The sequence below is a fragment of the Scyliorhinus torazame genome, chromosome 13, assembly GCF_047496885.1.
Source record: "Scyliorhinus torazame isolate Kashiwa2021f chromosome 13, sScyTor2.1, whole genome shotgun sequence".
Classification (NCBI taxonomy): Eukaryota; Metazoa; Chordata; class Chondrichthyes; order Carcharhiniformes; family Scyliorhinidae; genus Scyliorhinus; species Scyliorhinus torazame.
In genome coordinates, this window is record NC_092719.1 from 68,246,653 (window position 1) to 68,390,831 (window position 144,179).

Below are 144,179 nucleotides of genomic sequence, written 5' to 3' on the forward strand. Positions count from 1 at the left end.
GGCTACCATTCAAAATGGATACAGATTCAAGAAAGGAAATACCCACTCACTGCCACAGGAACAGTCCAACCATGGTTAACAAGTTAAATAAAGTGGAAGAGACAGAGAGCCGGATTTTCATGGAGGTGGTAGGAAGGTAGTCAAGAAACAAGGGTTACAGGTCCTGACCACAATGTTTTCATCCCAAGAAGTCAGGGGTGGGATGGACTGAACCATTCACACCAAGAAGATCCCAGGATAAGTTCTTAGTCTGTGTTACACCGATCGTAGCCTAGCCAATGATGGAGAAAAATTGCTCTATGGGATAATGGAATGGGAAAAATACTTGCTTAAGACAGTGGCTCAGCATCTACCTCAACTCCACCTTCCCACACCACTGGATTAATTCAGTACCCAAAATTCTCAACAACTGAGTATCCAGAGTTCTGAGGTAAAAGCTCCAAGGCTCACAACCCTTTCTCCTCATTCTGGTCCTCAAAGGCACAGCTTCTTGTGAAACTCCCATCTCAGGGAAACGTTAGCCCAACAATTACTTTATAAACTATGAGGCAGCAATGGAGGCAGGCTGATGGCATCCAACATTCAAGAAGTAGGTGGGGGGGATTTCTTCTTCTCCAAGGTAAAAGTTGAAGGTCAACAGGCATAAACCACAAAAGGAGGAATGAAGTGAGTCATTTTCAGGTTGGCAGGCTGCAACTACACAGATACGTAGAAGATAGAAGCAGGGGGAGGTCTTTTGGCTCTTCGAGCCTGCTCCGCCATTCATCACGATCATGGCTGATCATCCAACTCAATAGCCTAATCCTGCTTTCTCCCCATAACCTTTGATCCCATTCACCCCAAGTGCTATATCTTTTTTTTTTTAAAACGCATTTTATTCAAACTTGTATCAAAGTAGGTTACAGCAAATAAACACCCTGGGAAACACTCAACAATCAACTATGCAGTTTGTACAGATTTTTCTCTTTTTTCACCCCCCCTCCCCCCTGCGATGAACAGCTCCTCAAACAGGGTCACAAACACCCCCACCTTTTCTCAAACTCCCCTGCTGAGCCCCTTAACTCATGCTTTATCTTCTCTAACCGCAGGGAGTCATACAGGTCACCCAGCCATGCTGCTACCCCTGGTGGCGATGCAGACCGCCACTCCAGCAAAATTCGTCATCGGGCAATCAGAGAGGCGAAGGCCAAGACATCGACCTTCCTCCTCTCCATGAGCTCCGGCTTCTCTGAAACCCCAAATATCGCCACCAAAGGGTCCGGTTCCACTCCCTCCTCCACTATCCTGGCTAAGACCGCAAACACTCCCGCCCCGAATCTTCCCAATTTTTCACAACCCCAAAACATGTGCGCATGATTCGTTGGCCCCCGCCCACACCTCTCACACTCATCTGCTACCTCCTGAAAGAACCCACTCATTCTTGCCCAAGTCGTATGCACCCTGTGCACCACCTTAAACTGGATCAGGCTCATCCTTGCACAAGGGGAGGTCCCATTTACCCTTCGCAGTGCCTCACTCCATACTCCCCAATTGATCTCCATTCCCAACTCCGCTTCCCATTTCTCCTTGATCTTCACCACCCGCTCGTATCCCTGCTCCCCCAGCCACTTATATATATCCCCAATTTTTTCCTCCCCTTCCACATCCGGAAGCAGCAGTCGCTCCAGCAGGGTGTATCCTGGCAATTTAGGGAACCCCTTCCAGACCTTTCGTGCAAAGTCCCTAACCTGTAGATACCTGAACTCACTACCCCTTGGAAGCTCTACCCTCTCCCTTAGCTCCTCCAGACTGGCGAACCCTTCCTCCAAATATAAATCCCTCACCTTGACCAGCTCCACTTCCCTCCACCTCCACCTCCTGTATACACTATCCATCCCCCTCGGCTCAAACCCATGATTCTCGCACAGCGGCGTTAGCACCGACATCCCTTACACCCTAAAATGCCTCCTCAGTTGATTCCATATCTTCACCGTGGACTGCACTACTGGGCTCCCTGAATACCTACTCGGAGCCATTGGCAATGCTGCCGTCACCATAGCCCTCAAACTAGACCCCTTACAAGATTCCTCCTCCATCCTAACCCACTCTACCCCTTATCCTTCCCACCACCGCTGCACCTTGTCCACAATCGCCGCCCAATAATAATGAATCAAGTTCGGCAACGCCAACCCCCCCTGCTGCCTCTGCCTCTGTAGCAGGGTCCTCCTCACCCGTGGCACATTCTCCGCCTATACAAAATCAGAAATGATTGTGTCCACTTTCCGAAAAAAGGCCTTTGGTATAAAGATCGGGAGAGCCTGAAAGATAAACAAGAACCTCGGCAGAATATTAATTTTCACCACTTGGACCCTCCCCACCAACGTTAAGTGCAGTGTACCCCACCTCTTAAGATCACCCCTGGCCTCCTCCACCAGCTTTGTTAAGTTCCACTTATGGAGCCCCATCTATTCCCTCGCTACGTGAATCCCCAAGTACCTAAACCTATCCCTCGCTACCGTAAATGGCATCCCCCCTAAATTAGCCCTCTGTGCCAGTCATTCATCGGGAATACCTTGCTTTTCCCTACATTCAGCTTGTATCACGAGAACCCTCCAAACCTCTCCAACAGGCCCATAATCCTTCCCATACTTTCCAACGGATCCGAAACATACAGCAAGAGGTCATCGGCATAGAGCGACACCCGATGCTCCCTCTGTCCCCTCATTATCCCCTGCCACTCAGCCGACCTCCTGAGAGCCATCGCCAATGGCTCTATGGCCAGCACAAACAGCAGCGGCGACAGTGGGCATCCCTGCCTCGTACCCCCGTGTACATCAAAGCTTCGTGAGCTCATATCATTCGTCCTCACCCTCGCTCTTGGTGCACATACAGCAATCGCACCAATGCCACAAATCTCGGCCCAAACCCAAACCTTCCCAGAACTCCAAACAGGTACCGCCACTCCACCCGATCAAATGCTTTCTCCGCGTCCATGGACACCACCACCTCAGGTACCAGAGCTCTCGACGGATTCATCACCACATTCAACAGCCGTCTTATATTACTCGAGCTGCCTGCCCTTCACGAAGCCTGTTTGATCTTCTATAACCACCCCCGGGACACAATCCTCCATCCTCCCCGCCAACAATTTAGCCAATACTTTCACATCCATATTCAATATTGATATGGGTCTATACGACCAACATTCCACCGGATCCTTCCCTTTTTTGGGGATTAGTGTGATTACTGCCTGCTTCATCGTCTCCGGCAACTCCCCCTTCTCCAGTGTTTCATTAAACGCCCCCAACAGATGTGGTGCCAGGTCTGCCGCAAATTCCTTATAAAATTCTGCCGGATACCCATCCGGCCCAGGGGCCTTCCCCGGCTTTATACCCGATACTATCCAGCACCTCCCTCAGCCCCAGGGGCTCCTCCAACGCCTGCCTCTTTGCTTCCTCCAACTGGGGAAATTCCAGCTTGTCCAGAAACCACCCCATGTCCCCCTCCTCTCCTCTCCTCCTGGGTCTGCCTCAAACTCCCTTGTAATACTCTCTAAATGCCTCATTTATCTTCCCTGGCTCTGAAACCACATCCCCAGCTCCAGTCCGGATATTCAATATTTCCCTGGACGCAGCCTGCCTCCGCAGCTGATGCGCCAACTTGCGGCTCGCCTTCTCCCCATACTCGTATTGCACCCCTTTTGCCCTACGCAGTTGCTCTACTGCCCTCCCCGTTGTCAGCCTGTCAAATTGCCCCTGCAACATTTTCCTCCTCACCAATCCATCCACGGTGGGCACCCTCGAATATTCCCTGTCCACCTCCACTATCTCGTTCACTAGACGGTCATGTTCCGCCCTCCTTTCCTTATTCACACGAACTGTAAATGATATAATTTCTTCCCGGACCACTGCCTTCAGTGCTTCCCAAAAAATGCCCGCTGCCACCTCCCCATTCTGATTGAACTCCACATAATCCCGAATCGCCAACCGCACCTTATCACAAAAACCTCCATCTGCCAACAACCCCGAGTCAAACCTCCACCCCGGCCTCTGCTCTCGTCCCATACTGAACCGAATATCCAGCCAGTGGGGTGCATGGTCCGAGATAACTATCCCCGCATACTCTGCCCCCTCCACCCCAACCAAAATCTCCCGACTCACTACAAAGTAATCAATCCTCGAATACATCGTATAGACTTGTGGAAAGAAGGAATACTCCCTTCCCCCGGGTTCTGAAAGCGCCATGGACCCACCATACCCATCCCCTCCATAAACCCCCCCCAGCTCCCTTGCCATTCGTACCGTAGCCATCGACCTGGGGCTCGATCTAACCACCCTAGGCTCCAGGACACAGTTAAAATATCCTCCCATGATCAACTGGTACGTGGCCAAACCCGCGATTGCTGCTCGCAACCCCCTCATAAAACCCACATCATTCCAATTTGGGGCATCCACATTTACCAACACTACCAGTGCCCCTTCCAATACCCCACTCACAATCACATATCTCCCACCTGGATCCCTCACCTCCTTCACGAATCCCATTTCTTTGCTCATTAAAATGGCCACACCCCTCGATTTCAAATCAAGCCCCAAGTGGAAAAACCTGCCCGACCCACCCCTTCCTTAACCTAACCTGGTCCTTCACATGGAGGTGTGTCTCCTGCAAAAAGGCAACCCCCGCTTTCAAACTCCCAAGGTGCGCGAACACCCGCGACCTTTTAACCGACCCATTCAGTCCCCAGACATTCCACGTTACCAACCTTACCAGAGGCTTGCGCCTCCAATCCCCTCTACCATCCGTCATCTTCCCCGCTTAACTCCTGCCCCTTTAATTCCACTCTGTACCTAGCCCATCCCAGATGGCCCCTTTCTCCACCCTTAACCATGTCATCTCTCACCCCCTGCCGCATCGCAGAAACCCCCCCCCCCCCCGCTTTTCCCCACCCCCACTTCCCCTTCTTCCACCCCCACTTTCCCTTCCCCCTGGCCACCCCTCACTTCCCTTCACCAGCATAAACTGCTAGCACGGCTGCCCCTGCCCAAAGGCACATCCTAATGACCTCCCTCTCTCCCCCCACTCGTCAGCTCAAAGAAGAAGGCCTCCTGCTTGCCTTACCCTCCCCCACCCAAACAAGGACTTCTCCTGAATCCAGGTAGCCTTCTCCAAACACAACAAACAGATGTTAAACACAAACAGTCCCATAAAACAGGAGGGCGGGATGGGAACATCGATCCCCACATAAACCCTACAACTCCTTACAATCTCAACATTGAACAGAAACCAACCCCCACAAAAAAAGGCGAAAATCCCCCAATCCCTACACCCACTTCAACCATGCTCCCGACCATTACATAGTGCCAGCACCCCGGTTCCCAAGCATTGTCCACTCAGTTCTCCCCCAGTTCATACTCCTTAATGAAGTCTTCGGCCGCTTCTGGGGTCTCAAAATAATACTCCCGGCCTCCGAACATCACCAGCCTCCGAACATCACCCATAATTTCGCCGGGTAGAGCACTCCAAACCTGATCTGCCGCCGGTACAGCACCGCTTTGGCCTTATTGAACCTTCCCGCCGTTTTGCCAACTCGGCTCCGATGTCCTGATAAATCCAGACGTTATTTCCCTCCCAGTCGCAGCTACGCTTCTCCCTGGCCCACCGCAGAATTTTCTCTTTCTCCGCAAATTTGTGGAGTCTGACGATCACCGCCCGCGGCGGCTCCCCAGCTCTAGGCTTCTGCCTCAGAGACCTATGCGCTCGGTCCACTTCAGGTGCCTCATCTAACACCCCTTCTACCAACAGTCCCGCCAGCATCCTAGAGACGTACCTCGTGGCACTCACACCTTCCACTCCTTCAGGCAGGCCCACTATTCGCAGGTTCTGCATTCTCGAGGCATTCTCCTGCTCCTCCACCTTTGCCCTCAGCGTTTTACAAAGGCTTCCTAGGAACCCCACCTCCACCTCCAGAGCCACCACACAATCGCTGTGGTCCGAGATCACTCCTTCAATCTCCCGAATCTGTGACCCCTGCACCTCCAAACACGTCTCCATCCGCTCCAAAGTATTCTTCAGGGGTGCCACAGCTTCTGCAATGGCCTTTGCATTTCTTTCCTCTGTTTATGGAATTCCTCAATAAAAGTAATCAGTTCCTGTACCTGGGGCCTTACAGCTTGCCCCTCCCCCACCTGCATGCTGGAAGAGACCGTCTGTGCAGCACAAGACGGTTTCAACTTTCCAGCCAAACCTCTCACTGTTTTCTGCCGGGTCCGGTGATCAGAAGACATACCATTCCAGGGGTAAACTACTCCTCTAACATTCACCTACACCTAGTCATCACAATTCCACCCGGATCTGGGTAAAAAGAGCCCTTTTCTGTGACTTTGAACAGGAACAGCCCTTTATGTGACCAATCACTCCATGGTGACAAGCAGAAGTCCCAATCTAGCTGCCTCTTGAATATATTCAATGTTTTAGCATTAACTACTTCCTGTGGTAATGGATTCCACAGGCTCACCGCTCTTTGGGTGAAGAAATGTCTCCTCATCTCTGTCTGAAATGGTTTACCCTGAATCCTCAGACTGTGATCCCTGGTTCTGGACCATCGGGAACGTCCTCCCTGCATCTACCCTGTCTCGTTCTGTTAGTATTTTGTAAGTCCCTATACGGCAAGTTGCTTGGGCTTCAGCTATTAATAACCTATAGCAATGACTTTAGAGGAGAAGCAAGTATAATGTATTAAAGTTTGCTGATGATACAAAATTAGTTAAGCAAGTAAGTTGCAAGGGGGATACAAATACAGACATATGAAGTAAGCGAGCAAGAACATGACAGATGGAATACAACAAGAAGTGTGAAGTTATCCACTTCGGTGGAAATTTTAAAAACTGCCACGGGCATTCATTTTGTCCTTGCACACAAATCACAGGAGGTTAACATGTAGGTGCAAACATTTAGGAAAACAAATGCTATATTCAAATTGCTCTTTAATAAAGGCCAAGATTAAGTCTTCATGTAATTACATCTTGGCAAGACCATACCTGGCATAATATCCTTAGTTTTAGTCTCCTTTCCACAGGATTGAAATACTTAGCACACGAGGAAAGATGGGAGTACACGAGGAAAGATGGGAGTAGACTAGAGATCTATATTAACCTGAATTTAGATGAATTGAGAGGTGATGACATTGAAACTTTAAGGGGCTTGACAGAGTAATTGTTGGGTTAAAGTTTCCCCTAGCTGGGGAGTTTCAGAATAAGGGCTTAGGACTGAGTAGGAGAAACCTCCGTAAAAGGGTTGTGAATCTTTGGAACTTTATCCCAGAGCACAGTGAGTATATTGAAGACAATATTTTAGACAAAAGGAATCAAGTGTTTTGGGAAGGTAGGTTTGAGGTAGGTAGATGAAAGTTTGAGTCATGGTTCTATTGAGTTGGTGGAGCAGGCTTGAAGGATCGAGGGCCTGCTATTTCTGAAGTGTTGTTCCCCATTCCCTTACCTAGCTGCCAAAGCAATTATTCCCCATCATTTGACCAGATTAAGATATAGACAAAGGACTAAACTTAGGATCTTCCTGCTGTGAATGGTTCAGTAACACATGGGAGATCCCTGCTGGCCAGGAGTTTAATGCTGTACCTTTACCCCAAATCCAGCAGCGCATTACATTTCTCCCTGCAGCTGACCACATTTCAAAAGAAATTTGCAAGATGATGGGCGAGTGTAAATTTCTCGTCAGGATAGGGAACTTTTCCACTCGGCACTTCAAGCCCAGAGTAAAAGGAATATTTCCACAGTTTAACGGACACATTTGCTACTCTCCCTACTCTGGCCGCAAGTTAGACTATCCCATTAACAATGTTTCCATTTTGCTAAACAAATCTTTACAGACAATGCAACATAGCTGATGTTCCGGAGAGCATACTGGGAACATTTATGTTTGATGTACTTACAAGGCAGCTAAGTGCTAAGAGATATATTTTCTACCATATAAATCAGCACATATTGTTGATATCCTTGTAGAACCAGGGTCCTTAAAGTAATCTGGAACTAATTTGAATGCCAATGGTATTCAGAATGTCAGATGTTGGTAGGTGGTCCCTTTCCTATTACTAAATGTGCATGGAGTCAAATTAAATGAAACAACCCAAATCCAATTATTTTAAATGTGCAACCAATACCCAACTTTTTAAATACCACCCCATGCATGTTTTTGTGAACACAAATTGGAGTTCAGATGTTAGAAGCATTTGGTTCCTTTCAAAAGTGTGTTTGACTATTTTTTTTTACAGAAACAGATTAATCTACATCAACCTTGAGCTGCTTTTGTAGGCTAATTTGTTTTGTGTGTCATGTACCTTTTTAAAAGCACATATTTGCAGTTATTTTAAAGATCGCAGTTATCAAGAGCAGAATAAAGTTGACTAATGCTTCAGAGCCATTAAACTGCCTGTTAAGGGCTGCCAAATTGCAGATTACAGTCAGTCATTCAGCTGCTAGTCATTACCGAGGTACATCAAAAGAGTCACAAAAACATACAAAGAAAAACAAGCTTCCATTCTTTAAACCCTTTGGAGGTTAAACTATTTCTCAATATAGTAACTTATCAGAAGTGTATGCTGCTTCGATCTAGATTTTGTGCAGTCTGGGCGACACTGTAAAACGTGCGCTAACAGGAAAATGCATCAATTCCAGTTCGGAAGAAGAGAGTGAGAAAAAAAAAGTTCATGTTCCACAAAACCATGGTGTAAAATGGTTTATTGAACAAACGGGTTTCTGATCTGGTAGACAAAACATTTGCATCAGAGTTGCTGGCAAAGTTAACGGTAATTTCTAATGCCAACCTCGAAGTGCGAGATTATATATTTGGCTACGCTTAGGTCTCCAAAATTTTTAACACATTGTATTGGCAGACAAATTAAAGTGCATAGAATTGCGGTTTGATTATTTTAATAGAAAGTTACAGCTCAGTTAAAATAGTTAATACAGAAAGCATAATAGTTATACAATAAATCTGAACACTGATTGTACTAAATGCAACAGTACCAAGAAACAAAGGAATGAACACAAATGTTAACACAATAAAACTGTATTACATTTGTGCTTCAAATATTACAATATAGTATATACAAGAGTCATCCAAAATAAACATCTCATGCCAAATGACACAAACAAAATTATAAACTGTAAGCAGCAAACAAAAAAAAGAGTGCGATTCCCTCATGACAAAGCTCAATATATACAGTAGGGTCTAAGAGACATTCAACTTAGAACAGGAACAAAATAACTATATACCGTTTTCCTCCCACCATACTCCAAACATGGCCACCAGCTCTGGATACTGTTGTATGTCTATTCTATTAGTTCCTGTTTCAATTCATATTTACATGTTAAGTAAACAGTACAGAAGTTAGTGCTTAAAACTAAGTTGACACACGTGGCCATGGAATCAGCGAACCTGGGATGTGTAGCCTTCTTTCATCAAACCTTCCTCATAGTCTGTCTGGCACAGAATCATATTGTTCTTGAGGAAAAATTTATCTCCAACACAAAACCTGAAGAGATAACAGGAAATATAAAATAAATAAGTGTGGTGAATATGCAGGAGAGCTCAAAAGAGAGAGTGTCTTTAAATAGAAATAAAAAGCCATTAGCATATAATCTGCCCATACATTGCTATTATACTTCGAGAACTACTTCACTGAGCCAAGACATTTTGGCAGCATGTTGGGCGTGGATTCGAACAAAAAAAAATGTCTAATATATAAAACTCAAGTATGCACAAACTGGAGGCTTTTAAGCAAATTGCAGTACTTTTGACCGTATCAATTTAACCTTCAGAAGCTCTAATGCCTACTCTACCAAATCCAGCAAAACCACGCATAATTACACATAGCAACCCAGGTGACCCTGAATAGCAGACTTTTGTTATTTAGCAAGCTGTTTACTGATGATGTTCCAATGTTCTGCCAGAATTCCCTTTGGTAATAATGTTAAACAGATTAGATTTAATATTGAACGCAACACAATGTTCTGTGATCCTCCAGTGTTGAATTAGAAACATTCGCTGATATTAATTCCAGACAAATTGTGAACCTAGTCCTTCCTCAAACGAGTTTCTGCATTTGCTCCACCACTACACAAATTGGAATTGAAGAGCAGAGATTTAAAAAACGACATTTTTGGGGGTAAAGAGCTTCCTACCTTATTCATAAAAATCTGGATCATATTGTACTTACATTTGCAAACAACTCAATCTTTCTGGCATCAATTTTTAAGGTCATATATTTTGTGGAAGTGAAGAACTAAACTTGCATCGAATGTACAACAGAAAAACAGGCCATTCGGCCCAGAATATCTGTAGGGGTTTTTATTCTCCCCACAAGTCTCCAGCCATCTTGGTTCATCCAACTCCTAATCCTCTCAGGATAACCTCCCTCAAGTATTTAACATCGATGTATTTAAAACGTGAAACCAGATCGTCACCTCACCTACTCGTGGTACTGATCCATTTTGTAATCACACGAATAAAGACATTTCGTCCAAATTAGTTGGATTTTATTTTTGGTGTCAACCTTACACTTTATAGCTGCCTGGTTTTGCTACTCAATTTGTATTAAATGATCATCTAGATTCTGATGTGCTCAATCCATCTCAAAATCGCTTGATGTAAATTTAATTCAGAAAGCGTGCCACATTATTCAATCTACACAATATCTGTGAAATACCACTGATGCAGCATTTTTTACAAGACTTGTTCGAAAATCTATGCGTTCATTCTCACCTCAGTCCAATATGTGAAATATCTCAAACTATTAGTCGACTTTGATAACCAAAATATTTTTGAACAGAGGCTGTGACTATGATTAAGAGACTGTTCAGCTGTGACATTTTCCAACAGCTTTGTATTGCTTGAAGTTGTAAATATTGCTTCATATTGTTAGATTTTAAATTGTGAGAATATTTTGATGGGGATGGCATTGTAGAATCCAACTGATAAATATATATGAATGTTCAGATTTGAATGTAGGTTGAGCGATGATGGAGGAAGAGAAGTAGTAATTCAGTTTTACCCTCTAGATAGGGTGGGGGGGGGGTCAATTATCAAGGGCTCCTGACCTGTGCAACATCACTGCATTTTACTGTAACTTTTGCCTAATCCAAGAAAACCTCTTTTGCCTTCCCAACTGCCTTCCTTGCATCTCAGTGATGTGGAGATGCCGGCGTTGGACTGGGGTGAGCACAGTAAAAAGTCTTACAACACCAACAGGTTTGTTTCGAATCACTAGCTTTCTGAGCACTGCTCCTTCCTCAGGTGAAAGAAGAGGTGGGTTCGGCAGAATTGCCGAGCAGAAACTTATAGCCAAGTTCCGCACACGAGTACGGCCTCAACCGGGACCTTGGATTCATGTCGCATTACATTTCCCCCCACCATCTGGCCTGTGCTTGCAAAATCCTACCAACTGTCCTGGCTTGAGACAATTCACACTTCTTTAACCTGGGATTATCCCTCTCTCCAGTTGCTCTATCTGGACCTGTAGACTTAATTACCTGCAAAGACTCACATTCAAAGTATCATATTGCATCTTTGACTTGTCTATATACATGTTTCTGGAACCCACCTCTTCATTCACCTGATGAAGGAGCTGCGCTCTGAAAGTTAGTGATTCGAAACAAACATGTTGGACTTTAACCTGGTGTTGTAAGACTTCTTGCATCTCAAGTGGCAGCTTTCACATATATACCTACTTAGTATTTGCAAGCTTCCGGAGTGAGACAGTCATTCAATCATGGATGCCATTGCAATTGAGCCTCATTACTGCATTAACCTGTACTGTACAGGGCCCTTCTTCTGGTCAAAGCAAGCACTGCAAGTCGGGGAAAATGGTTGCAGTGGTTGTGTCACTGAGCTATTAATCCAGAGGCGTGAACCATTTCAAATCCTGGGCAGGATTCTCTGATCCTGAGGCTAAGTGTCGACACCGTCACGTTTCTCGACGCCGTCAACATGGCCACAGGAGCAGAAATTCTGACCCCTACAGGGGGCCAGCACGGCAGTGGAGCGACCTACGCCGCTCCAGCTGCCAATCCGGGTGTCAGATGGGTGCCGCGGGGTCCGCACATGCGCAGTGGCACTGGCGCCATCCCACACATGCGCAGTGGGACCGGCACGATTACCGTGCATGCGTGATGGCTCCCTTCTCCGCGCCGGCCCCGACGCAACATGGCGTACAGGAGCCGGCGCGGAAGAAAAGAGGCCCCAAGCCCGCGAGGCCAGCCCGCCGATCGGTAGGCCCCAGTCGCGGGCCAGGCCACAGCAGAGGCTCCGGAGAATCGGCGGACCGGCATCGGGGCGGCTTGGCGCGATTCACGCCGGTTCTGGCGATTCTCCGGCCGGGCTCCAGGGTGAGAGAGTCCTGCCCCCTATTTTAGCAGCTGGGGAATTTACCACAGAAAAGATCTAGCAAGTCACTATATTTAAAGTCATAGCTCACCACCATCTTTGCAAGGACAAATTGTCTGGCTTCAGAAGGAACACCTGCACACCATGAATTAAACAAAGAAAAAGGAATAGAACCGTTCCCAAGCTCTCACTATTTTGTGAAGCCATAGCTAATAGTGGTAACACCCAGGGGAGCCCTTGCAGTTATGTTTAGGAATGTTAAGAGACCAGATAAAATGTCAATGGATACTGGTTCAATTTGCAGACAATGCCAAACCTCAGGTGGGGGATGGCGATCAAGTTGAGGAATGGCATGAGCCATGAAAGGAGGATGGTTGTTGTTGAAGGGTGGATGTGGAAGGGGGACATGAGAACGAGCAAGTAAATAGTATAGACAGCAGACCCAATGTTTGAATTGGAAGGAAGGAGAGTGATACAAGGGACACAAGTACAATCTGGTGAACAGCAACTTTGAGGCATATGGAAGACTCCCCTCGTCTTCAAAATTGGGATGGATTGGGGAATACATCTATTCTTGTGTGTTCTGCAAAGGCAGGAATTCATTAGCAACGACAATCTTGCAATTGCGATTTCTCAGCCTTAAACAAACGTCGCAGACTGACTGCTTCGGCCAAGTATAAAACAGACCCTAATTGGAATTAAAAACACTCAAAATTCCCTATTAGAAAGCTAAAATGATCTGCATAAGAATGGTTGTAAACCAGAGCTCTAAGGAGTATGAAGAGACAACAGGGCTGGGGGTGCGTTGGGAGAAGAGAGAGACGGGGCTCGAGTCGCTGGCCGAGACAAATTGGCACAAGCCAGGGATTTTACCGGCCTGTACAATGTAGTATCATACTGGGTAGTGTGTTTTTTGCAACTCAAGGGGCAGCTTCAGTGAAGCCACAAGTTAGAAGAACACGCCCACAATTCCATGCCTAATATTCCCATTGAGCAAGACAGAATCTGGCCAGAGGACTACATTTTCAGAATGAATGCTGGAAGCCAATGGACTCACTCACTGATGGTGCACACCAGATAGCAGGGTTCTACATTGCCTGCCAGTACCCATTCTCTCTTTGGGCAAGATAGTGTATCAAAAAAAGAAAATCTGCATTTACATACTAACTCTAGACCTCAGGATGTCCCAAAGGACTTGATTACAACAGGCAACTACACAAATATTTGTTTGCCATTTGGGAAAAGGTGGCAGAAAATGTTTTCACAGTGGAGTGTGAAGTTATTCACTTTGGAAGCAAAAGCAGGAACGCAGATTACGACTCGAATGGTTGTAAATTGGGAGTGTGCAGCGAGAGGTAAGCATGCAGGTGCAGCAGGCGGTAAAGAAGGCTAATGGTACGTTGGCCTTCATTGCGAGAGGTTGAGTATAGAAGCAGGGATGTGTTGCTGCAATTGTACAGGGCCTTGTTGAGGCCACACCTGGAGTATTGTGTGCAGTTTTGCTCTCCTTCTCTGAGGAAGGATGTTCTTTCTCTCGAGGGAGTGCAGCAAAGGTTTACCAGATTGATTCCAGGGATGGTGGGACTGTCATATGAAGAGAGATTGACTAGGTTGGGATTGTTCTCGCTGGAGTTCAGAAGAATAAAGTGGGATCTCAATGTGACTTATAACATTCTAACAGGACTCGGGTAGATGCAGGCAAGATTTTACCAATGATGGTTGTGTCCAGAACCAGGGGTTCAGGGTAAACCATTTTGGACAGAGATAAGGAGACATTTCTTCACACAAAGTGTGGTGAGCCTGTGGAATTCATTGCCACAGGAAGTAGTTGATGCTAAAACATTGAATACATTCAAGAGGCAGCTGGATATAGCACTTGGGGAGAATGAAATCAAAGGCTACGGGGAGAAAGCAGGATTAGGCTATTGAGTTGTATGATCAGCCATGATCGTGATGAATGGTGGCGCAGGCTCGAAGGGCCAAAAGGCCTCCTCCTGCTCCTATCTTCTATGTATCTATGTAGAATGATAGAGTGATCAATCGGTTTCAGTGATGTTGGTTTGAAGGGTAAATATTGGCCAAAACAACAGAACTTCCATGTGACCGAGTCACATTCATGGGCAAAAATGGCTGGTTGAGAAAATTTGCACAACATAATTTCATGAACAGGACTGAATGAAAACTAGTCAATCCTGACTCACTTGCAATAATTCTGCTACATTTTTCAACAGCCATTAAAATCAGTATAAAATAAAACAAAATAAAATGGCCACCTAATCACCACAGGTACAAAATGTCTCAAGTACCGAAACTCAGGCCAGGATTCTCCTTTCCAGGGACTAAGTCCCCACGCCGGCAGGTGAACCGGCATCAACCACTCCGGTGTCAACAGCCCCCAAAAGTGTGGAATTCTCTTAGGGAATGGCGCCGCCCCTGCTGGCGCCGAAGGGTTGCGCGAGTTCGCGCCTGCGCCGAAGGGCCGGCGTGATCTCGCGCATGTGCCTACCGGCCGGCGTATCTTGCCGCACGTGTGGACGGTTCTCTTCTCCTCGCCGGCCATGGCGGAGCCCTACAGGGGCCGGCGCAGAAGAAAGAAGTGCACCCACAGAACAAGCCCGCCCGCAGATCAGTGGACCCTGATTGGGGGCCTGGCCACCGTGAGCAGCCCCCCCGCCCCCCCCACTCCTCTCCCCCGAGGACCGGCCACGCATTCTCATCTGCCAGGTCCCGCCATGTGGGACCCAAGTAACCCACGCCAGCGGGACTGGCCAAAGATGGACGGCCGCTCTACCCATCGGGGCCCAGAGAATTGCCGGGGGTCACCATCAACGGCCCTCGAATGGCGTGGCGGGAATCCCGCCCCCACCCGAAAAACGGAACCGGAGAATACGGCAGCTGGCGTCGGGGCGGTGGGGCAGGATTCGCTGCCCCCTGGGGATTCTCCGACCCGACGGGGGGTGGGGGGGGGGGGGGGGGGGGGGGGTTGAAGAATCCTGCCCTCAGTTCTTTCAGCCAGGCTGCACAATGCTGGTCAGTGGAGCAAATGGACAAACAGGATAAAGAGAACAAAGTGCCAGACAATAGTAACACAGAACATGTGACTACGGACACGTGATCAGGTATAGTGGAGGGAACTTGTGCCTCGAGTCTGAGGAGATGGGGGAGGCCCTAAATGAATATTTTGCTTCAGTATACACTTGGGAGAGAAGGACCTTGTTGCTCATGAGAACAGTGTGAACCTGGTTAATAGACGAGAACAGGTTGATATTAAGAAGGGGGATGTGCTGGAAATTTTGAAAAACATCAGGATAGGCAAGTCCCCTGGGCCTGACGGGATATACCCAAGGTGACTATGGGAAGCGAGGGAGGAGATTGCTGCGCCTTTGGCGATGATCTTTGCGTCCTCACTCTCCACTGGAGTAGTACCGGATGATTGGAGGGAGGCGAATGTTGTTTCCCTGTTTAAGAAAGGGAATAGGGAAATCCCTGGGAATTACAGACCAGTCAGTCTTACGTCTGTGGTGCGCAAAATATAGGAAAGGATTCTGTGAGATAGGATTTATGATTATTTAGAAAATCAAAGTTAGATTAAAGATAGTCAGCATGGCTTTGTGAGGGGCAGGTCATGCCTCACAAGCCTCACTGAATTCTTTGACGATGTCCAAAGACATGCAGGTTAGGTGGATCGGCCATGATAAATTGCCCTTAGTGACCAAAAAGGTTAGGAGGGGTTATTGGGTTACGGGGATAGGGTGGAAGTGAGGGCTTAAGTGGGTCGGTGCAGACCCGATGGGCCGAATGGCCTCCTTCTGCACTGTATATTCTATGCACTATGTACTATGTACGTGATGAGACACATTGATGAAGGTCGGGCAGTGGATGTGGTGTATATGGATTTCAGTAAGGCATTTGTTAAGGTTCCCCATGGTAGGCTCATTCAGAAAGTTAGGGGACATGGAATACAGGGAAATTTGGCTGCCTGGATACAGAATTGCTGGCCGAAAGAAGACAGCGAGTGGTAGTGGATGGTTCCGCTTGGAGGTTGGTGACCAGTGGTGACCCGCAGGTATCTGTTCTTGGACCTCTGCTCTTTGTGGTTTTTATAAATTTCTTGGATGAGGAAGTGGAAGGGTGAGTTAATAAGTTTGCCGATGACCCAAAGGTTGGTGGAGTTGTAGATAGTGTTAAGGACTGTTGAAGGTTACAACAAGATGTTGATAGGATGCAGGGCTGGGCTGAGAAGTGGCAGATGGAGTTCAACCTAAATAAATGTGAAGTGATTCATTTTGGAAGGTCGAATTTGAATGCTGAAAACAGGGTTAAAGGCAGGATTCTTGGAAGTGTGGAGGAACAGAGGGATCTTGGGGTCCACTACATAGATCCCTCAAAGTTGCCACCCAGGTTGATAGAGTTGTTAAGGCGCATGTTGTGTTGGCTTTCATTAACAGGGTGATTGAGTTTAAGAGCCGTGAGGTTTTGCTGCAGCTTTATAAAACCTTAGTTAGACCACACTTAGAATATTGTGTCCTGTTCTGGTCACCTCATTATAGGAAGGATGTGGATGCTTTGGAGAAGGTGCAGAGGAGATTTACCAGGATGCTGCCTGGACTGGAGGACATGTCTTATGAAGAAAGGTTGAGGGAGCTAGGACTTTTCTCACTGGAGCGAAGAAGGAAGAGAGGTGACTTGATAGAGGTGTACAAGGTGATGAGAGGCATGGATAGAGTGGATAGTCATAGGCTTTTTCCCAGGGTGGAAATGGCTGTCATGAGGGGACATCATTTTAAGGTGATTGGAGGAAGGTATAGGGGAGATGTCAGAGGTAGGTTCTTTACACAGATTGGTGGGTGCACGGAATGCACTGCCAGCGGAGATGGTGGAGTCAGAGTCATTCGGGACATTTAAGCGACTCTTGGACAGGCACATGGACAGCAGTAAATTGAAGGGGTGTAGGTCAGGTTGATCTTAGATTAGGATAAATGTCCGGTACAACATTGTGGGCCGAAGGGCCTGTACTGTTCTATGTTCTATGTTGTGGGGTTCTGAAAGACTAATTTGAAAAAGTACATTATTGTAGAGGTCTTGTGGTGCAGTGGTAGTGTCCCTGTCTCTGAGCCAGAAGCTTTGGGTTTAAGTTCTACCCCAGGACTTGATGGCCAAGGAAGGTGCATTTACAATGCAGTCAAAACAGGTTAAAAATCAATCTATAAAATCCTTCCCACACATCAATGGCTGGTGGCAGGAGCGGGAGAGACTGCTGGTCGGCCATACAAAGTGATTTGGTAGTACCACCACAGACAGAGCTGGCCAGGTCCTGAAGGACATAGCTGCTAGACTGGGACTGCAGCAGGTGGTGAGAACACCAACAAGAGGGAACAACATACTTGACCTCATCCTCACCTATCTGCCTGCTGCAGATGCATCTGCCCATGATAGTATCGGTAGAAGTGTTCGGGCCGGAAAGTGGAGCTGAGTCCACAAAAGATCAGCCATGATCTCATTGAATGGTGGAGCAGGCTCGAGGGGCCAGATGGCCTACTCCTGCTCCTAGTTCTTATGTTCTTATGTAAGTGACCACTGCATAGTCCTTCACATTTGGATTTGTTTATTGTCACTCAATACAGAAAAGTACAATTCTGCAAGCAGCTCAAACAGATCATTTAGTACATGAAAATAAAACAAAATTAATAGGGCAACACAAGGTACACAATGTAAATACATAGACACCGGCATTGGGTGAAGCATACTGGCATGTTTTGTGCAGCACTACCACCGTGCTAAATGGGATAAACTTCAAACAGATCTAGCAACTCAAGACTGGGCATAAATGAGGTGTTGTGGGCCATCAGCAACAACAGCAGAATTGTATTCAATCACAAATTGCAATCTCATGACTGAGCAGATCCCCCAATCTATCATTACCACCAAGCCATAGGATCAACCCTGGTTCAATGGAGAGTGCAGAAGAGCATGTCAGGAGCAACATCAGCCATACCGAAAAATGAGGCATCAACCTGGTGAAGTTACAACACAGGACTACTTGTGTGGCAAACAGCATAAGCAGCAAGTAATAGACAGAGCTAAGCGTTTGCACAACAAATGCATCAGATCTAAGCTATGTAGTCCTGCCACATCCAGCCAGGAATGGTGGTGGACAATTAAACAACTCACTAGAGGAGAAGGCGCCACAAAAATCCCCATCCGCAATGATGGAGGAGTCCAGCACTCCTGTCCTCCAAGCTGCTGTCAATGTTGGAAGGTCTGCAGCAACGGTTCTTTAACTCTTTCACCACCACCTCTTCCCCAGAAGATCAGAAGAGCACTGGGTGTGGCACGTACCTTGCAGTTGAGCAAGAGCTACAAATACCAGGGAGCAAGTTTCAGATTGCCGACCTGAGCCATCATTAATTAGTGAGCAGTGGACCAGATTTCCAAAGCACCACGCTGAGCAATTATTGATCTCAGTAATGTAGTACTATGTATCTTGACCGGTCTGGACAAGCAATCATAGATGGTTTTATCATCCTTAGAAATGGCTTTGTGAACCTTGCCCTCAAATATCCAGAGAAGCTGTTTTTCCATTGTTCTACACTCAGGAGATGATACTCTTCAGTGTCAGAAACAAAAGGGGAAGACAAACACCAATTTCACATGCCAATTCATTTCTTAGTGCTAGGTGATAACCAAAAGTGGACTTCGAAACCCAAGAACCCAAGAAAAATGGCAGAGAAGTAGATTGAGCAAGTGAAATGCAATAATCATTCAGTTCTACAAGCTGTATACATTAATACTCGCCATATCCTCATCAGGCAAAAATTTCAATATAGAAGTACATGCAAATGTTTTTAAAACAAGAGACAGCTGATGCGCCAGGGAAACACATGCAGTCCATCATTCGTTATTGCAGACATTCCCAGTAATCCATTCTTTACCTCGGCTACCTGCCTTCTTTTCACTCTCCCACTTCCTATTCAGAATTATGGGGGTGATGGAAAAAAGGTTTAAATTTATGGATGAGCTCATAAAGCTATAATTGCTGCCTGCCAGTCTTCACCTCCTGGTCTTCGACATGGGTTTCTCTTATAGATGGTTGAAGAGAATGACCTCTCTCAGATCATCATAGGTTGTTGCTCAAGATTGCTCAGAATTTAAATTTGAAAGAAATGCCAGCAACACAGCCTGGGTTATGACAACAATCTGTAGAATTACTAAAATCCAGCAACAAAATGAAACAACTGGAAATGCAGCAAAAAGGAAGAGAAATGGAGATGCAGCAAAGAGGAATGGAGCCGATGCAGGCAAATTTAAAACTGAGCAATGTGTCAATTATCTTCTCCTTTCTAGCTCTATCCATTACCTCTATTTCTAATTCACCTATCAATTTGACTGGCTTAGGCTTTGCGAAGTTCTTTTAAATAAACCAGAGATTTAAAAATAAAAATTAGAATACCCAATTTAAAAAAAATAAAATAAATAAAGTTATCCACATGAAGAAAATGCTTAGCAGCTTTTAGAGCCATCCTGTTACATCACTACAAATCTTTAAATGTATACTGTAACCCAAACTTCACCATCTGTTCCGAAGATCTCTGACCCGAGCCCCCAAATTATAATTATGATACCAAACCCGGGGCAAGTGCGCAGTCAATTCCAGTCCCACTGGTCCCGGACTCAACACAAATGAATTAACCAATACCCAAAGTCTTTGGCCCTTGGCTGCCCAATAATTATAGTCACCAAGTTTTTAAGTTTAAACACAAACTACTGTTTATTTATCACAAGAAATATATGAACTATGCAGCAAACACAACTGGTTAACTATTAACTCATTCTTACCCAACATGCACCCCACCTTCCACACATACACAAAGACAGACAAACAGAAGGGTGAAGGGGTAAAAGTGAAAGGAAAAAGAGTTGTTTCAGATGATGGTTTTTAGCATACTTTTATTCACAGCAAGCTTGTCTTTGTTTTCAGCCTGGAATGGTCTTCTCTGTAGAATCATTTAATTCAGGTTCTCTGTAGATTATAAATGCAGTACTCACAGCTTTGAGAAGCACCTTGCTTCTCTTCAACTTTGCTTTCACTCCGTGGTTTGTACTCAGGCCTCTGTTTGAGGAATATAGCCCTCACAGCAGGCTTTCTGGAGAGAGAGAGATAGCAGTCACAGCAGCTTTTCAGGAGAGAGAGTTCGCCAATTCTTATCCGTGGGCTGCTAGAATCAGGGCAAACTCCTTGAGACTCTAGAAAGCATTCCATTGGGACATGATCCAATCACTGTCCGTGCGGCCTTCTGGGCCAATTCGTTGGCCACCAGCCAATCAATCAAACTGAGTCCCAACCATCTCGCCACCGACAAGTCTGTGGTCTCCTGTTCAAACCAGCACAGACTAGCAAAGTGATTTCTCCTGTAACTTCTGGATTCTTCTGTTTGAATTAAAGACACTTCTTGCCTTAATGAGACATGTCCATTAATCATCCATAGATCAAAATAAGAACAGCAACAAGAAAGAAAGGGGAAATAAGGGGAATAAATCAGATGGATCCTTGCATACCCCCCCTCCCTAAAAGAATGAACATCAGGACATTGACGACCTATCTCGGTCTTAAAAGACACTCATGTGACAAAGAGCTCCACCGAATCACCACACTCTGGCTGAAGAAATTCCTCCTCATCTCAGTTTTAAAGGATCACCTGTGTTCACCACTCCATCTAGGCCTTTCAGTATGCTGCAAGTTTCAATAAGATTCCCCCTCATCCTTCTAAACTCCACCGCACAGACTAGCAAAGTGATTTCTCCTGTACAGTCTGGATTCTTCTGCTTGAATTAAAGATACAGGTTGCTTGCCTGCAAAGAGACTTGCCCATCAATTATCCCGTGCACCAAAATAAGAATCATTTACTGAATCAGAGCCCCATCATGCACTGCATAGTGCCAAATGGTAGATCATTGACTGGTTTAATTTGTGGCATGGATGGTGCAGCCAATGTCCCCTGCATCCCGGAGCAGCGAATCCTCCCACCATGCTGTGCAGTCAAACACAATGGCCAAACTAGCTCTGTTGAGGTAGTTACCTTACCCATTTTTCCCTGCCATCAGACCAGCCAAAAGCTAGTTATCCAAGTCGAGCACTCCCATCTTACTAGAGCGGAAAATTCTCTCTCAATATTGATAAACATTACACAATAACACCAACACAGAAGCAGCTCGGTGTCTTACCTGCTACCTTTCTGCCAATTAAGAAAAAGTCAAATGATTTCAATTTCCCAAGAAAACAGCAATTTCATGATCAAAATACAATACTGTTTTCATTCATTTCCTAAAATATTAATTTAATATACGTGCACCTCAGCCACAAGCTAATGAACAAACATTCTTCAATGTATCATTTTATATTAGATCTTACATATTTATAGACTTCAATACTATTATTACCCTCAGGGGCTTTCAGTTGGCAGGAAGGCCCCCAAAGGCTGTGGAAACGTTAATGAATTTTCCTATTAATGTGCGGAGCTGGCTTCTTGGCAAGTACTGGTATCTCCATCACTATTTAAACATGCTTTACTATTAATTTGTTTAACCCCATGAACATTATTGATTATTCAGAATGAATTTTTCAATTAATACTTTATGCTGTTAACTCTGGCATATTAAGTTGCTTGAAGAATGCTCATTGCTTTTTTTTTGGGGGGGGGGGTGGAATTATATAGTCAAGGCAGACTTTGAGGTGATTAATGGACAACATTTTCTATCGTCAAAAATTTAATATAAAGCAGATGGGTTTCAGAAAAATGATATGAATTTACAGTGAGTAACAGATGTTACATTCTTTTAACTAATTGCGTTTCCATGTGCATCATCGACAACATGGCGTTTTGATCAAAAAAAAAAAAACTGTACCTTTGATTACAGAGCTGACAAGCAAAACAGTCCAGGTGATAAACATTGTCCTTGGCTCTCATTACCATCTCAAAGGCAGGGATCAGCTTGCTGCATGCCGCACAATTCCCCGTCACACCGAACAACCTGCAAAATGCAGAAGAAATAACCAACACAAAAATAAAAATCAGCATCATGAGCAAATGCACAGCGAGAACATGCCTCCTTCCTTCTGTCAAAGGCAGCACCGTGTCTATTTGCAACCCTCCTCCCAACCCTGGTAGAAAACCTCTACTCAACTCTTGTCCACGCGTCCAATGGAGCACAACTCCATATGCTTCTCGAATCACACCTTGTGCTCGGCTCAAGTAACACCAGGGATGCAGGTTATACAGAAAGAAACTGGAGATTAAAACAGACTGCATCAGGGGAGATTTAATAGAGGTGCCCGATTTTATGAAGGGAGTTGATCGGTAACCAAAGGTCACAGCTAATTGGCAAAAGAACCAAAAAAAGGGACAATAAATGAGATTTTAAAAAAATATATGAATGCAGCAAGATAAGATTGATCATCCATTGCTTGAAAGGGTGCTGGAAGCAGTAATGGGATTGGACAAACACAAGTGGAAATTTCTAGGGCTGGGACAAAGCAGGAATAATTGGATAGCTCGATGTACCGGCATCGACAATGGGCTGAATGTTACCATTCAAAAACGGTTATGACTGTGCATGACACGTTTTCTACGTTGAGTACAAGTTCTCTGTCATTGGCCATTCTATTTTGAGCGTAAGCTCTCGGTCATTGGATTCTAGTCAGAGAGTCTAAGCTCTCTGTCATTGGCCATTCAACTTTGAACGTAAGCTCTCAGTCATTGGATTCTAGTCAGAGAGAGTAAACTATCTCAGTCATTGAGGGGAACAACACTAGGAGAAATTGACACACTGACAATGATCTCTTAATAACTACCTCCAAAGCAAGTATATGAATCACTGACCTTAATAATGGTAACTCATATAGCAAACCAGTTGGAGATAGTTAGTGCTTCCATATGGTTCCGATTCCAACACCCCATTATTGCAATAACAGCTTTGGCCAACTCTGCTTTTAATATTGCACCAGTAAATACTATTCTTATTTACATTTAAAAAGACCAACATCTCTACAGGGTGCCATGGGAAACAGTAGCTTATTTGGATATAAAACGACAAAGTAGGCCATACCAAGCCAAATTACTCATCTGCCAATATGTAATTATTTGTGTGTGGGGAACAAGGAGAGGGTGGTTACTGCTGACAAATGAAACAAAAAGCAGCAGTCACCTCTAACCCAGAGAGTGATGGAGCAAACCCCACATCCAACCCTATAAAAAGGAAGTATTATAACCACAGCTTTGCCAGAAGCATCACATACCGCATTGGGTATGTAATATGTAACTCCAGGCAGATGAACAAAAATTACCAATGTCATTTGTAACAAAATATTAGAAACCAGTACAAAAGAAAAAAGGAGAAAAATCTCCTCATCTATCATAATCTCACATCCATCATATGCTTCTCCAACTGAGCCACTTCATCCCAGCTGCTCCCATGTTATTTATTCCTACATTGCAATCAGGAGGTTCTGGAAGGTGTGGCTATCCTCACAGTGTTCTCTCTCCCCTCTCCACCATCATATGAAACAGGTATACTCTTTATACTGTAGAGAATATATCACTTCTACATCATAGATAAGAGGCTGCCTCCTAGTGGCAGTCTCCAGAAATCACTAAGGAGCAGGATAGAAAGTTACAAGCACAAGGACTTCCGCACATGTCAGACAGCAAGGTAGATGCAGAGACACTGAAGGCACCCAACAGAGAAGAGGTCAAGGATAGGAAATTAATCCAGAGCTTTAAAGGTGGGAAGGTTGTGTTTTTTTCCAATTAAGGGGCAATTTAGCATGGCCAATTCAGCTATCCTGCACATCTTTTTGGGTTGTGGGGGTGAGACCCAAACAGACATGGAAGAATGTGCAAACTCCACATGGACAATGACCCAGGGCCGGGATCGAACCTGGGTCCTTGGTGCCGTGAGGCAGCAGTGCTAACCACTGCACAACCATGCCACCTAGGCCCTGTTGTTTTGCTATTTAAAGCTAATGTACAGTTAAGTTCTTTATTCCTTCACTCACTACAAAAGTAAGTCCAAGCAGACATGTCCCTCATAAGTAACTTTTTTTTCTACATGCATTCATGGGATATGGGCATCCCGAATTGCACTTAATTGCCCTTGGGAAGGTGGTGGTGAGCTGCCTTCTTTGAACTGCTGAAATCCATGTGGTGCAAGTATACCAAACGTTAGGAAGGGAGCTCCAGGATTTTTCACCCAGCGATACTGAAGGAACGGCGATATATTTTGAAGTTGAGATGGCACTTGGCTTGGAGGGGAACATGCAGGTGATGTTACCGTCATTATTACCTTGTCCTTCTAGGGTGGTAGAGGTCACAAGTTTGGAGGGTGCTGTCGAAGGGGCTTTGGCGAGTTGCTGCACTGCATCTTGTCGATGGAACATACGATGTGTCAGCGGTGGAGGGACTTGATGTTTACTGTGATGGATGAGGTGCCAATCAAGCAGACTGCATGGTCTCAGATTCTACAGTGCAGAAGGAGACCATTTGGCCCATTGAGTCTGCACAGGCCCTTGGACGGAGCACACTACTTAAACCCACACCTCCAGCCTATCCATGTAACCCAGTAACCCCACCTAAACCTTTTTTTGGACACCAAGGGTAATTTAGCATGGTGCTGAAAGAGCACCCCACCGGGGCCCAGTCTCCCACCCCATCCCTGTAACCTCACCCAACCCCTGCACCCTAAGGAGCAATCTTGCATGGCCAATCCACCTAACCTGCACATCTTTGGACTGTGGGAGGAAACCCATGCAGACATGGGGAGAACGTGCAGACTCCACACAGACTGTGACCCAAGCCGGGAATCAAACCTGGAACCCTGGGGTTAGAACACAGTGAAGCAACAGTGCTAACCATTGTGCTACCATGTCTCATCTAATATGAAAGCCCACCCAAAAAGATGAAGGGTGCAGTTTGCCCATCAGTGGTATTTGGTAAGTCTTCAAAAGTTCTCCCAACACAAGGCAGAGATTAATGTTTGGTTACATTACGAGTGAAACACTGTCAATAAACCAGAGCTCTCTACAGTTTAGCACAGACGAAGCCATCACAATTCTGCTCACCGTCTGCTTAAGAGACTCAAATCTCAAAGCTTTTTTTTTCTTTTAAAAAAAAAAATTTAGATTACCCAATTATTTTTTTCCAATTAAGGGGCAATTTAGCGTGGCCAATCCACCTACTCTGCACATTTTTGGGTTGTGGGGGTGAAACCCACGCAAACACGGGGAGAATGTGCAAACTCCACACGGACAGTGACCCAGAGCCTGGATCGAACCTGGGACCTCGGCGCCGCGAGGCAGCTGTGCTAACCACTAGGCCACCGTGCTGCCCTTCAAATCTCAAAGCTCCATCACTTGCTGTTCAATCTTTGCACTCAGCCTCCGTTAGCCACTTCTTACATCCTTTCCTTTTCAAAGCCTCCTCGGCCCTCATTCATCTAATTGCCTTCTGTTTCGGGTACCAAGGAACTACATATGGACAGTCCATAATTTTTGGAAAATATTTAAAAAAAGGACAGAAAACTATGGCTGACCATGCCTTTTCTCAACATTTGATCTCCTGGATAAAGCACCCACCTAGCAGATTGGGTGGAAGTTATTCTCGGATGCTGTGCAGTAATGTTTTAAAGACAAAAAGGCTGGTTAGTTTTTGCAATGTGGATGCAGCACTAACCTTCGATTTGTCCGTTGTATACCCAGAACTGGAGTGACCTGTCCAGACTTGTGAAGAAAATGACATTGGGTTTTCCTGAGAGCAGGGAAAGTATAAAACCTGTTTGCGAAGAGCTTTCAGGTAGCACATTTCTCACAAGCTCAAGTTTCTTGGTCAAAATTAAAACAAATCAGAGCTGAGAATTAGTAATGTGATCTGATGTAGGCATTATGGTCCATTTACGGTCTAATTGGCACTCAACTTGATATGATTTTAAATGTTTTAGTTAAATTATATAGAAATGCCTCAATTTCTGCAAATATGTTTTACTCTATTGAGAAAGTACAAAGGAGAAATGGTGCACTGCTATAAGATAGGGAGATGCACTTCAAGGCTGCACACTTAGCTCAGTAAATTGCCACTCAGGATTTGCCGACTGCTATGGGCTAGATTTGGCCGAGGGTGTAGGGATAGTTCTGTGTTATAAGAGCCATGTCCAACCTGTGCTTCCAGCTAGCAGCATTCCATACTGAGAGAGAGTCTCGTAAAGTTACCCTAATTAGAGAATGTTCAGCTGAGGGGTGTTGCAGAATATTGAGTAACATTTTATAGCTTCTCTGGGCTGCAAGGTTTGCTAGCGAGGCTGGGATCAACGCACAAAAATACATCTCTTTACGGAGGTCTCCATGCACATTTTCCACAGCAAAGGAGATTGGAGGGCCTGCATTGAATGGTTGTGGCAATTTTCCAGCTGTCCCCCGATTGTACTGGTAATTGTAATCATAGAACAGGCATCATTACACTGGGGAGCATTGCAATATGAAATGGGCCACAACAGCACCTCCAGTCTTGAGAAACATATGGTGCATATACTGCAGAATATAATTAGTTAGTGAAATTAGCTGTTTGCATTTTGATCATGTAGCCTAACTGCCAGCACATTGTGGAAACAAAAAAAAAGGAAAAAAAGCTCAACTTTATTCTTGCATATACTGTTAGCAGTTTGATCATTTGCTATAAAGTGTGGTTATAAACAAGCTGAATTCAGCCATCTTGCCTATCCAAGGTAGCAATTTCACGGTTTCACCAACTGGACAGCAGTGCTGGGACCACAAAGTGAAATAAATGAATATTAAAAGTAGTCAGCCATGTCATTGCTCATCTAACATGCCACTGTATTGAATAATAAAGCGGAGTAGCAAATTAGAAAAGGAGACAACATTATATATTTATCTGGATGGATACAGAACAAAAAATGCCCCCAACTGAATTTCTAAGTGAACAAAGCAAACTATCTTCTTTCGCTCTGTTCACACTCAAACGCTAACTGCCACCATACTATACTTCATCTGCAATTAATTTTCTTCCTGTCTAAAATGCTTAGATGGCAACAGTGCATTCAACAAGTATCCATTCTCCGCAAAAGCACTTAGCATTGGTCAAAGGGGACCATGAAAGGCATTGACCAAGGACACAATTGGCACAGTTGCAACGTCCTTTTTCAATAGGGCTCATCCTATGAGCAAACAGTTACAGCAAGCTTTGCCCATTGCTCTCCCCCAGCCCAAAAAAGGAGTCTAGGTCAGTTGAAGTGCCCCCATTTCAGTACGGCAGAAGTCAACTAACCAGAGCACAAAACAGGGTGCAAACCTGCAACCTTTTCGGACTGCACGTCTAGCTACTCACCAGAAAATCTGGTGCCTTTGGTGGAAACTCACTCCCAAGTGACTGCAATGAAGAAAAGCATCATTCATTGCCCAAAATCTTTGCAGATTACTTCAATTAGAAGCTTAATACTAAACATAACGCTTTCAGACCAGATCCGTTCTGAGAAGGGTTTGCACTTGACCCAAATCATTAGAAACATCAGATTCAATCTTTCAAATTGAATGACGCGAGTGTTAGAAAATAGGTCCACCTTTTGAAAACTCTCCTTTAATCTAGTCCTAAGATGTACACAAAAACACAACTATGTCACAATGTGCTTTTCCAATATTGGGGCAGAGGGGTGCATCATATCTTCATCTATTCCCGCCTCTAGAAGTCACATGGTTACCTTGAGAGCTCCCTGGTACAAGTTTTCCATCAAGGCAACTTTGAAAGACCTTCCTCCATTTTGAGCAGTGAAAATACCTGGAATGCCTATTTATGTTGGCACTATGGCTAAGCTGTCTCGATCTTTTCTCCTTCTGCTCTGCATTGTGCCAACTAATGCGGCCATACTTGGGGAATGGAAATTGCACCACACATTTTAAGCGGATATAATCATATTTATTATTGTCACAAGCTTACATTAACACTGCAATGAAGTTCCTGTGAAAATCCCCTAGTCGCCACATTCCGCCGTCTGTTCCAGTACACAGAGGGAGAATTCAGAATGTCCAATTCACCTAACAAGTACGTCTTTCCGAACTAGTGGGAGAAAACCCGAGCACCCAGAGGAAACCCACACAGACATGGGGAGAACGTACAGACTCCAGACAGACAGTGCCCAAGCCGGGAATCGAACCAGGGACCCTGGCGCTGTGAAGCAAGTGTTAACCACCGTGCTACCGTGCCGCCCATTTGGAATATAATCAAATAACATGATGCCAAAATCCAACCTTGAGCCCTGCAGATCAGCTTCTCAGATTATTTCTACAATTTCCCCCACAAAACATTTGATCAACGCAACAGAAATCTTTCTTTCACCGAATTACGGATCCTGCACTTGATGGAATTAGAACAGCCAATCAAATTTTAGTTAAATATATTCCAGTGGGACAACCGCAAATAATAACATTAGAAAGAGTCAATTTTTGCAAGTTAAAGTTGACCATACTTAATTGTACATGGGGAAGGGCATTTACTTATAGATCAGAGTGCCCAAGTATTATTATTCCCAGATAGCACACAATAGGTCCAACTCAGCCACAGGGGTTTACACTTGAAAATGAGCTGTTTCAAAAAAACCTGCAGGAACAGTCAACCATATTCATTATTTTACCAATGACTGTGAAGGTCACCACAGCAGCTTGTTGGAACCTTGCAGGAGGATTGAAGTATCCTGCATCACCACACACCTACCCATGGAGGAAAAAATCTTCCAAATTGATGCTAGCAAGCTTCTCTCAGAGCCAACTGGAAATATATCCAGTCAGGTTTCCCAGATTCTGAGCTCATTTGTTAATTCTGGACAAGATTGGAACATGCAAGGATAAGGCAACAAAATTGTGGTGGCAGTTACGGTCTGAAATTGTTCAACTCGAAATTGTTCAACTCGAATGCAGAGTTTGGAAAGCTCCCAAGGTGCCTATTCAGACAAGTTGCTGTTCCTTGAGCTGATGTTGATCAGCAGGAGATCAAATGGAGCATTAAAATGGCTGGCCACTGAAAGCTTGGTGTCACGTTTGCAGACTGATTGGGGGGGGGGGGTTCTGAAAACTGTTACCCAACCAGGACTTGATCGTTGGTTATTTCTCATCGGTGTTTGTGGTAACTTACTCTGCCTACAGAACAGATACAATTGCACTTCTCAAAAATACTTTTTTGAACACAAAACGCTTCAAGTCTGATGTGAAATGCACTTTATAAATAGTACCAAGTCACCTCTAACTAGACCCCAAGCATATCTGGTTCTCTATTACAGTAGCGATATTCCTTAAACCTGCTCTATAAAAAAGGACTAAAGTCAATTGAACTAATTCAATGGGTTAAAAATGACCTGGAACATTTAGCCCAAGCGAGGAAATCAGCTCCAAGGCCACAGATTTAAAAACGCTTAAACCTGGCATCTAAATTTGAATTGGCAGAAATAGCCTTGCCAGCTTGGGCTGTGTCAAAGGGGCAGCAAAATTGCCATCCAATTAGCAATGCCCCCCAAGAACTTCCACTCAATTGGCAACCTCATTCCCTGTCTGTCTGCTCACCGACTCAGAAGTTCCATGTGTGAAGGAATTCAAAAGCACAAAGGTGTGTGTGTGTTTTTATTTAAGTGTTCCCACTGCCTTACTCCGGTTGCTTTTGTGGAGGGTCATGCTTTTGTTTTCGAAACAAAGAAATTTACATAGATGTTTGGGATATCCAAATGAGAATTGTTCAATGTGTTCTTGTAATAGGAGGAGCTGATTAGAGTGGGAACAAAAGTTACTAAAACACAAAAACAAATCAAGGGGCTAGCAGGACATCCCAAGTACAAGCTATGGAACTCGAACTGCCCAGCATGTCGCTAAAATGAATGATTGGAGTCGGTTTTACAACATTCCCAAATGCATGTGAATGGTAACTGGAGAAATTACAGCCAGAGCTACCTTTATGCTGCAGTAGGCTTCAACTCATTTAACTGGCAATGACCAAGGGGTGGAGATAACTTAAAGGTTGTGCAGTGTACAGAGCCAGTGGCAGAACAGATCATTTACTTCACAGAAAGCTAACAATGTCACCTTTGCTGGCAGTCAAGGACACAGTTCTCCGTTTCTATCTCCATCAGCACCACAGGCTAGGATAGGGAACACAATATCAGTTAACACTTATTGAACAGATAACTGATGGATAGGTTATCTCATTTCCCTACAGCATAACATTGCTATCTAATTTTACCACACAGCTGCATTTTTCAGAATATGAAGAGTTTCACAACAGCCACTCGCCCAATACCACTTGCTGCCTCTCACTTGTCCATGGATTTAACCAATGCTGTTCATTGGAATGCATGTAAATTAGCAATTGCTTGGGAAATGTTGGCGATTGAGGTTGTGAGGAATCATGAAAACTGTCAAACTGCACCCATCAGAAATTAGACCCAATTTCCAAGTCAGGTCTTCAAGGAAAGCTTGCATCATTTATGATATTGTTGCAAGTATGGCTTCAGAGTGAGTGAATAGGGAAAAATATTAGCTCCAAAGTTGATGTTTGACTGACCCTTACTCTTACAGCATTGGCCACCACCTCTAGAATATTGGAGCGCTTGTAATTTCTCCAATTTGAACCTGCTCCCTCAATTAATGACAACGAAAACTAGTCAGCAGAGTACCAGTTCAGAGTGGTAGTTCTCAGGCGTAGTGGCATGGGTGCACCCAACTTGCAGTCAATCCAGCATAAATATACCATGCAGCTAGGGTTGTGCTGCTATGGGTTTGGATGAGGTCTTCTCAAAATATGCCAGGTTTTCCAATGGCAAGCTGCAACTTGAAAGTGCATCATGCCCAAGCATTATCATGTGCCAAGCACAATGCTCAGTCCACGAGTATACCTTAATGTTCACAAATCCCCTCCCTCATAAAAAAGGGGAGCATTTTCACAGTCATCTCAGGCAGGAGATTAGTCAGCAGGTCACATTCATAGCAAGTGTGGTTACTTGTTTTACCATCGCCATAATCATATCTGGCTGCAAATAATCCGGCAATTATTGTTCCACATGTGGTCACATACCTCCACTCCCAAATATCAGCTGCACTTCTTTCGGAAATGACAGTACACCAAATTTCCCAACCACTCATTCCCTTTTTGAAAGATTTCTAATGTTAGGAACTCATTTTGAATCCTCCACACGGACCAGGACAGCCATTCACGATTTGTGCATAAACACTGCAGCAGTCCAAATCTGCTGCCTCAGTGTCAGGGCTTCCAAAGCCAAAATCCAATTTTTTAATGTCTTCTCTACAATTTCCATAATGTTATAAAATAACTTTAAAAGCACCAATAATGCCTGATCTGTCACTTGAACTGGTGAAATGGATACATGGAGGGATCTACCATAATTTGAGTGAATTAAGCCATTATTTCATTAGTTTCTTGTTCTAAGTAATGGTGGTACAGGTAGTGAAGATGAGAAGACATGTACATGATTTTCAGTATCACAATCAATTAAGACTAAAGCCTGGAATTTTCTTTTGTTAGATTACACCCCCCCTTTTAAGATCAAAAGGTTTCCACAAATTGCTTGAAGTAGCAATGGCACATAGAAAGCAACAGAACATCTGGGACCTTGCTGAATGATGGGTTGTGTAGCCCATCTTTTTAACAGTGTGGTTCTAAGAAGTAGGAATAATGGAGTGTGAATTAGAGACAAATCAAAAACTGAGGAGGAATGTTCCAGTATATAAAGAGCTTTGAGGAAAAAAACCCCGAGCAAAAACAGGTGAAAATCATCTGACGACATTGAGCTTCAAACAGTCCAGAGTCTCAAGCAAATACTCAAATATGGACATTCAGAGCCCTGGAGGGAATTCAAACATCGCTTTGGATCATCAACCAAAGAATAATAGTTTCACAAATGTGTTGGACGAATGTGAACGGATCCCATCAACTTTCCATCATTATGATGGCCCTCATCAAAACAAAATGGGTGAATTACGAGGTGTCAAAAGTCACAGCATGTGTAATCAACACCATCCTTTGTTTGGAAGGAGGACTTTGAACCTATACAAATCACATGGTACTAGCTTTTACAATAAAAACAGCTGTTCTGCAGACATTATTCCAAACCACCTAAACAGCCAAGGTAATAAACAGAAAACCTGGAACGCAGGAAAAGGACTCCCCCACATCCCTACCTGTTCTAAGTTCACCCAAAAATACAACCTTTAACTACAAGAAGCTTCACAGCTTACTGAGAATCATGTGCGTTACAGGACCTTCAACTAAAACGTTAACTCAACTAAGAAACTGCAGACCTGCTGCAAATAATACTGAGAAAATCACAAATTGTAATTTAAAGTTTTTTCATGGAACATGGGCGTTGCTGGCTAGATTAATTTTTAAAATCCCACTCATCCCCAATTGCCCTGTAGGGGGTGGTGGTGAGCGCTTGCAGGACAATGCAGCAACTTCCGACACTCACTGGGACTGTGACCTGCCGTTGTCACGAGGTTAACAACAGAATGGCGCACACCACCCAATGCAATTCGTAATTTTTCCCTCTAAAAATTGAAGTATTTGCACAGTAATAATGGGAGTGTCATTAAACTCACTGATTTTCACAGCAAATCCTAGGCCAATGTATTGAAGTCGTTGAATTGTGAAATATTTGCCAAAACAGATTGTCTGGGGTTTGGCAGTGGGGGTTGTCAAGAGGATGCGGCCGATCAAAAAAAAAAATACTGTCTATAGAATCCAATGTCAGATAACAAAATACTTTATTTTAGAATCCAAATTTGATCCCATTTTGTACAGCTTGAAGCATGCAGCTGGCATGTACTATTATTTAAAAAAAGTAGATTTGGGATAAAAGGGAAGAGCAACTCTATGCTTAGCATTATAGCCCATCCCAGGATAGGTTCACAGCTTCAGGACACATTCAACTACTTTGTTTTCATAAAATTTGGAACAATTTAAAAACCATTTTGCCTCAAAATAAAAAAAAAGATTAATTCCGTTATTAAATTTCAGCATCCGCAGTCCCCTTTTCCCCGATCCAGCCCATTTAAATTGCTCTGGTTCCCCAAGCATTTATCAGCTACCTGATTAGAATTTGTTTCCACACAAACCATTGATCATCAGCCTATTACTAGGCAAATGACAGTTAATTACCCACTACATTAACCACTGGGACCCGAGACCTGCTTCTCCTGCCATCAGTCAACATGATAAATGTGGCAAGTTCAGTAATGCATGGCCAGCCCTGAGCTGCCTGCTATAGTGTGAACAACCCTCAATCTAACTTCCAGGCCGAGGAAAATCTATGGCAATCTGCATAATTACAAGCTCTGGGTTAATAACAGACAAATGATTTGTTGCATCTAAACAAAGTCCTTGGAATAAGCCTAGTCTCTCGTGGCCTCTTCAGCTGCCGTTCTGCTAGTACGATTTCCAGTGCGCTGCACAGAACACAGCTCTGCCAGGCGATCTCGTGAAGCTCCATCCTTCCAATTTGTTGCCCTCCAATTTATGGATTCTGCATATGTGATTTTTAATCATTAAACAACTCTTGAAGCAATATTATCTTAATTATTCTCTGCTGCGACCAGGGAATTGCACTTCAGATAAAATTCTCTTCCTTCTTGCACATTCTGGGCCTCACTGGAGGCTCCATCAGTTTTCATCTACACCTGGACTCTGATATCCTAATGATGAATTATTGCCCCTTTTCCTAAGAGGGCAAACCTTACAAGAGTACATTTTACCAAACTGTCAGCTTTCAAACTTGGGTGCGGAGATGCAGAAACCTGATTTAATTAGCTGCAAGTCAATGAATGCTCTTGCAGACAGTTCTTCGGAGGCAGATCGAAGAGCACTTGCTTCTGCCCCCACTCCACTACTTTCATTTACAACTAACCAAACAAAAAATGGCTTTTCAGCCCCACCCCTTGAACAAGGTGCAGTTGTTTGTTTTTACCTTGAGCATTTTCACACAGGCATTTGCACAAAAGACGCTAGTGGACTCTTTGTTTTGGTTGAGGCACTGCGATAATCACTCACCCCATTCTATTAGTGGATATTTAGGCAATAAATTGTACCACAGTTCTGAAATTAGTATGCAGCAGTTTTAGTCACAACATATTGCAATTACAAAATGATTTAAACAGTTCTTTAATCAGAGCTTTTCAGCATTAGCACAATGCCTACACTTAAGGGCGCCAGACTTTTCTAAAGGGCGCACAACTTCAATTAAGCAAAATTTAAACCAGTAATATTTGTAGTTGGAGACCCAAGTTGACTGACTGACATTGGTTAAGGGGCTTGGCACCAGAATCAATTTTATGAAAAGTGAAAAATAAATTTTACATCTCCTCTTGGCACGATCAAAGCTAGCAACCTGGGACATTAGTCACACATGGGAAAACGCGCCTGGCTCCTGGAGTTCGAAACAAGGGCAACATATAATGCTTGGTGGATAGGAGGCTTTGTAATTCTGTTGGGCTTTCACCACACAGAGGTTTGTGCACTGCAAGAATGAATCAAAAGATTTTTGTACTGGCAGTCTTTAAAACTTTGGAGTATTTATTGGTCTTCCCATGACATCTCAAAAGGCATCAACTTTCTGCAATTTAAATTTTTTTGAAAGTCAAACATGTTTGTGGAAGGATAAATGCCATATATTCTCTACACCAGTCTTGCGTTAGATTGGGCCATCGTGATCAAGAAAAAGCAAAGACATTAAACCAAAACAACAGAACACTCAAGAGTTGATTTTGCAATAGAATACATCATTGAGCTTATCCAAGGGACATGTCTGCATAAAAAAAGAGAAGGTTCTCAATAGTAAACATTTGAAGTGATTTTATTTTTGGAGTTCTGGAAATACCTACTGAAACACTCCGATTCATTTGAAAATAAAAGGATGCCACTCAACCAACATCCCTCTGCTTCACTAACTCACTGTCCTACTAATTTCAAAGTGAATGAGTGCAGATTGTTAATTCTATAGCCTTCTTTACATTACACTTGTTCGGTCCTTTTACCATGCAGCACAATATAATTTTTGCTCAAACATTAAAGAGCTATGGCACTTAAGATGCAAAAGTAGGAAGAGGGTTTGACTTCGGAATGTTTGGTTCAGTTACTGCGGCATTGCTGGCTTCTGAACATTATGGATTTGAGCTGTGCTCCAAGACTTGAGCAAGTCCAATAATCAGCATCGGTGCAGCAGAGGGAATGCCGCATTCCAGGAGGTACAACCTTTTGGATGAGATGTTAGAGCTCTTCTGCCTCATTAGGTTGAAAAGGCTCGCAAGGCATTATTTGAAGAACAGGAAATTCTCCAGATACCTTGGCGACCACCCTTCATCCCTCAGCCACCGCCATAAAAGCAGATTAAAATGCCATTCATCTGAATCCCTCAATGTTTTATTCCTTGCAGGAATACGGACATCGCTTGGTCAGCAGTTGTTGGCCATCCCCAATTGCCCTTGTACTAAACAGGTCAGAGGCCAGTTAAGAGTCTACCACACTGCTGGTAGTCAGGAGTCACATGTTGGTCAGACCAAGGAAGAATGGCAGATTTCCTTCACTAAAGGGCATTAATGAACCAGTTGGGGTTTTGTGACAAACAGATGATAGTTTCATGGTTGTCACTATGAAATTCACATTCCAGATTTATTAATTGAATTCAAAGTGTCAACTGCCATGGTAGGATTTAAGACCATAAGACACAGGAGTGGAAGTAAGGCCATTCGGCCCATCGAGTCCACTCCACCATTCAATCATGGCTGATTTCAACTCCATTTACCCGCTCTCTCTCCATAGCCCTTAATTCCTCGAGAAATCAAGAATTTATCAACTTCTGTCTTAAAGACACTCAACGTCCCGGCCTCCACCGCCCTCTGTGGCAATGAATTCTACAGACCCACCACTCTCTGGCTGAAGAAATTTCTCCTCATCTCTGTTCTAAAGTGACTCCCTTTTATTCTAAGGCTGTTCCCCCGGGTCCTAGTCTCCCCGCTAATGGAAACAACTTCCCTACGTCCACCCTATCTAAGCCATTCATTATCTTGTAAGTTTCTATTAGATCTCCCCTCAACCTCGTAAACTCCAATGAATATAATCCCAGGATCTTCAGACGTTCATCGTATGTTAGGCCTATGTTTGAACCAATTGTTTTTGATTTGAACCAATGTTTCCCCGTGCATTAGCTCCAGCCTCTGTGTTACTAGTCCAGTAACATTAACACTATGCCACCATCTTTCCCCAAAGGTTTGCAGGAAGTTAGTTGTCTCTCCTTCCTCTACCGCCTACTACTTCCAGGGGTTTCCCAATGGAATTTACACTGTGAACGTTTCTGTGCCATTTTCAAGACCAGTTAAGTCACAGTTGAGTCAATTTACAAAGGCTACTCTGCATTGAAAGCCTCCTCACAGGCATCAGTGTAGTCTGGTGGATACAAGGAGGCCTTGCCTCCTATCTTGCTGCAATAGCTGCCGCAAAGCAAGTAAGTGTAAAGAGCCCAGTGAAATTGACAGGCCAGGGAGGAGCCAAGTGTTTAAAGCAAGTGGATAGGATTTGGGTGGCCGGGGCAAAGAGGGGGGTGGACAAAAGAGAAAGCGGATTGGCAAATAGAATTGGCTTTGGTGTTTACCCAGAGGTTAGAAGGGCTTTTAATTCTAAATTAGTGAGTGCGATTTACCAGCCACATACTGCCGGAATCGGGACCGGAAGATCCTGGGAGAGACCTCTTCTGAGATTCCCGACAACTACTGTGATCTCGGGAGATGTCGCAATCTGGGAGGGTGGGGGGGGGGGTTACACACAAGAGATGGGCCTCCCAGACAATTGGAGGCATCTGGGTGGTTGGTACCATGGCACCCCAGCACTACCAGGCTGGAATGGGGGTTCCCAATTTTGTAAGACTGAGAACATACATCCGGGTGCCATGTTTGACTGCTGCACTGGAATCATGGGCAGAGGAATACCAAGTCAATCACCACATGGGAGAGCCAAGAGAAACATGTAGAAGCTCTAGCAATAGAGTGTGATTAATTCCGCATTATGGGACCTGGAAGACATAACGCAGCTGCACACAATATGCCTCGAAAGCTAGCTTCCCCCCATATCTATCACAATATTCTTGTGCCGCAAGGATACATTTTGAATTGATTCTCACCCCCCACTTAATTATAAACCATTGAATTTAGCTATTACTTATGAAATACCTCTCCACAAGGTTTGACTATTTTCAAGCTTTGCACCATTTATTCTTTCAGTGAATGTGGGCCAGTTGTCCTTGGGAGTGGCTTGCTAGGACATATCCAAGGAAAGTTAAGTGTCCACCACATTGCTGTGGGTCCGAAGTCACATGTAGGCCAGGCCAGGTTAAGGATGGCAGATTTCTTTCCCCGAAGATGAAGGGAGGTTTTACGACAATGATTTTATGGTGAGGAAGTCTAGCCTTTTGGCCCACCCGGTCTTCCTACCGCCCCCTCCTCTCTTCCCCCGCCTACCCCCAAAACCAACCAATTCCAGATTAATTATATTTGTGTGGCAGGACTGAACTCATGTGCCCAGAGCTTCATGGACCTCTGGATTACTAGCGCAGTGGCATTACTACTAGATCACTATTTCCCCCAGTGTGGTCGATTATGCAAGCTGGTTTTCATGTTCAAAGACCTTCCGCGTATATTGTCAGATAAGCTCCTTTCTGGCATTGAGCACCTGGCTATGTTGTTCCTCTTCAATCTGCAGGTGCAGGCACTGCTGAAAATTAGAAATTCTTTGGAGAACTATTGAGAAAAAGTTAGGTTAATTTCTGTACCCATGTATACATCTCTGATTTTGGCACAAGAGTATTGTGTACACGCACAATATCATACCAAAGGAAGCTGGGATAACTGTAATTGTGTATTCATACGTGTTCGTAATTGGAACAAGATCGCTTTAAGAGTCTGATCATGTGACGTATTGATGATGCCATTGACCATTTGCATGGACAAATGGGCAGTCTATCCCAACAGCCTGTGGAGTAAACATTTGCCAATAAAGCTCTTGTTTGTACCTTCTGGGTCTGCAAGCCCATCCTTTCGAAATGCCACAATAATGACAATGTTTCGTTGGAATCAATCAATGTTACATACATTGTGCTTCACTGGTATTGTATGACAGCATTCATACCAGGATGACCTAGCCTGATTTGCTATCTTCAACCCCATGCGCAGGCATAGAGACCTCTTACCAGGCAAGTCATCACTGTGGGCCACTGCCTTCATAAAGGCCTTCTGCAAGTACAACCATGCAGTGCAGGGTCACACCACTCCAAGTCAATGGCAGTCACAAGCCTGTCTTAACAACCACTGAGGAACCATCTAAATGAAGGTGATGTTGTGGGTTGGAAAGCAGTGTCACAATTCACTCCCAGCCACAGTAGCAGCAGCATCTACAATACAGAGGCATGGGCAGCACTTTTGTCTGTAAAAACTTGCGCTGGCTTTTTTTTTTTAAGTGTTCTGTAATGCGGTCTTCTTTCAACCTTGATAATTGCTACCTGTTAAGGCTGTAAGGACCCTGGTTTGCCCCCATCTCTCTCCAATTTCTGTATGTCTTTAAATGTCAATGTAAATTTTGTGTCAAGTCCACTCGACTCATTAAAAACAGATCACATCTGCACCTGGAAAATAGTCATAATTTAGCATCACTTCGGCATGGTTTGTACCAGTTTGTAACCACGCAGAAGCAATTCATTCTAAATAGCAAAATATGAAAAACAGAATTGCTCATTTTAGTGAAGCAATATGTGAAATTAAGCCTGCTGTAGAGCAGGTTAGTCACCCCTTTGCTAAGTGTACGTTTGCGGAGTTGGAGCAAGTACGAGAGAGGTTTGGAGTTGCTGAGGGGGAACAAGTTTAGATATTGGCAGGTGAGGGGTTTTGGCTCGGAACGGGCTGCTCGGGTTCCCTCAGCTGCCGGACTATACGCTACTGGAGATGTTGTTGGTCCCGAATGAGTGGGGGAGGGGACGGTCAGCCCTAGTGGAAGGGATCAAGCAAAAGTGGGAGTAAGAGTTGGGGATCGGAATGGGGTGGGGGAATCTGGAGTAAGATAATGTATCAAATCAACTTTACCACCTCTGTGCGAGATGATCCTTATATAGTTCAAGGTGGTGCATAGGGCTCATATGACTCGTGCCTGGATGAGTGGGTTCTTTCTGGGCGAAAGGGATGTTAGAGAGGGCCGGCGAACCACCTTCGGGGGGGGGGGGGCGGGGTGGGGGGAGGAGTGCAAAGTTGGATAGATTCTGGGAGGTAGTGTTTGAGAGTCTGTTGGGGTTGTGAGGGCGAGGATGATGCCATCCCCTATGGTGGCGATCTTTGGGGTTTCAGAGGTGCCGGGGCTGCGGGAAGGGAATGAGACCGATGTGGTGGTCTTCACTTCCCTGGTTTCCTAGCGACGGATACTATTGAGTTGGAGGTCGACTGCGCCGCCAGGGTTCATGGCTTAGTTGGGGGGGATCTGTATGAATTTCTTTAGGCTAGAGAAAATAAAGTTCACCCTTGGGGATCGGAGGAGGGGTTTTAGTGTTGGAGGCGGTTTCTGTCCGTGTTTCGGGAATTGTTCATCTGGTGGTGAAGGGTGGGGGGGGGGGGATTTGAACTATATATACTTTGTTCATTTTATGCTATGTTGACGTGTCGGTCTTTGGAATAACATATATATTTAATAAAGCTAAATCTGCTGTTCTGGAAATTCCGCAAGGAGCTATTTGCCATAAGATCAGGTGTCCGAAGGGATTTGAAAGAATAAAGGATATTGCATTTATATACACCTTACATCTCAGTGCTTCACACAGAATGGATTTGTTTGGATGCCAGGATAGCATACACAAACATCGCCTGGAAGTCTGATTTGGTGAGGGGGAAGATAGGCCAGCCAGAACACAAGTATCTTTTCCTCAAAAACAAAAAGACAGTGCCACTAAATCTTTCACACGCAAAAAACAGGCCGGTGGAAACGTTGGTTCAACATTAGATGAAAGACAGCACTATCGCTTAGATTATGTACTGAAGTCCTGGAATGATTTTTAAACCCTGTAAGCTTCTGACTCGTGCTACCAACCGAGTTGAGCTACCCAATCTGTGCAGGCTGTTTTTTAAAAAAAATCTTAAATTATGGGAAAATAGCTCGACTCCACTAAAGTGCTCAATTGTCTGTAAAGCACTTTTGAAATGTCTGGTGGCTGTGAACGGTGCGATTTAATCGCAAGACTTTCTTTCCACAGAGATCCTTACATCAGAACAACAACAAGAGGCCTTCGACATTCTGCTCAAGGGAATTAAGCATATTTGAATTCTGGAGATTAATGGAGATACATACATAAGATACATAGAACACAGTGCAGAAGTAGGCCATTCGGCTCATCCGAGTCTGCACCGACCCACTTAAGCCCTCACTTCCACCTTATCCCCATAACCCAATAACCCCTCCTAACCTTTTTTGGACACTAAGGGCAATTTAACATAGCCAATTCACCTAACCTGCACGTCTTTGGACTGTGGGAGGAAACCAGAGCACCCGGAGGAAACCCACGCAGACACGGGGAGAACGTGCAGACTCCGCACAGACAGTGACCCAGCGGGGAATCGAACCTGGGACCCTGACGCTGTGAAGCCACAGTGCTAGCCACGTGTGCTACCATGCTGCCCCGAGATGGTCCGTCTCACATATTTGAGGTACACTACACTTCAGAAACCATTCTGCCTATATGCAAATGTGTAATACAGTTCCACTGGTGGGTTGGTTCAAATTTCATTCAAAAAACATCAATACATCACAGATTTGCAAAATAAAAAATGCTAGAAAATGAAACAAGGACATATCAAGGTGTAGATCAGAAGAATGTAGTAGCAATTACTACATTTAAAGGCTACCAATCAAAAGTTCATTCCCTCAAATTTCAGTATAGCATCAGACTTAGTCTGCTGTGTGGCCATCTTGGTTTCCAATCAAAATTTCAATTTAGATTAATATTGAAATATAGCTGAAGCTAGTGATTTTAAACACTTGCATTTTTCCTGAGGCCTGTTTCTATCAGCCAAACCTGTTTTTCAGAGTCATGTCCAGGTTCTCAGACCCAGTACTCTTTCGTTTTAAGGGACATCTACTCCCAACATGCTGTGATCTGATTCAATTAAGAAATTGTCTCAGCCTGCATCAATGATTGTAAAATGCACAATATTTGACAAGCACACAAACTAGGGCCAGGAAGGAGGGAAGGGAAAAAAGAAAGGGTAGCAAGTAGAATACAAATCCCGAATTATGAGGCAGGACAGGAGCTATTTGGTCATGGCGAGAATGCAATCAAGCGGCAGAAAAGAAATGAAACAGAAGTTGCTTAGAAATAAATCCAATTTTCAAAAGAGTTCAAACCATCTAACATGGTGCTCCCACCCTGCGCAAGACAGTTTGGCAATTATACCTGCAACCTATCTGTATCTTTGACTGAGTGTTAACCAAATTAACTATTGCAAAAATAGCTGGAAACTTCTTTCACTGTTCAGCAGGGTGAGGGGCAGAACAGTGGCATTTTATCGTTTTAGTCGCCACTTTATTTTTACGTTTCGATGGTGTAACTCCCAATTTTTACAGTAGATCCTCTGAATTGCCATCAACATCCAAAGAGAGACATTCACATTTCCTAAACACTGGAGAGCATTTTGTCCATCATACTTAGGTCATTATTTGGATCAACCTTTATATGAAACATAAGCACAAGTGACACAGAAATATCATTTTTGGATTTGGGACAGATGTGAGCCAAACAGGTGAACATTAATATCAAATAGCAAGTGCTTGATTTTTGGCCATTGAAATTAATGACAGGCAAAATCAGTGTGCTGGTCTCATATTCACCAATCTAGAAAATGTATCTGTTACTTGACAGTTTCGTCAAGAGACTGCTTTCAAATCTGTTCCATGTAAAAAAAATTACAATACCCCCATCCTTCCTGCACTTCATTTCCCCAGCCCTGGCAAAACCTTGGTTTCACAATGATTTAATGATATGACCTAATTTAAAAATCATGAACTTACAGGTTCATTGGGAAAATCCTGCAAATCATGTATCTCAAGCATGCTTTGCACTAAAAATAAAGATCATTGGCTATCCATCTTCTAGTTACTGTACCTGCAATGCATGCAGAGACCAGTTCATAAAAATATTCCTTCTGGTCTCCAAGGCAATTCTCCCACACCTCGTTTGGAAGTTCTCCAAGAACCTATCACATTTTAGCAAAGACGACGACGGAGGAGAAAACGACTGGAGATTAGAGGAACAGATCTGGCCTCAAGTCCTTCCAGAAAACCACAGGAGGACTTCATTATTTGTCAAAATCCTGTCAGTACTATTTTTGGTGTGTGCATCTGTGCCAACCGAATCTGGCATCACCTAGATGCACAGTAACGTTAGACAAATTAGTCAGGAATAGTTGGAACCACCAGATTGAGGCAATTTACTCCATTCCCCACACTGGGCAGAATCCCACATCCTTCCTTGCACCTCTACGTTGCCATTTTGGGCATGTTTTGAAAGGGTTCCGCCTTGGACACAATACACGATCTTCTCCTCAAATCACAAGGTTATGGTCTCGTGTACCACTCCAGTGACTCGTCCGGACACACACACACGCGCACAAGCGCACACACTCCTGTGGGTGTACAACAATCGTTATAATTTGATTTTAAAAAAATTTCTAGAAAATAATTGAACCCAATTACATGATGACTTATTCCATTATAGTTCCTTGCTAGTTTTCTGGTGCATGAAGTAGGTTTGCATTTATAGTGAGCCCAGGACACAAATAATTTTATAACAAACGCACTTTGGAGCGTTGTCCTGCTACTTGGTAGTCCCTATTGTAGGAGACATGGCAGCCAATTTGCACACAAGGTCCCAGAAACTGCCATGAGATAAGGACAAGATAATGTTTCGTTAAAGTAAAAGTGATTTAAGTTCATTGATGAATATTGGTCAGGGAGAAAGCTTTCTGTACTCTTCAAATTAGTGCCAAGGGATCACTTACATTATCGAAAGGCAGCCAGGGCTGTAAGATGACATATCTAACTGTGCTGTACTCCCCTCAGTATTCACTGGAGTGTCAGCCTGGCTCATGCTTTTAGTCTCTGCTGAAATTTGTGAACTCAGATGAAGAGTCCCATCACTTGAGCCAAAAGGATGTTGCAGTACATTTGTTCTATTTTAGTCCATCAAATGTGAGAACCATTGATACTAGATATGCCTGCAAGGTGATTTTTATTTGCCAGTGATCTTGCATGTTTCATTAAATAGTTTTCCACTACTGTTTGCCCTGTGGTTATTAATGTATGTCTGCCAGGCCAAATCTCCATTCTGCCTTTGCACAAGAATAGCAAACCCAGAGCATACTCCCTCTTCAAGCTCTTGTCAAGCAACTTCTAGAGTAGCCTTGCACCTCCTCTGCATGCACTTTTAGTATCAAGATCAGACAGACGGACTGGCATTTTTGCAGTTAAAACAAGAGAACATTTTCTCAACAAAAGAAAGGTGTGACAAATAGAACTTCATCAAGTATTCATGGTGAGGTACAAGGCAAATGAGTTGCGGGGTGAGGAATTATATTATACAAATTAGGACTGGAGCTCGAAATTGGGCACAGATTGGTAAAATGGTAATTTTTATATCAAAGTCAGGAGTAGGACAAGGGAACTCTGCTCTTGGGGAGACTGACAGATTACATTAGGTCAAGTGAAAATTTGTGTCCCACTAATTGTATATTAATTTGTACAAAAACACAACCCAGGTACAAATTGGCATCCTTGTAGTTGGCTTGACATTGGAACAGTTTCTCCTATCTCATATCTTTCCTCATTTGTACACCTAGTTTTCTTGCTGGTGAAGTTCACAGTTGACCCATGTGGTTAACCCACACTTTTGACATTCTCCAGAATCTGCTTCAGTTGAATCCAAGGCCGAATTAGGATGGCCCCAGATCTCTTGCAGCAAATCAAAGTAATGAAAAAAGAGAATGACTACTAGTCCAAGTCTCTGAAAACACTGTCAATTAAAACTGCCAACATTGAAGTTGGTGGGAGGTTTTCTGGCCTCCCTGCGGTGTGTTTCGCAGGAGGCAGAATCTTCTGGTCCCGCTACGGTCATTGGGATTTCCCGTTGAATCCACCCCACGCTGCTGAGAAACCCATGGCAGGGGTGCGCCGTTTGACAGGACCAGAAGGTCCTGCTGGTGAGAGCAGCAGGAAGGAAATGGAGAATATGGGAGTGGAGGCACAGACCAGCCATGATCAAACAAGTGGATGGATAGCCCACTCTGGTTCTGACATTATACTAATATCGTGTCCATTAAAACTGGGATAAATCAGTACAGATAATATTTATCACACCAAAAAGAACTTGATATTAAAAAGATTGAGACAAAGTTAACGTATAATAGGACTAGAAATGCTGGAAAGGATAGCTAGAAATCACTGGTGTGGAAACAAGTCAGAAGAGTAAGCAGTTACTCCTATGTAACTGCAGATGCCATCTCAACATTGATCGATGGCAACAAAAAATGTCAGACACTGGCGTGAAAAACCATGTTCGTCATGATGGAACCCAGTATCCCAACAGAAATATGAAGGTCACGGGAAATGTCTATTTTATACAAAATTGAAGAAACAGTTGCAATTCTGCTTTTTGATGTAACTTTTGTGCATCACAATGTTTCCACCAAGCAAAAGGATCACTGGGCGTCATTCTCCGACCCCCCGCCGAGTCGGAGAATGGCCCTTGGCCGCCGTGAATCCCGCCCCCGCCCCCGCCGAAGTCTCCGGTACCGGAGATTGGGCGGGAATCGGGCCGCGCCAGTTGGCGGGACCCCCCCGCTCAATTCTCCAGCCCGGATGGGCCGAAGTCCCGCCCAGAAATTGCCTGTCCCGCCGGCGTAAATCAAAGCTGGTATTTAGCGGCGGGACCAGGCGGCATGGGCGGGCTCCGGGGTCCTGGGGGGGGGGGGGGTGGCCGCGGGGTGATCTGACCCCGGGGGGTGCCCCCACAGTGGCCAGGCCCGCGATCGGGGCCCACCGATCCGCGGGCGGGCCTGTGCCGTGGGGGCATGCTTTCCCTTCCGCCTCCACCATGGCGGAGGCGGAAGAGACTCTCCCCACTGCGCATGTGCGGGAAACTGTCGGCGGCCGCTGACGCTCCCGGGCATGCGCCGCATTACCGCGCCAGCTGGCGGGGCACCAAACGCCATTTCCGCCAGCTGGCGGGGCGGAAGTCCCTCCGGCGTCGGCCTAGCCCCTCAATGTTGGGGCTCGGCCCCCAAAGATGCGGAGCATTCCGCACCTTTGGGCCGGCGCGATGCCCGTCTGGTTGGCGCCGTTTTTGGCGCCAGTCGGCGGACATCGCGCCGTTGGGGGAGAATTTTGCCCACTGTTCCCTAACCTCAACTTTGAAAGCAGTCATTTACTAAATATATTTGCACCACAAGTGTCTTGGTCACTTTGCTAAACAAACAAAAAAAAAGTCACTCAAAGGATGTGGGTATCACTATTTATTGCCATTCCCTAAATTCCCAAGTTATTGAGCTTCCTTAAACTGAAGCAGTCCAACAATGCCATACATTAAACATTAGTACAAAATGTTGCTTTCTCAATGTTGACAAAGTATGCTGATTCAGTTTAGAATATAGCTGTGCTCTTGCCTTGCGTTTTTCGCCTCATATTTGGCTAAACACGCGAGCTCATTCACCAGGATATCACGTCTGAAACCTTTTGTGCTGCACACTGGTGTTTGGTCTTGGATCCTCAAGGGTGTTGTTGGAGCTTACTCTGCGAAAATGGAGTGTATTGATTCACACTCCTGACTTGTGCCTTGTAGTTGGTGGACAGGCTTTGAAATCAAGAGGTGAAAATTACTCCCTGCAGAGTTCAGTTTTGACTGACCTGCTCTTGAAATCAAAGTATTTATCACATTGCTTGTCTAGTGGGGTGTGGGGGTGTGTGGGGGGGAAGGGAGAGAAAGGAGGACAAAGATTGAATGAGCAAGATTCCTCCTCGGAACCCACCCGCCCAAACCCAGATGCAAATTTCACATTAAGGCCTTTATATGACCGCTGAAGGGGCTTATCCCACCAGCCTTAAAACCTTAGGCTGGCGAATGAAGGTAGGGCTGGAAGGAGACATTAAACATTTTTCACCATCTCGAGCAGGAACGGAGGCTCTGAAGGCTCCCTCAGGGGTGGGGTGCTCTTTCTCTCCCCCCCCCCTCCCACAGGGACATTGAAGCCCCCCCCTTCCTCTCCCACCCGTGTCCCCTATCTCACTCCACTGGGATCCTGCAGGACTTGCCTTTTAAAACGTTCTCTGGACTTTGTTCCAGGCATAGCACTGCAGTACTGCTCCTGGCCACTGCAGCACCGTGCTTGACCAGGTTGAGAAGCTGTTGGTCAGGACATCCTTCGAAAGGCAGACAAAGTCCTGCCCACTGCCAGTCAACACTAGCATTAAATTAAGTGGCTGAGCGTTAGACACCGACTTGCAGGATGGTGAGCATCGATCGTTTGCCATCCTAAAATCATAACTGAGCATGTTACTTGTCATTTTTCCCATGAATGGCGACACAGTGGTTAGCACTGGTGACTCACAGCATTGGGTGACTGTGTGTGGAGTTTGCATGTTCGCCTGCGTCTGCATGGGTTTCCTCCCACAGTCCAAAGATGTGCAGATTAGGTAGGGTTATGGGACAGGACAGGGGAGTGGGTCTCGGCAGAGTGATCTGCCAGAGGCCAAATGGCCTCTTCCTGCACTGTAGCTATGCAAATCAGTGAGCACCCCGACTATGATGGAGAGTGATGCAAATGAAGATGGTTGGGCTTGAGATTGATGCAGGAATTCTTCAGAACAATGCCCCAAAAGGTTGAGATGGTTGACCAAAAATCTTCCTTAGATTTCCAGAACTTCCTTTTCAATCAATTTAATGTCCAGCTGTGGTTTACTTCAGAAATATAGATTCCTCAAGTTATAAATTAGTACAGAGATTCTTACCCATCACACCTCAAAAACCAAGGCCCATACCCCAGGAAATAGGAGACTTGTTGGAAGTTTATAAATTAGCACTGGTTGTTGAAACATCAGTCACTGTGCACACACAGATGGAAAAATGATGGGTGAATTCAAATATCTGTTGCTAGCAGGAGTCAATCTGGACCAGAGGTGGAAAATTTATTCTCAGTCTTATGCACATTACAGGTCAGAGCATGCAGAGCAAGATGTGAAGTAATGTGCAATTATGAGAAAATACATTGAAACCTGCAGCGAGAGAAAATGGGAGAACTCAAGAGTGGAATAATGGGAGTGTTTTAAAAAAGTGAAAGCAATTATTGATGATTCATATGAACAATTGCCAAGTAATAGACTGTTAAATGCATCGAAAGTGAAAATATTTTTCTACAAATTATAGCTATGTACAGCACATTAAGTCTTAAATATTTTATTTTTGGGGCAAGTATTGACTAGTGGCTTGGCTAAGTAGCTGTCAGGATGGAATTCACAAGCATAGCCATAGTGCAAAGCAGTCTCAGCTTCACAACCAACTTCTATGAAGCCAGTTAAAAGTTGCTTCCAGTTCTGGAGACAAGGGCGAGGAAGAGCTTCTACTTACATAGTGCCGTCGTGATGTCAGGGCACCCAGAGTGCTCGATAGTTAAATTAAGCCCGAATGCCCACCCGTGCAGCAGTGACAGTTAAGTTCTGGTGTAAAAAGCAAAGCAACCCAAAGCGGGCAAATTAATATTTCTCTTTTACTTCAAACTATGGATTGGTTTTCTTCAGGTGTAAAATTTAAAGGAATCAGAGAACATTCCCAGTCTTGCGAAACTTCAAATCTCAATTGCAAGTGCACCAACAATGTGATCATCACTCAAGAGGTTATATTTTAGCAGATTATTCTGGTTCCAAAAAAACCTCTCCCAACTCTTTTGCGACTGCGACTCGCACTTGATAAAAGTTTTTTTTTTTTACACCTTAATGACCCCTGAAGCAGCCCTCAGGGATCGAGGAACAAGGCCGTTACACAAGGCAGCTCACTAATTGAGAAGTTGATCAGGGGTTGAGAAATCCTGCTTTACCGCGTTAAGTGTTGAAATCAACCATGACTGGATTGACATCCCCAAATCACTGCCTAGAGGCCACTCCAAGTTGGAAGCAGCAGGGCTTTTCACACCTGATAGGCCCCCACTCTATCTACATCAAGTCACATTAAAAAAGGAATGTATAACAGAGTGCAGGCCAAGCCTTCAGAGTAATTTGTTTGGCAGTCAAATTACTCACTTGGAGGTATTTGCTGCATTAGTCCTGTTAGAAAACAAAAGAGGTTCATTTACACAGTTATTTCAATTTGAATTGGAACATTGGCTTTTGGAGGAGTAAAAGTGAACAATATAAACAGAGATTTGCATGTGTTCTTGGGGGCTGGTTTAGCATAGGGCTAAATCGCTGGCTTTGAAAGCAGACCAAGGCAGGCCAGCAGCACTGTTCAATTCCCGTACCAGCCTCCCCGAACAGGCGCCGGAATGTGGCGACGAGGGGCTCGTCACAGTAACTTCATTTGAAGCCTACTTGTGACAATAAGCGATTTTCATTCATTTTTCATTTCATTTACATGTATACGTACCATTTGCTCTCCACTCTCGTTTGTACCTCCAATATCTTGAACAGACTGCAGAAAGACACAGAAGGAGCAAGAATTGACCGATACATTCCTGCCCACCCCTCACCTGGTCGCATTGTTCACAATTTGCCAAGATGAGGAAAATGACAGGAAAGATCAAGTATTGCTTTATTGCAACAGCCAAACATGGGAATAAATAGAAAGGCATCCCTGATTAAATCCAGTTGTCCTCTATTTCATATTGAACCAGGATACAGCACTCGGCTTTGAACACAGCTGCTATTTGGGGAGGTGGATCTTGTAGAATCATACAATTTACAGTGCAGAAGGCAGCCGTTCGGCCCATCAAGTCTGCACCGGCCCTTGGAAAGAGCACCCTGCTTAGGCCCACACCTCCCCATAACCTATCCCCATAACCCCACTCAATCCTTTTAGACACCAAGGGCAATTTAGCATGGCCAATCCACCTAACCTTCACATCTTTGGACTGTGGGAGGTAACCGGAGCACCCGGAGGAAACCCAGGCAGACACTGGGAGAAGGTGCAAACTCCACACAGACAGTGACCCAGCCGGGAATCGAACCTGGGACACTGGAGCTGTGAAGCAACTGTGCTAACCACTGTGCTACCGTGCTGCCCACAGGTCAGTACCTTCTTGGTCAGTACTTTCCTCCCCCTCCCCAACAACAGAGTGCAAATTGGAAAGCTTAAGCCACAGAATTGGAAAATCAATCTTTAAAAATGACAGCTGTGATTGTTGTTAAAGGGCTCCTCATGTCACCTCGGCAGATTAGGTTTACACATTCTAGCTTTGTTCGAAAGGTTAAGTTTAAGCATGTGAAATTTTACAAAGACATCGCTGCTTTAAGTGGATGTTGCACTTCCACAGTAACTTGGGTAGTTTCCAACGAGGCTGCTTGAACGTGAACCGAGATCAATAAGCAGATTTTGAAACAATTGTAATCAGTTTTAATGGTAGCAGTGTGGAGGGTATTGCTACCCGTACCAAAAATTGGCTGCCTTACCGTTAATGTGCAAATGGTTGCAAGTCTATTCAGACTTGTTCAATTTGGATTTTCCTTTTCCTGAATCTGGTGTGAAAATAGCATTCAGTGTCAGGAATGGGCTTTTGGGCTCCACTTAGAGTGGCTCGAAGAATCATTTGGATATGCACTTTCGCAGTATGGTCAGAAAAAAGGCTGGCAGCATGATTACTGACATTTTCTATCGAGGAGAACACTAGCATTTTCCTGTGACACTTAAAGTGGTTTAGCATTACAAGTGAGGCTACTGCAAATGGTGATTAAAGTCACTGCATTACACTCTCTTGTTCCAGCATACCATCAAAGACTCTTTAAGAGGCATGTTGTACATTTGAAGTAGTCACAGGCATACTTATCCTTGTGCAGAAGAGGGCTTTTCCCCCCCTCTTATCTTGAAGCACTTTCGTCACAAGGACAAGGCCAGAGTTTTAATGCATATTACGATTCCAGAGCAGACTCCAACAGTGGCTAGGGTACTGGACTGAAACCCCAATATTTTATTTTTCATTTTTTCCAGACTGTGCGGAAAGGATACCTCACTCCAGGAGTGATTACACAAATAAAATATTAAAACAAACTTTATTGCTGACTGTATTAAAATATCTGTAGCATTGCACCAGACAATTACCCCTTAAACAATAGTACTCAATACTGTGAATACAATGGGCGAAATTCTCCGGTATCGGCGCAATGTCCGCCGACCGGCGCCAAAAACGGCGCAAATCAGTCCGGCATCACGCCGCCCCAAAGGGGCGGAATCCTCCGCCCCTTGACAGGCCGAGCCCTCACCTTGAGGGGCTAGGCCCGAGCCGGACTGATTTCCACCCCGCCAACTGCGGAAAAGGCCTTTGGTGCCCTGCCAACTGGCGCGGAAATGACATTGCCGGGCGGCGCATGCGCGGGAGCGTTAGCGGCCGCTCACGGCATCCCCGCACATGCGCTGTGGAGAGAGTCTCTTCCGCCTCCGCCATGGTGGAGACCGTGGCGAAGGCGGAAGGAAAAGAGTGCCCCCACGGCACAGGCCTGCCCGCGGATCGGTGGGCCCCGATCGCGGGCCAGGCCACCGTGGGGGCACCCCCCGGGGCCAGGTCGCCCCGCGGCCCCTCCAGGACCCCGGAGCCCACCTGCGCCGCCTTGTCCCACCGGTAAGAGAGGTGGTTTAATCCATGCCGGCGGGACAGGCATTCTAGCAGCGGGACTTCGGCCCATCTGGGCCGGAGAATCGCGGGGGGGGGCCAACTGGCGCGGCATGATTCCCGCCCCCGCCGAATCTCCGGTGCCGGAGAATTCGGCAACCGGCGGGGGCGGGATTCACGCCAGCCCCCGGCGATTCTCCGACCCATCGGGGGTCGGAGAATCTCGCCCAATATCCTTAACTGCTATTTTATTCCCACTTGACTAAGGGGGAAAAAAAAACATCTCAGCTCTCAATCCACTGTTTAAATACCACTGGCATTCAGCAATACTTGCTTTTCAAACTAGGATTTAGTTTTAAAATAAGTCATACACACACAAACAGACTTTTACCCTTACTGCATCAAATACCTATAAGACAATATATCCAAGTTCTACATTCGTCACGTGTACACTTGCAATTTAAATTCAAAACCCCTCAACTAAGAATTCTCTCACTAGCTAAAGTTGCTAGTTCGGTGGGTCAGGTTGGAGATACTGATGCATGCCTAAACGGTGAAGTACTGAAGACCATCAACTTTGGTGCTTTTGCAGTTTATCCTTTGTGTCAAATGTGGCTCTCAAAGACAGAGATACACCACCACAATTAGAGGAGTGAAAACAATGTGTGCATGGGGTCATCCCATGGGTAATCTGGATATACTCTTCACTTCGGAGCTTTGATTGTAAAGGAAAATGCACCTTGCTCTATGTCAAGGAGCAGATTCCTATGTAGTCAACCTTATTAGACATCATGCCTAGATTGTATCTACTTAAGCATTTGTCTACCTTTAAACACTTCTCAAAATACAGCCCATAGGTCTATGAACATAAACAGGAGTGGGTCATTTGCACTTTGAGCACACCACATGCTCCCTCACCAGGGACACCCGGCCGGGAATGTAGCCCCAGGAGAGGGGCAGACGGCTGGGTTGGATGACCCCCTCAGTCGCCCGCTGCCTGGACCTGTTGATGGCATGTTTGACCAGACCCAGGTTCATGAGGAAGTCTTCCTCCTTCGCCACATCTCCTGCACCAGGTGCCCATCGATCAGGAGCATGAGGCTGAAGTGTAAACAAAACTGCAACAAAAGTTGTCTCAAATTTGAAAAAGGGGGTGCAGCCCAAAACAACTTCTCTACACACACGGTCCACAGACTCCACAAGGCCGAAAAAAAGGCAAGCATCCCTGTTAAGCCCCATCAGGGTCTTATGCGTTTCAATAGAATTCTTCCAAATGGTTATGGGTCCAATCTGATCAACTCTTCATAAGATAACCTTTGCAAGTCAGGAACAAGCTGAAATAATGTTCTCTCAGCTGCTTCTAATACAATTATGAGACCAACTGTGAACAGTAATGTGGGTTCTCATCAAAGCCCTGTACAACTGCAGCACAACTTTGACTTTCATACTCTACTCACTTCTTGCCCCTGCATGTAGCAGGTCACCCAGATCCCTCTGTAGTGGCAGGTTCAGCAGTCCCACTCCATTCAAATATACTGCTTTTCTATTCTTTCTGCTAATGTGGATAGGTTAACATTCTCCCACATTATACGCCACCTGCCAAATCTTTGCCCACTCAAACCCACTCAGCCCATCCAAATCACTTTTTAAAAATAAATTTAGAGTGCCCAATTCATCTTCTCCAATTAAGGGCCAATTAAGCGGGGTCAATCCACCTAACCGGCTCACCTTTAGGTTGTGGGGGCAAACATGAGGAGAAAATTGCAAACTCCACACGGACAGTGACCCAGAGCCGGGAGCGAACCTGGGACCTCGGCGCCGTGAGGCAGCAGTGCTAACCACTGTGCCACCATGCTGCCCCATATAAATCACTTGACTCCTTGTATCCTCCATGTTCCTACCTATCTTTATCAGAAAATCCAGCTGCTTCCAAATCATTGATGCAGATCCCAGCAGCCATCTGTGGCACTCCACTAGTAACAGCTTACCAACCAAAAAAGGATTCATTTATCCCTACTCTGCTTCCTGTTACCTAATAAGCCTCTGTCCATGCTAATATAAACGTTACCCCCGACACCATGAACACAAGTAAAATGTGATATCCTATCTTGATGCCTCTTCGAAATCCAAATGCAGCCCTTGTGTTTCCTGGAAGAACTCAAATAAAACTATCAGAAAAACCATGTTGACTCTATCCAACATTATTATAATTTTCCAAATGTCAGACTACTTCCTTATTAATGGATTCCAGAATTGCCTCGATGACAGGACTTTAGGCTAGCTGACATTTTGTTTCCATTTTTCCTTCCTTTAAGGCGTTTACACCAGCAATTTTTCAAACCACTGGAACCTTTCCCGAATAAGGATTTTTTTTATAGCCAATGTCTGTACTACCTCAAGACCATAGGATGAAAGCTATCGGGTCCCAAAGTTCAAGTAGTTTGCCAAGTTCCTTTTCCTCAGTGATTGAAATTGTTTCAAGTTCCTTCATCCTTTTTACCTCTTGATTTTCCAAATATTCTTGTCATGTTGTGTGTATTTTACAGTGAAGACAGACACAAAATACCGGTCTAACACTTCTGGTACTGCCTTATGTCCCATTATTATCCCTCCACTCTGTAGGGTTAACAGTAGCTTTAGTTAACCGAAAATTATAGAAACTGTGGCCCGGCTTTTTTTTACCTGTTGGGCATGCATTCCGAGCCTGGAAGTAGGAACAAAATCAATAGCTAGCCTGAAACACGTTCGGAAAAGCGGAGCACTCTTGGGCAGGGTGGACACTGAGAGAAGTGATGGTGCAAGCAGGCATTTCCACAAGCTCCCTGAAGACTGACAGCTGCCTCAGGAAGCTGCATGCAGCATTGTTCAAATGGCATTTAATGGAATCCTTTTAAAGCAATCATGGAATCCCTACAGCGCAGAAAGAAGCCATTCAGCCCATCGAGTCTGCACCAAATCACTGAAAGAGCACCCCACCAGGGTCCAGTCTCCCACCCCATCCCTGTAATCTCACTCAACCTCTGGACACTAAGGGGCAATCTAACATGGCCAATCCACCTAACCTGCACATCTTTGGACTGTGGGAGGAAACTGGAGCACCCGGAGGAAACCCACACAGACACTGGGAGAATTTGCAAACTCCACACAGACAGATAGTCACCCAAGGTCAGATTCGAACTAGAGTCCCGGAGAGACAGCATTGTGCCAACCACTGCACCACCCAAAACATGAATTGCACCAAAGAAGTGCTGCAAATTCTTAACCATGCAGAAACAAGCAACCAGCTGCATATCAAACACCAACTATTTTCTTTTATTTTCACCCTGGACGTTTTATCCTGCCTCAGATCGGGAATGGTGAAAAATCGTGAACATCTCCTGGCTTGTGCACCAAGCACAAAAGGGTGCAGGCCATGTAAAAGTAAGGCCAGTTACATGCTTAATGGCCCTTTCAATTGCCGGCGGGCAAGCTTCTTGCACCTGCCCGATCGAAACATCACGTGAATGTGCCATGACATCTGGAATTGTTTTAAACGTCTTCTCACCCAAATTCAGGTCAAGCAGGTGCCAACTGATGCTCTAACTCTGGCCACTGTCATATTTCTAGCACACTTCTTTTGTCTCTTTTTTTCAAGTCATTCCTCCTGATTTATAAAACCGGTCCAATCTTCTGACTTATTACTAATAACCTGGATATGCTCTTCACTTAGGAGCTTGTGTAAAGGAAAATGCACCTTGCTCTAGGTCAAGGAGCAGAGTCCTATGTAGTCAACCTTGAGAGTATCGCATGCCTTTTCTTTCAATTTGGTGCTTTATCTTTGTTAGCCACAGATTGGCACAGATGTGTACCATCTCCTAGAGACTTTCTTCCTCCATGGAATATCTCTTTATGGGAGTATTTCCTTAAATCTCCTCCTATCATTTAACCCAAGATACTAGTCTCAGATGCACACTTCTCACCCATCTCTCCCTCTATCATGTTATGATCACTGCTACCTAGAGGCTAATTTAACATAAAAAGGTAGTTAATCAAACCTGGTTAGCTTTAAGAAATGGTCCTGAAAACACATCAACTCTACATCCGCTGATTTGATTTGTTCAATGTGCAGATTAAAATCACGCCTTTCTCATAATCTACTATTGTTCCATCCTTTGTGCGCCATTCTACAGTATAGGTCTACAAGCTACTCCGACAAGTGACTCCTGACCTTCGCTATTTAGCATCTTGATCCAAACTAATTCTACGACTAAAGCAATCACTAAATTTACAAAAGGCTTCCTTAATCAACAGCCATCCATCGCCTTTTCCTAGTTTCCTGTGTCTTCTAACTGCCATTAGTGTCACAATTTGGAAGACATCTTATGGCTTTACTTTTGGAAGTGCAGTTAGGCAAGTACAACAGGAAACGACCAGTGAATATCAGGGAGCTCCCTGCTCCCCTTCATAGAATTTTAATATACCCGAATGGGCCAAAGGTACAACATTGCATTTCCTTCCCTCAACTGAATTAAAAATTTAGAATAGAATACATATTTTTGTTCTGGAGCAGGGCATTAAACCCTTAGCTTGGAAACAAATGCACTTCCACCCAAACTGTTATTGGCACACATCCGCCAGCAACAAGTGAAACAAAGATGGGAAATAACTACCAAGTGGCAAGATCGACATATCGGGCTGGATTCTCTGGTCTCCCAGCCACACGTTTCCTGGCACGCAGCTTGCAGGCAGTGAGATTCAACACCATCAATGGGATTTTCCTTTGAAGCCATCCCACGCTGCCGGGGGTGCATTATTGGCGGGAAAGGTGAAGCAATGGCCGAAGATTTCCAGCATAATTGTTCTGAACTATTTTTCATTCCATTACGCATAATTAATTGGCCAATTACCTGCTCCAGTTGCAAGTCTGGGAAAAACTATTGGGAAGTTCAATGCATGCACCATTCATTCCAGTGGAGGGATTTTCCGAGACGGTATGCACACAATTCCAATTTGTGCAACATTCAGCACTAACAGCACAGGCAGGATCTCTTTTGCAAATATTTGCGCAATCGTATAGCATGAGCCATGTATGAGTCGGACATTCCTTGGGTAGTGGACAATCAGAGATTACTCATCGTTGCCACTTTCTGCATTATAACATTCTTAGCTGCTCTAATGATGTCTGTTGGGTTTTGGCTGTGCTACCATTGTTGTGGGGTGGACAGCTGTCTAATTTCAGGGCAGTGAGGGTAAATGAGCTATACGAGTCGAGCATTTACAGATAACATTCCATCCTGGTTCAACTTCAAGAATGTATTGTTTCTGGACTAGGCTAATTTCTAACATGGCATGCATCACGTTCTTTAGATGAATGAGTTTTCCGGACTTTTAAAAGGGATGCATATGGCAAGAAACCTAGACATCTGGGGCTCAGGAAGGGGGATGTATTGCCAATTGAGGATCAACAATAGGTCGTAAGCAAGGAGGCAAATGTTTTGCTTTTCAACACACATCTCCATCAAAAAAAAGCAAATCATCAGATCCATAGACATGGAAGGCCTGAAGGATAAATCAGGTGAGCCTATTGACAATTTTGTGCAAAGATTGCCTTTGGTATTGTGGCTTCAGTGCTAGGTGCCATCCATGGCTTATATAACAATACTAACAAATGAAGCACCCACGAGGGAGGAGAGAAAGGGGAGAAACAGCTGACTGTTTGAATGAAAGGTCAGTGACACAATGTTATTCTGCTTCCGTCACCTTTGGCAGCCTGATCCACTGAGTACTGACAGCATTTTCTGCATTTAACTTCACATTTCCAGCAACCTCAGTCTCGTGTATTTCTGGGCATTAACATGGAAGGACAACCTCAAACTGAAGCAAAAGATGGAAAAATGCCTGAAATTCACAGATCACGGGGGGATTCTGTGATCCTGAGGCTAAGTGTTGACACCGTCGGAAACTGCGTCGCGTTTCCCGACGGCATTAACACAGCCTCAGGATCAGCAATTCTGGCCCCTACAGGGGGCCAGCATGGCACTGGAGCAGACCATGGCGCTCCAGCTGCTGATCCTGGCGTGAACTGGGCGGCGGGAGGTCCGCGTATGCGCAGTGGCACCCGCGCCAATGAGCGCATGTTCAGTGGCACCAACGCACGCATGCACAGTGGCCCCCTTTAACGCGCCGGCCCCGACGCAACATGGTGCAGGGCTACAGGGACTAGCGCGGAAGAAAGGAGGCCCCCAGCCAGAGAGGCCGACCCGCCGATCAGTGGGCCCCAATCGTGAGCCAGGCCACATCAGAGGCCCCTCCCAGGGTCGGACCCCCCTCCCCCCCCACAGGCCATCCCTGGACACTTCAACGCTGAGGACGCCGAGGTCCCACCAGCTGAGAGCAGGTGTGAACGACAGCGGCGGGACTTGGGTTTTTACGATGGCTGCACGGCCCATCCCGGACCGATTCTCCGCTCTGCGGAGAATCACATCCCGGCGTGGGGGCGCGATTTGCGCCGTTCACGGGGATTCTCCGGCCCGAGTATCCCTCCCCAAGTGTTTGGGGTAAAGGGACAAGATTAAAATTAATAGCATTCCACATTTTCTCTCAGCTGGTGAGTCAACTGAATTCTCAGCGTTTTGTATTATTTGCAGATTTGCTGCTTCTATCTTTTGCCACATTTAGATTTATCCAATTTGAGTTATAATTTGGGTTTACTGCCTTTTATCAAACATAGATCCCATTAATTGCATTTGAAACAAGACCAGTTTTGTAACAAAACCTTTAGCCTTGCAACTAGTCCACAATGAAAGCAATGTGACATATATAGCAGATACTTTAACATGACAATAATGAAAGAAAAATGGTTAGTTCATGCAGAAATCCAAGGAACAAAGTCAGGAGATAAAAGGACATAGCTGGAGTGGGAAGGGGGTGAAAGAGAGCGAGGGAAAGAAAAAAAAAAAAAGTGTGAGCACGCATGCTTGGAAACAAACCTCAATATTGACCAGTCAATTTATAACTACGCCAAAAGGCTGAATCACATCTGCATCAATTATTCACTGGAAAATAGACCTGAGTTGTGTACAAAGTCAAAATTCTTCAGAAAACTCATACAAGCATTTTTTTTGTTCAGTGTAATATTTTCAGTAATCCATATGAACTAATGGAGGCATTCCGTGATACCAACATTAAGCCCACCAGTTTGAGCATTGCTTTGTCACAGGCAGTAGATTTCTCAGCATGGAAGAAAGGATTTCACAACAGGAGACAAATGGCGAAGCATATTACTTATGGAAAACAGTGGTGCTCATTTCTTTTTAAGATTCATCTCTAGACTTCATTGTAACGGACTAAGAAAAAAAGGTACTTATGTGCAACTTTTTATTTATTGATTGCCAAAGGCGATGAGACTTCAATGTGTTGTCACAGGAGGCTTAATTGAACATGTATAGAAAAATTGTAGTGTAGGGAAGTGCAATTGTCATATCACTAGAGTTATAAAAAAACATCCAAAATAGTTAATTGGTAACCATGACAACTGTAGCCGGAATTGTAATCAAAAATACTAAAGAAATTGTGACAAACACAAGAATGCTTTGCACCTGGACAATGTTACTAGTCAGTGTAGGAAACCTTGCAACCTCAACCAAGAGCAGTTGAATCCAATGGTTCAAAGGACAGGGTTGTGGAAAGTACAATGGGAACACTGGAGACTTTTATCCTCTTTTGATCAACGTTGTATAGATTTTGTATCCTATGTACATCAAGGGTACCACATATTACTGCTCGCTGCAGCCATGCACCAAGTAACATGCAGCAGTTCGCTGAACACGGATGCGAGAAATACACTATGAAGCTCCTGAAGTGCCATTATTTTTAACCACAAGCAGAAATAAAAAAATAGGGTGGTGAAAGATGGGTGGTTGTGTAAAAAACCCCAAACATTTTAAACTTGATGCTGAATTAGTTTGAACAAAAGTCAACCAAATTAGTTTCAGTCTTGAATCTGCAACAATAGACATACACGGTGGGATTCTGTGATCCTGAGGCTAAGTGTTGACGCCGTCGGAAATGCCTTCCGGCCTCAGGATCAGCATTTCTGGCCCCTACAGGGGGCCAGCATGGCACTGGAGCAGTTCACGTCACTCCAGCTGTTGATGCTGGCGTCAACTGGGTGCCGCGGGATCCACGCATACGCATGTGGCGCCAGCGCCTACTTGCGCAGTGGCTTCCTTCAACGTGCCGGCCCCGACGCAACATGGCGCAGGGGCCGGCGTGGAAGACAGGAGGTCCCCAGCCAGAGAGGCCGGCCTGCCGATTGGTTGGCCCCGATCGCGGGCCAGGCCACATTGGAGGGCCCCCCCCCCTGGGTCGGACCCCCCCCCTCCCCCCGAAAGGCCACCCCCGACCCTCCCACACCGAGTTCCCGCCGGCTGAGAGCAGGTGTGGACGGTGCTGGCGAGACTCGGCTTTTTTACGACAGCCTCTCGGCCCATCCCAGGCCGAGAATCGGCAGGCCGGCCGTGTTGAGCGGCCCCTGAACGGTGCCGCGCCAACCACGCCGCCAATGATGCTGATTTTCCACTCTGCGGAGAAACACGTGCCGGCGTGGCACAATTTGTGCCGGTCACGGGGATTCTCTGGCCAGGCCCCGGGCTGGGAGAATCCCGCCCACAGTTTCATCTGGTGATGAACTGGGAGACTCATAACTTTGTAGATGCATTTCCGGTACAGACTGCTATTTAGCAGCAAAGAGGCACCCGTGAAGAGAAGAGGGTCAGCCACACACTTTGTGGGCAGGAGAGAAAGGGTTAAAGCTCAATAGTCAGGAAGGGAAAGACAGTAGATAACGACAAAACTTTTCAACACATCTCCATTAAAAAAATCAAAATCAGATCCATAGACATGGGAGGCCTGAAGGATGAATCAGGTGAGCCTATTGACAATTTCATACAAAGATTGAAAAATGCAGCCAAGGACACATACAAGTGCTCAGGGTTCTATGCACTGAAGTACAAAAAGAATTGGATTCGAAATGACAAGCTCACACAGGCTGTAGACATTGTCAGAGCACAGCCATGAGTAGACAGATGAAGACACTATAATGGCCAGCTTTCATAAGTCAAGATAAAGGCAGCATGTTTGAAGAAGTGAAACAGCAACAAAAGTATGCACCTCAAGACGGCAGCAGACATGCAAGAGCTGTGGATGACCATGCAAATGCACGGATGAAATGCCCCGCATATGTATCAAATTGCAGAGCTTGTGGAAAGCCCAATCACTGAGAAAAGGTGTGCAGAACAAAAGGAAGACGGTAGAGTCAGAGCAGCAAGAAACCAAAATATCCATACCCTGGAGTATGAGCGAGGATGCAACAGATCCAGGAACCATACAAATGTCGGGCTAGATGCGACAGTTCCCAGAAAAAAGGAAAATCACAACCAGATCAGGAAGTGGGCAAGAAACAAGCCCACAACCATAAATCTGAAGCTGAGCATTCTTACTGGAGCACAGAATATCCTGCTCAGACTATACAGAGATCTTTTTCAAAAACAGATATCTAAAGAAAGGTGCGCCAAAACAGAGAATGGCACACTAATGGCATATGAAAGAAACAGCAGCCAAAGAACAATCAAAATCAAAAAGGACACAAAGGGGGGAAAAAAATGAGGTTAACTGCATGGCTTTTGTTCTGCTATCCTGTGGTTGAGCAGTTTCAAAGACCTGCAACTTCTCAGTTAACCTAGAGATCCAAGTACAAAGATCCATCACCTGTACCCAAATTAAGAGAGCAGCAAGAGGAAGAGTTACAAAACTTCTCAGCAAGTCATCCCAGGATGGCTTGATAAGATACAGCAAACAGACAACAATATGGCAGTACTTGTTTATCAGATAAATGCCACTGGGAAATATGGTATTCCGATCCAGAATCATGCCAAAATTTATGCAGGAAGAACTTCTCTGGCAGGTATATGAAAATGGAAAAGTTGTAAACCCAGAGCCAGATGAGCTGCGTACGGGACAGAAATTTACAAAGATATGGAAAGAATGGTTTTCTGATACAATCTATGACAGAAGCGCAGAAATACACAGCAGAAAGAAAGAGATGATAGCAACTGGAGATACCACCCAAACCATAGATGAATAAATTCATATACAATCAAGAATGGTATCACATAGCTGCTGACTGTTGCTCAAAAGTTCACTTTTATCTGAAAGATTTTAGTTGCACCAATCATCTCAACTGCACAAGTTCTATTCGCTGAGCACGAGATTCCAAAAGTAACAATGAAACCCAATTCACTTCCAGAGAATTAAGGAATTTGCTTACATGCGTGCAACATCACCACATTATCCAACACAAGGGCGAATAGAAAGGAACCTCCAGATATTCAAGTGAGCCCCTCAAGAATTGCTGAGACAAGGGGATCCCAAATCTTGCCCAGTCACTCTGATCCATACCTCTCAAGGCTGACAGGAATGAAGAAAGCATCAGACAATTCTGCAAGCAAGATACTCCGTCCAAGTGACCAGGAGGAAGTTTAGGCAACAACTCACTTGGATGCTCAACAGCTTAACAAGCACTAAATCCCTGTCTCAGGTGCTGAAAGGACAAAGAATAAAAAACTGGATCCAATAATGAAAACCTGGAACCCAGCGATAGTTGTTGGGTCAAGCAGAGACTCCTCAAGTCACACATCACAGAGACTGAAACCGGTAAGCAAATGAAAAGGCAGAGTCCAGATATATACAGCTTTACTAACCAGTGAGACACCAAGAGCATCACCAACAAATTGGGAAACAACAACAATGTTTGATTTGATTTATTATTGTCACATGTATTAGTATACATTGAAAAGTTTGTTTCTTGCATGCTGTACAAACAATGCATACCGTACATAGGGAAGGAAGGAGAGACTGCAGAATATAATGTTTCAGTTATAGCAAGGTGTAGAGAAACGATCAGCTTAATACGAGGTAGGTCCATTCAAAAGTCTGATGGCAGTAGGGAAGAAGCTGTTCTTGTTGCCAGCAAGTGACATATTAGTAACAGAGCACAACTCGAGGTACCAACTCACCACTGAAAGTGATGAATGACAAATATACAAGGTGGAGGCACAACATTCCGCCACGAGGAGTGTGAATCACATGAGAAAAAAAATTCTATTTGTTTATTTTTAAAGATTGTTACTCTTTAGTTAAAAGTTAATGATAGGAATATTTTTGTTAAAGGCATTCCCCCTTTTTAAAAAGTGGGAGGTTGTTCGAGTATTCATTAAAAAAAAAAAAATTTAGAGTACCCAATTATTTATTTTTCTCAATTAATGGGCAATTTAGCGTGGCCAATCCACCTACCTGCACATATTTGGCTTGTGGGGGTGAGACCCACGCAAACACGGGGAGAACGTGCACACACCACATGGACAGTGACCCAGGGCCGGGATTGAACCTGGGACCTCAGTGTTGTGAGGCAGTTCTAGTATTCATAAAGGAATAGGAATTAACTGTTAACACCCAGGGTACCACACATTACAGCTGCACAATGCAAGAAATCCCTATGAAGTTTCAGCAGGAGTCTAAATTGCGATTATTTCTGACTTACGGGCACCAGAGGACAAAACAGGTAAGCAGTGTTTTAAAATTCAGTTCAGGAGTCAGTTTCCTTTTGTCAGAAATGCTGACAGCTACAGAAGAACCTGCAGTGGTGAGCATAACCAAAAGGATTTCCAGGGTGTCAATTTTGTTCTCCAGTTAGTGACACTACCTGGGAGGATGTTAATGGAGTGCGACACAGGCATTGATTCGAGCAGCTAATTAACAAATGGCTGCAGTGATTTTTTTTTGCATCATTTCACACATCGTCACTTACCCCATTTAACAATATTTTTCTAACAATTCTGTCATTTGGTTGCGCACACGCAACTGGCCAATATTCTGCATGCTTAAATCTAGCATTAACACGTCTAAAAGTGCTAAACATTGGATATTATTGGCGTTTCCAATTTTCAGAGTACATCAAATATTTTCTTATTGAACTGACTAGTATTTAAATATCGGCATTACAGTCTCACCAGTCGTCTTTTTCGATGTTGTGCAAATCAATTTATCTTGCTATAGTAATTTTTCTATGCCTCTGATTAGTTAGAGCAGTTTGAGAATTTAGCCTTCTAGATAGTGGGCAAAAATTATATTTTGAGCAATGTTTACCAGCATAAAAATGCTACTTTTTCAGAAAAAACGCTGCTATTACCACACGCAGTTAGTTGCATGTGAACGCAAGCTGTGCAAGTAAACCTGAACGACCCAGGCTGTAAAGGGTATCCCTCAGCAACTAAGCACTAAACATTTTCCAAAAATCTATTAAAAAAAGAGGACACCATGGCATTTCAGCGATTTTAATTTAAATTTTCAGAATACTTAACATTTGTTTTGGCTAGTACAGTGCGTCTTGTATAAATAACAGTATATTGTACTATTTATTCAGCCTTTTCTATAAATGTCTTCCTCCTGCAATCTGCAGGTCAAAAACTGGACCTCAAATTGCACAGATGTGGACCAAAACCTGAAGCAATTTTATTTGGCAAGGGAACATTTAAAATCAGAAGCATTAACCTTATTATCATTGCATATCAAATTTGAATCACCCAAATGAATATTGGGTGGGACTTTGCACACCTCTCCCCCAAGGTAGTGTAGGCAGCATGTCATTGGCCAGTAGTGGAATCTATGGTCCCACAAGGCTTTCCTGTTGTTATAGACCCCCTCCCCCACCGCTGGGAAACACACAGCAGGGATTCACCATCGGCAGGACTGGAAGATCCTGCCGATGGGAACAGCTGGAGGGTTCTGGCTAATATACTTGGGAGGCCAATTCCATTGAAGACAAGTAGACATTTGGAGAGCGGAGTGTCAATGTTCAAAGTTAAGAAATAGTCATGCGCCAAGGAGGAAGGTTCGCAAAATTCAACCCACAAACTGGATTACAAATATAGTCCAGTGTAACAGTGAAATTAAGGTGTACAAGTCATAATATTTAAGTAAATCCTGATTCAATTGGCAAAACCCCCCAGAGTATGAATTCCTAGAAATCTAACAGGTGGTGTGTTAAGGTCTCTTGTTAAAACATTTCCTTTTACACGCCAGTACTGTCTAAATACATTCAGATTTATGTAGAGAAAGTTAATTGCAGAGAAGCATGCTCTGTGTACTCAAGCCACCTTGACCCAGGGATTCATGAAATTCTAATATTCATAGAAGAGGAGAGAAATAAAAGTCCCATTGCAAACCAACTCCGTGAATATCAACACCTGCATTGGTGTTAGCCTCAGTCCATTGGTAGCACTTTCATTTCAGAATTGTCAGAGGCCATGGGTTTGAGCTCCACTTCAGAGACTTGGGTGTTTCCTGAAGTGACACTGATGAATTGCTGTGTTTCAAATGGGATATTTGACTGAATGCCTAACCTAACAGGAAGATTGTTATGGTAGATTACTATTTGGTAGCCTCAGGGCAATGTCGTAGGCCTAGCCATCTTCATCTGCTTCAATAACCTTCCCTCCATCACATCATCAGAAACGGAGATGATCACCGATGATTGCAATGCTCAGTACCATTCAAGATTCCTCAGTCTATGCCCGCATGTAGCAAGACCTGGGAAAAACTCAGGCTTAGGCTACTAAGCGGTAAATAACATTACCTGCCACTTGTGTAAAGGAAATACCTGCCACTTGTGTAAAGGAAATGACCATATTCAACAGAAAATCGAACCATCTCTCCTCGATGGTCAATCAGCATTATCATTGCTGAATCCCCCCACTATCAACATCGTGGGGATTACTATTGACCAGAAAGTGAATTGGACCAGCCATATAAATATTGTGGCTACACGAATTGGTAAGAGGTTGGGTATTTTGTGGCCAATAACTCACCAAATTCCCCGATTCCTGTCCACTATCAACACATCGGTATACCCTTCCTTCATCCTGGTGTGCGCAGCTCCAACAATACAAGCAGCTCAACAATCCAGGACAAAGCAGCTGGCTTGGTTTACCAATGGGTACCATCTAAAAAGATGCACTGCAGCAATCACCAAGGCTCCTTTTACAGCACCTTCCAAACCAGTGATGACTACCATCTAAATAAAAAAGGAAAAGAGCAGTAGACGCATGGGAGCACCATCACCTGCAAGTTCCCCTCAAAATCACACACCATCCTGACTTAGAAATAGATCACCGTTTCTTCAATATCACTGGGTAAAAGCCTGGAACCACCTTGCATTCAGCACTACACACACCATGTGGACTACAGTGCTTAAGAAAGTGGCTACCCACCACCTTCAAGAAGCCAAGAGGAATTGGCAATAAAAGGCTTGCCTACCAGCTGATGCTCAAATCCGTTCAAAGAATGAAATTATAACTTTTAAGGCATATGCCAAAGAACTAGTGACATTATCTAATCGGAAGAGATTCCAATGCTTATCCATTATGTATCACTATTTATGGGATCTTACTCTGCACAATTTGTCTGCCACTTTTCAGGACTGCACTTTAGTATTTCAGTAAGGTGGTTATAAAATTGCTAGTCAGTGCTGGCATGATAGGTTAAATCCTATTTTGTTTCTCCTCAGCAATCATTGACTGGGGCAACAGCTGGATCAGTCATCCAATATTAACCCCAAGCAGCTAACACTCAGAAGGTGATAGTGCAAAGGGAGTGTCACAATCAAACCTACTCCTGTATCCACCCAAACACTGGCGAATGGGCATCACGACCCACTGTCCACCCCAGCCAGGCTAACTGCAGCACTCAGTTAATCTCTGCCAAGACGGCAGCAAATTCAACACTGATCAAAGATTGAACTCGGGGAGCTAATATTCTGCGTGACATTTAACCCCAGTCAATTGGGAAAACTGTAACCAGCAAGATTTTTATCCATTTAATAGCAGGATTTAAAACGTTAATCATCTCCACCAGAACACAGTTTAATTTCCAGAAAACAGCAGGGTATCGGAGATGTTGGCAAGCGCACAGCATTTAGACAATTGTTTATTTCACTTGTTAGTGCACCAATCAGTAGAAACTGTTGCGCTGTCCTGCAACAGAATTCACAAGACATCATTTATGGATCTATGCACAAAGTCACGCGCAGAAACAGGCCATTCTCCTCAACTGCTCCAAACTGGCATTTATGCTCCTCCATCCTAAGTTCCAAATGACATGACACAAATGCAGCTCTTCCTAAACACACAAAATGTAAATTAAAACTACCAGAAATATACAAAACCATTTAATCCTGAACAAAAGCACAGCAAAATCTATATTCCTTTGTAAACTTGTATTGATTTGCTTCAAGTGAACAGCACCAAATGATCAAAGAACTATTTAATTGCATTCATCTTGTATTGACAAACTTAAATATCATCATAACTAACTTTATTTGACTCATTCTGCTTTCGAGCGGCATGCATATTCAGTCGAGATTAACGTTTCATTCACTTGTGCAGATAGAAACCCAAACAATCAGAAACCTTTGCCATCATTAGTTTCCATTGCAATGAGAATTTGTCGGAGCTCCCACTGAGTACCAAACTGCTGCTTCAGAGGCAGCACACAACTGAACATGGGCCCAGAGCGCACACCCAAAATTTGTTTAGTTTGTCAAGATAGTTACATCAGTCATATCTTCAGCTATCAGGCAGGGCTTCATCATTAACCATCAGAATTGCATTGACTGGGGTGGGTTAATGAGGGAGAAAAACAAACTAAACAGACACATGTCTTATTCCCGATTTGCACTGTGTTAGGAGAATAAAAGGTAGTTTTAAGGGATTTATACTGGTAACATTTGAAATATGTATATAGTTAAGTGGGATTATTTTAGTTGTGCCTGGAAAGGAAAAACCTATAGTTAGATTAAGGCTGGGCAGAGGTGTTTTGCATGTGTGCAGGATGGTTAAATTTCAACTGTTTCTATTGTGCTTAGGAGGGGTCTATGGCATGAAGAGTAATTAACTAGAAGTAGTTGCTTAACAACAGATTCCAAAGGGAGGGGGTTTCCTTTGTTTTTAGTTTTTGCTGAATTTGAAAATAGAACAATGGGGAGTGATCACTTTAACTCTGTCAGAAGACTGGGACTGGACAGGACAAGGGAGCTGCAAAGAGGTAGGCTTCTGTGTCCATATAACCAGGGAATTGAAACAGAAAGAATGTCTTGAGATGTGATTGAAGTTAAGACACTAAGGTATTGTGAAAAAATAGGAAGGGCAAACAAAGTTTTTGAAGTTAGAGACAATTGCAGTAACCAGATTTAAAGTGAGAAAGCAGAATTCAGAGGTAAATTTGATGCCATTTTAATGGCGTCTGGGTATTTTTAAGGCAATTGTGAACAGTTTGTACAGCAATCAGGACAAGGAAATCCTGACTGGATTCACTGTTCGAAGTGGAGCAGGAGCTTTATTGAAACGAGTTACTTGGAAAACATGGACTGGATTTTGGAACAATTGCTGTTGAAGCAGTTTTGTGAAAGAAGATTTTGAAGCGTATTTTTTGGGAGTGGAGCTTGGAAACTCACGTGACAATCATCTGGGGGATTCAGAGGAGAAGTTCACAGACATGGGTCCAGAGCAGAGTGGGTGATTTTGACACAATTGTCTTGGTGTGCTCAAAGGGACGTCTGTGCTTAAAGGGATGGTGTGCTAATGTGACCATTGTAGCTCAAGATGTAGGTTTGTCATCTGTGTTAGTCTTAAAATCAGTGAGTACTAAGGGAAGAGTAAAGGAGCATTGCGCCATCCAACTTTTCATGTTGAATAAATGTTTGTTTTCTTGTCGAGTAGCAGTCCTGCGACTCTGTTCTTCCACAAAGTAAAAGTAAAAGTTAGTCTTGAGCCAGCAATCTATTCTGGTATCTTCCCAGCCAGTTATATCAACTGGGATCAAGAGAAATATTCATTAAAAAAAAAAAAAGTGTTAAAACTTCCTTTTGCTGGTAGTTGCTTTTTCTAAGCCAGGTATTAGGTCAGTGCCATCTGATAATGAGGAGCCAACAGCATGTTTTAAGTGGCCACCAAGTCACTCCAGATTTAGGTTAGTGTTTTTGGGTGTCCTTGGGGCACTGGTCAGAGAGTATAAAAAGCATCATTACTGGAAAAATGCAGAGGTCCAAGTGTGTAGTCAGTCATGCTGAAGGAAGTTACAGATAAGGGCAGGGAGATCAGATAGGAGAGTATTGGAATCACTTAGTCCCAGTAATAAATGCATGGTCGTGGCCTTCCACAGCAGAAGGGCTGAAGCGGGAGTGGAGGTGATGTAAAGGATGTGGAAATAGGCAAAACATATGATCGGAAGCTTGTCTCAGGGTTAAATATGACATTAAGGTTGTGAAGTCTAGTTCAGCTTAGGACAGCTGTGGAAAGGAGCATAAGCAAAGAAATGGAGCTGGCAGTGATGACTGAAGACACTGTCTTCCCAATATTTAGCTTGAGGAAATTCCTTTTCACTTAGTACTGGATGCTTGGTAAGTGATCTAAATTTAGAGACAGTTTGGCGGGGGGAGGGTGGCGTGGCAAGTGGTGGTGAAAGAGAGCTCGACATAGTCAGCATACAGGTGGAAACGGGGGAGTTTTTGGAGTACATTGCCAAGGTGCAGCATGTAGATGCAAATGAGGCAGAAGGACCGATCCTTGGGGAACACCAGAGCTAATAATATGGAAGCAGGAAGAGAAACAATTGCAATCGATTCTCTGGCTGTTAGGAAAAATCATCCACAATGGTGTCAAACATTTCAGACAGATTAATGGATAGTTTATCTTTTGTCAATCACACAGGACATCATGTGCATTGGTCAAGGACAATTTCAGTACTGCAGCAGGGACAGAAACCAGATTGGAGAGATTTGAACATGGTGCTCTAAGAACGATGGACATGTTCAAGAACGAGAGAACGGTTGGCGATGGGGTGGCAGTTTGCGAGAACATTAAGACCAAGATTTTTTTTTGAGGAGATGGGGGGGGGGGGGGGGGGGGGAGGCAAGATCTGAAGAGATAACAATTACTATCAGTTAAACGTTTGACTGAGCAGACAAAGAGTGCTTTTAAAAAAAACACAGACAGACAAGGAAAGGTGACACAGGGAGGGAGAGATGTAGGTTGTCAGCGATACAAGGAAGTAACCCATGATGCCCTTCTGTAGGATTGCTAGGTTGGGAGGAACGTGCATATGAAAGATGAGAAATAGCAAGGTAAGGAGATGGTCGTGAATATGGGGAGTTTACCCAAGGGCGAGTGAACTTCAAGTAGAGCAAATGAATTGTGACAGGAGGTTGAAATCACCAAGGATAAGTGCAATACAGAGGGAGAGGAAAACAGGGAAGATAACACATAATGGTACTTGGGTGGATGGTGGAGAAGGAGAATTTTAAAATGACTGGAGTAAAGGGAGAGATTGGGTTTTAAAAGCCTCAGCATCAGTCTTGACAGGGCCAGCGGCCAAAGAGATAATACATAATAATCTTTTTGTCACAATTAGGCTTACATTAACATTGCAATGAAGTTACTGTGAAAAGCCCCTAGTCGCCACATTCCGGCAACTGTTCGGGTACATGGAGGGAGAATTCAGAATTTCCAAATTACCCCCGAATCTTTCAGGACTTGTGGGAGGAAACCAGAGCACCCGGAGGAAACCCACATTGACACAGGGAGAACGTGCAGACTCCTCACAGACAGTGACCCAAGCCGGGAATCGAACCTGGGATCTTGGCGCTGCGAAGCCACAGTGTTAACCACTGTGCTACGACAGTGAGGCTTAATTTTTTGGGTGGTTGGTGGGGTAGCGAGAAAAAATGCATCACCCCTCAGCCTTGCCAGACCATGATGACGGTACAGTTGTGCTAGTGAAAAACCCCTGCTGGAAGAGATATGATAATAGCAGATCTCCTGGCGGAATCCACTGGGAGGAGAGAGTCAGATGGGGAGGAGATCAAGGTCAGTTCCAGCGATCATGCTGATGGAAGGTAGGCGGTTTTGGAGATGCTGCTTATGAGGAAGCAGCGCTGACTGACCTCAATGGGCCAGAGCTCTCCAGCGAGGATTACCTGAGAGGAAGCTAAGCCAAAGTCAACAGCAGGAGAATAGCAAGGTCAAGTAGCAGAGAAGGTTTAGGGCACGGATATGGAAGAGCAGAGTATCCAAAAAGAGATAAATGAAAACAGACTGAACAATAAGAGAAGGGTCGCGGATGGGTAAAGAAAAGTACAAAAAAAATAAGGAAGAACAAAAGTAAAATTAGAAGTGATGTTCAGGTTTGAAGCATTGGGTTTGGCAGTTTGTAGTCAAAACATGCACATGAATAATCATAAGGCATTTATAAAAGGTTAGGTTACATATCAATTATTAGGATACATAGAACCTGGTTAAATGGAGAACAGGACACAGGAGGGAATGGTTAAAGCCAGACTTCTCTTGGGATAAGGTCAGTGTCGATTGCAGCCCACATTTCAATCTGATGAAAATTAATCTATTGCACATCAGATGATCAGGTTCTATAACCGAAGTGAAAACACAAGTCTACAATCTGTGGGTGGTGGGGGAAATGGAATAATCAATTTGAAGTTGGGTGGAATGAATAACCGTCAAAAAAAATCCAGACTGGCATCAGCCATTTTGGAAATTTGAAATTCCAGCTTCAGCCAAGTTTCCCCAAAAGGGTTGAGATTTTATTGCAGTTTAAAAATAAAAACGGTGCGCATTTACAGCTTCAAACTACATTATCACAATGGCGTGGAGTCAAATTCAGATTTATTCTCAATATGCTGCTTTGACTTCACCCTGCAGTGGATAATAACAGATATGATTTTGGGGTGTATGTGATCCAGTTAACTCCAGACGTCATTGTGCGTCCACATTCGACATAGCTGTGGTGTGTGTGTGAGACATGCATTTCTTCATGTAATGCTGCCATTTAGATTAAAAAGATAAGGAGGTCTTCCTATGCAAACATTGACTGTATTATACAAGGGAGGTGGCAGTGAAGTCTGCTCAATTGGAATCATGATCATTTAAACATTTGATGCCAAGTGTTGAAATATGTCCTTTCACTTTAGTGAGTTACCTTCCTTCATAAGCTATTGGTGAATGTACTCAGAAAATCCTAGACACATTGAACAAATGCTTTGCAAACAAAAGTATTACTAAATACTGGCTAATGGGAAGAGGAGTGAAGTGCGATTGTTGAATTCAGTGAAAATCATGCTTACTGATGCAAAATGCAAATATACCAAACGCGACCCCAATCACCAGCCACTTGGTTCTGTCAATACTTCCTCCCAGTGAAAATAAAACGTCATTTAAAGTTTCAGTTTTAAATTCAGGAGACAAGGGTGGTGACAAAGGAGAAAGCTCAAAACTATTTCAAAACCCATACAAAGTTCAAATAGATTTTGCAATTTTTATTACTGTAGCACATTTATACATGACCTTCTAAAAGGCATCCATTTTGAAAGCAAACATTCCATTTTGGAAATGTATTGAGCGATGTCGGATTACAAGTCTGCAGTGAATAGGTTATACTATTTTCACGAGGCAATATATAGCAAAGCACAGACAGTTTGAATAGAATGGCTACCACTTGGCGACAAACTGGACTCAATAATAAAAGGTGTTTCACTTCAGTTCGAAATTGGAATTCTTCCACTAAATGTACTGGGATATTTTCTCTGGCCAACTTAAACAAACATACAGCTAAAAAATATCTCCATTCTCTGCAAATTCCAATGTGCAGCCTTAATTACCACAGCCAAACTAAATCAACTACTTGAACGGACTTGAATTGGGTCAGTTCCAGTTAATTTATTCAATTCAGACTTCAGATTGTGCTGCATCTAATCCTGGAGGAGCAAAATATTCCCCAGTGCTGGCCTATAGCTCTGTGATTAGAGCCCACAATAGATCTTTAAAAAAAAATAATAAATTTGATGCCTGATGCTAAAGTAGTGTCCCAACCACGTCTACCATAGTGGGGATTTACAGTCTCGTGCCATCCGGATGTGATCCCAATTTGAATTTTCTTCAAGAATTAAAAACTTACGGTTTACCTACAGTACATAGATAGAATCTAGTACCAGGAGGCTAAATTTGAGAGAGAGATGGAGTATCCAAAGTCAACAAAATATTCCGAAGGCACTGGGAATTATAAAGAAGTATCAGAATGTTGCCTTCTCCCTATTATTAGTTTCATATCAAATGCAGAAGGTCAATTTTGAGACAACACGAGGAAACCAATGGCGTGTGCTTGGTTAATGTCTAATACAGGCAGTTCAGGATACATTTCTGCAGTTAACTAAAAAAGGTGCGCGATCAATATACAGCCATGAAAAATGAATGATTGGTCTGTTTATGCATCAGAGGAGCATTGGTTTGATTTAAAAAAGTCCAAAACATAGCAAGAACAAAAAAGTATCTCAAATTCCTAGGGCAATGTTATCTTTAACAATTAGCCTAATAATTCCACAGGCACATCACGACAAAATACAACTTTGAAAGCCATGGGCAAAATATTGTACAGTTAATAGAAACATTAGTCACAAAATTCATAGATATATATACAACTATCGGAGACAATTGGCAATTTGGTATTGTACGGATTAAAAGGAAACAACCTTTTCCTGGCCTTGCTGCTAAACCAGAACTCACACCTATGAATTGCTGGCTCCACTATGGTCAAATATCAGCTACTTCCCCTACCAACTATCTGCTAGTTATTCTAATGCAGTTCCACCCACAATGGGGGGAGGCGGGGGGGGGGGGGCAAACAACTCCCACACAGCTGTTGTGGAGAGGGTTGGGAATGGTAGAAAAGCTCGTAAGAGGTGCTTTGGTCTGCCCAGGCCCCTCGCCAACTAGAAGCTTAGGTGTGCCAGTCCAGCTTTGGTTCTGGGAAAACAAACGGGACAAAGTGCAAAGTAAAAAGCAAAGGATGCTGCAAATGGGTTGAACAGCGATAGAATCTGATCCTTGACATATAATAAACAAAACTGCCCTGAACCAACTCAAAAGGCGCTGTAACTTAAAGTCAATTCCAAAAGGCATAGAGGAAAACAAAGTGTGTCCTCTAAAGTGTGTTGCTCAAGATCAACTTTTCTTAGAAGGTAGACGTGGAGGAATCATTCCGTACAAAACATGCCTTCAAAATACAAAATGTGTACCTTTGAGCACAGCAGAATCACTTTTGTAAAACGTACAAAACACGAACCTTTCTATACCACCCCCAAAGAAAAATAAACACTTTACACTTCAATATGCCCAAGTGCCTGGAGAACAAGCACAAATGGTGGCCCACTGATAAATGAATGACCCAATCCAGAACTCAAACAACATTTTCATGCTGTCGATTTGTCTTCAGCTGTTTGAAAGCGGAACATCCTCTAGAGGGCAGCGCAGCAGCTGGAGAGGGTAAAAGTTACTAACTGCTGCAGAATTTGTTGAAAAATAAAACCAGTTAACAAAAGTTCCACAGTAGCCAAGGTTACTTAAACTGAAATACAACTGCGGAGATTAAACACTGGCTGGAAGGGCTGTGACCTAAAGATATGAAAAAAGTACATATCTGAAAAAAATAAACACTTTCCTGTGATTTTAACTTCCCTCATCTAACTTTGTAGCGGCCATGGGCGTCACTCAATACAGACTACTGTAAATGAAGTCACCGCCAGAATTACTTTAAAAATGGTATTTTCTTTCGGGAAGAGGAGGAATGCAGATATATCGGTTTTATTAATGTAGGTTTTATTCCAAGGGGGGGGGGGCGGACCATACACACAAATCAATAGCTTCCACACTTGGCTCAAAGTAATTTACAGGACTCGCGACTGGAATCTACCATGCCAACCCGAACATTCAAAACAAGTGTTCCGAATCTCGAACACGCACTCATGAATTCACACGGGGGGGGGGGGGGGGGGAGTGGAGCGGAATGGCCAGCACAAAATGGGGGGGGGGGGGGGGTAGGATTTATTTTGCTTCCTCCCGCCAAAGAAAGCCATACCTCAGATAGTCTCTGCGACAGAGGATGAGGTTGGCCTTGGTGTACAGCGTTGAGCCCACCTCGCCCAGGCGGCAGTCACAGCAGGCACATTTCAGACAGTCCTCATGCCAGTACTTATCCAGCGCCTTGAGAAGGTAGCGGTCTTTAATCTTGCGGTTGCAGCCAGCACAACCCTTCGGCTTGGTGTCTGGCTGGGCTGAGAGCATTTGTATACCTAGGCGAAAGAGAACAGGTAGGTAGAGGGGGGAGGGAAGGAGATCAGTTACTGGCAGAGCAGAGTGATGTGTGTGTGTTTCAGATCGCAGTACATCAAATTGCTAGCGTTCAGCTACTCAGTTGAATATTCAATTTCCATGTAGACAATATTGTGTATGAAGTGCGTAAAACGATTTATAAAAATGCTGCTTTATGTGCTGTCCATTTTCATTCCCGTCCACGGTTCTGACACCGAGGGGGAATGCCAGCTTCTCACAGAAACAGTTGTGGTCTCCAGGAGGGGGGGTGCCTGCTCTCTCTCCCCCCCCCCCCCCCCCCCCCCCCCCATCTCCCCTCACTCCCATGCCTGGCAAGGGGCAATTTCCTTCCATGTGACATTACAGGAGACACTCGCTCAAATTCGCCCGACCCGATTGGAGCGACAGCAAAACAGAACGGGAAACCTTCCCACCTCTGCTCACGAGAATTCACTCACTTTTCATATTTCCATCCAAGCCATCAAACTCTCCCATTCACCACTCCACCTCAACTCTACCGAAGCCCCCCCACCACCACCACCATTGGCCGTCCTTATAATCACAAGAGGGTCGATATAGCTTTCCTCACAATAATTACAGGGCAGCACGTTTTTTTGAGCCGATTTTTAAAAAAAATGTTGGAGGGATTAACCTCTTTGCCTCAGTAGGAAATACCCTCCCCCAGTTCGCGCATTGAGATCTTAACAGGCGTGCTATAAAGAGGTCCATTATATTGTGGAGGAAGAGAAAATAGCTCGAAGAGCCCATTAGCAAGGAGAGATCAGATCAAAACTGCAATTACTACATTGTCCTCTTCCCCTCTCAATAGCTTCTCACACAAACATCCATTTGACAGAAAGCAGAATTTCCAAATGAAGGGTTAGGCACGGCCCACATAGTGTTTACATTGAGTAATGGTTAAGAGCCCACTTCATCCCATTTAAAACTGTGGTCACTGTTAAATTGCTTTCATTTCGTTGTGAAGAGAACCCACGGTTGATTTCCTCCATTCTCTTACCCTAGTGCCACAGAACCCCCCCCCCCCCTCCCCGGCCCCAACCCCAGTAAAACAGCCTCAACAGTTAACCGGAGAGAGAGAGAAAGTGCCCAGACTCATTATCAGCCTCCAGATTAGCAAGAGTTTCATTCCCGCAGAATATATGTTGCTTCATTGCCGGCTCCCAAGCGGATTGTTAAATCGCTTGTGCCAGGGGATGGATGGATTTGGGCGAATTGGGAGTTTGGGACCCACAGCTGGGGGAATGGCTGAGGCAAATTAAAAGATTTTTTTTGCCAACACACAATCATTAGATCATTGAGGGATGGCAAACAAAAGATTTTTTTAAAAAAACGTTGAAAGCTGGGATCAAACCGAAAGGCCGTTTTCTCGCTCTTGTTCAATGGCTCAAGGCGTCCCCGTGGGCTGTTAGCTCCTCAAGAGACAACAATGCAAATAAATGTCCACAGTTCCCGGGGATGGGAAAAGCTTTTTAAGCAGCGGACCTGGGAACCAATTTGATTCTCTCCCTCAGATGCAGCTGTAAGGCTGAGAGATACTGACATTTTTCCACTCTTATCAGTTTAATTACAGTTTCCATGGCAGCAAAGTGCTGGTGCTTGGCAAAGGCCAATGAGAGATTTGCAACAGCAAGCCCAATTTCTGATGCAGGCAGCATACAAAACAACGGGGGGGGGGGGGGGGGGGAAAGAGAAAAATCCACTCTCACCGTTAACATACCCCGTGCTAATGTCTTTTCCGCAAGAAGATTCAGACGGAATAATGCCAAGGTATCAATTTAAACCTGACAACGTTAATTGGCAGAGAAGGGCATCCTTCAGAAAGCGCTAAAGTAGAGAGCGTCACGCTGATGCTTAAAAAAAAAAGAGACTAAAAGCTCTTCTGCTGTGTCGAATTGCAAACAAAAAAAAAAATGACATTTGCAGCTATCCAAGAACTTTCCTCCTCCTCCCCCTCAACCCCCTCCCTCCTCATTTGACGCCAAAGGGCCCCTTTACCAATTCCATCCCCAGAAGAGAGGCGGGTTTTTGGCAGGCACAGGCAGGATGAAGGGGTGGCCGCGGAACACACACACACCCCGAAGCTGCTCATTGTCCACACTGCAGAAACACCACCGCAGCTTCCACCACTAATCAGGCTGACACTGTGTGTGTGTGTGTGTGTGTGTGTGTGAGAGAGAGAGAGAGAGAGAGAGAATGTCACAGCTTCATGCTTTTTTTTTGGGGGGGGGGGGGGGAAAGAGGGCGAAAAGGGGATAGAAAGAGGGAAAAGATAAACCAAGAAACAAATCTAGGCTGGAATCTTATAATCCACCCTCTTTCCCCGGTGCTGGTTTGCGGCGTTTCAACTTTTAAACACAGCACACAAAAGGAGAACCCTTGAATGTTAACTCGTGGACAGACCAACTTACCAGGGGAGCCAGAGATGCTCAATTCAGTGTCTATATCTGTCAGAACTATACCACACACACACACAGGGCGTAATGACAACATTAAAACAACATCAAGTGCGAACCATTCAGATACAAATACATCCACCCTTGTAGAAAGCAGCTGTAAAATAGCCAGAGGACACTTGTTCACTTACCGTCCCTATTAAACATGAAAAAGAAACCGGCTCCAAATGCTCAAAGATTAACAGCGTGTACCTCCTTCCAAAGACAAGGTCAACACCACTGGAAGGGCCCGGAATGTACCGTAAAAGTTTAAGATAATGCGATCCTTAAGGAGCTGCCAGTAATTTGAGTTGGTCGCAACTCACAGCTACAGGTGTTCTGGCTGGGTACCGGCAGCGTAACCTTTCCCTGCGCGGATTGATTGAGGACAACTTACCTATCAGCTTATGAGAATTGTCCTAAACGAATTCAGCTTCATCATCTACAAATTCAATCCTTCGCCAGCGAGACACAATGCAGTAAAAGGTCATTCAATTATTAGCGAGGAAGCGCGGCTGGGAATGCACACAGACACACACTCACACACACAGGCAGAGCTCAGTCAAGGCACACGGCAGCGCTCCCCACACTTCGGGGGTATTTTAAAGCACAGGCACACTTACTGACGAGCTGGGATGGATCATGCCTCAATGGCTAATTTCACCTCCTCTCTCCCCCCCCCCCCCCCCCCCAATGGTGACATTTACAACCAGCCGCAAGCTTTGGTTATAGTCAGAACCACACGCAGTCACACACACGCTTCCCCACTACCACCCCCTCTTACCAGAACGGCGGTACAGCAATCAGAACCAACCTCTCGAGTTCCTCCAGTACCAGAGACTGCGGATTAATGAGAGCTTTCCTATCGATTTAACCGTTTGAGGAAAAATAAGTGTAGCAGAGCAGTGCCCCCCACCTCTCACGTTTCACAAAAAAATATACCCCTCTTATTTCCCTTTCTCAAACTGCTATGGAATATCAACGTCTTTTGTTAGCCAATGCACAGAGAGAGGAAGAAGCAAGAGAGAAACAAGAATCAAAACAAATGGAACAGCTAATGAAGACAATTAAATTAATTATGTTCAAGAAGATGAGATTTAAAAAAAAACTATGATCTAGTACCCCTCGCTTGCAATGACTGCTCTGTAATTCATGGCAACTGATTAGTGCATCTATGCAAATCTTTGTTTGAATCATTCAACTAATTAAATGATAGGATTATTCTTCTGCCTACAGTGACATCATTTCCCAGTAATTAGTACTGTATTTAGACCGTGGCAATAGATTCTTAGTAACACCAGCGATCTGCAGACATTAAACCACTTTCTTCACACGCCTATGACCAAGTGCCAAACCCCGATTTATATGTTGTTCTTTCATCATCTCGGCGAATAATATGCCACAACCACATTTGATAAAAACACACACACACAAATCAATAGTTAACATTCAGCTCCATGCCATTTCTCTAATTTCTTGTTCGCTCCCCACCACACAAAAAATGTAATGATAATTAGATAGATCATAAAATGCTCCTCTTTACATTATGACTGATGAAATGCATTAAAGCTGACAGGGTATTACCTGACAGTAATTAGGTTTTGTCATGAATTAAATTATTTGAATGCGGACTATCTTCCCAATCATGCAATTTTCAGGGATTTTTTTTTTTGTCAGACTAAAAAGAGAGCGAGACAGAAAATAGCATTTCTCTCCCACCCCCCTTCATAATCATATGAATTATTCACAGAATCATCACAAAAAAAAAACATAGTTGAAGAGGCCCACCACTTAATGCATTGCACAGATGTGATCAGCAATGATTACCAGCGATGAAATACTAGTACACAGAAAAGTGATTGGGTGAACAAGAGGTGGAATTTAATCATCAGCTGATATTCTCCAGATATTAAACCCCCCCCCCCACCAATTCATAACCTCCACAAATTCATCCACCGAGCCCCCCCCCCCCCCCATTTCAAAGAGAAATTTCTGCATTTACACTCTGGATTAAGCTGTCAGCTTGTTTCAAAACTGGGCAAGCATTTTCCTTCACAATGGGTTAAAATTAAGTGCTTAATTGAAGACTCTCAAGAAACCCCTTTCAAAAAATAACTAGAGGAGATGGTTATTTCCTACTTTTAATGTTCCAGCCCAAGCTGTTCCTCCAAAACCCATTGCAAGGTTGCCATCCATCAAATAGTGTACTTAATCCCCTGGATTTACAAGCATACTTCAAAATCAAATGTACCAACACAAGACAATTATCAAACTCACCTTATATTAAATCACTGCTGGTGGGGGTGGTTTAAAAAAAAAACCCGGTCCAAGTTTTCACTTTTTCTCCTGCTGCACACTATTATGTTGTTCTGAGGTCTTCCCTATTCCTCAATAAAAATAAAACAAACAGAAATCCTGTACTCACAAATATAAATACTAGACAACAGGGTGCTGTTGAGGCAAGAATTAAGTGCTATTTTTTTTTTTCACCTTCTTTTGAAAAAAACCTCAGTTTCCAAGGAAGACAGAAAGAGTAAATTTCTTTTCATGGGAATGACGGCAGAACGAGTTACTTGTTCCTTCTAACCGCGACAGCAAGGATGAAAGGGCCACCTGTCTCTCTCTCTCTCTTCTCTAGCTAAGCACAAAACCTGAGTGGGCCAGCTCCTTTTCCTCCACTATTTAAGCACCTCACCAGGTCCCTAGTTAGCAGCTTCCTTCAGCTCATCCAAGAAGCTGACAAGTACTGTTAGAGGAGGCTGTACATGTTGCTCTAATGGACCTCATTAAGTTCTACTTACAGATGTTCTCTTAACATAATTGATCTGTGGTGAGTTGAGAGGACTGCAACTTATTCCCCAGCCCCCAATTACGGTTGGGTAATTAGATCCCCAACCTCCAATTTTTCACATTCACCCTTCTAACATTCCAAAATATCAAAGTATCTCTTTCTCACAAAGCCCCCCTCCTCCTCCTCCTCCCCCTCCCCTTACTGGACTCCACTCGCTCATAGTATTGACAGTTAGATCTGCTAACCTTTGTAGTGACGCCAGTTTTAATAGCACATTCAGTTCACTGACAGAGCTCCATCATTTCTCCCCTTTTCCCTCCACTTTTCATTCCACTCTCACAACAAAGGGGGACGAGGGGAGGGGAGGAAGATAAAGGAACTTTGTAGAGTTTGTACTTTCTGATGAAAGCTACTAATGATCAGCCTTGGCAGGGGAAGTTCTGTTTTTAACTTCTTTTTTTCAGAATCTGTTTTAATTCCTCAGATAGAAACTTTAAGGAGCAGTGAAGGAGAGAGGTGCTGCTCTGAAACAGCGAGGAAAAAAAAAAATACCACACACCTGGGACAGATGAAGCCAAACCAATGCTTTTATAATGCCAATCAGCGAGGCTGTTATCATCCCGCTAATTAGGAAAACAGCCTAAAACAGAGAGCACTTTGGGAAATGGTAATGCTATGGTTTTGCACTTGAAAGAGGAGACATTTCCTCTGCTGTAGAATCCTGGACTGGCACTGGCAATCCTTTCACTAATAGATAAGGTTTGCTGTGTACCTTTTCCCCTTAAACAAAAGGGAAGACGTTGCCAAAGAATTGGCCGAAAGAACTTTGATAGTCTCAAGGGAGTTAAAGGCCATAACACATTATAACATTGGTCGAGTTAATTTTCAGTCTGAATTAAGAGGTCTGCATTACGTACTGCTGGTGTGAACATTCATGCTTCTTATGAATGTTAGGGGGATACACAGATTTTCACTTGCTAAGGCCTTGTCAGGGTCATTAAGGATGAACCCATGTGTCACTAGGCACTTAAGGGGGAGGCTGTGCTATAGTGGTAATGTCTGTGGATTAGTAATCCAGAGGTCCAGGTTAATGCCCCTGGAGACACAGGTTCAAATCCCACCATGGCAGCAGCTGGTGCAACCTAAATTCAATTATAAATCTGGAATGTAAAGCTAGTCTCTAGCAATGGTGACCATGAAACTATTGTAACTTGTTGTACATACCCATCTGTTTCGCTAAAGTCCTTTACGGAAGGAAATCTGCCATCCTTGTCTGGCCTGCATTTGACCACAGACCCACAGCAATGTGGTTGACTCTGAAGTGGCCTAACAAGCCACTCAGTGGTATCAAATTGCTACAAAGTCTTAAAAAAGGAATGAAATCGAATGGACCACCCACCCGGCATCGACCTAGGCACTGAAAATGAGAATGGCAAACCCAACCCTGTATCACTGTTCCTTCACTGCCACTGGGACTCCCCCTTAATACTGTGGGTGTAACTATCGCTCAGGGACTGCAGAAGACAGCAGCTCACCAGCAACATCTTGAGTGCAGTTTGGGTCAGACAATGAATACTGGCCCAGCCAGCTTTGGCCATATTCCGTGAAAGAATATAAAAACTTCTGCAAGATTAAATAAATAATCGCTTATTGTCACGAGTAGGCTTCAATGAAGTCACTGTGAAAAGCCCCTAGTCGCCACATTCCGGCGCCTGTTCGGGGGACCCCACGCTGCTGCCTTGTTCTGCATTACAAGCCAGCTATTTAACCCAGTGTGCTAAAGAGAAACATTTCAAAGCCTCACCACTTCAACAAGGGAAATGAATAATATGGAGGTATTTTCATGGCACGAAGACCATCTGTGCAGTGGCCACTGGTGGGAATATTGCAATGGAAGAGAAGCGGTCAGCTCAGGTGTAGAGAGGCTTAAGAGAAGTGCAATGCACAACAAGTGCTAAAGCAAGCTCAAGGTCTATGACAAGAAAAAAGACTGCCTGTACATAGTGGAGGAGTGAATATAAATGGCGTCAGTCCCAGAGGACTGCTTTCCCCATTGACAGCTGACTGGCAGTGATTTAACCTGAGGGTCACCACACCTCAGATAATGTTGAGAAGGTGGGCCTTCATGAATAACCTCAGCTGGTACAAGAATTGAACCCACGCTATTGGTGTCATTCTGCAACATGAACCAGCCATCCAGCCAACTGAGCTGAGCAATCCCCCAATGGTGGAGTAGTGCATGAGCTGATTTGGAATTATATGTTTGGGACAGCACAGAGATATGAGATATGCTAACTGGTCTAAGAAAACCAAAATGATTTGGACTGTCCTCTCCTGCCAGCAGGACTAAAGGTCACCAGCATCCTGAAATGCTAGGACATGAGGACAATCCAGACACACATTGAAAAGATGTCAGAAGATAGCTAGTTCACTGTGCACTGCTCCATCTGAAACCTGCTGTTGTTACAAACCTAGCTACATACACCTCAGTAAAAAACATCATGGGCGGGATTCACCGACCCCCCCCCGCCGGGCCGGAGAATCGCCGGGGGGCGGCATGAATCCCGCCCCCGCCGGCTGCTGAATTCTCTAGCGCCGGGGTTTTGCCGGGGGCGGGAATCGTGCCGCGCCGGTCGGCGGCCGCTGGCGGCGCGATCCCCTCCCCGCCGATTCTCCGCCCCGCAATGGGCCGAGCGGCCGCCCGTTTTCGGCCGGTCCCGCTGGCGTAAATCAAACCAGGTCCGTACCGGCGGGACCTGGCTCTACGGGCGGCCTGCAGAGTCCTTGGGGGGGGGGGGCACGGGGGGATCTGGCCCCGGGGGGTGCCCCCACGGTGGCCTGGCCTGCGAACGGGTCCCACCGATCCGCGGGCGGGCCTGTGCCATGGGGGCACTCTTTTCCTCTGCGCCGGCTGCTGTCAACCTCCGCGATGGCCGGCAGGGAGAAGAACCCCCCTGAGCATGTGCTGGGATGATGCCAGCACACGCTGGTGCTCCCGCGCATGCGCCAACTCGCGCCGGCCGGCGGTGGCCCTTCAGCACCGGTTGGCATGGCACCAAGCCTTTCTGCGCCGGCTGGCGCGGTGCCAACCCCGCCGGCGCCGGCGCCGGCCTAGCCCCTGAAGGTGCGGAGGATTCCGCAGCTTCCGGGCGGCCCGACGCCGGAGTGGTTCACGCCACTCCTCGGCGCCAGTACGGCCCGCCCTGCCGGGTAGGGGAGAATCCCGCCCCATGATTGCCTTCTCTAAGGTAAGTGGCATAATTGACGGCATACATGTTAATAATGTCTAATAATCATCAACTTTATTGTCACACGTAGGCTTACATTAACACTGCAATGAAGTTACTGTGAAATGCCCCTAGTCGCAACATTCTGGCACCTGTTCGGGTACTCAGAGGGAGAATTCAGAATGTCCTAACAAGCACGTCTTTCGGGACTTGTGGGAGGAAACCGGAGAACCCAGAGGAAACCGACGCAGTCACAGGGAGAACGTGCAGACTCCGCACAGACAGTGAGCCAAACTGGGAATTGAACCTGAGACCCTGGCGCTGTGAAGCAACAGTGCTAACCATGTGCCACTGTGTTACACCCATGTCCGCAACAATACAATCACCCTGATCTTGCTGGGTTGGGATTTCCAAAAGCAGCAAGTAGTCTGATTGGAACACTCTTTGTGTGTGTGTGTGTGTGTTTTTTAACAGGTTATTTGTTATAAAGCCCGCCTGATTGACTGGCTTGTCTCCCTGATGGGTGGGGTACTCTGCAGCAGAGACCACAATGCAAGAATATGTAGGCTTCCTGGATAGGATGATGGGATTATGGTGCAATTTTGGGGAGCGAGGGAGGGAGGGTGATAGTGGGCAAGGATCAGATTCTGGATTTCCGTGATCATGAACATGGTACACCCAATCACTGGGGAGGGGGCCTGATTGAATGGAAGAACAGGTTTTTTGGGGGTTCTGGGGGAAGCACTCTTCCTCCTTCTATAACAACAAGTGTACCTCTTTCACCCAGCAGTATTTGCTTCCCTCTAGTTGCCAGGTTTCTAGAAGCCCCCAAAATCTGTTTAGCCAGCAATAAAACTGGGGGAGAGGGAAAGTCCTAGTCATAGAGTCCTACAGTACAGGTCCATCACATCTGCGCCGGTCAAAAACAACCACTTACTTATTCTAATCTCATTTTCGAGCACTTGGCCCATAGCCTTGTATGCCTTGGCATCGCAAGTGCACATCTAAATACTTCTTAAATATTATGAAGGTCTTTGCCTCCACCACCCTTTCAGGCAGTGATTTCCAAACTCCCACTACCGTCTGAGTGAAAAGGTTTTTCTTCACAGACCCTCTAAACCTCCTGCCCCTTACCTTAAATCTATGTTCCCTGGTCATTGATCTCTCCACCAAGGGGAAAAGTTTATTCCTCTCTACTCTATCTATGTCCCTCATAATTTTATGCATGTCAATCATGTTCCCCCTCGGTCTCCTCTGCTCCAAGGAAAAGAACCCCAGTGTATCCAATGATAAAAGCAAATTACTGCGGATGCTGGAATATGAAACAAAAACAGAAAATACTGGACAATCACAGCAGGTCTGAAAGCATCTGTGGAGAGAGAAGGGAGCTAACAAGTCTATCCAATCTCTCTTCATTACTAAAACTCTTCAGCCCAGGCAATATCCTGGTAAATCTCCACTACACCTTTTCCAGTGCTATCACATCCCTCCTATAATGTAGATTCCAGAACTGCACACAACGGCACTCTAGCTATGACCTAATCAACGTTTTATACAGTTCCAGCATAACCTCCCAGCTCTTAAACTCTACGCCTCGACTAATAAAGGCAAGTATACCATATGCCTTCTTAACCACTGTATCCACTTGCTCTGTTACCTTAAGGGAACAAAGTACAAAGAACATTAAAGCACAAGGACAGGCCCTTCGGCCCACCAAGCCTGTGCCAATCCAGATTCCTTATTTAGACCTTCTACTTATTGCCCAAATAATCCGTATCCCTCCATTCCCCGCCTATTCATGTGTCTGTCAAGATATATCTTAAATGTTGCTTTCGTGCCTGCCTCCACTGCCTCCACTGGCAACACATTCCAGGCACTCACCACCCTCTGCGTGAAAAACTTTCCCCACACCTCTCTCCTAAACTTTCCCCCTCTCACCTTGAACCTGTGCCCCCTTGTAATTGAGTCTTCCACCCTGGAAAAAAGCTGTTGACCAGTCACCCTGTCTATACCTCTCGTAATGCTGTAGACCTCAATCAGGTCTCCCCTCAGCCTCCATCTTTCCAAAAAAAACAATCCGAGTTTATTCTTGGTTAACATCCTACATACCAGGCATCATCCTGGGAAACCTTCTTTGCACTCTCTCCAAAGCATCCATGTGCGTCTGGTCGTGTGGCGACCAGAACTGCACGCAATATTCCAAATGTGTCCGACCTACAGTTTTCTACAACTGCAACATGATCTGCCGATTCCTGTACTCAATGCCCCGGCAGATGAAGGCAAGCATGCTGAATGTCTTCTTGACCACCTTATCCACCTGCATTGCCGCTGTCATGGAACTATGGACCTGAATGCCCAGATCCCTCTGTATGTCAATGTTCCTAAGGGTTCTGCCTAGCACACTGGGCTAAATCGCTGGTTTTGAAAGCAAACCAAGGCAGGCCAGTAACACGGTTCAATTCCTGTACCAGCCTCCCCGAACAGGTGCAAGAATGTGGCGACTAGGGGCTTTTCACAGTAACTTCGTTTGAAGCCTACTTGTGACAATAAGTGATTTTCATTTCATTTACTGTATAATTCACACCTGAATTTGATTTTCCAAAATGCATCACCTCGCATTTGTCCAGATTGAACTTCATCTGCCGTTTCTCTGCACAACCCTCCAATCTATCTAAATTCTGCTGTATTCTCTGACAGTCCCCTTCACGATCTGCAACTCCACCTGTCTTACTGTCATCTGCAAACTTGCTAATCAGACCATCTACATTTTCCTCCAGATTATTTTATGTATTACAAACAACAGTGGTCCCAGCACTGATCCCTGTGGAACACCACTAGTCACAGATATCCATTTTGAAAAACACCTTTCCACTTGTACTCTCTGTCTCCTGTTGCCAGGTCAGTTCTTTGTCCATCTCGCTAGCACACTCCGAATCCCATGCGACTTTACTTTTTATACCAGTCTGCCATGAGGGACTTTGTCAAACGCCTTGCTAAAGTCCATGTAGATGACATCCACAGCCTTTCCCTTATCAATTAATTTTGTCATCGCCTCAAAAAATTCTACATGCACACCAAGGTTCCTCTGATCCTCGGTGCTTTCCAGGGTCCAGCCATTTATCATGTATTCCCTTGCCTTGTATGTCCTGCCCCAGTCTGAGTCATGCAGTCTTATTTAAAAAAAAATTCAAATTAATGGGCAATTTAGCGTGGCCAATCCACCTACCCTGTACATCTTTGGATTGTGGGAGTGAGTCCCATGCAGACACGGGGAGAATGTGCAAACTCCACACGGACAGTGACCTGGGGCCGGAATCGAACCCGGGTCCTTGGGGCCGTGACGCAGCAGTGCTATCATTACAATGTTTCAGTGCGTGACTGGCATCTGTGAGCAGGATGTATCCATGCCTTTATCCCTCCTTCTTTAAAACTGGACACAGAAAAGATACAACCGAAAAAAACACTTCAGCGTTCATCAGGATGTTAACACAATCCTTAAAATGATCAATAAGATATAAGATATGCACCCGAGGAGATCTCCAGAATTAGGCTGGTTTTCTGAGTGCTGAACATTATTACCATGGACAGAGGACGTACCAGCCAGCAATAAGTTGTGGAGGGCCAGGAAAGTAAGGTGAAGGAGTAGGCTGGCCATTACAGTCAGGGAAACAGGCATGTGTCATAATATGTCTGTGAATAGTTCAGTACATAGTTAGTAATGCAACCTCCGGCCAGCTGGTGGCATCAGATATCGGTCATGTGATTTGAGACTCTTGCCAGTTGGTAGTAAGGCGTACAACAGGACAGCGCATAGGGTAGCTCCAGGAACGTTCACGGAACTCATTTAGTAACTTTGTATAGTAATCTGTTTGTTATATTTTCACGTGTTCATCAATAAATCATCGCTCTAATTAAACAACTAGATGTTCTGTCTACATCATTGCATTGGCAAGATAGCAGAACACAACATGGTACCAGGCGTGCAGAACATTTAAAGGTAGCAACAGAAAAGACGAAGCAAAATAGGCTGAAGAACGAAATAGAGAAGATTCTTCCACCGACCTGGTGAAATACGACCATGTGCGACTCAACGTGACAAATGATGGTGAAGTTCTAGATGGAAGGTTTAAAGGCACCGCACCAGATTCAAATCTGCCTACCATAATCGAAAACTGGCGCGTTTTCAAACAACAGTTTAAACTCTATGCTTAGAAGAGAGGTGCATTGCGTTGCTGCTCATGGTAGCAGGTCCTCAAGCAATCGAAATCTACAATACCATTGCTTTTGATAGCGAAGTGGAAAGCAAGAGCTATGGACCTGGATACTCCGACCTGCGCCAGGTCAGAGAATCGCCGGGGGGGGGGGGGGGGGGGGGCGTGAATCCCGCCCTGCCGCTCCGACACCAGCTGCCGAATTCTCTGGCGCCGTTTTTTTGGCGGGGGCGGGGATCGCGTCGCGCTGGTCGGGGGCCGTTGGCAGTGGCCCCCCCCGGTGATTCTCCGGCTGCTGATGGGCCGAGCGGCCACCTGTTTTCAGCCAGTCCCACCGGCGTGGATTAGATCAGGTCCGTACCAGCGGGACCTGGCTCTGAGGAAGGCCTGCGGAGTCCTCAGGGGGGACCCCTCGGTGGCCTGGCCTGTGATCGGGGCCAACCGATCTGCGGGTGGTTCTGTGTAAAGCTCCGCCATGGTCGGCGCGGAGAAGAAACCCCCTGCGAATGCGCAGGAATCACACCAGCGGTTCTGGGAACACCCTGGTGCTCCTGCGCATGCGCCAACTCGCGCCGGCCAGCGGAGGCCCTTCGGCGCCGGTTGGCACGGTGCCAACCACTCCAGTGCTGGCCTAGCCCCCGAAGGTACAGAGGATTCCGCACCTTCCGGGCGGCCCGATGCTGGAGTGGTTCACGCCACTCTTTGGCGCCCGTACGGCCCGCCCCGCCAGATACCGGAGAATCCTGGCCATGATGAGGTGATAAAGTACTTCAATCGGCATTGCTGTCTGAAAAACAATGAAACATTTGAAAGATACATATTTCGTACGTGTACCCAAAAAAACAGGCAAATCTTTTGATAACTTTCTAACCGACTTGAGGCTGAAGGCCCGGCCCTGCAATTTCAGTAATCTTGGGTTATTGATGATCCATGACCAAGTAGTGTTTGTGTGATTGAATGCTAAACTCCATGAGAGATTGTTATGGGAAGAAGATATGAAATTGCAAAATATTATTCCGATCTGCCATGCGAGTGAGCACACTCAGCTTGAAACATTTTGGCGCCAGCATGGAAGAAGACGTCAGTGCCATCAGCACTGTGACGCAGTTCAATAAAAACGTGGTCTCAGTGCAGGCGGCAATTTTAAGCGGCCGACCAGGTCCGCCATTTTGTTCCAGAAATGTGGCAATCATCATGGGCCACGGCAATTTCCAGCATATGGAAAAATATGCTCAAGGTATGGCCGCACAAATCATTTTGCAAAACAATATTTTTCGCGTCCTCCAGTGGACCAATCAAGATCAGTCAATGCAGTTGATGAGATGTCCCCGGAAGAATAATTTTTCATTGATTTCATTTCAACCAAGGACATGATGAGTCCGATCATAAAAAGTGAAGAAGTTATACGGACCAGCAGTGACAACAGTAATGACAAACTTGATGCCATTGAAAGCAGATGGAGCACCCAACGCTGGGGATGTGGATCCACCCCAGACACCAGAGTGTGAGGCTCTGCAGCCGCTACTGAAGGTGCAGACTTGACCGCAACCCTCAGAAGTATGCCAACACGAGACATCTCAGCAGACGATCTTCAAGCAACCACGCCCATAGCACAAGTAAGCAGCAAGACGGGTGCTACCAAAGCCAAGCAGTCAAAGAGGAGCAGTCACAAAATCAGTCACAGAATCGCTCTTACGAAAAAGAAGAGGAAGAGAAGATCCCGTGAGTCCCATCACCTGTGATGCTAAACAAGAAGACATCGGCATTGATGGTAAACTAGACGTCATCGGCAATGTGGCCGACAGGCCAGAAGCTACATGACGACGCAGCAAAAAGCAACGTGTTAAGAAACAAAAGAAACTGGTGATGCCAGCAAGGATGCCGGTCGTCAGGACGTATTGCCTCAAAATGCTAAGACAAAAAAGACCTGTACGGAATTCGGTCTTCCAGAAACAAAAGAGACGACGGGAAGCTGATAAAAGCCCAGAATATCAATGAAGTGATTTTGTCGGAGATACACAATGAGCTGTGCATCAGGGACACATTCATCAAGCATTTCATGTTGATTCCTGCACAGTTGCATCTGCATAAAATAATACAGAACTTGTGTTAAAGAATAATACAAATCATGTTATTGTATATAAATGTTAACTTTGCCAAAGGAAGGAAGATGTGGTGATATGCCTGTGAATAGTTTTGTACATAGTAATGCGAGCTCCCGGCCAGCTGGCGGCGTCAGACGTCGGTCACGTGACTTCTAATTTAGCATCTCGCCAGTTGTAAGGCATACAACAGGACAGTCGCACATAGGGTATCCCCAGGAGACATCACCGAACCCATTTAATAACTTTGTCTGTACAGTAATCTGTTTGTTATCTTTCCACGTGTTCATCAATAAATCATCGTTCTAGTTAAACAACTAGATATTCTGTGTACATCATTGCATCGGCAAGATAGCAGAACACAACATGCAGGTCTAACTACCCAAACCTGTTAAGGATCCCTGCAAATGGGTACTGGTACTTCCAACTAGAGATATTTACAGTCGTAGGATTGATATTTGTTTCATTTATTTAGTTACAACAGTATTTTGTTGAATATGTTTTGTTCGGTCGCCGCTTATGTTGATACTTAATATACTTTGCACCAGAGTTGGTCCCTTGTCAGATAGGAACGTCTTCCTTTTGCCGGTGGAGGTCCTGATAACCAAATAGTTTGCTAGTGGAAGACGTAGCATTGGATATAATGTCCACATAATAAAAGCAGAACATGCTGGGTAAACTCAGTGGGTCTGGCAGCATCAGTGGAGAGAGAAACAGAATTAACGTTTTGAGTGCATATGACTCCTCTTCAGAACTGTTTGGAACTTCAATTCCGAAGAACATTCATAGAACCATAGAATTCCTACAGTGCAGAAGGAGGCCATTCGGCCCATTGAGTCTGCACCGACCCTCTGAAAGAGCACCTTACCTAGGCCCACTCCCACACGCTATCCCCGTAATCCCACCCAACCTGCACATCTTTGGACACTAAGGACCAATTTAGCATGGCCAATCCACCTAACCTGCACATCTTTGGAGGAAACCAGAACACCCAAAGGAAACCCACACAGACATGGGAGAAAGTGCAAACCACACACAGACAGTCATCCAAGGCCGGAATTGAACCAGGGTCCCTGGTGCTGTGAGGCAGCAGTTGTAACCATTGAGCCACCGTGTCATCCCACTATTATTGGACTCCAAACCGTAACTCTGTTTCTCTCTCTGCAGATGTTGCCAGACATGCTGTGATTTTCCAGCATGCTCTGTTTTTACTTCAGATTTCCAGCAACCATGGTGTTTCACATTTATTTTAGCATTGGCAGTTGGTGGCTGGTGAGGTGCAGGAAACATAAGAATAGTCACGTCACAGTTGTCATCTTGCTTTTAGAAGCAGCACATACTGCCAATTGTGCAGGGGCATGTGATGGTGCAGGACTGCTGCATGGGGCCACTTGGATTCTTTTTGTTATTCCATACATGCCATGACTGGGAGCAACTGCTTAAACCCCCCCCCAGATCTCTGGAATGGTGGACACTAATGAGGTCTCAAGATCCCTTTCCTTATAGTTGCTTATTGCCACACACCAAGCATGTTGGAGTTGATCAGCAGTGGTCCTGGAGTTCTGATGGTATAAAGTTAGATTTGGTCGCCATATCTGAGGAAGGGAATTTTTGACTTGGAGATGGTACAGCGAAGATTCAGTAAATTGGTTCCTGGTTAGGGAGAATTGTACGATGATGAGAGGCAGAGTAAATTGGGCCTTTGATAGCTGGGGTTTTGAAGAGTCAGAGGCGGCCTCATTGAAATGTTTACAAGTCTGAAGTGGCTTTACAAGCAAGACACTGAGAAGCTGTTTCCCTTGCTTGGCGAATTTAGAGGGAGAGGCTGCACAGCCGCTGGCTAACGGGTCAATCACTTGGCACTGAAATGAGGAGAAATTGCTTGATTTAGAGAGTTGTGAATCTTTGTAATTGTCTTTCCCAGAGGATTGTGGATGCTCCATTATTGAATGTATGGAAAACCATGACAAATCTTTGATCTCTGAGAGGATAAAGGGATATGGGGAGCAGACAGGAGGGTTGTGGTAAAAGGTCAATCATGGTTTCAATGAATGGCAGAGCAGGCTTGAGGGGCTGAATGGCCTGCTCTAGCTCCTATTTCTTGTGTTTTTATTTTTATATTTTTTTAATTTTAGAGTACCCAATTCATTTTTTCTAATTAAGGGGCAATTTAGCGTGGCCAATTGACCTACCCTGCACATCTTTGGGTTGTGGAGACGAAACCCACGTAAACACGCGGAGAATGTGCAAATTCCACACGGACAGTGACCCAAGGCCGGGATCGAATCTGGGACCTCGGTGCCGTGAGGCAGCAATGCTAACCACAGTGCCACCGTGCTGCCTCTTTCTTGTGTTTTTATGTTCTTAACTGTTCCATGGCAAGAGTAGGAACAACTATAAGAGGTACTGTGATAACCTGGACAAATAGAATGTCTATTGTAGAAGCCACACAGTTATTGCCAGACAGCAGTCATACCCCCTTCCTCGCCAGCATTGGAGCACCCCCTCCATTCTTTTTTTCCCCAAATACGGGGCAATTTAGCACGGCCAATCCACCTACCCTGCACATCTTTTGGGTTGTGGGGTGAAACCCACCCAGACAAGGGGAGAATGTGCAAACTCCACACGGACAGTGACCCTGGGATCACTGAGATCGAATCTGGGTCCTCGGCGCCATGAGGCAGCAGTGCTAACAACTGCATTCCTGTGTCAACCCCCTATTCTAAGTGTCCGCTCCACTCATCCCGCTGCCATGCAGGCATAACTCTCCCCTCCACCATTTCCCCCCAATGGTGCTCCATAGATTTACCAACTTTGTCCCCACCCCATGGTTCCGCCCCTGGCACGTCCCCCAGCACTACTAACCTGACACTGTCAAGTTGGCACTGTCAACTTGGCACTACCAGGTGACAGTGCAAGGGTGTCAGGTGGCTGTGCCAGGACACTGTCCAGTCATGCACCTCACCACCCGGTGGCTATATTCACCTATGAGCTCCCAGCTTGGTCATCATGACTAGTTTCTATTTTTGGAAACCGGTAGTGATTCCCACCGGCATCACGTCACACTGGCGGAGGGGGAACATTTGACGATCCTGGAAGCTATGGCATTAAATTGATCATGAATCAATTAAAATCCATAATAACCAGGTTCAAACCCTCGCTGTGCATGAACCTGATTACGCTGCTGGTGGGGAGGTCGGGGAAGATCTCAAACTAAGATCTCGCCGCCGTCAATCCCATTAACTTACAAGAGTTAGCGGCCATAATGGGATTTACGTCCGTGATGAACAGCACCTGAAAATGTTGCCCTACATCTTTGCTGCTATTCCCTATGACAGTGAAGCAATTTTCTTATGTTATTTTTAATATTTGTTACTTTCCTCATGCCCACATAATTGACAGATGTTCTCTCCTTTCTGCTCTTCGATTTGTGGAACTTCTTTACACTGTCACTAAATTTCAGATGCCAAATTCACTCCTTGAGGTGAAATATTGCACACACTGTCCCCCTTGCTTATGTCGAAGTTATCAGGTCCCATTAGAAACCTGCTGCCCCTGGTACAGGCGACTGCTTCTTCATTTGGCTCACTTGCCAGCATTCTTGTCTCTGAGTCAGTCGTGTTCAAACTTAACTTGTGTGTTTTGCCTAGATTGACTTTTCAGTGCTGTGCTGAGGGAGACTTTTACCATCGGAGGTGCTGCTTTTGAGGTGAAATGTTGGCTGGAATTCTCCGCCCATTGCGATTCACTTTCCCCCCCGGGTTTCCTGGCAACGTGGGGTGGCTTCAATGGCAAATCCCATTGACAAGCGGTGGGGAAGACAGCAACACCAAGAACCATGTGGCAAGGGAAATGCAGAATCCAGCCCGTTATATCTGCCTCTGAACGTGGATGCAAAAGTTCTCGTGGCACAACTCAGAAAGATTCGGGAATTTTCCCAGTGCCCTGTCCAGCGTTTCTTCCTTAACCAACACCTCCAAAAACAGATGAATTGGTCATTCTGTGCAAAATGAATGCAACAGTTGCCGGTGGAACCGTTTCTATGCATCAGTCATAATAGTTGGATGTGAGGCGTTTAGCAATGTCCTTGTTAATCTTTTTCGATCAACTTGCAGTTGAACCATTTCCTCCAAAATGACACACTCCATATCCAATGTATTTTGTGACATTTAGTTGGTTAAGTGGCCTGCTAGTTGCTTGAGAATTACAAAAGGATCATTACTGGTGTGTTATAATTGGATACTATTTTTTCATTACTGCGAAAAAAAAATTCTATATCCATGCTATCCAGCAATTCTGTTAATGATCCTTAATTATAATGACAAATGGGCATTTGTCCTTATTCTGGGAAAATCTAATCTTTTGTGTTCAGTGCGACACAGGCTGTGAACACATAGCACAATTGCACTGAATCGCTCACTACTGCACTACATTGCTGGAAATGTTATACCATGCTAGCATTTTTCAAAACCATTTGTATCAATGTAAACATTTGACAGTAACTAACGGTAATTTACTCTGCATGTGGCCACTCATTTGTTCCTACCTTTCTTTGCAAATGGAGCGCTTGTTACTGCTAAGTGAAATACTCCAACACTTTGTTTGCATTTCTTGTTACTGCAGTTCCTTGATGCTGTCATGTGATTTCATTACCAAGCTGGTGCGCTTTTAGTTTTGGAGTTTTTCACTTACCAGGAATGAGGACTGTACGGTTCGACAAATATGGTCAGTGAGTCGCTGAGGCGCATTGACCAGGAAACATCCAAGTTTTGTTTCCTGGCCTGTGGGAGTTTTCTGATCTCAACCTCATATCAAGTACCACAGTGAAATGTAGAAATGCAGAAGACCGATTAAATTTAAAAGCTCATAAAAAAGCCACTTAGTCCATCGTGTCTGTGTAACAGCTATCTCGGTTTGGCTTAGTTTCCGTTCTTACTCTGTTACAGGTCAGCCTGATCTTCGTTTTGCATATCTTGGTAGGTATGCCTGGGCGAAATTCTCCCCAAAAATGACTAAGTGGCCATTTTGGGCGTGTGAGTAGGTATAGATGGCCGGCGCAATTCCCATCACGATCTTCCCGCAGAATTCCGCTCAATGTCCATGCCTGTTCTTCTACTCCTTTCTGCATCCTGCCATTTATTGTGTTTTCCCCTGCCTTGTTATCTGTCCCCAAATACGTTGCCTTTCACTTCTCCAGATTGCAGTCCAGTTATAATAATAATAATAATCACTTATTGTCACAAGTAGGCTTCAATGAAGTTACAGTGAAAAGCCCCTGGGGCGAGATTCTCCGACCCCCCGCCAGATCGGAGAATCACCGGGGGCTGGCGTGAATCCCGCCCCCGCCGGTTGCCGAATTCTCCGGCACCAGATATTCGGCGGGGGCGGGAATCGCGCCGCGCCGGTTGGCGGGCCCCCCCCCATGATTCTCCGGCCCGGATGGGCCGAAGTCCCGCCGCTAAAATGCCTGTCCCGCCGGTGTAGAGTAAACCACCTACCTTACCGGCGGGACAAGGCGGCGCGGGCGGGCTCCGCGGACCTGGGGGGGACGCGGAGCGATCTGGCCCCGGGGGGTGCCCCCACGGTGGCCTGGCCCGTGATCGGGGCCCACCGATCCGCGGGCGGGCCTGTGCCGTGGGGGCACTCTTTCCCTTCCGCCTTCGCCAAGGTCTCCACCATGGCGGAGGCGGAAGAGACTCCCTCCCCTGCGCATGCGCGGGAATGCCGTCAGCGGCCGCTAACGCTCCCGCGCATGCGCCGCCCGGAGATGTCATTTCCGCGCCAGCTGGCGGGGCACGAAAGGCCTTTTCCGCCAGCTGGCGGGGCGGAAATGTGTCCGGCGCCGGCCTAGACCCTTAAGGTTGGGGCTCGGCCCCCAAAGATGCGGAGCATTCCGCACCTTTGGGGCGACACGATGCCCGACTGATTTGCGCCGTTTTGGGCGCCAGTCGGCGGACATCACGCTGATACCAGAGAATTTCGCCCCTGGTCGCCACAATCCAGGCGCCTGTCCAGGGAGGCCGGTACGGGAATTGAACCCGCGCTGCTGGCCTTGTTCTGCATTACAAGCCAGCTGTTTAGCCTACTGTGCTAAACCAGCCCCTATTGCCTCTTTTCTGCCGATCTGATCATTGGTATCTTCGGCTCGGTCGACATCCTTCTTCCTCATTATCAGCCATTTTACCAATTCTTTTCTCCTCTGAAAATTTCTTCATCACTCCCCCTACATTTATGCTAAATAACTGATATGAACCATTAAAAGCAAGGGAGGCAGTACTGAGCACTGCAGACCCACTGGAAAACAGCCTTCCATCACCGAAACAATCATTGACAATTATCTTTGGCTTTCCGAGACTAAGCCAATTTTGGTCCCAAAACGTGCCACTTCCCCATAGATCCCGGCGCTTTTATTTGTCTGACTAGCCTGCCATGTCTTACCTTGTCAAAATCCTTTCTAAAATCCATGTCGACATCAAATGCGCTACCCTCATTGCGTTTCTTTGCTACTTCCTCTGAAGGTTCAGTCAAGGTAATCAGACTGTCTTTTCTTACCCAACCCATGCTGAACGCCCTTGGTTCTTTTGTGCCTTTTTAAATGACCATCTGTACTGTCCATCAGCAGTGTGTCCAATAATTTGCCCAGCACCAAGAATTGGTTGCCTGGCCTCTAATTACTCTGTCCATTTTTTGCTGCCTACTTTTAAAGAATGGTACACCTGAGAAGTCCTCCAGGGTCATACCTGCAGCCAGAGATTATTTGAAAATCATGTTCAGAGCCTCCCCTGTTTCCTCCCTTGTTTCTCTGAACAGCTTGGGTACATATTACAACAGGACTTGGCAATTTATTTATGTTCAAATGTGCTAAGCCTCTTAACATTTCCTCTTTTACTATGTTCATTTCAGCCAATATTACAAGCTCCTCTTTAACTGAAATGTCTGCACAATCTTCGGTGAACTTGGAAACAAAGGACTGAATTTTCACTTTGGAATCGGGAAATAAGAGTTGGGGAAGGTTCCTTGTCCCGAATCTGCCCCCGGGGAGACAGTGACTGGATATTTGGAGGCTCCCTCTTAATTGGCATAGAGTCAGGCTCCCTGACCAATAAAAGTAGTCAGGAGGGATCTCAAAGCTGGAAAGCCAATCAGAAGCCTTCCAGAATTCAAGGAGCAATGAGGTGCAGTAAAAGAAAGATACTTCAACATGAAATCCCTCAACAGGGTAGCTTTGGCAATACCCATACACAGGCAGGCAGGATGTGCATGTGGGCCTGCTGGAGTGCTAGCAGCCTCGACTAAATTTAGGTGCCAGTGGAACTGTTCGCCCATCACATGGGGAAGCTGGAGGCCAATCAGAAAATTCCAGTCAGCCTTCTGTCAGTGCTGTTGAGAAGACTCTTAATGAGCCTAATTGGCTGCTAACCTTGTGGAGGCAGGCAGCCTTGTTCAGTCCAAACCCATCTCTCCTAAACTGGCTGGTGCCAGGGACGGTATTGCCAAATCAACGTGCCAGCTGGCACTGCTCTTTTCAATCCCTATCTGCTTCCATTGGTGCATGAAAATCCTCCCCAAGGTATTTCTTAAGAGCTAAACCTACATCTTCTGCCTCTACATCCGTCCCAACTTGGTCAGCCATGATCCTATTAAATGGTGGAGCAGGCTCGAAGGGCGGAATGGCCTACTTCTACTCCTAATTCATATGTTCCTGTTTTCATCTCTAATAGGTTTTACGTTTGCTGTTCTGATGAAAGGCTATTGAACTGAAACATTCTGGGCGTGATTCTCCCGCAATCAGCGGGATGGCCCGACGCGGGCGCCAAGAACGGCGCAAACCACTCCGGCATTGGGCCACCCGGAAGTTGCGGAATCCTCCGTACTTCTGGGGGCTAGGCTCGTGCCGGAGGTGTTGGCGCCGCGCCAACCAGCGGCGAAGGGCTGCCCTGGTCCCGCACATGCGCAGAACTGCCGGCATGTTTTGCACATGCGCAGGGGGTGTCTTCTCCGCGCCGGCCATGGAGGAGCCCTACAGAGGCCGGCACAGAGGGAAAGAGTGCTCCCATGGCACAGGCCCGCCCACAGATCGATGGGCCCCAATCTTGGATCAGGCTACCGTGGGGGCCCCCTCTGGGGCCGAATCCTCCCGCGCCCCCCCGAGGACTCCGGTAGACAGCCTACAAGCTAGGTCCCATCATGATGGCCATGTCCATTCCACGCCGGCGGGACTGGCTGAAAACAGGCGGCCGCTCGGCCCATGGGGGCCCGGAGAATTGCCAGGGGGGGGGTGCTGCCAACGGCCCCCGACCGGCGTGGCGTAAACCCCGCCCCCGCCCGAAACCCGGCGGGGGGGGGGTGTCAGAGAATCCCGCCCTATGTTTCCATCGCTACAGTTGTTGCCGGACTTACTTCCAACATTTTCCTCTTTCATTTCAAATTTCCAGCTCCCACTATATTATGCTTTTGACTTAGTTCCTAGTCTTTCACTGGCAATTCTATAGTTCTTTATGCACTCATAAAACATCTGTAATTTTTCTTGTTTGTAATGCCCCACATTTTTTTCATGTTATCTCTTTGCCTTCCTAATTTTCTTATTAAATTTTCCCCTTAAAACTCCTGTCGGCTTTCTGTAGCATTGAGTATCTAACAAATGTTCTCCTTTTTAAACTTATCCTATTGTTTATAGTCTTGAGGCTGTTTTGATTTGGGAGTTCCTCTCACATTCTTTGTAGGAACATATGTGTCCTGAATCCTCCCAATTTCCTCCAAGATTACCTTCCGCTGCTTCAACTAATCCCACCCACTTTTACTGAATCACAGCTTCGTAAAATTGGCCGTTCCCTAATTTAAAATGTTTTCTCCTTTCCATAACTACGCTAAATCTAACTGAATTATGATCACTATTACCAAAATACTCTTGCATTGACAGCCCTCCCACAAAGCCACCGTCATTCCTTAAATCGAGGCCCAGATTTACTCCTCTTGTTGGGCTATCTACATACTAGCTGAAAAAGATTTCCTGAATACACTTTAAGAATGTTATGTTCTCTGTATCTTTTTTGCTGATTTTATCCTAATTAGGATCGATGAAATGGCCTACATTATTTTACTTCCTTGAAATTTGCTTATATATTTGCTCCTATATCTGCCTCTGACTGTTTGGGGGTCTACAGTACACTCCCAAAAGTGTAGTTGCTCCTTTTTTTAGTTCCTCAGTTCAAACCATACGGCCTCCTTCCATCATATCGTCCCTCCTCACAGTGATGTGTGTATGTGTTCAAGCACAGTATTCGGATAATATTGGGCTGTTCTCTGGGGTGGTTCGGTAGCACAGTGGCTAGCACTGCTACCTGTTGGAAATGCTTAGTAAGTCCGGCAACATATGTCACGACAGAAACATAACGTTTCAGCTCAATAACCTTGCATCAGAACAGCAAACGTAGAGGCTACTAGAGACTAAAACAGGAACACACGAAATAGGAGCAGAAGTAGGCCATTCAGCCCTTCGAGCCTGCTCTGCCATTTAATAGGATCTTGGCCGATCATGTTGCTACCAAGGACCCAGGTTCGATTCCAATCTCGGGTTACTGTCTGTGTGGAGTTTGCACATTCTCTCCATGTCTGCGTCGGTTTCCTCTGGGTGCTCTGCTTTCCTCTCACAGTCCAAAGATGTGCCGGTTAGGTGAATTGGCCAGGCTAAATTGCCCCTACGCGTCGAAAGGTTAGGTGAGGTTACGGCAATAGGGCAGGGGATTGGGCATAGGTAGGGTGCTCTTTCTGAGGGCTGGTGCAGACTCGATGGGCCGAATGGCCTCCTTCTGCACTGTAAGGATTCTATAGATACCTCTGTTATTAGGTAGCTTCATAACACTAGCTTAGGGCTCACAGGCATGAAGGATGACTGTTCATGGGTAATGTACCAGAGACTGAAAGATGTCCTTGAATCTGTACTTCTTCAAAGCTGACAAAGGGTCATCTGGACTCGAAACGTTAGCTCTTTTCTCTCCCTACAGATGCTGCCAGACGTACTGAGACTTTCCAGCATTTTCTCTTTGGTTTCAACTTTAATAGTTTATGTATCTGCCTTATCCCTAAGTAAACCCAAGTTGCAGCCATAAAAGGCCCAATGTTCAACAACTGGAGATTCATCTTTGCCTAATATATCTCGATCTTATTATCTAGTGAATATACATAATACACATATTAGATGATATAAATCTTTTAATTTTAAATGTTCATTTCCCAGCCATTCATTCAGGTTTCACTTTTCCTAATGATTTACATCCTTGGTACGTGAAATGAGAGAGATCTGGATTTACATTTTTAATCTTTCAAGATTGATTTTTAAAAGCAAAAATGGAAAGTAGTCGTTTGTCTTTTTGTATTACCGATGTATATTTAGATCAATTATCCAGTCACTTTCCCTTTATACTTCTGTGTGCAAGGGCCATGTGCACATGGCCAAAATACTGTTTGCCCCAGCGGTGCTCATTTCAAAATATTCGGCCTCAGCACTGGAGTCTTGAATTAGGTTTCTGTGTTCTATTCCATGTACATCGCTGATGTTTCTTCACCACCACCCCCCCCCCCCCCCCCCCGCCTAGACAGAGGACAATGTTTTGCAATGACCCCTAGCAGTAGGCACTAGTTGAATGCACAATCCTTCCTTTAATATTTTACAGGGCTGCAAATGACGAAGGAGGAAGGGACTCTTTTATCAAAAATGACCAAGGACAAGAAAATTTCTATGGAGCTTCAGCTGGATATTTGAAGAATTATTGTTCTTTAGGTATTCTACTTCAACACAGATAAAGTACCTCATTATTATTCAAAGATTATAGAAGTGCACTACGTACAGGTATTGTACTGTACCCGTGACTTTCCTTTGTAATATTTTTATTATATTTGTCTGATTTAAACTATGCTCCAAGTGTTTACATTAAATTACAGCAACCTCAACTCCACCCCAACCCCTCCCTCCCGCCAACGCCCCCCCCCCCCCCCCCCCCCCCCCCCCCCCCTTCCTGCAGTGCATATGCTGCAGTTTTGTTTTGCATTTATATGACTTTTACACCTGCAAGTTTTTTGGGATAGTGAAAAAGAGTATTTATTCTCGTCGGTGACAATTGAATTGTAATTGTAATTAGCGGTAAGAGTGTGTGTGCAGAAGTCGGAGCTTAATTTCCTCATATTGCTAGCCTTTTATCATCCTGAAATCGTTCCGAGGAATATTTGTTAGCGTCTTGGCATATCTTTCTTTATCTTTTTCCGTATGGCTCGCCGAGTACCTTCATAGCCATTTTTTTTTACCTCGTGAGGGTGGTTTCAGGGCAAGTTGGGTGCTTACACTGAGTGACTCAGGCTGACCTAATTAATGGTGGTAAAAGTGTTGAATCAAAGTAAGCCTTATTTGAAAAAAAGATTTTGGGGGTATTTGAAAATCAGTTGCAAATGCATGTCCCCACCCTATCCAAAATATCTCTAAAATATTGACATATGTCGAGACGAGTGATAAAATGCAACATTTTCATTCTCCTTAAACAGGTACCACTGAGACACAATGGGCGGGATTCTATGATCCTGAGGCTAAGTGTTGACGCCTTAGGAAACGCCGTCGCGTTTCACGACGGCGTCAACACGGCCTCAGGATCAACAATTCTGGCCCCTACAGGGGGCCAGCACGGCACTGGAGCGGTTCACGCCACTCCAGCTGATGATCCAGGCAACAAATAGGCGCCGCGGGATCCGTACATGCGCAGGGGCACCGGCGCCAATGCGCGCATGCGCAGTGGCTTCCTTCAATGTGCCGGCACGACGCAACATGGCACAGGACTGCAGGGGCCGGCGCGGAAGAAATGAGGCCCCCAGCCAGAGAGGCAGGTCCGCCGATCGGTGGGCCCCAATCGCGGGCCAGGCCACATCGGAGCCCCCCCCCCCGGGGTCGGACCCCCCCTCCCTCCCACAGGCCACCCCCGGACCCTTCAATGCCGAGGTCCCACTAGCTGAGAGCAGGTGTGGATGGCAGCGGGGGACTCGCCGTTTTTACGGTTGCCGCTCGGCCCATCCCGGGCCGAGAATCGGCAGGCCGGCCGCGCAGAGCGGCCCCTGACTGGCGCTGCTCCAACCACGCCGGCGCCAGTGGCGCCGATTCTCTGCTCTGCGGAGAATCGCGTGCCAGCGTCAGGGCAGCATGGCGCGATTCACGCTGGTCGCGGGGATTCTCCGGCCCGGCCCTGGGTTGAGAGAATCCCGCCCTGTATACTTTTTCCCGAGCAGTGCCAATATAGGGGAATTATACAAATGTGCTTTAGGAAACAACCTAAGATTGTGGATGAACAAGATTGGAAGGGGAAGACTGACATTTGACTTGCACTGCTTTTGTGAAATCAAGAAACACATCCCAAAATGCCCCATCTTTCTAACCTTGTAGTTGAAGCAGGATGGGACCAAGGAGGTTGCAAAAAGTAAGAGAAATAAACACAAAGCATTGTATCCCTAGCACCACCTCCATATGAGGTGCTATACATAGACTTAACCATTGATCTGTATATTAAACCAGAACATTGGAAAGTACAGGACCAGCAAAGTCTCTTCAATCCATCTGGTTCGTTGCAATAAAAACTCCAATGGATAGAACCTGTGAATAAAATTTCTCTTGGAAGTTCCTGATCTCCTGCCATTGTTTTGGTGGAAGACTGGTGGAAACCTTGGAGAGACATCAATGCCTGTTGATGTTGTTTTTTTCCTGGGATTTTAAAATGATCGAAAATGATTTAAAATGAACAAAAGTCTCAGGTGAAATTGGATGGACCCTTGTGGTACAAGCATTTTTTGCATATGATTGGGGCACAAACCTTTGGTATATGTGGATGCACCATTCTGGATATGGCAGATTGATGGACTAGATGGCCTTTTCTGATTTCTTGGGGTGGAGTTTACAGGGCACTGCATTATGGGCCAGGGTTTAGAGAACCCCAAAGTGTATCATGAAGTTCACCTAACCCACAACTTTTAATAGATTGTGGTAGGGGAGCACATGGCCCACTCTACAGGTGTGGTACAGCAGAAATGGAAAAGTATTTTTTAAAGCAAAACAATGTTTATTCTATTAACTAAGTTAACCTTTTTAAAACAAACAGTGAACATCTTAGCAACCATTAATTCAAATACAACCCCCAAAGAATACAACACTAAGTAATGCGTACGCTGTCCTTTTAACATCCAGAAGACTGACAAAAAACATAATCTTTAACAGAAGCACATCAGGTTCAAGTCACTACTCAGAACATTTATAATTCTGTATTCACCAAATAATCAAGAGACAGTCTTTTCATGGCAGAGAGAACAGCAGTAGAACTGCTTTGACTGGCTTCAGCTCCAACACTGAAAACGAAACCAAAAAGACCCAGACACACCCAAGCTTTTCTCAAAGTGAAACTAAAAAACAGAACCAGAGCTCAGCTCCACCCACACTCCGACATCACTGTAACATGAGCAGCTAATCATTTATTAAAGTGACATTCTCATGACAACTGTGTTCCCTGCCCCCCCTCCCCCCCCCCTCCCTGTGGGGTATTGGCAGAACCTGGCTGGCAGGATTCAGTGAAGGGGATGGTGGGGAGATGGGCTTGAGATCTAGGTTAAATGGAGGCATCACCTTTTGGGAAGTGCCTCCAATGAGCACAGGGGCACCCCAAAGAAGATTCCCTGCCCTCACTCCCTTGCCATATCTTTAGACATTAAGAGGTGACTTAAGGACTTCAATAGCCCTAGGGTAGGCTGACCCCATGCCCACCCCCAAATAAAATGGGAGAGGCTGGTTGGAGGCAAGAGAGAACGTGGCAGAATGGATATGTGCTGCATTTTACTAGCACCCCACCTTCAAACACACTCGCAGGAGAGCATAAATTCCAGCCTTTTACCTACATGTTTGCATTTTTTTTTTAACCAAGGGAATCTTACTTATTTAACAAAAGTTACTGGTCACAGTTACAGACAGTTCTCCACAAGTCACAGAAAGGAACTTCTTCTCAGCCTCACAAAAAACATGAATACTTCCCCCCATTTTAGATTGTGTGTAATGGTTCATGTAGAGCAAGCTGAATTTTAAAAGCAATTCCAAATGTACGTGAAAAGTGACTTGACAATTGATTTTACTGTGAGAAAGATCAAAGGAGGATGGATCAACATGTTATTGCCATAAGCATTAGCTTTCTAGTTTGTTAATTTGCAATTTTAGATGTGATTTATAAATTTATTTCTTAATGGTTTTCTAAATGGTGGATTTCTTAATAGTTTCCCGAGTTAGAGGTATTGACGTGTTATTGACGAATTGGCTTCAGGCACATTAATAGTATTGGTGTTTTAAGGTGGGGATGGCTATGGAGGTGGGCTGTAGGGACACCAGCAAATTGAGATGGGGTGTAGGCATATTATAAAAATGGGGATGGCCAGTATGCATGCTGTAGCAAATGCAGATGGTCTGTATTTACACTGTAGCAAACGGGAATGGTCCGCATGCACATTATAGCATGTGGCAATGGTAAAGTTGCCATCTGTGAGTAAATGTAATCCTAGAGGTTTCATCACATGACTTTCACCCACACTCCAGCCATTAATTGACCAATTGTTGTGACTGATGCACGATCAATTACACAAAGAAGAGAGTTGGATGCAATCGAGGCTTTATTACACAGAGATGTGTGGCCTTCTACAGCAGCTGGCGAAATGGCTGCTGTACGAGGAGCACACATATTTATACTCCGCCTACTGGGCGGAGCCAGCAGGCAAAGAACTACCCCCGTACCTGTAGTACAGTGCCGTCCCACAAAGCACCTAATATATACATCAGTGGTGACTACCACAGTGACGTACTGCCTTTCTACACCAATTGGAAAGCAAAATTAGGTAATACTTGACTGTCAGCCAAACAGCATCTCCCCTCTACCCCTGCCCCATTGTCAATGCTTTTATATCTGGTAAAGAGAAATATATGAAGAAAACTTTTAAAAAAATACTGGGTGGGATTCTCCCTTTTGGGGACTAAGTCCCCACGCCTGCCGGAAAACGGGCTAGAATCACTCCGGACTTTTTCCTAGAAAGTCCGGGGTGATTCTCCGTTCTCTATGGGGCTAGCACAGCCCCGGCGTGTGTCCCGCAGCTCTGGCTACTGGCGGGGACTGCTGCCCAGGCTGCATATGCGCGTGGCTTCTGCAAGCGGGTCTGCGCATGTTCGCAGCTTCCCACTTCGGTGCGGGCGACGCTGACATGGCGGATGGAGACGCTGGGCCGCGCGGACGAAGGTAGGTCCTCCTCCGATCGCGATGGCCCGGCGATCGGTGGCCCCCGATCGCAGGCCAGCCCACCGCTGAGGCCCCCCCCAGAGTCCGGTGCGGGCTCGGAGAATCCCGACCACTATGACCCTATGATTTCTCTCCAAGGTTGCACGCAGCAGTCTGCTGAATATTAATTTTCATTTCCTGAAGACTCCAGGCCAATCCTGGAGGGTTGGCAACCCTACGGGCAGTGTTCACAGTGTAACAAATGGTGATTTCTTTCATGGAGTCTCTACAGTGCAAAAGGAGGCCATTTGGCCCATCGGGTATTCACCGATCCACTGGAAGAGCACCCTACCTAGACCCCTCTCCTGCCCTACCCCGTCCTGCACGTCCCTGTATACTAAGGGGCAATTTTTATCATGGCCAATCCACCTAACCTGCATATCTTAGGACTGTGGCAGGAAACCAGAGATCCAGAGGAAACCCACGCAAACAAAAGTGAGAAAGTGCAAATTCCACACAGACAGTCATCCAAGGCCGGCATTGAATCCGTGTCCCTGGTGCTGTGGGGCCGCAGTGCTATCACTGTGTCACCCTGCCTCCCGTAAAAAGCATATCTTCACACATCCACTTTTTTACCTTCGCGGAATAGTGGAATGATTCCAAATCTGATTATCAGTCTGTGGAATTGCATTATGTGGTAGTATGTATTGGGGGTCATGTGGGACTGGAAGCCCTAATGTCATTGGCTGACAGATCCCGGGTCTTGGTTGGCCATTGACCTCTAGCTCCGCCCTGAAGACGGAGTATAAGAAGCCGGAGTCCTCCCCCGCAGGCCAGTCTACTACTGAGCTGCGGGGGAACAGACACGCTTAATAAAGCCTCATCGACTTCACTCTATTCGTCTCACGGAGTCTTTGTGCGCTACAATTTATTAAGCGTGCCTAAAAAGGACTATGGAGCTCAGGATCATTCCGGAATGCCTGAGGATCAGCCCCCACGCAGTGAACGCGGCAGCAGCCTTCAAGCACTGGCAGACTTGCTTCGAGGCCTACCTCAGAACGACCACCGGCCGGGTCACAGAAGACCAAAAACTACAGGTCCTGCACTCGAGGGTGAGCACGGAAATCTTCTCCCTCATCGAAGACTCGGACGATTTCCAGACGGCGTTCGCAGCACTGAAAACTCTCTATGTCCTCCCAGTTAACCAAATCTACGCTCGCTACCAGCTCGCGACGAGACGGCAAGGTCCCGGAGAATCGATGGACGAATTCTACGCCGCGCTGCTGATTTTGGGACGAGCCTGCAGCTGCCCTTCGGTGAACGCAAATGAACACACGGACATGTTAATGCGCGATGCTTTTGTGGCAGGTATGAATTCCTCCCAAATCCGCCAAAGACTTCTAGAAAGAGAGTCGCTAGGACTCTCAGAGGCCCGGACCCTAGCAGCCTCCCTAGACGTGGCCGCGCGTAATACCCGCGCCTACGGCCCCGACCGCGCGGCAGCCCATTGGGCTCCGTATGTACCCGTCGCGACAAACCCACCCCCCCCGGACACCCCACAGGCTTGCGCGGTCCAAACGCCGAGTCGCACCGGGGGCGCCCGCTGTTATTTCTGCGGCCAGGCGAAACACCCCCGGCAGCGCTGCCCGGCCCGCGCAGCTATCTGCAAGAGCTGCGGGAAAAAGGGCCATTACGCGGTTGTGTGCCGGTCCCGTGAGGTCGCCGCTGTCCCGGGAGAACAGGGAGCTCTGCAAGCCGTTTACGCGTCCCAACCCCCCCAGCACGCCATGTACGACCCGCAGGCGCAGCCGCTCTGGGTCCCGACCACCGCGGTCCCGGGAGAACAGGGAGCCCTGCACGCCGCTTACGCTCCCCAACCCCCCTCCCCGTACCCCATGTATGACCCGCCGGCGCTACCGCTTGGGGTCCCGGCCACCACTCTCCACGGAGAAGAGGGAGATTTGCGCGTCCCTAACGCCCCCCTAACCCCCACCCCGCGCCCCACGTCTGACCCGCCGGCGCCACCAACTTGGGTCCCGACCACCGCTGTCCCCGGTGAGGGAGCTCCGCGCGGTCCTAGCGCTCCCAGCCCCCCCCAGCGCCCCATGTGCGACCCGCAGACGCCGCCATTTTGGGTCCCGGCCATCATGAGGGGAGGAAGGGCGCCGCCATCTTGGACCGCCCCAGACCTGTACGACGCGTGAGGGCGGCCATTTTGTCCACCCCCGTCACCATCTTGTGACCCACCAGCCACGTGTGATGTATGGGGGCAGCCATTTTGTCCATCCCGACGCCATCTTGGACAGCAACAACGGACCCCACTCCACTACTACAACCACGTCTCGCTTCAATTACGCTCGATCAAGCTCGGCCCCGGACACTCCAGACGTCGACGACAACGGTGCTAATAAACGGCCACGAGACGCCATGCCTAGCCGACTCCGGGAGCACGGAGAGCTTTATCCACCCCGACACGGTAAGACGCTGTCCCTTGACCACCTATCCCAGCGCACAAAAGATTTCCCTAGCTGCAGGATCCCACTCCGTACAGATCCAAGGATTCTGCATAGTTACCCTAACGGTGCAGGGGAGGGAGTTCAAAAACTACAAACTAAACGTCCTTCCCCAACTCTGTGCCCCCACCTTGCTGGGATTAGATTTCCAATGCAATCTACAGAGCCTTACGTTCAAATTCGGCAGCCCAATACCCCCACTCACTATCTGCGGCCTCGCAACCCTCAAGGTGCAACCCCCGTCCTTGTTTGCAAACCTCACCCCGGATTGCAAACCCGTCGCCACTAGGAGCAGACGGTACAGTGCCCAAGACCGGACCTTCATTCGGTCCGAAGTCCAGCGGCTACTAAAGGAGGGCATAATCCAGGCCAGCAATAGTCCCTGGAGAGCGCAGGTGGTAGTAGTGAAGACAGGGGAGAAACAAAGGATGGTCATAGACTATAGCCAGACCATCAACAGGTACACACAACTAGACGCGTACCCTCTCCCCCGCATATCCGACATGGTCAATCGGATTGCCCAATATAAAGTCTTCTCCACCGTGGACCTCAAGTCCGCCTACCATCAGCTCCCCATCCGCCCAAGTGACCGCAAGTACACAGCCTTCGAGGCAGACGGGCGATTATACCATTTCCTAAGGGTCCCTTTTGGCGTCACAAACGGGGTCTCGGTCTTCCAACGGGAGATGGACCGAATGGTTGATCAACATGGGTTGCGGGCCACGTTCCCGTATCTCGACAATGTAACCATCTGTGGCCACGACCAGCAGGACCACGACGCCAACCTCCAAAAATTCCTCCAGACCGCCACAGCCTTGAACCTCACGTACAACGAGGACAAGTGCGTTTTTAGCACCAATCGGCTAGCCATTCTGGGCTACGTAGTGCGCAATGGGATAATAGGCCCCGACCCCGAACGTATGCGCGCCGTCATGGAATCTCCCCTCCCGCACTGCCCAAAAGCCCTGAAACGCTGCCTGGGGTTCTTTTCATACTACGCCCAGTGGGTACCCCAGTACGCAGACAAGGCTAATACAGACCACGACCTTCCCTCTGTCGACAGAGGCTTGCCAGGCCTTCAGCCGCATCAAAGCGGATATCGCAAAGGCCACGATGTGCGCCATCGACGAGTCCCTCCCCTTCCAGGTCGAGAGCGACGCCTCCGACGTAGCTCTAGCGGCCACCCTTAACCAAGCGGGCAGACCCGTGGCCTTTTTCTCCCGGACCCTCCACGCCTCAGAAATCCGCCACTCCTCAGTGGAAAAGGAAGCCCAAGTCATAGTGGAAGCTGTGCGACATTGGAGGCATTACCTGGCCGGCAGGAGATTCACTCCACTCACGGACCAATGGTCGGTAGCCTTCATGTTCAATAATGCACAGCGGGGCAAAATCAAAAACGACAAGATCTTAAGGTGGAGGATCGAGCTCTCCACCTTCAACTATGAGATTTTGTATCGTCCCGGAAAGCTGAACGAGCCGTCCGATGCCCTATCCCGCGGCACATGTGCCAACGCACAAATTAACCGCCTCCAAACCGTCCAGGAGGACCTCTGCCACCCGGGGGTCACTCGGTTTTTCCACTTCATCAAGTCCCGCAATCTCCCATACTCTTTAGAGGAGGTCCGTACAGTCACAAGGGACTGCCACATCTGCGCGGAATGCAAACCGCATTTTTTCAGGCCGGATGGAGCGCACCTGATTAAGGCTTCCCGCCCCTTCGAACGCCTCAGTCTCGATTCCAAAGGGCCCCTCCCCTCCACCGACCGCAACGCATATTTTCTTAATGTGGTGGACGAATACTCCCGCTTCCCTTTTGCTATTCCCTGCTCTGACATGACCGCGGCCACAGTCATTAAAGCCCTGAACAGCATCTTCACACTGTTCGGTTACCCCGCATACGTCCACAGCGACATGAGTGACGAGCTGTGCCAGTTTCTGCTCAGTAAGGGCATAGCCTCAAGCAGGACGACCAGCTACAACCCCCGGGGGAACGGGCAAGTAGAGAGGGAGAACGGCACGGTCTGGAAGGCCGTCCTACTGGCCCTACGGTCCAAGGACCTCCCAGTTTCACGGTGGCAGGAGGTCCTCCCGGACGCTCTCCACTCCATCCGGTCGTTATTATGTACGAGCACTAATCAAACGCCTCATGAGCGTCTCCTTGTCTTCCCTAGGAGGTCCTCCTCTGGAACATCGCTGCCGACCTGGCTGGCGGCCCCAGGACCCATCTTGCTCCGAAAGCATGTGCGGGCACATAAGGCAGACCCGTTGGTCGAAAGGGTTCACCTCCTCCACGCGAACCCGCAGTACGCTTACGTGGAGTACCTCGACGGCCGACAGGACACGGTCTCCCTGCGGGATCTGGCGCCCGCCGGCAACACACACACCCCCCCGACACCATTCACCCAACCCCCCCCTCTTCCTGCCACTGCCGCACCCCGCGACCGCCCCCTTCCCAGGAGGATCGGTTCCCCTCCCCTCAGGCCCGACCAAGAATAAAGCCCAAGCTGAAACTGTAAGGCTCCCGGAGACGACAACACCGGTACAAGCACCACCACCACCAAACGGGGCCTAGGCGATTGACACGGACGACCAGACCGCCCGACCGACTCGTGGCGTCGATCTAAATCAAATATGGACTTTTTCACAAGAACATTTTGCTTTTCTCCCTACACCCTTTGTAAATAGTTGAAACAGGACAAAATTGTACAATACTGTATTGCCATGTGAATGTTTTTTCTTTCCTCCCAGGACCAGCTCTGTAAACCCTTACCACCATACGAAGCATCACCCCGCCGGGTTCATTTTTGACAAGGGGTGAATGTGGTAGTATGTATTGGGGGTCATGTGGGACTGGAAGCCCTAATGTCATTGGCTGACAGATCCCGGGTCCTGGTTGGCCGTTGACCTCTAGCTCCGCCCTGAAGGCGGAGTATAAGAAGCCGGAGTCCTCCCCCGCAGGCCAGTCTACTATTGAGCTGCGGGGGAACAGACATGCTGAATAAAGCCTCATCGACTTCACTCTATTCGTCTCACGGAGTCTTTGTGCGCTACACATTATCAACGCTCCTTCCAAGGCAACAAGTCCTGGTGTTGGACTTTGAAACCAGAGCTTCTGGTGCAGAGGTAGTGATGCTACCACTGTGCCACAAGACCCCCAACTAATGATGGTGATATCGGCATTAAACAGGAAATGAGGGTAGACTGTTTGCACAGTGTAGAAATACGAGTCATGGATGAGCGAAACGCCAAGGACTTTTTAAGGGTAATTTTGAGGATAAAAGCTTTGTACATTCCTTTATATTTTTCTCTTTTGCCAACAGATCCAAAGCAACATGAATTCAATCGCCATTCAGCTGCACCAGTTGAATTTCGTCACAGCATTTCACTAAAAATAAACTTATACCCTCCCCATTTAATATCTATTTTGGATCCTATTTCTATCAATTTTCTGGTGGAGCATTCCATGTCCTAACAAACTTCCTGGGCGAAATTCTCCGACCCCCCGCCGGGTCGGAGAATCGCTGGGGGCTGGCGTGAATCCCGCACCCGCTGGTTTCCGAAGTCTCCGGCACCAGAGATTCCGCGGGGGCGGGAATCACGCCGCTCCGGTTGGCGGGCCCCCCCCCCGCTCGATTCTCCGACCCGGATGGGCCGAAGTCCCGCCGCTAAAATGCCTGTCCCGCCGGCGTAAATTAAACCACCTACCTTACTGGCGGGACAAGGCGGCGCGGGCGGGCTCCGGGGTCCTGGGGGGGTGATCTGGCCCCGGGGGGTGCCCCCACGGTGGCCTGGCCCGCGATCGGGGCCCACCGATCCGCGGGCGGGCCTGTGCCGTGGGGGCACTCTTTCCCTTCCGCCTCCGCCACGGTCTCCACCACGGCGGAGGCGGAAGAGACTCCCTCCACTGCGCATGCGCGGGAATGCAGTCAGCGGCCGCTGATGCTCCCGTGCATGCGCCGCCCGGAGATGTCATTTCCGCGCCAGCTGGAGGGGCAACAAACCGTTCCGCCAGCTGACGTGGCGGAAATCCGTCCGGCGCCGACCTAGCCCCTCAATGTTGGGGCTCGGCCCCCAAAGATGCGGAGCGTTTCGCACCTTTGGGGCGGCACGATGCCCGTCTGGTTTGCGCCGATTTGGGCGCCAGTCGGCGGACATCGCGCCGCTTCCGGAGAATGTCACCCCCTGTGTTCAAAAAACATTTTCCAAACCATGCTCTGGTTATTCATTCTTGTTGACTGTATTGTCCAAATATTAAATAATAAAATGTAACTCAATGGGAAAGAAGCTGAGTAATCTGCAGCAAAATGGTAGTCATTGCTTTGCCCTTAAATATTGAAGACCATTGCACCTTCAGAATTGTCTGCTCCTTTTGCTCCTAGTGTACTGAAGAGGGTAGTTGCACTTTACAAATGCACCAGGCAAGGCATGCTTACATAGAATTTACAGTGCAAAAAGAGGCCTTCGGCCCATGGAATCTGCACCAACCCTTGGAAAGAGCACCCTACCCAAGCCGCACCGCCACCCTATCCCTGTAACCCAATAACCCCATCCAACCATTTTGGACACTAAGGGCAATTTAGCATGGCCAATCCACCTAACCTGCACATCTTTGGACTGTGGGAGGAAACCGGAGCACCCGGAGGAAACCCACGCAGACACGGGGAGATCGTGCTGACTCCACACAGGCAGTGACACAAACCGGGAATCGAACCTGGGACCCTGGAGCTGTGAAAAAACTGTGCTAACCACTGTGCTACCGTGCTGTCCAGCTTATGTTAAATACCTGAGGAAGGATCTGCCCTCCGAAAGCTGGTGATTTGAAACAAACCTGTTGGACTTTAACCTGGTGTTGTAAGACTTCTTACTACATTAAATACAAGGGAGATGTGAATCTTCTAGGATCATCAGTGGCGACAGATTTTCTTGCCTTGGTATCTAAGAAAGTCTTTATTTTTAAAAGAAGAACAAGCCAGGAACTTCCTCGTTAAATTGTTCCTGTGTAATTTGGATAATCGTTTAGTTGTTCCCCTGTAAGGATTCCTTCTGGTAAATATTGTTGGCCAGGTCTGAAAAGAGCTCAGCCAAGATTCTCTCCAAGATTGGATAGCAGTTAAATAACACTTGCAAATAGTTTACTATTTTAAACAATTATTGTCTGACCTCAAGCAAGTGACTCTGTAGGTGTGTATCATTGACCTTTCTCTAATGGTGAGCTCGATCCATTTATTTACAAACATAAAAAAATAAGAGCAGCAGTAGGCCATTCGGCCCCTCGAGCTTGCTCTGCCATTCACTATCTGCTTGTTTTGCGAATTACATATTCCCATCTACCCCACCTCGGTAACCTGCTATTCCCTTGCCTAACAAGAATCTATCTATAGAACAGGTCTGGCTAAGCTTTTCTAACTTACTCTGATCTTGTTTCAGATTCCAGCATCTTCAGTATTTTGCTATTTAAGAATCTATCTGCCTCCACCCTAAAAATATTCAATGACCTCACCTCCTCCCCCTTCTGAGACAGAGTCCCAGAGTTGCACAACCCCCTGGGAGAATAGTTTCTTCCTCATCTCTGTCCTAAAAGGGCGATCCTTAATTTTAAACCAGCACACCCTTGTCCTGGACTCATCCACACGAGGAAGCATCCTTTCCACATCCACTTTGTCAAGACCATTCAAGATATTCTATGCTTCAATCAAGTTACCCCTCATCTAAACTCCAGCAGAAACAAGCCCAATCTGTCCAATCTTTCCTCATAAGATGGCCCACTTATTCAAGGTATCAATCTAGTTTACACTGTGGCATAGTGGTTAGCACTGCTGCCCCACAGCATCAAGGACCTTGGTTCGATTCCGACCTTGGCTGACTGTGCGGAGTCAGCACCTTTTCCCCATATCTGCATGGCTTTCCTCCGGGTGCTCTGGTTTCCTCCCTCAGTTCAAAAATGTGCAAGTTAGGTGGATTGGCCATGTTAAAAAATTGTCCTTGAGTGTCCAAAGTTGTGCAGGTTAATTGGGGCTATGTGGTTACAGGGAAAGGGCAGTGGAGTGGGCCTAGGTTGGGTGCGCTTTCAGAAGGTTGGTGTAGACTCGATGGGCTGAATGGCCTCCTTCTGCACTGTAGGAATACTATGGATTCTATAAACATGTGAACCAACTCCAATGCAATTAATTTCCTTAAATAAGCAGACCAAAACTGCACACAGTATTCAAGATGTGGTCTCACCAATGCCCTGCATAACTGCAGCATAATATTCTTACCTTTATGTTCTTGTAATAAATGATAGAATTCTATTAGCCTTCTTGATTACATGTTATACCTACATACTAACCTTTTGTGACTCATGCACTAGAACAACTAGGTCACGCTGTACCTTGGATTTCTGCAGTCATTCTCTGTTTAAGTAATACTCTTCTCTTTTTATTCTTTTTGCAAAGTCAACAACTTTACATTTTCCCACATTATACTCCATCTGCCAGGTTTCTGCCCACTCACTCAACCTATCGATATCCATCTGCAACCTCCTTATGTCCTCTTCACAACATACTTTCCTACCTAACTTTGCATAATCTGTAAATTTAGCTACCATGCCTTTACTCCCCTCGTCCAAGTCATTGATACCAAATGTAAAAATGTGAGCACAGACCCCTCTGGGACTCCACTTGTCACATCCTACCAATCAGAAAAGACTCATTTATGCATACACTCTGTTTTCTGCCAACCAGCCAATCTACTATCCAAGCTAATTGTTACCCCCTGAGATTTTATTTTCTGCAATAATCTTTGATGTGACCCTTTATCAAATGGCTTCTAGGAATCCATGAACAGCACATCTATGGCCTCTCCTTCATCCACAATCTCCTTAATGATCGATTCTAACATCTTCCCCGTGACAGACGTCAAGCTAACTGGCCAAGAGTTTCCTGTTTTCTACCTCCCCCACTTGTTGAATAGAGGGGTTATATTTGCTATTTTCCAGCATTTAGGATATTATGGAAAATTGACACCAAGCCATCTACTACCTCATTAACCACCTCTTTTAAGATCCTAGAGCAAAGTCCATCAGCTGGCAGCTCTATCAGTTTGCTCGTTGCAGCTTCCTTAGTGACTATAATTTCACCAAGTTCCTCTGTCCCTTCTACCTCCTGATTTTGAGCTAATACTACACTACGTTATTGGATGGGTGTGGGCGAACTGGACTGGTCATTTCACCTGGACTATAAGTGCAAACTTCAGTGCCATTTTACAGAGTTGTAAATGTCGTTGACTATAAAATTCAGATTATCCTGTTCCCTGATTTAAGGAAATAGTAGCTGGCAAATGTCTACAGTCGAAAGAAAAATGCAATACAATTTTTTTGTTTAAAAATAAAATATATATATGGATAATCACACTGAAATGTTTTGTAATCCCAATTGCTCCCTTTCATTCAATTTCCCTGCAGGAGCTGCTTGTTCTGGAAATCTTTCAATTCAAATAAGGTAGCCTGAACTACAATCTAAGCAGGATAAATCTCCTGGTTGGACTTGCTGGTCGATGTCATAATATACACATCAGTATATGATGGTGCAGAGACACATACTGACTGACACACTGCAAGACCAATCAACACACACAACACCGCAGCCAATCACCAGTTAGGGCACGGTCACTATAAAGACAGAGGGCACTAGTTTTCCCGCTCATTCGGGATGCAGCCTCTGAGACAGACAGAGCCCGCAGTCAGTAGCACAAACATCCACCATGTGCTAGCAGTATAGGCTGGTCAGGTTAGGCATAGGTCTTCAGTCAATCTAACATAATGTCGACCCACAGTGCAAGTATGTTTAACAGTTCTTAGTTAAATAAAATAGAGTTGTACTATTCCAAGTGTTGGTAGCCTGTCTATGTTACTGCTAAGGTAAACACAGTCACCACAGATCCAGAGTACCCAACACATCAGTCGACATTTAAAATCATCTTGATCATAACTCTTTCCCCTTTGCGATGTAATGCGATGTAAACAATTTATAGACTCTTCTGGGATCCCGGAAGGTAAAGAGAGATGAGAAGGGCCAGATCTGTGAGGCTGGTCAATTTACAGCGCAGCTTGAGGGCCATGCAAAGGCGCAGGAATGCTTCCTCCAGGCCCAGCCACTTAACCTTTATACACACTCACAATTGGCTGGCACATACATCCCCACCAATCTCCGCAATCCTCCACTCCCTCAACACCCGAGCTCTGATTTGCCCAACCTCCAATGCCCCCTGCCATCTGCAACTCCCCTCAAATCCACCTCTGCTTCCTGCTTTGACTTACCGCACCCACCTGCAAATTTCAAATCCCTCCACCCAGCTGTGATCCCCTACTTTCCTGGCCTCCACTGCTCAGCTGTTTTCCCGTTCGACCGGTAACCAGCCTACCAAAAGGTTTTTGAAAGCTATCCTGCAATTAATTTCTGCATGACATTTCATCAACGTGTAGATGGACGTTTCACACCCAGAAATGCACTCCCACTTCCCCACAACTCTTTTCCTGACCCCAGTGCTCAGTAAGTGTGATGTTGCCGCACAGTAACACAGATTCCATGACTTACACTTCCTTTAAGTGTGATTAATCAATCAGAACGCATTCGCACTGAAATCTAAACTGACACTCCAGTGTGGGTGCTGGGGGAGTGCAGCACTGTCAGACAATGACTGTTCCTTAGTTGTGTTTGCTATTCCACCTAATTAAAGATTTCTTGACACTATTCAAAGCATAGACAGTGTCCTGACCAGCATTCTTCTCTCAACCAACATCAAGTTAGATTACCTTGTGTGTAAAATGGCCTTTTCTAACCTATCTGCAGTTCCGCACTTCAAAATAATTAATTTTCTGCAAAATAAGTTGATACATTTCTGAGTGAAATAATACATTACCGTCAGTTCAACAGTTTTTGAATAGCTCAGCCACAGTGCCACTCTCAAAGTTATTGTTCAAATTCCTACACATTGAATATGTTTGTCTTTTTAATCAAAATAATTGCCTTGAGAAACATACTGAAAATCATTGTTTATTCAAACATCCAGCAGTTAAATATTAGAACGACCACTCCAGAATTAATATTTAAATAAAGATGTTACCATCTCTAAATTTAATATATGTCTGAACTGTGTAATTATTTAGGATTTCAAATAGAGCTCAGATCCAATATATGACTGAAGGCGTCATTTGTTGCAGCCTCATTTACAAATTAATTTTGATTTCACCAATCCCACTCACTTTTAGAACATCCAGGATGGATTTGCTATTTAAGTTGCTTGTTTCTGTACAGTGTCAGAATGTAATTATCAATCAGTTCCCCTTTTAGGTACAGAGCTCTGTTGAACCAGATGAATAAACACTTCAATAAATGTTAATAATTCAAGCCTCCTTCAGTAAATCACACCACATGTAGTATACAAGACTCTACTGCAAAGTAACACTTTCTTTTTTGGGGAGAGAAAAAAAGGTCCAGAATGTATTACTCAGTGTCTCCGCCATATTACTGCAAGAAAGTAAGAACTTTCATTTAGAAAGGACCTCATCATGTACTCAGGGCTTTCCAATATGTTAGACGATTAATTCCCGTGAAGGCTAGTCAACATTGCCATGTTGGTAAGTGTGGCAACCAATGGCACAAAGTATCATCCCACAAACTATAAATGAGACAAATAATCAGTTCATATATATTTCTTTACAAATTTGGAGTACCCAATAATTTTTTTCCAATTAAGGGACAATTTAGCGTAGCCAATCCACCTACCCTGCACATCTTTGAGTTCTGGGGGTGAAACCCATGTAACTGCGAGGAGAATGTACAAACTCCACACTGACAGTGACCCAGAGTTGGGATCGAACTGGGACCTCGGCGCCGTGAGGCAACAGTGTTAATCACTGCGCCACAGTCCACAGTTCATATATTTTAATGGTGTTCACTGACAGACCAAAGTTGGCCAGGGCAGTGGGTTAATCTCCCTCTTCTGCAAGCCCTAGATATTTTATTTATTTTTGAACAAGCGTTTGGGCCATTCTTCAATGATACCTACAAGAAAGTTGCACTCCCTCAGCACTCCACTGAAGTTGTGCACCAAAAATAATTGTGGTTAGTAGGATGGAAGGCAATAAGTATTGAGAAGAACATTAGTTAATTTTAATAAAGGTTTGTGAATTGATGACACCGTTTTAAAAATCCATTCCATAAAGGAATGCCAGCCAAAAGAGAAACGATATAGTGCGAGGTCTACCGGCTGCACTACACCTGAAAGGCAGCGTGGCACGGCACAACGCGACCGGTAGGTGCGAGTGATCTCTCGTCCGGGATCTAACCGACTTGCCACGCCGCGTGAGATCTAACTTTTTGGCAAATCTGCATATTAGTGAGACAATTAGTCTCACTCGAATATGCACATCTGCAATCTATCCAAGGCGTGAGATCTAACTCCCTCCTCGCCTTGGCGATCTCAGTTGAGCACCGTTCAGTGCTGATCGCCACAAACAGGGACTAGACGGAACGGCACTCGTGGGGGTTTCCCAGGGAACGGAGGGTGATTACTCTCTGGGGCAGGGTGGCACCCTGGCATTGCTAAGGTTCCCAACTGGCACTGCCAGCTGGCAGGGGCACTGCCAGGGTACCAGGCTGACACTGCCAAGGGTGCTAGGCTGGCATTTTTCCCATGTTGCAGATCAGCCCCGGGGGTGCCATGTGTGGGTACAGGGGAATGCGGGATGGCCTGAGGATCCGTTATCAGAGAGTTGGGACTTGGGGAGCATTCGGTGGTTGTGTATGGGGGGGGGGGGGGGGGGGGGGGGGGGCGAGGTAGAGAGATCGGGATGAAAATGGCATTGTGATCTCTCTCTGCACTGAAGAGTTCCAGCGAGCGGAGCTCCTCAGTGCAGTAAACTGGACTAGGTGCGGCCTTGGCAGCGTGTTTCCGCTGAAGCCCCCAATCTATCCCAATGGCTGGTCAATAGCGTGGTGTTTCTCGGCCCTCTGAGTGCTCGGAAACACCCGACTAATCGCGCGCTATGGGACTCTGTTCATATTCGGGTAGATCGCATCCATTGTTTTAAAACAATATATTTTAAGAATGGGCTTTATTTTTTTTAATGTTTTGAAAAAGTTTCAGGTTTAAAAATGCTTCATAATTAGCCTGTGGTTATGAGTATGATGAATGTAATATCTATTTTACTGCACCATAATGCTGATTTAATGAAATGGGTTTTGAAGGGGTCATTAACACTTACACAACATGGTGTATTAAAAGCAATTCTTGCTGATACCTGTATTATTAGCGAGTGTGAATTTAAAATTATTCATTTCTTTACGAGTGCTATGATAACCATGTTTCTTGCGTTTTATTGGGGGGAGTGAATTTATGCACACGATAACTAGAAGAGAATCATAAAGGATCAGGCTGAAGGAATCACTATCTGTCTGAGTCCATTTTTCCTGTCATTCCCATAGCGACTGCAATATTTTTCCAGTGTCTATGTTCATTTCTAGTGCCAAACATTGTTTGAAATATAGTCTGTTTTAAAATGATTCAATGAATACTTTAAAGTGCAGGATTTCTACTAAAAGCTAGAATCTCAAGTACTGTAAATAGTGGAGTCAAAGTAGCAGTAATACTTTTCTCATATTTAAGTTAAATTGCAAGTGCATTTAGCTGGAATACCTTTGGCAGGGTGTATCTCTGACCCAGTGTATGTGTGGCATTACAATTTCCAGTTCGGATGCCCTTAACTCCAATCTCCTCAGCTCATATTAGTTTTACTAGCTGGATCACTGCATCTTTTCACATGGTATCCTCTCAGCTACATCAAAAAAATTACATCCATCGGCAGTTGATTCCCTCCAAACAAGCAAAATAAGACAACAGTGTTATGGGTACATGGGTAACCGAGGCACTGCAATAGAAGGAGAGAGATGAGGGTGATGCTGCAGGGGGGGGGGGGGGGGGTTGGGTGGAGGGGGGGCTAGGTTTTGCAGTGCCAGATTAACCCATGCCTCTTACTTCCGATGCAGGTTGCCTGCCAACTTTGTGCTGCCTACTAATTAACATGACTGCAATGTGCAGCAAACACCAACGGTACCTGACCGCCTCAGCAGGGGGCCCAAAATCATGACAGTCGCACCACTTAAAGTCAGCTGCACTGTTTAAGGCCAGCTTGCACATCCTAAAGGCAAGATCCACAGTGGTGGGAGGTTCTTGAGGTATTCATTCTGATGTGAAGACAAACAATTATAGTGGCGCAACATGGGAGAGAGAGTGGGCACCAAAACCTTCCCATGCACTGGAAACTTTGATGGAGGTGAAGCAGAGTGGGAGAGATGAGTTTTATTCCCAGGATGCTCTCCAGCCAAGCAGTGGGTCCAGGTAGTCACGGCGATCAATGCCAGGAGTCAAGCTGCGAGGCCCTGGATGGAATGTCATGAAAGCTTCAATCATCTGACACGGGCGAATGCATCTTCAAAAGCCATATCCCATCATCAACCCGAGCAACTATTCAGTCACCACACACCACCCCACTCCCCATCACCCGACAGCAATCTCAACCAATCTAGACTAATGCCTAATATTCAGGACTTCACCCCACCCTCATACACTTAGTACTGCTGAAACCCTCACACCCACATCACCCAGCTTCCGCACACTGCCAGCTATTGAACCATGACAACCACATCAGCCAAACAGATTTCTCTGCACCCACTGACACACTTCACTCTCTCTCTTCACAAAGGGGCAATCATGCTGCGAGTCCTCACCCACACCACCTCCCAAGGAGGGGACGGCATTTGCTATCATTGGAGTGCTCAAGGCCACGGTCAGTATCGGTGCTGAAACATAGGATGGAATTCTCCCATACCCCACCGGAGTGGGGGGGGGGGGCGATGGGCGGCGTTTAAATGTTGGGGTGCAAGGGTGGGGGGAGGTGGGATTCATCAGGAGGTACACAAATTCGTTTTATGCCAGCATGAATTTCCTGAGGGATCTTCCACTGGTGCCCGCCATGGTGGATCGGGAAATCTGCTGGTTGCCGGCGTGAAACTGGTTTCCATCCAGCTAAGGGGATGCAGATGCAGGCCTGACTGGAATCTTCCTCCCATGCCTGATTCTCTGCAACATCGGCGAGCAGACTCGCTGGAGCACAGAAGTCAGCATTTACCTGGTCTGGGGCTGCCTCCAGAGTTTGGGATGGAGGCTGCCAGTGACGCTGGATCCTGGGACACCACAGAAATGGGCGAGTGGTATCTACAGGTGGATCTTCCAGATTGTGTCATCGATGAAGTCTATCTTCCAGCCTCAGGGTGTTTCTGAAGATCCAACATCTTGCTCCAGGAGGTCCATCTTCTCTATTCAACAGTGGGTCAGTGATGTTGGGTGTCTTTTAAATATGGCACTCAGATACGACGGCGGGATGTGTGTAATCAAACTTGCCGCACCACGGAATACAGCGCTAAACCCCCGGATGTATAATTAATGAGGTCAGGACCAAAGGATTCTGGCATGGTTTCCCGTCGACCTCTGCACTGGGAAACACTCGGCATCCCAGCACCCCCATGGGAGCTTGTCCCAGATGGGAGGATTCCGCACAATGATGATTCCGCACAATGGGGCTGGTTGAGCACAGGGCTAAATCGCTGGCTTTTAAACAGACCAAGGCAGACCAGCAGCACGGTCCAATTCCCGTACCAGCCTCCCTGAACAGGTGCCGGAAAGTGGCGACTAGGGGCTTTTCACAGTAACTTCATTTCATTTCATTATATTCTCAAACGTTATCCTCCTTCTCATATTCTACTTGCCCTCATCCCACAATTTCTTCTGATTTACAAGTTGCAGCTAGCATAATCATGCACCTCTTGTTTTCCTGCAAGATGTTGCAGTTATCGTCTGCTCAAGCCTAGGTGGAGCCTGACACATAAACCCTCAACCAGAGGCCGGCAGCTCGCCTGCTCAGCAGCCCCACTGGGGAGGATTTGGCTACTGCCGAAAGGACAGTAATCCAGGCCACAGGTAAGTTATGTGGAGGGTGTGCAGATTTCGTGGGATGGGGGTTGTGGGGAGAGGGGTGCAGTGGGATTGTTTTCAAGGGCAGGAATTGGCTCTCAGTGGGCCCTTCCCTTTACGATGCGCAGTCCATTGATCAGGCACTCAGTGTCCTTGATAGCGAGAACCACCCCTTCCCGCCATCCTCCCAAGAGGTGACAATCTGCCACATGGTTTTGTCTGTCGTACAGGCCCTCCTGCTGCTGGGTGAATACTAGTGCAGGTCGGATGAGGCCCTTAACTGGTAATTAATTGGCCACTAGGAAGCCTCAATAGAGGTGCGGTGGGAAAGTCAACTAATATTTTTACCCACAATTTAATTTGGGCGGAAGTGGGAAGGTGCCAGATGCATAATCCCTCGTGGACAATGTCACCCATCACAGCCAATGATGCTCTGAGGCTCCAAGTGTGGTTGCAGCATGGTGACAGATTTCAGTGAGGATGCTCTTTTTGAAATATTGGAAAACTTTGTTGAAGAGTCCAGGGTCTTTTCTGTGGGCTGAGGAGTCAGTGAGAGTCCCATGCAGCCTTTATTCAGGAAGGCTTGCTGAACCATATACACATGCTCATCCTGCCTTCAAACTCACCATCAGACAGAGCAAAAGGCTCTGCCCACTGTTTCTTACTCACATTCAGGCAGGTGAATTGCTTCCTGGGCATGCTGGATGAATTGCATGGGAAGGCTTGATACAGCACCCCTGACTGAAAGCAGGGTTTGTGCAGCATCCCTGAAGTCAGGACATGTCAGATTTCTGGATAACTGGGGCTCTTTCTGGGGAAGGTGGGACCTCTACAGACAGGATGGTCTGCATCTGAACCTGAGGGGCACAAATATCTTGGGGGGGAGATTTGTTAGTGCTCTTTGGGGGGGGTTTAAACTAATGCAGCAGGGGCATGGGAACCTGGATTGTAGTTTTAGGGTACGGGAGAATGAGAGTATAGAGGTCAGGAGCACAGATTTGACGTCGCAGGAGGGGGCCAGTGTTCAGGTAGGTGGTTTGAAGTGTGTCTATTTCAATGCCAGGAGTATACGAAATAAGGTAGGGGAACTGGCAGCATGGGTTGGTACCTGGGACTTCGATGTTGTGGCCATTTCGGAGACATGGATTTAGCAGGGACAGGAGTGGATGTTGCAGGTTCCGGGGTTTAGGTGTTTTAATAAGCTCAGAGAAGGAGGCAAAAGAGGGGGAGGTGTGGCGCTGCTAGTCAAGAACAGTATTACGGTGGTGGAGAGGATGCTAGATGGGGACTCATCTTCCGAGGTAGTTTGGGCTGAGGTTAGAAACAGGAAAGGAGAGGTCACCCTGTTGGGAGTTTTTTATAGGCCTCCAAATAGTTCTAGGGATGTAGAGGAAAGGATGGCGAGGATGATCCTGGATAAGAGCGAAAGTAACAGGGTAGTTAATATGGGAGACTTTAACTTTCCAAATATTGACTGGAAAAGATATAGTTCGAGTACATTAGATGGGTTGTTTTTTGTACAATGTATGCCGGAGGGTTTCCTGACACAAGATGTTGACAGGCCAACAAGAGGCGAGGCCACGTTGGATTTGGTTTTGGGTAATGAACCAGGCCAGGTGTTGGATTTGGAGGTAGGAGAGCACTTTGGGGACAGTGACCACAATTCGGTGACGTTTACGTTAGTGATGGAAAGGGATAAGTATACACCGCAGGGCAAGAGTTATAGCTGGGGGAAGGGCAATTATGATGCCATTAGACGTGACTTGGGGGGGATAGGTTGGAGAAGTAGGCTGCAAGTGTTGGGCACACTGGACAAGTGGGGCTTGTTCAAGGAACAGCTACTGTGTGTTCTTGATAAGTACGTACCGGTCAGGCAGGGAGGAAGGCGTAGAGCGAGGGAACCGTGGTTTACCAAAGAAGTGGAATCTCTTGTTAAGAGGAAGAAGGAGGCCTCTGTGAAGATGAGGTGTGAAGTTTCAGTTGGGGCGATGGCTAGTTACATGGTAGCAAGGAAGGACCTAAAGAGAGAGCTAAGACGGGCAAGGAGGGGACATGAGAAGTATTTGGCAGGTAGGATCAAGGAAAACCCAAAAGCTTTCTATAGGTATGTCAGGAATAAGCGAATGACTAGGGTAAGAGTAGGACCAGTCAAGGACAGGGATGGGAAGTTGTGTGTGGAGTCTGAAGAGATAGGCGAGATACTAAATGAATATTTTTCGTCAGTATTCACTCAGGAAAAAGATAATGTTGTGGAGGAGAATGCTGAGACCCAGGATATTAGAATAGATGGCATTGAGGTACGTAGGGAGGAGGTGTTGGCAATTCTAGACAGGCTGAAAATAGATAAGTCCCCGGGGCCTGATGGGATTTATCCTAGGATTCTCTGGGAGGCCAGGGAAGAGATTGCTGGGCCGTTGGCTTTGATTTTTATGTCATCATTGGCTACAGGAATAGTGCCAGAGGACTGGAGGATAGCAAATGTGGTCCCTTTGTTCAAAAAGGGGAGCAGAGACAACCCCGGCAACTATAGACTGGTGAGCCTCACGTCTGTAGTGGGTAAAGTCTTGGAGCGGATTATAAGAGACAAGATTTATAATCATCTAGATAGGAATAATATGATCAGAGATAGTCAGCATGGCTTTGTGAAGGGTAGGTCATGCCTCACAAACCTTATCGAGTTCTTTGAGAAGGTGACTGAACAGGTAGACGAGGGTAGAGCAGTTGATGTGGTGTATATGGATTTCAGTAAAGCGTTTGATAAGGTTCCCCACGGTAGGCTATTGCAGAAAATACGGAGGCTGGGGATTGAGGGTGATTTAGAGATGTGGATCAGAAATTGGCTAGCTGAAAGAAGACAGAGGGTGGTGGTTGATGGGAAATGTTCCGAATGGAGTTCACTTACAAGTGGCGTACCACAAGGATCTGTTCTGGGGCCGTTGCTGTTTGTCATTTTTATCAATGACCTAGAGAAGGTGCAGAAGGGTGGGTGAGTAAATTTGCAGACGACACTAAAGTCGATGGCGTTGTCGACAGTGTGGAAGGATGTAGCAGGTTACAGAGGGACATAGATAAGCTGCAGAGCTGGGCTGAGAGGTGGCAAATGGAGTTTAATGTAGAGAAGAGTGAGGTGATTCACTTTGGAAGGAATAACAGGAATGCGGAATATTTGGCTAATGGTAAAGTTCTTGGCAGTGTGGATGAGCAGAGGGATCTAGGTGTCCATGTACATAGATCCCTGAAAGTTGCCACCCAGGTTGATAGGGTTGTGAAGAAGGCCTATGGAGTGTTGGCCTTTATTGGTAGAGGGATTGAGTTCCAGAGTCATGAGGTCATGTTGCAGCTGTACAAAACTCTGGTACGGCCGCATTTGGAGTATTGCGTACAGTTCTGCTCACCACATTATAGGAAGGACGTGGAAGCTTTGGAACGGGTGCAGAGGAGATTTACCAGGATGTTGCCTGGTATGGAGGGAAAATCTTATGAGGAAAGGCTGATGGACTTGAGGTTGTTTTCGTTGGAGAGAAGAAGGTTAAGAGGAGACTTAATAGAGGCATACAAAATGATCAGGGGGTTAGATAGGGTGGACAGTGAGAGCCTTCTCCGGCGGATGGAAATGGCTGGCACGAGGGGGACATAGCTTTAAACTGAGGGGTAATAGATATAGGACAGAGGTCAGAGGTAGATTCTTTACGCAAAGAGTGGTGAGGCCGTGGAATGCCCTACCTGCAACAATAGTGAACTCGCCAACATTGAGGGCATTTAAAAGTTTATTGGATAAGCATATGGATGATAATGGCATAGTGTAGGTTAGATGGCTTTTGTTTCGGTGCAACATCGTGGGCCGAAGGGCCTGTACTGCGCTGTATCGTTCTATGTTCTATGTCTATTAGCGTCTGCCACATCACTATCTTTATAATTAAGTAGCATCAAGGAACTCTAGAAACACCAAACACGTGTACAATTGAAAAAAAAAACAATCAGCAACTAACCTGAAAGTAATTGATTGTGCTTTCAACATCCCAAGTGTTCTTTCTGTTGCTAAATGCTTGCACAGCCATATATGATTAAAAAAGAACACATTCTGGACCGTTGAGTTAGTGCTGGTGTCAAATCAGCTTAAAACACCTTCTTTGGCATCTGGAATGATTTGCACGTAGTGAGACTTGAATGAGATCCCAGACCACTATTTAAATATGAGGATGCCTGCTCCCCAGAGGAAATATTGTTTGATTGGCAGGTCATGGTCTCTGATCTTTGTGGGCAATTTCACAATGTTTGTTGACATAAGTAAAGTGGTTTCAAAGCTTTGTGGTTTTTGAGACTTCAAACATCTTGCATGATTGCCAATTTTATTAGCTTGGTACAGACATTTTGATTAACTAGTAGAAAGTTATCAATGAGTTTTTTTAATCAACATTTATTTGCACATCGCACTCTACAGTGTGTGATCATTGATTCTAGAACGTGCACGTCGGTTCAATGGGCTCAAAAGTGTCAGAGCTTGGGATATGGGCATGATGGGCCATAGAGGCTGTTGGAAGGACAGAGTTTGACATAGGGGGCATAGTGGGTCTGAGGGGGCGAGTGGAAGTGCAGAGCTTGACATAGGGATCATGCGGGTGGGTGGCAGGCATGAAGTGGCATGTATGGGGCAAGAGATGTGTTTGGAATGTGAAGGGGGTGTGTAGATTGAAGGATGGACCATAAGACCATAAGACGTGGGAGCAGAAGTAGGCCTTATGGTCCATCAAGTCTGCTCCACCATTGAATGAGATCATGGGTGATTTTATATAATCCTCAACGCCACTTTCCCAATTTATCCTCAAAATCCTATCTCAGCCTCTACAGCTCGCTGTGATAAAGAATTCCACACATTCACTCCCCTTTTAGGGAAGAAATTCCTCCTCATCTCTGTCTTAAACGGGTGACCCCTTACTCTGAGATTATGCCCTCTGGTCCTGGACTCTCCCACAAGAGGACACCACCTCTCAGCATCTACCATGTCAAGGCCCCTCAGAAACCCCTGAGCTGGAGGGCCTTTGTGTTTTTATTTCACCAGGACAGAGTTTCATAACACTGAGGCAGGACTTTTAAACAGCCCACCTGCACACCCTGCAGCCCCCTTTGCTGCCACAACACTTCTTTTCAGGGTCAGCTGGCCCAACACCAAACCACGCCCGGCCCCCAGCAATGAAGATCCCACCTTTGTGGGCACTTTCTGCTGAGGCAGGCGGGCCGAACCTGGAATATTCCCACTATCCCTCCTTTGAAGAAGAGTCATATGGACTCGAAACGTTAACTCTGTTTCTCTCTCCACAGGTGCTGACAGGTCTGCTAAGTTTATCGATCATTTTCATTTTTGTATTTCAGATTTCCAGCACCCTCAGCATTTTGCTTTTATTTACCCTCCAGGACAAAGCAGCCCTCTTGAATGACACCCCATCCACAATCATTCATTTCCTCCACCACTGACACACAGTAGCAGCCGTGTGTACCATCTACGAGATGAACTGCAGGATTTCACCAAAGCTCCTTTTAATGCACTTTCCAATCCAAGAGCAGCAGATGTATGGGAACACCATGATCTGCAAGTTTCCCCTCCAAGTTACCTAGCATTCTGACTTGGAAATATATTGACGTCCATCACTGTCGCTTGGCCAAAATCCTGGAACCCCCTCCCTAACATCACAGTGAGCGTACCTACATATCAGAGACTGCAGAAGTTCAAGAAAGCAGCTCACCACCACCTTCTGAAGGGCAATTAGGAATGGACAATAAATTCTCGAACTGCCAACAATGCCCATATCCCATGAATGAATTAAAGAAATCTGTCAATCTAGCTACCTGATCGGACCGGTTTAGCTCAGTTGGCTGGACAGCTGGTTTGTGATGCAAAGCAAGGCCAGCAGCGCGGGTTCAAACCCTGTACAGGCTGAGGTTATTCATGAAGACCCCGCCTTCTCGGCCTTGCCCCTCGCCTGAGGTGAGGTGACCCTCAGGTTAAATCACCACCAGTCAGCTGTCCCCCTCAAAAGGGAAAAGCAGCCTATGGTCAGCTGGGAGTAGGGCAATTTTTCCTTTACCCGAGGGAAACACACAGGGCGAGATTCTCCGACCCCCCGCCGGGTCAGAGAATCGCCGGGGGCTGGCGTGAATCCCGCCCCCGCCGGTTGCCGAATTCTCCGGCACCGGAGATTCTTCGGGGGCGGGAATCGCGCCGCGCCGGTTGGCGGCCCCCCCCCCCGGCGATTCTCTGGCCCGGATGGGCCGAAGTCCCGCTGCTAGAATGCCTGTCCCGCCGGCGTGGATTAAACCACCTCTCTTACCGGCGGGACAAGGCGGCGCGGGTGGGCTCCGGGGTCCTGGGGGGCGCGCGGGGCGATCTGGCCCCGGGGGGTGCCCTCATGGTGGCCTGGCCCGCAATCGGGGCCCACTGATCCGTGGGCGGGCCTGTGCCGTGGGGACACTCTTTTCCTTCCGCCTTCGCCACGGTCTCCACCAAGGCGGAGGCAGAAGAGACTCCCTCCACTGCGCATGCGGAGTGATGCCGTGAGCGGCCGCTGATGCTCCCGCGCATGCGCCGCCCGGTAATGTCATTTCCGCGCCAGCTGGCGGGGGCACCAAAGGCCTTTCCCGCCAGCTGGCAGGGCGGAAATCAGTCCGGCGCGGGCCTAGTCCCTCAAGGTCAGGGCTCGGCCGGTCAAGATGCGGAGGATTCCGCACCTTTGGGGCGGCGCGATGCCCGACTGATTTGCACCGTTTTTGGCGCCGGTCGGCGGACATCGCGCCGACTACGGAGAATTTCGCCCACAGACTGTAGTTAATTTCAGCAGGACTTGTTAGAAGTTCTTACTGTCCAATTTCTAATTGGAAAATCCATCCCTACTCTTTCTGATCCCAAGTAAATATCGGGCCCCTGGTCTTTTAGCTCTCAAGACCCGATGACACATTTCTTGCATTACTACAGTGGCTTTTCTTCAAAAGTACTTCATTGGTTTTGGAATGTCATCATGCTTTAAAAGCCATGTAATAAATGTAAATCTTTCTATCTTTCCTATTTGAGTCGCAGCAAGTGCACCTGGTATCTTTGCCGACACCTCGCTCTCAACCTACACCAGATTAACCGTTCAATCGTCAAAATGTTGTTTGGGGAAACCTCTGCACAATTGGCTGCTGACTATACCTCTGGAAGACCATCACTCATTGCTTGTGAAGTGCTTTGAGAACCCTTGAGGATGAGACACACGAGTCTGCACTTTCTCCCCGTGCCTGTGTGGGTTTCCTCCGGGTGCTCCGGTTTCCTCCCACAAGTCCCTAAAGACGTGCTTGTTAGGTGAATTGGACATTCTGAATTCTCCCTCAGTGTACCCGAACAGGCGCCGGAGTGTGGCGACTGGGGGATTTTCACAGTAACTTCATTGCAGTGTTAATGTAAGCCTACTTGTGACAATAATAAAGATTATTATTAGGAAAAATGCAAGTTCTTTCTTGCCAGGTTGGCCCTCGAAAGGGTTACCTCCTAGATTCTGTTGTTGAATCGCCTAAATAGTTCCAAATGGACATGCAATGATTTAAGAGAACTTAAAAGGCAAAGAGAAGGTCTCCCCTTCGATTTAGTAATCCCTTGGGGGGGCGAGAATAACTTGCTTCCACTCCGGTTCGATGGTTTCTAAGATGGCTGATAAATCTAATTTGCGATCTGCAGACCTTGACTCACACAAGGCCGGTGCTGCTTGTAGGGTTGGGTCGACGGGCTGCTTGAAGGCTTGTGTGCTGCCTCCAGCACCTCGACTTTAACTCTGCATATTCCCAGTGGAGTTTCACAATGTGCTCTGTGCCTTTCCAGTTGAACCTTCTCTATTTTGGTCGGCCACACACCAAGGTCTCCCATGAGCCTGTGGTAGTTTGACCTCCTCAAGAATGCTTTGAGGGAAATGTTTGTGCTGTCCTTCTGGGAGTCTCCTGCTGTGACTGAGTTCCGAGTGGAGCAGTTGTTTTGAGAATCTGGTGTCAGTTGACGCAGCCTACTCAGTGGAGCAGGCTATGAGGGATTAATTCAGTGGGAAAGTTGATTTGGGAGAGGACACGGCTGTTGGATTGCCTTTCTTGCCCAAAGAATTGGAGGATCTTGTGAAGACATGGCTTGTGGTACTTCTCTAGTGTTTGAGATCTGATGTACGTTATCCAAGTCCCTGAAGCATATAGGAATGTGGGGATCACTGCTGTCTAGTAAGCCATTACCTTGCATTAGGGTTGAGATCCTGGTCCTTAAATAGTCTTTCCCTTCAGTTTCCAAAGGCACTTTGGAGGCAATAATGAATTTAGTTATCCATTGTTAAGTAATGGGTTAAGAGTTAAGTAATGCATTAAGAAACATTGCAATTAGTTGTCTCAATTATGTTCAGTATCCAATGATTGACACTGATATGTAAAGGGACTTCAGGTGGCCCTTGTGTCAGGCGGTGTGTTATTAGAGTTCTGTGCAGAGGCTGTGGAAGTGAAATAAATGGTGTTTGGTGAAAAGGAACAGGACTTTAGACTCTTCATCGAACGGGAACTAAACGTATAACAATGGTAGCAGAGGACGGTTGCTGTGCAAATGTGAAGGTTTGAAAGATACAACTTTTCCTGATCAAACCAAGGAGTGAGTGAGAAGGAAAAAAAAAAGATACATGGCTGAACCCAGGATAAAGATGGCTGGATATGACTATCCCCCCTTATTTTCTGAAAGGGACTCGTACGACCAATGGAGAAGTGCAGTAGTTATGTGGACTAAGGTAACTGCCTTGGGAAAGAGAAAACAAGGTATGGCATTGGCTCTTTCTCTACCTTATGACAGTAAAATCCGAAACAAAGTGCTTTCTGAGCTGGAATTGGAAGAGATAGACTCAGAAGAAGGTCTGGAGACTCTATTACAATATATGGATAAGATTTACAAGAAAGATGACTTGTTAAGTGCCTATGAAGCATGGTCGGAATTTGATAAGTTCCGGAAAATAGAGGAATTCTCCATGGAAGACTATATAATGGAATTTGGCAGACTATATAAAAGGCTGCAGAAACACAACCTGGAATTTCCACAGTCTGTGTTGGCCTTTAAATTACTTGACTGTGCTAGAGTGAGCAACATGGATAGGCTCCTGGTTTTGACAGGAGTTCAGTTTACAGATGAGGATACCTTATTCGATCAGATGCCAAAAGCTTTAAAGAAGTTTCTGGGGAAACGTTCGATTCCGATGGCTCTGATGACTCAAATAGGTCAGTCTGCTATAAAGCAGAATATGGAAGATACACTACTAACAGGATGGCGAAATTGTACGGCTACGAACAGGGCCCAAGACTATAGAAGGAGATCGAGACAAGGAAATTATGAAGACAGAAACCCAGTTAGAACTTACAATCGGAAGATGAACCCCAGAAATGCACGGGGCATGATAAATCGATGTTTTTGATGTGACTCTCAATACCATTATGTCTTCAACTGTCCAAAACGTTATGATAGAGTGTTTGAAGCGCCACATGACATGGAAGAGTCAGAAGAGGAAAAAGATAGTCTTCAGAGAGAAGACATTGTCCTATTAACAAGCAGGTTTACACCGGTAATGAGGGTGTTGGTTGCAGAATCCTTCAATTGTGCTGTATTGGACAGTGGCTGCACATCTACTGTGTGTGGAATTGACTGGTTAAAATGTTACCTGGACTCCTTGAATGCTGAAAGTCGTAACAAGGTTAAGGAATTTGAAAGTTTCACAAGTTTCAGGTTTGGGGATGATAATACTCTGAAGTCGCTGAAAAGAGTGGTGATCCCTTGCAATATTGCCGGAGTGAATCATTTCATTAGCACGTATGTTGTATCAAGTAAGATACCTTTCCTTCTGAGCAGACCGTCGATGAAGAAAGCACACATGAAACTGGATATGGAACAGGATAAGGCAACAGTTTTTGGAAAGACGGTGGACTTACAATTTACACAGTCGGGACACTATTGTATTCCATTACTGAAAAATAATATTTCAAGTAGAGTGGTTAAGGATGTGTTAATGGCAGTTGAAAATAGGACTTTCGCTGATAAAAAGCTTGTTGTATTAAAACTGCATAGGCAATTTGCACATCCGTCTCCTCGGAGGCTGAAAAATTTATTAAAGGATGCAGGGGTAAGGGATGAAGACTATACTAAACTGATAAAACAAGTTAGTGATTGCTGTGAAGTTTGTAGGAAGTAGAGAAGAACACCAGCACGACCGATAGTAACCTTACCTTTGGCCACGGATTTTAACGACATTGTGGCTGTGGACCTTAAGATCTGGGATAAGGCCATTTTTCCGAAAGGACAACTACCAAAAGTTGGTACAAAGGTGACATACTTGCCTGAAGGGTCTAGTCAATGGAAGGATGCAACTGTTATTAGAGCAGAGAAGGCCACTGGAAAGTATAAACATTGGTGAATGTACAGCATTCAGGGGAGGGAGTTAAGACAATGGATTGGGAACACGAAGTTCAAAAATGGAGGTCACAGAAACGCAGTGCCAGTTCAGATAGTACATCGGTTAGTGAACAGGTCCGCAGGAAAAGGTCGAGAATTTTGAAAGGACATCCCACAGCAGATAGGAAAGATCAAGCAGACTTCCGGTTGCGGCTATGCGGAGCTAAGTCGCACATTCGGCGGCTCCTGCAAAAAATGACTTTTGGGCTCTTTTCAGGGCTCCCAACGGCACTTTTCCGACGTTTCCGGGTGTGGGAAGGAGTCTACAACAGCTCCCCATCAGTATATGGCTTCAACTAGGAGCGGGGCGACAAAAAAGGTGGTGTTGGACCCGAAGAAGGTGCGAGGGAAGAAGGACAAAATGGCGGCGGGCGGAGACCAAGCAGCGTGGATGCAGTGGGCGGAGGAGCAGCAGGAGGGTACCCAGCGCTGCTTCAGAGAGATTAAAACGGACCCGCTAGAGCCGATGAAGGCTTCTATTGATAAGCTGCTGGAGACACAGACGGCCCAGGGAGTGGCATTCCGCGAGGCTCGACGAAAGATCTCCGACAACGAGGACGAGATCTTAGGCCTGGCGGTAAAGGTGGAGGCGCACGAGGCGCTCCACAAGAAATGGCAGGAGCGGTTCGAGGAGATGGAGAATTGGTCGAGGCGGAAGAATCTGCGGATTCTGGGCCTCCCGGAGGTGCTGGAGGGGCCGGACATGGGGGCCTATGTGGTCACCATGTTGAACTCGCTGATGGGAGCGGGGTCCTTCCAGGGGCCCCTGGAGCTGGAGGGGGCCCAGAGAGTGCTGGTGAGGAGGCTCAAGGCTAACGAGCCTCCGCGGGCGGTGCTGGTGCGGTTCCATCGGTTCGTCGATCGGGAGTGTGTGCTCAGGTGGGCCAAGAAGGAGAGGAGCAGCAGGTGGGAGAACGCGGAGGTTTGGATATATCAAGACTGGAGTGCGGAGGTGGCGAAGAGGAGGGCCGGGTACAATTGAGCAAAGGCCGTGCTGCACAGGAAGGGGGTGAAGTTTGGCATGTTGCAGCCGGCGCGACTCTGGGTTACCTACACCGGCACCATTATTTTGATTCTCCGGAGGAGGCATGGGTGTTTGTTCAGGCCGAGAAGTTGGACACAGATTGAGGGTCGGGACGGGCGATTGGGGACTGCGGTTGATATGCTATGTTTATTTTTGTTTCGAGGGGGGGCCTTTGTACTGCTCCGGGTTTCTTTTTCTTTGTGTTTTTTCTCTTTTGGGTCGGTGAGGGTGGCTGGGGCGGGTTGGGCACTGTTTTGGTTGGGTTGGTTTGGGGGGCTCTTGGAGGTGAGATGGGACCCCGCGGGGGAGGGGGAGGCCCGAGTCAGGGGTGAGGGGACCGGGCCTGAAAAGGAGCTGCTTCAGAGGTGGCGGGGCCTGGTAGGTGGAAACCGCGGGCTTTTTCCCGCGCTGAAGACTGGAGGGGGCGGGGAAGCGAGGGTTGTTTCCCGCGCTTAGAACAGAAGGGGGAGGGGGAGAGCCTATGGATGGGGACGGGAGAGGAGGGTGTGCCACACAATGGGAGGAGTCGAAGGAGAGGCGGGAGTGGCCGGGGTCAGTAGGAGTCAGCTGACTTGCGGAAGTGCAGTGGGGGAACTAAATCAGCTAGGATGGGTCCTAGCCGGGGGGGGGAGGTTGGGGGGGGGGATCGAGTTACTGCTGTTATGGTCAAGGAGGAGCTGGAGCGAGTGGGGGGGATCGAGATGGGGGTATGCCGCTGTGGGGAACGGGCTGGGTGTGGGGTGCGGGCGCGTGGTTGGCCGAGGAGGGGTCATGGCTAGTCGGCGGGGGAGGGGGGCGGGTAGCCCCCTGGTCCGGCTGATAACCTGGAATGTAAGGGGACTGAATGGGCCGGTTAAGTGGGCCCGCGTGTTCGCACACCTGAAGGGGCTCAAGGTGGATGTGGTTATGCTTCAGGAGACACACCTGAAGGTGGCAGACCAGGTAAGATTGAGGAAAGGGTGGGTAGGTCAGGGGCTGGATGCCAAAAATCGAGGGGTGGCGATCTTGGTGGGAAAGAAGGTGCCGTTTGAGGCGTCGAGCATTGTGGCAGATAATGGCGGCAGGTACATAATGGTAAGTGGTAAGTTGCAGGGAGAGAGGGTGGTACTGGTCAATGTGTATGCCCCGAACTGGGACGATGCGGGTTTTATGCGGCGTATGTTGGGTCGGATCCCAGACTTGGAAGTGGGGGCCTGATAATGGGGGGAGACTTTAATACGGTGCTGGACCCGGCACTGGATCGCTCCAGGTCTAGGACGGGTAGGAAGCCGGCGGCGGCTAGAGTGCTGAGTGGGTTTATGGACCAGATGCGAGGTGTGGATCCTTGGAGATTTGCAAAGCCGGGGGCTAGGGAATTTTCATTCTTCTCACATGTCCATAAGGCTTATTCCCAAATCGACTTTTTCATCTTGAGTAGGGCATTGATAGCGAGAGTAGAGTATACTGAGTATTCGGCAATAGCCATTTCGGACCACGCCCCGCATTGGGTGGACTTGGAGATGGGGGAGGAGAGGGACCATCGCCCGCTGTGGCGCTTGGAGGTGGGGCTGTTGGCGGATGAGGAGGTGAGCGAACGGGTCCGAGGAAGTATAGAGAGGTACCTGGAGACCAACGACAATGGGGACGTCCAAGTGGGGATGGTATGGGAGGCACTGAAGGCGGTGGTGAGGGGAGAGCTGATCTCCATTAGGGCCCACAAGGAGCGGAGGGAGCAGGGGGGAGAGGGAGAGGCTGGTGGGGGAGATGGTGAGGGTAGACAGGAGGTTTGCGGAGGAGCCCGAGGAAGGATTGTTGAGGAAGAGGCATAGCCTCCAGGCCAAATTCGACCTGGTGACCACCAGGAAGGCGGAGGTGCAGTGGAGGAAGGCCCAGGGGGCGATTTACGAGTATGGGGAAAAGGCAAGCCGGATGCTGGCGCATCAGCTACGGAAGCGGGACGCAGCTAGGGAGATCGGGGGAGTTAAGGACAGGGGAGGGAGTGTGGTGCGGAGTGGAGCTGGCATCAATGGGGTCTTCAGGGACTTCTACAAGGAATTGTACCGATCCGAGCCCCCCCCGGTACCGATGGGCCGCTTCCTGGACCAATTGAGGTTTCCAAAGGTGGAAGAGGGACTTCTGGCAAGATTGGGGGCCCCGATTGGGCTGGAGGAGCTGATCAAAGGGATAGGAAGCATGTAGGCGGGGAAGGCACCGGGGCCGGACGGTTTCCTGGTCGAATTCTATAAAAGATATATGGACCTGTTGGGCCCGCTTTTAGTTAGGACCTTCAATGAGGCAAGGGGGGGGGGGGGGCTTTGCCCCTGACGATGTCCCGGGCACTGATTTCTTTGATCCTGAAGCGGGACAAGGATCCCCTGCAGTGTGGGTCTTACAGACCGATATCCTTGCTAAATGTAGATGCCAAGGTGCTGGCGAAGGTCTTAGCCACGAGGATTGAGGATTGTGTGCCGCAAATCATCCATGAAGACCAGATGGGGTTTGTGAAGGGGAGGTAGTTGAACGCGAATGCGCGAAGGCTTTTGAACGTTATCATGATGCCGGCGAGGGAGGGGGAGGCGGAGATAGTGGTGGCGATGGACGCTGAGAAAGCCTTGGATAGGGTAGAGTGGGGGTACCTGTGGGAGGTGCTGAAGAGGTTTGGGTTTGGGGAGGGGTTTGTCACGTGGGTTAGGCTGTTGTTTGAGGTCCCAATGACGAGTGTGGCCACAAACAGGAGGAGGTCCGAGTACTTTCGGTTGCACCGAGGGATGAGACAGGGGTGTCCCCTGTCCCCCCTGCTATTCGCACTGGCGATTGAACCCCTGGCTATGACACTGAGGGAGTCCACAAACTGGAGGGGGTTGGTGCGTGGTGGGGTGGAGCATAGGGTGTCACTTTATGCGGGCGACCTGCTGCTGTATGTGGCGGACCCGGTGGGAGGAATTCCAGAAGTAATGAGGATTCTGAGGGAATTCGGGACTTTTCGGGTACAAGCTCAACATGGGGAAGAGTGAGCTGTTCGTAGTTCATCCAGGGGACCAGGAGAGGGGGATTGGCGAGCTCCCACTAAAAAAGGTGGAGAGGAGCTTCAGGTATCTGGGAGTCCAGGTGGCCAGGAGCTGGGGGGGCCCTGCATAGGCTTAATTTTATAAGGCTGGTGGAGCAAATGGAGGAGGAGTTCAAGAGGTGGGACGCGTTGCCGCTGTCCTTGGCGGGTAGGGTGCAGTCAATCAAAATGACGGTGCTCCCAAGGTTTTTGTTCCTGTTCCAGTGCCTCCCCGTGTTTATCCCGAAGACTTTTTTCAGGCGGGTTAACATGAGTATAATGGAGTTTGTGTGGGCGCGAGGGACTCCGAGGGTGTTCCTGGAGTGGAGTGGAGATAGGGGCGTACTGGCGCTGCCCAACCTCTGTGGATACTACTGGGCCGCCAATGCGACGATGGCGCGCAAGTGGGTGATGGAGGGGGAGGGGGCCGCATGGAAGAGGCTGGAGACGGCATCTTGTGTGGGTACGAGTCTGGGGGCGCTGGCAACGGCGCCGCTGCCGCTCCCTCCAACGAGCCCGGTGGTGGTGGCTGCCCTCAAAATTTGGGGGCAGTGGAGGCGGCACAGGGGGGAAGTGGGGGCCTCGGCGGGGACCCCACTACGGGGGAACCACCGGTTCGCCCCAGGAAGAACAGGTGGAGGGTTTGCAGGGTGGCACAGGGCAGGGATACGAAAGTTGGGGGACCTGTTTGTGGACGGGAAGTTCGCGAGCCTGGGTGAGCTGGAGGAGAAGTACGGGCTCCCCCCGGGGAACACCTTCAGGTACTTACAGATAAGGGCGTTTGCCAGACGGCAGGTGGCGGAATTCCCGCGGCTACGGCCACACACAGTACAGGACAGGGTGCTCTCGGAGGGATGGGTGGGAGTGGGGAAGATCTCGGAAACTTACCAGGTGATGCAGGAGGAGGAGGAGGCCTCAGTGGTGGGGGTAAAAGGTAAGTGGGAGGAGGAGTTGGGAGAAGAAATTGAGGAAGGGACGTGGGCAGACGCCCTGGGGAGGGTGAACTCTTCCTCATCGTGCACGAGGCTCAGCCTCATACAGTTTAAGGTGCTGCACAGGGCACAAATGACCGGGACAAGGATGAGTCGGTTTTTTGGGGGTGAGGACAGGTGTGTTAGATGCTCAGGGAGCCCAGCAAACCACACCCATATGTTCTGGGCATGCCCAGTGCTGGAGGAATTTTGGAAGAGCGTAGCGAGGACGGTGTCGAGGGTGGTAGGATCCAGGGTCAAGCCGGGCTGGGGGCTCGCAATATTTGGGGTGGCAGAGGAGCCGGGAGTGCAGGAGGCGAAAGAGGCCGGAATTCTGGCCTTTGCGTCCCTGGTAGCCCGGCGAAGGATTCTTCTTCAGTGGGAGGACACGAGGCCCCAAAGCGTGGAATCCTGGATCAACGATATGGCGGGGTTATTTAAGTTGGAGAGGGTGAAATCCGCCTTGAGAGGGTCGGTACAAGGGTTCTTTAGGCGGTGGCAACCATTCTTAGACTTCCTGGCAGAGCGGTAGACATTGGACAATGGCAGCAGCAACCCGGGGGGGGGGAGGGGCCACTTTACTTTTTTGTTATTGTTATTTATACTGGAGGGTCTGAGGGGTTGTATATACTTGTTGTATTAAGTTGGGATGTTAATGTTAATTTATTATTTATGTACAGGGGGGGAGGGGGGTATGGAGGGTTGTTTTTCTGGACTGTGTTTTGTATTCAACCCTGTTGGGTTTCTTTTTCATTTTGTTATTGATATTTTATGAAAACCCTTTAATAAAAATTTTTTTTAAAAAAAAGGAAAGATCAAGCAGTAGCAGTATAGAACAAGTTACCAGGCGGGAGCGGGGACGTAGTTTATCAAGGTCTCGGAACATGAGTAAGACTACGAATACTAATAGGAGTAGAAGCCCACATGCACGTGAGATTTTGGTGGCTTCAAATAAATTATATGAAAAGTTATCAAAGATGCTAAATAGCAAGAACTGCATAGTTGGAGTGAATTTGGGGTATACACGGAAGTACCGGATAGGGGACAAAGAGCTCTGTCCCACAGATGGATTTGCACGGAAAAGGTTCTTCCGGATGGAACTTATAAGGCAAAAGCCAGGCTTGTGGCAAGGGGATTTGAAGAAAGCTTAGAAGATCAGGATTTAAGGGTAGATTCATCTACAGTAGGAAAGGTTAATTTTAAAGATTTTCTTTTAGCCACAAAGGCATGGGAATGCAAATCTATAGATATGAAAGCTGCCTTCTTGCAGGGGCATCAGCTTCAGAGAGACATTTTTCTCCATCCTCCTAAAGAAGGGGTATTCTGGAAGTTGAACAAATGTGTATGTGGTTTAAATGTTGCATCTAGAGTCTGGTATTTTTCGGTAAGGTCAGTTTTGTTAAAGTTAGGCTGTTACCAGTTGAAAGTAGATCCGGTAATGTTTTACTGGCACTATAAAGGGAACCTTTCTGGCATCTTTATGATGCATGCCAAATAATTTTTGTGGGGTGGGACTAGTGATTTTGAAGCTTTTGTAATCTCTGGTTTGAGGAAAGAATTCAGGGTCGGAAGTCAGGCTTCCGGTGCATTTAAATATATTGGACTGTAAATCGGACAGACTAAGTTAGGGCAACTTTACGTCAGCAATCTTATTTGGAAAGCATCAGCCCAATAGCAATTAGTCGTGGCCGGGTTTTCACAAAAAGATGCAAGGTTTCAAAGATGGAAAAAGAGCAACTGCAAAGTTTAATTGGGCAACTGAATTGGTGAGGTAGACAGACTAGACCGGCATGAGTTTTGATGTCTTAGAGTTGAGGACAAAAATGAATGATCCCAAAGTGGAAGACATAATAAGAGCAAATAAAGCGTTTGGCCAAACTAAAAATGCAGGAGTGTGTTTTGAGGTTCACGGTTTTAGGTGACCGAAGGCACGTGAAATTCATATTTTATAGTGATGCGTCCTATGCAAATCAAGCACAGGAGGTTTTATAATTTTTCCTCTTGGGGAACAATGGTAAATGGTGTCCTCTTGTGTGGGAAACAAAGAAAATAATGAAAGTGGTCGAAAGCACTTTGGCTGCTGAGACGTTAAGCTTTGTAGAGGCGGTGGATGTGACCTTTTATATATCTCAGATATTGACAGAAATGTAACTTTTGGATATTGTTAATGTACTGTTTCTGTGACTTTTATTTCTTCCAAAAAAAAGGAAAAAAAAAAGGGGGAAATTGCGTGAATGTTTTTGAGTTTCTTTAAATTTTGTTTTCACCTAATTATTTTTTTCTCCAAGGAAGGGGAGACTGTTAAGTAATGGGTTAAGAGTTAAGTAATGCATTAAGAGACATTGCAATTAGTTGTCTCATTTATGTTAAGTATCCAATGATTGACACTGATATGTAAAGGGACTTCAGGTGGCCCTTGTGTCAGGTGGTGTGTTATTAGAGTTTTGTGCAGAGGCTGTGGAAGTGAAATAAATGGTGTTTGGTGAAAAGGAACAGGACTTTAGACTCTTCATATAACGGGAACTAAAACGGATAACATCCATGTCTATTTTTGTTGAGAGGAAGCTCCCATGATGTTGGAAAGTAGTCTACATTCTCCATCAGCTGACTGTTGATCTTAATCAATAGGGGACGAGGGGGAAAGTGTTGTGCTGTGGGAACTGGTTAGAAGAGGACTATGGGTATTTAGTGAAAGGCATGTTTTCTCATATGCTTCAGGGGCAGAGTCATCAATGACCTGGAACTCTGTCTGAATGAGTGAGCATACAAGTGTCATCTGCATACTGAAGGTCTATCACTGAGGTTGGGATGATTTAGGTTTTGGATTGAAGCCAGTGTAGGTGGAAGAATCTGTTCTGTAGATTCTCTCCATGCTTCTGGATAATTAGTTGGAGGTGAGGTGCAATATTACAGAGAGGAAAATTAAGTAGGATGTTGGTGCAATGGCACAGCCTCGTTTGACACCAGCCCTCACTGGTATAGAGTTTGTGGTGGTTCAGTTGGTGAGGGTCCCGGTTTGCATGCCGTCGTGGTAATAATAATAATAATCGCTTATTGTCACAAGCAGGCTTCAATGAAGTTACTGTGAAAAGCCCCTAGTCGCCACTTTCGGGGAGGCCGGTCCGGGAATTGAACCCGCGCTGCTGGCATTGTTCTACATTGCAAGACAGCTATTTAGCCCACTGTGCTAAACCAGCTCCTGAAGGCAATCATCGTGATGGTGGCAAATTTATTAGGGCAGCCAAAATTGAGGAGGATACTCCATAAGACTTCATCGCAAAGGTTTTCATGTGGTCGAAAAATAACTTAAAAGGTAATGATGGTGAATGCAGATACTCATAAATATCTGGAAAACCCAAAAGCTATGGGCGGGATTCTCCGGTCCGCCAGCCGCGTTTTCCTGCACGGCGCACCCTCGACAGCAGCGGGATTATCTGTTCCTGCTGCCGGCTAATGGGGTTTCCCATAGTGGCCACCACACGCCATCAGGGAACTCGCAGGCGTGGGTGCGCTGCCAGCAGACAGGAGGATCCCGCCGATGGAGAATTCCACCGACGATGTCACTTAAGCATAAGACATCAGTTAAATTCATTAATAACGTCTTAAGCAGACGCAAGTTACAATTTAAGGATTCACATTCGTAATTTATTTTAGTTCATAGTTTGCAACACACAGGTTCAATTCCCGGCTGGATCACTGTCTGTGGGGAGTTTGCATGTTCTCCCTGTGTCTGCGTGGGTTTCCTCTGGGTGCTCCAGTTTCTTCCTACAGTCCAAAGATGTGCAGGTTAGCTGGATTGGCCATGCTAAATTGCCCTTAGTGTCCAAAAAGATTACATAGGGTTACTGGGTGACGGGGATAGGGTGGAGGTATGGGCTTAGGTAGGGTGATCTTTCCATGGGCTGGTGCAGACTTGATGGGTTGAATGGCCTCCTTCTGCACTGTAAATTCTATGATCGATGAGCACACAAACTTAGTATGCAGGGTATACAGAGACAATGCGCAAGTCAGTGTTTGATCGATTGAAATAACTGTATTAACCACTGATAGATAATGATCTCTTCCAGTGTTATGGTAGTGTCAGCGAGGTTGCACTATCAGTGTGCTGCCTTGCTAGATGTGATCAGAGCTTTGAGCTCAGTCTGTAATACTAAAGCCCTAATTTGCCGACCTGCAGTCTTGCCAAGCAACACGCACCAGCTACACAACGTTGCTGAATATTCCTTTTTATTTCACAGAAGAACCTAAAGCGCTAGCAAACAGCAGAGTGCTAAAACTACTCACTATTCCTTCTGAAGTTTCCAGACAGACATCCCTTGAGAAGTTTCTGGATGTGGTCTCTCATAAATTTCCTCCCCGCCTTCAATTTCTGAAGAGGCAGAAGATGTGTCCTTCATCAAGCACTCAACCCGCCATCGTTTTAAATATCGCTGACATGTGACCAAAACATAGAAGAAGCCTAAAAGCAGAACGCCAATTAAATAAAAAATAAACTGCAAATGGCTCAACTCTCCTGGTGCTTTGGTGTATGAATTTAGTCCCGATTTGATTGTTTGATCACCAAGTTAGCTGACCTCAGCCAGGTTGCTGTAGACGTGCCAGAACTGGGTAAGCGCCCTTGGGTTGGCGAGGGAGAAAGATCAGTTCTACAATTCACATACCGTCGCAACCAGTCCACAGCAGATGCCATTTCCCTCGCCCTACACTCATCCCTAGAGCATCTCGACAACAAGCACTCCTACATCAGACTCCTATTTATTGACTACAGCTCCGTCTTCAACACCATAATCCCAGCCAAGCTCATATCAAAGTTCCAAAACCTAGGACTTGGCTCCCCACTCTGCAACTGGATCCTCGATTTTCTGACCAACAGACCACAATCAGTAAGAATGAACAACAACTCCTCCACAATAGTCCTCAATACCGGCGCCCCGCAAGGCTGTGTACTTAGCCCCCTACTCTACTCCCTGTACACACACGACTGTGTGGCAAAATTTGGTTCCAACTCCATCTACAAGTTTGCTGACGATACGACCATAGTGGGCCAGATCTTGAATAACGACGAGTCAGAATACAGGAGGGATATTGAGAACCTATTGGAGTGGTGCAGCGACAACAATCTCTCCCTCAATGCCAGCAAAACTAAAGAGCTGGTCATTGACTTCAGGAAGCAAAGTACTGTACACACTCCTGTCAGCATCAACGGGGCCGAGGTGGAGATGGTCAGCAGTTTCAAATTCCTAGGGGTGCACATCTCCAAAAATCTGTCCTGCTACCACCAAGAAAGCACAACAGCGCCTATACTTCCTCAGGAAACTAAGGAAATTTGGCAGATGCACCATAGAAAGCATCCTATCTGGCTGCATCACAGCCTGGTATGGCAACTGCTCGGCCCAGGACCGCACAAAACTTCAGAGAGTCGTGAACACCGGCCAGTCAATCTCACGAATCTGCCTCCCATCCATTGACTCCATCTACACCTCCCGCTGCCTGGGGAAAGCGGGCAGCATAATCAAAGACCTCTCCCACCCGGCTTACTCACTCTTCCAACTTCTTCCATCGGGCAGGAGATAAGGAAGTCTGAGAACACGCACGAACGGACTCAAAAACAGCTTCTTCGTCGCTGTTACCAGACTCCTAAATGACCCTCCTATGGACTGACCTCATTAACACTACACCCAGTATGCTTCATCCGATGCCGGTGCTTATGTAGTTACATTGTGTACCTTGTGTTGCCTTATTATGTATTTTCTTTTCTTCCTTTTTCTTCCCATGTACTTAATGATCTGTTGAGCTGCTCGCAGAAAAATACTTTTCACTGTACCACACGTGACAATAAACAAATCCAATCCAATCCAGGTGCTGGCCTCAGATGGTACCTCAGCCAAATTACAATTCCTGAATCTAATCCTCCGCTCACTTCCCAGCCACATCAGCACATGTTACAACAGGAGGTGCACCTGGATCGTGATCAGTGACAGGAACAATGGCTGATTGTCTGTGCTCTGTGTGAATTTCTAAGTTGCAAGAGCTAATCTGTGCATGCACAATGCAACTGCTAGATTTCCATCCATTTTAGAATCGTTCAACTGAAGCTTTGTGGTGGCTGAAGTACGTCTGGGAACATGTTGTACATACCAAAGGAAACAATTCCAAATGCCATTGTGAAGCTACAGTATGATGTGCAATGACTGGTACAAATTAAGATTGTAATCATAGATTCTGCATTATGAGTACACAAGGGCATCACTTTCACTGTGTATTGTATTTCAGTTTCCTGCAATGCATGCTATTTCGCCACAATTCCTCTTCAATCTAATTCGCAGCTGTTTCATCTCTTTCAATTCCTATGCTTTGATTTCACTGCATTTTCTCCCATTTCTCCTGTTTCTCCAATCAACTTGTTCAATCATGGTTTCTGTTTTGATTTCATATTTCTATTTGCCTGCTGGTTTGTACACTTCCCCGCACTGGTTTAATTCCCTGAGAATTGAGACGACACAGGGAAAATGATGGAGCAGTTTCTTGTTTCAGAAGATTGGAGGTACATAGATATGCATTAAATCTGTACGCATGACATTTCACAACAATCAGACCTCCCAGCGCTAAAAGCTGGACAGGTATGTATGAATGAACCAGGATTTTCTCATTTCCGAGAAGCATGCAGCAAGATCAGACACCCGGATCAGTAAGCAGCCTTTTGTTCCACATGCGTTTAGGAGGGATGCTCATTGACTTTCATTGTAACATGCCATTTGTCTGGTTCCCAGGTAGCTCTCTTCTTTGGTATTGCTGTCACCCGATTTCCTTTGTGCTGCAAAACCTTCCGTTGAATTGAGAGTCTTTGGCGAAATAAAGTCTACCTGTTAGAGCAAGGGGCTAACTCTTTCAGGCAACCTTTGCAAGTATGCTCCTGCTCTATCTCTTCTTGATTAATAAACTGGGGATGCCGATTCCTCTATAGATTGTGACGACGTTTTCACTGATTCCTGCACGGTGACACCTGACACGATCTTGTGACCCAGCAGCTAATGTAATTTTGGTGTGAGATAAGGGGCGTGTTTCTCCGACCACCCGCTGGGTCACAGAATCGCCGGGGGCTGACGTGAATCCCGCCCCCGCCAGTTGCCGAATTCACCGGCACCGGATATTCGGCGGAGGCAGGAATCGCGCCGGTCGGCGAGCCCCCCCCCCCCCCCCCGCCCCCAGCGAAGTCCCGCTGCTGGATTGCCTGTCCCGCCGGTGAGAATCAAACCACCTCTTTTCCCGGCGGTACTAGGCGGCGCGGCAGGCTCCGGAGTCCTGGGGGGGGGCGCAGTCTGGCCCCGGGGAGTGCCCCCACGGTGGCCTGGTCCGCAATCGGGGCCCACCCATCCGCGGGCGGGCCTGCGCCGTGGGGGCACTCTTTTCCCTCCGCATTGGCCACAGTCTTGTGTGACGTGCAAGAGACACCCCCCCTTCGCATGCGCGGGGATGACATCAGCAGCCACTGACGCTCCCGCGCATGCGCGGACTTCTGCCTCCCAGTGAAGTCCTTTCGGCCCCGG

The 144,179-nt window shown here is 46.4% G+C and overlaps 1 protein-coding gene and 1 long non-coding RNA gene across 2 annotated transcripts; one reads left to right on the plus strand and one right to left on the minus strand.

The window, feature by feature from the left end:
- Positions 1–8,712: 8,712 nt before the first annotated feature.
- On the minus strand, positions 8,713–77,336 carry lmo3 (LIM domain only 3). The gene is made up of 4 exons (XM_072471731.1): positions 77,156–77,336; positions 74,318–74,531; positions 22,279–22,404; positions 8,713–9,526 (listed from the first exon to the last, which is right to left on the minus strand). Exons 1-4 carry the CDS (start codon positions 77,169–77,171, stop codon positions 9,421–9,423), a joined length of 462 nt encoding a protein of 153 aa, XP_072327832.1. The 5' UTR covers positions 77,172–77,336; the 3' UTR covers positions 8,713–9,420.
- LOC140388094 (uncharacterized) lies at positions 74,458–110,865 on the plus strand. The gene is made up of 3 exons (XR_011934084.1): positions 74,458–74,549; positions 100,008–100,138; positions 110,440–110,865. It is a non-coding gene; the product is annotated as an uncharacterized lncRNA (long non-coding RNA).
- The last annotated feature ends 33,314 nt before the right edge of the window (positions 110,866–144,179 follow it).

Coding starts and splice junctions, on each gene's coding strand:
- lmo3 (XM_072471731.1), bottom strand. Junction 22,405..74,317: donor TGTCGCAGAGACTATCTGAG/GTATGGCTTTCT, acceptor TGCATTTTGCAG/GTTGTTCGGTGTGACGGGGA. Junction 9,527..22,278: donor TGTCAGCTCTGTAATCAAAG/GTACAGTTTTTT, acceptor TTATCTCTTCAG/GTTTTGTGTTGGAGATAAAT.